Source organism: Grampus griseus (genome assembly GCF_964374135.1).
Source record: "Grampus griseus genome assembly, chromosome: 15".
NCBI lineage: Eukaryota > Metazoa > Chordata > Mammalia > Artiodactyla > Delphinidae > Grampus > Grampus griseus.
Window position 1 is genome coordinate 35323674 of NC_139009.1, and position 144179 is coordinate 35467852.

Sequence of the window (144179 nt, forward strand, 5' to 3'; positions counted from 1 at the left end):
ATCATATGAAACTGAAAAATGTCTCTCTTACAGAACTATTTAACATTGTTAAAACTGTTTCTACAACTCCCTATCTCTTTTAAAAGTCGATGAAATAAAGAAAGAGGGAGGGAGTCAAGATGGCATACTAGGAGGACGCAGAATTCGCATCTCCTCACAACTAAGGCACCTACCAGGCACTGTGGGGGACCACAAACACCTAAGGGGACGGGAAGAACTCCCAGCAACTGGTTGTTTCCATTATAGTTTTACTCTTACTAATATATTCTTTATCTTTCTAATTTTATTTCCTTTTTTATTCTTTGATATTTTACTGTTCCTTTTTTCTTTCTTTCTTTCTTTTTTACTGCGCCACAAAGCTTGTGAGATCTTGGTTCCCAGGGTGGAGGCTGGGCCTGAGCTCCTGTGGTGGGAGCTCTGAGTCCAAAGCGCTGGACTAACAGAGAACTTCAGACCCCAGGGAATATTAATTGGACTGAGGCATCCTGGAGGTCCTCATCTCAGCACCAAGACTCAGCTCTGTCCAACTGCCTGCAAACTCCAGGGCTAGACGTCTTAAGCCAAACAACCAGTAAGACAGGAATACAGTACCACCCATCAAAAAAAAGAAAAAAAAAAAGAAATGACAAAAAAATATGTTACAGATGAAGGAGCAAGGTAAAAACCTACAAGACCAAATAAATGAAGATGCAATAGGCAACCTACCTGAAAAAGAATTCAGAGTAATGATAGTAAAGATGATCCAAAATCTTGAACACAGTATGGAGAAAATACAAGAAACATTTAACAAGGATCTAGAAGAACTAAGGAGTAAACAACCAGTGACGAACAACACAATTACTGAAACTAAAAATACTCTAGAAGGAATGAATAGCAGAATAACTGAGACAGAAGAATGGATAAGTGAGCCGGAAGATAAAATGGTGGAAATAGCTGCCAGGGAGCAGAATAAAGAAAAAAGAATGACAAGAATTGAGGACAGTCTCAGAGACCTCTGGGACAGCATTAAACACACCAACATTCAAATTATAAGGGTCCCAGAAGAAGAAGAGAAAAAGCGTCTGGGAAAATATTTGAAGAGATTATAGTTGAAAACTTCCCTAACATGGGAAAGGAAATAGTCAGTCAAGTCCAGGAAGCACAGAAAGTACCATACTGGAAGAACCCAAAGAGAAACACGCCAAGACACATATTATTCCAACTATCGAAAATTAAATAAAAAGAAAAAATATTAAAAGCAGCAAGGGAAAAGCAACAAATAACATACAAGGGAATCCCCGTAAGGTTAACAGCTGATTTTTCAGCAGAAACTCTGCAAGCCAGAAGGGAGTGGCAGGACATATTTCAAGTGATGAAAGAGAAAAACCTACAACCAAGATTACCCAGCAAGGATCTCATTCAGATTCAATGGAGAAATTAAAACCTTTACAGGTAAGCAAAAGTTAAAGCACCACCAAACCAGCTTTACAACAAATGCTAAAGGAACTCTTCTAGGCAGGAAACACAAGAGAAGGAAAAGACCTACAATAACAAACCCAAAACAATTAAGAAAATGGTCATAGGAACATACATATCGATAATTACCTTAAATGTAAATGGATTAAATGCTCCCACCAAAAGACATAGACTGGTTGAATGGATACAAAAACAAGACCCATACATATGCTGTCTACAAGAGACCCACTTCACACCTATGGACACATACAGACTGAAAGTGAGGGGATGGAAAAAGATACACCATGCAAATGAAAATCAAAAGAAAGCTGGAGTAGCAATCCTCATATCAGACAAAGTAGACTTTAAAATAAAGACTGTTACAAGAGACAAAGAAGGACACTACATAATGATCAAGGGATAAATCCAAGAAGAAGATATAACAATGGTAAATATTTATGCACCCAACATAGGAGCACCTCAATACATAAGGCAAATGCTAACAGCCATAAAAGGGGAAATCGACAATAACACAATCATAGTAGGGGACTTCAACACCCCACTTTCACCAATGGACAGATCATCCAAAATGAAAATAAATAAGGAAACAGAAGCTTTAAATGACACATTAAACAAGATGGACTTAATTGATATTTATAGGGCATTCCATCCAGAAACAACAGAATACACTTTCTTCTTAAGTGCTCATGGAACATTCTCCAGGATTGATCATATCTTGGGTCACAAATCAAGCCTCGGTGAATTTAAGAAAATTAAAATCATATCAAGTATCTTTTCTGACCACAATACTATGAGACTCGGTATCAATTATAGGAAAAAAACTGTAAAAAATACAAACACATGGAGGCTAAACAATATGCTACTAAATAGCCAAGAGATCACTGAACAAATCAAAGAGGAAATCAAAAAATACCTAGAGTCAAATGACAATGAAAACACAACAACCCAAAACCTATGGTATGCAGCAAAAGCAGTTCTAAGAGGGAAGTTCATAGCTATACAAGCCTACCTCAAGAAACAAGAAAAAATCTCAAATAACAATCTAACCTTACAGCTAAAGGAACTAGAGAAAGAAGAACAAACAAAACCCAAAGTTAGCAGAAGGAAAGAAATTATAAAGACCAGAGCAGAAATAAATGAAATAGAAACAAAGAAAACAATAGCAAAGATCAATAAAACTAAAAGCTGTTTCTTTGAGAACAAAATTGATAAACCATTAGCCAGACTCATCAAGAAAAAGAGGGAGGGCTTCCCTGGTGGCGCAGTTGTTGAGAGTCTGCCTGCTGATGCAGGGGACACGGGTTCGTGCCCTGGTCTGGGAAGATCCACATGCCGCGGAGCAGCTGGACCTGTGAGCCATGGCCACTGGGCCTGCACATCCGGAGCCTGTGCTCTGCAACGGAAGAGGCCACAACAGTGAGAGGCCCGCGTACCGCAAAAATAAAAAAAAGAAAAAAAAAAAAAGAAAAAGATGGAGACAACTCAAATCAATAAAATTAGAAATGAAAAAGAAGTTACAACAGACAACACACACAAAAAAACTCATCCTAAGAGACTACTACAAGCAACTGTATGCCAATAAAATGGACAACCTGAAAGAAATGGACAAATTCTTAGAAAGGTATAACCTTCCGAGACTGAACCAGGAAGAAATAGAAAGTATGAACAGACCAATCACAAGTAATGAAATTGAAACTGTGATTAAAAATCTTGCAACGAACAAAAGTCCAGGACCAGATGGCTGCACAGGTGAATTCTGTCAAACATTTAGAGAAGAGCTAACACCCATGCTTCTCAAACTCTTCCAAAAAATTGCAGAGGAAGGGACACTCCCAAACTCATTCTACGAGGCCACAATCACCCTGATACCAAAACCAGGCAAAGATACTACAAAAAAGAAAATTACAGACCAATATCACTGATGAACATAGATGCAAAAGTCCTCAACAAAATACTAACAAACCATCAAACAACACATTAAAAGGATCATACACCATGAACAAGTGGGATTTATCCCAGGGATGCAAGGATTCTTTAATATGCAAATCAATCAATGTGATACACCATATTAACAAATTGAAGAATAAAAACCATATGATCATTTAGATAGATGCAGTAAAAGCTTTTGACAAAATTCAACACCCATTTATGATAAAAAACTCTCCAGAAAGTGGGCAGAGGGAACCTACCTCAACATAATAAAGGCCATATATAACAAACCCACAGCAAACATCATTCTCAATGGTGAAAAACTGAAAGCATTTCCTGTAAGATCAGGAACAAGATAAGTATGTCCACTCCTACCGCTATTATTTAACGTAGTTTTCGAAGTCCTAGCCACGACAATCAGAGAAGAAAAAGAAATAAAAGGAATACAAATTGGAAAAGAAGAAGTAAAACTGTCACTGTTTGCAGATGACATGATACTATATGTAAAGAATCCTAAAGATGCCACTAGAAAACTACTAGAGCTAATCAATGAATCTGGTAAAGTAACAGGATACAAAGTTAATGCACAGAAATCTCTTGCATTCCTATACACTAATGATGAAAAATCTGAAAGAGAAATTAAGGGAACACTCCCATTTACCCTTGCAACAAAAAGAATAAAAAACCTACCTAAGGAGAGAAAAGACCTGTATGCAGAAAACTATAAGACACTGATGAAAGAAATTAAAGATGATACACACAAATGGAGAGATATACCATGTTCTTGGATTGGAAGAATCAATATTGTAAAAATGACTGTACTACCCAAAGCAATCTACAGATTCAATGCAATCCCTATCAAACTACCAATGGCATTTTTCACAGAACTAGAACAAAAAATTGCACAATTTGTATGGAAACAGAAAAGACCCTGAATAGCCAAAGCAATCTTGAGAAAGAAACACGGAGCTGGAGGAATCAGGCTCCTGGACTTCAGACTCTACTACAAAGCTACAGTAATCAAGACAGTATGGTACTGGCACAAAAGCAGAAATATGGATCAATGGAACAGGATAGAAAGCCCAGAGATAAACCCACGCACATATGGTCAACTAATCTATGACAAAGGAGGCAAGGATATACAATGGAGAAAAGACAGCCTCTTCAATAAGTGGTGCTGGGAAAACTGGACAGCTATATGTAAAAGTATGAGATTAGATCACTCCCTAACACCATATACAAAAATAAATTCAGAATGGATTAAACACCTACATGTAAGGCCAGATACTATAAAACTCTTAGAGGACAACATAGGCAGAAGACTGGCAGAAGACCTAAATAGACATTTCTCCAAATAAGATATACAGATTGCCCACAAACACATGAAAGGATGCTCAACATCACTAATCATTAGAGAAATGCAAATCAAACTACAATGAGATATCACCTCACACCAGTCAGAATGGCCATCATCAAAAAATGTACAAACGATAAATGCTGGAGAGGGTGTGGAGAAAAGAGAACCCTCTTGCAGTATTGGTGGGAATGTAAATTGATACAGCCACTATGGAGAACAGTACAGAGGTTCCTCAAAAAACTAAAAATAGAACTACCATACGACCCAGCAATCCCACCATTGGGCATATACCCATATAGCACAATATTCATTGCAGCTCTGTTTACAATAGCAGGGCATGGAAGTAACCTAAGTGTCCATCAACAGATGAATGGATAAAGAAGATGTGGCACATATATACAATGGAATATTACTCAGCCATAAAAAGAAACGAAATTTAGTTTTTTGTAGTCAGGTGGATGGACCTAGAGACTGTCATACACAGTGAAGTAAGTCAGAAAGACAAAGAAAATACTGTGTGCTAACACATATATATGGAATCTAAAAAAAAAGAAAAAAGGTTCTGATGAACCTAGTGGCAGGACAGGAGTAAAGACACAGACGTAGGGAATGGACTTGAGGACATGGGGAGGGGGAAGGGTAAGCTGGCACGAAGTGAGAGAGTAACACTGACGTATATACACTACCAAATGTAAAATAGGTAGTTAGTGGGAAGCAGCTGCATAGCACAGGGAAATCTGCTTGATGCTTTGCGACCACCTAGAGGGGTGGGATAAGGAGTGTAGGAGGGAGACTCAAGAGTGTGGGGATATGGGGATATACGTACGGCGTATAGCTGATTCACTTTGTTATACAGCAGAGACTAACACAACATTGTAAAGCAATTATACTCCAATAAAGATGTTAAAAAAAAAGAAAGAAAGAAAGAGGGAGGACTCTTTTAGATTAAAAGCATATAAAGAGGGCTTCCCTGGTGGCGCAGTGGTTGAGAGTCCACCTGCTGATGCAGGGGATGCGGGTTTGTGCCCCAGTCCGGGAAGACCCCACATGCCACGGAGTGGCTGGGCCCGTGAGCCATGACCGCTGAGCCTGCGCGTCCAGAGCCTGTGCTCCGCAACTGGAGAGGCCACAACAGTGAGAGGCCCATGTACCGCAAAATACATAAATAAATAAATAAAAGCATGTAAAGAGATTGACGGGACCCAGGGCACACTACCCCAAAACATGGAAAACCATTTCCTCCTCTACAAGATATAACAAACAAATGCAATGCATACAACTTTATTGGATCCCGTTTAGGAAAAAAACAAATAGAAGAGATATTCTTGGGACAATGGGGGAAAATTGAATAAGAACTGGATATTGAATGACATAAGTGAATTAATTATTAATTTACATTGGGTAACATCTTACGGAAAAACCCGAATGAATTTTTTGGCCAACCCAATATTTAAGAGGTAAGTGTTATGATACCTGCAATTTATTTTTAAATGATTCAGCGACAGTATAAAATATGTATAGATAGTTCATTGGTGAGTGATGAAATAAATATGGTAAAATCATAAAAATTGTTTGATCTGGGTGGAGAGTATACAGATATTCATTGTAATTTTCTTAAATTTGTCTCCATGTATGAATAAGTTCATAATAAAAAGGTTAGAGAGATAAAAATCAAGTGTGTAAACTTCTGCTTAACCTCGGTTTTTTTTTTAAGGACACCACAAATTATGTAAATTAAATAGGTGAACTTCAGTCAACTGTCCTACAAATTCAAATCAGTTTCATTCAAAAAGTGAGTTTTATTCATTTGTTGAGTATCTACTCAGTTGATAACATTGCATTCATGCAATGCTGATTCAAAAGTGATGGAGAAGACAAGAATACAGCGTTTGGGATTAGGATTAGCACATGTTAAGAAATTAGGATAATAACGAGAGTTGGAGAGTTTAAGAGTAATGGGAGATCTCTGAGGACTGCACTAGTGGGATCTTGAGCCTATCCTTTAAAAATGGGGAGGATTTGAAAAGGAAGAATTAAAAGATTACAGTTGAGTGAATCAAAATGAGCAAAGACATGGAAGTGAGGAGGAGTTTACATGTTTCATAAATCAAAGATATAAAACTGTCATTCTAAACTTCAGATCTCTTGGAGAATACTGGTACTTCTTCATTGAGTTGGCATAATTCCAGACTAAAAGTAAGAAATGTGGTCACAATATTACAAGTAAATGCATGATTTCCTTTAGGTTTTTTGAAATTTGAAAATAGCTATGTTAACCAAAATTTCAGAAATGGAGACTTAATTGAAATGAAAAGGTGCTTATTTGGGGCCTTTATAAGCCCCCCCCCACTTTGTATTTGGGGTTTGTTAGGACTGCAGCCCAGGAGACACAGATTCAAAAAGCACTTGAACTATTATACAAAGCGGAGGAGGCTTTTAAAGGCGAAAACAGCAACGGTACATTAATTACATGAATTGTTTATCAAGAATTATAATTGGAGCTGGCAAGAAGTACAGGTGCTTGTTACATAAAGATTAGTTGGGGTCCAAAATGGTTGCAGAGTTACAAGGGGAAACTCTGAGACCCATAAGGTTGCAGTTGGCAGGTGCTATTCTGAATATGGCAGGTGGTGTCCTTGGGTCTGGTACAATTCAAAGAAAGTTCAAGGCCTCAGAGATGGTGCAGAGATGTGTCTAAGACTAGATCCTGAATGGCTGCCCAATGCTTTTTTGTATGCCTGAACTGTGAGCTCTTAGGTTCCTTTGATTAATTTTGCACACCATTAGAGGTGCTAGCTACTAATGCAGGGGCTGGTAACTTTCATTGCCAGTAGCTATTAGGTTCTTTAGGTGTGAGGAGATGTTGGTCTGGGCTAATACGGTAGCCAGTAACTAGTGGCAGCTGGTAAAATAGGCCTCATGTAAAAGCTAATCTGGGCCCCTCCACGAGGGCCTCCAACATATAAGGGAGATGAACAGATGATCTCTCTGCACATTGTACGGAGTTAGGCAGGCCATGAAGTCGTTCTCAGAAGTATGGTCCCTGGTTCTTTTTTTTTTTTTTTTTTTTTGTGGTACGCGGGCCTCTCACTGCTGTGGCCTTTCCCGTTGCAGAGCACAGGCTCCGGACGCGCAGGCTCAGCGGCCATGGCTCACGGGCCCAGCCGCTCCGCGGCATGTGGGATCCTCCCGGACCGGGGCACAAACCCGCGTCCCCTGCATCGGCAGGTGGGCTCTCAACCACTGCGACACCAGGGAAGCCCGTCCCTGGTTCTTATAAGCATTATCTTAGCCAATTTTAATGACGTTCTTTTTCACATAAAACTAAGGCCTACTTGAAACCTGCTGAGTTATCGAGGGTTATGAGGTTCTGATATTCATAAGCTAAAATTAGTGATTTGTTAGAATTTAGTGAGGACTAATGCAGTGTTTTTCTAGGAAGATAGGGTGCATGCAAAGCTATAGCATATGCACATAAATGGTTGGCGGAAATTCCCACAATTTTCAGGAAGGACACTTTTGTTATCATTGCTTCATCAGTATTCTTTTAGGTTGGTTATGGTTTTCCAAAGTTGCTGTTCTTCCATTCCATGCTCAATTAAGCTTCAATAGGGGTTTTGATTAACTAACAACATGCAGTACTATATGTTTGCATCAATAGTGTTTTAGCATGGAATTTTACAATATTTAGACTTCAGAATATGTACACATTGTTTAAATAATAAATAAGTCATACTAGAATTGCAGAAATAGATGCATACATAATCTCCCCCAACTTTCCCATTGAGTGGTACTTCATTGTTATCTGCAACTCTTTTTCCATTGGGAAATGAGAATGAGTATATAGGAAAGCAAGTATAGGGTGTAGATTTTTCTAGAGTTTTCTCTACTGCCTAAAGCTGTCATTGGCAAAAACTGTTTGAGACCAACAGTTCTGTTCCTATTACCTGCTATTAATAAATGCCAGGGCTTTCTCTTTTTATGAACAAAACAGCAATCTAAATTATACAGGGTAAATTTGACAAATACTATGATCTATTAATATTAAAATATCCATCTGTTTACATTTCTTCTCTAGAGTATAAAATTGCTAATCTGAGAAGCAAGACACTGATGGCATTCAGACAACAGAACTTTTCTAAAAGGATTGTTTTAATGGTCAACCGTTAAAAATCAACCCAATGAAGTGATGTAAGAATTATTTGCTGTAGTAGTAGTTAGAAGTGACAGCATGATCTACTTAGGATATAAATGATGGCTTAATTTGTCTGAGAAACTACTGTTTCAAAGTGTTAAATTGAAATTTTATATCTGTACATATGTTACATGAATATATAAAATGTATATGAATATTAACTATTAAGCTTATAATAGATAGAATGGTAAAATGTCTCTTTTTTTTTCTTTCATCATGCACTTTAGGATACCTAAACTCCAGAAAATTCTTTGCTCTGTTAAAGATTAAGCCACAGAAATTTAGCATGAGTGATTGCTCACTGTTCTGTGTAATCTGAGTTTACGGGTGTCTTTCAGTTATGAGGATGGACCATAAAAGATGCCGTTGATAGGCTGACTGGTCTAAAACTGACAGAGGTGTGTTTGGCCCAGGCAATTTTTAAAAAGGAATTGAATTAATTCTTAATATTGAAAAACTGGGAAATTTACATAAAAGTCCAGATGTGAGGTTTCTCTTGGGAAAAAAATAAAAAAGAGGAATGCTTTTGCCACTGGGCCTTTATTCACTACTTAGCCAGAGTGGTGAATTAGCTGGCCCATTAGCTGGATACTTGTTATTCCCTGACACGGATACTGAGGACCAACTGCCATTTAATATCATGCTAGTGCTGTATGTTTTCTTATACTCACGTGCTTCACTCAGTTACTGCTTGGCCTCTGTAGGCATTTGAGTATAGGATATCTGAGTTAACTTACAGAGACCTTGGGATATTTATGGAATTTCACCTACTGTATTATCATGTAGGCTCAGTCCCATATAAAAGTGGGAGGCGGGTACCAATTTCAGAATGCTGCCCCTGTATTTTTAAGGAAAATCCAACTGCAGTTGATTTCTATTCAAGTATAATTTCATTTGTTAGCTAATGTTACCGTGTTCATTAAAAATACACTGCCTTAAACATTTTTCCAGTTATGTTCTGTGGAACTCCAGAAAATGGTGACTGGAAAACAAATGCCTCTCTAGTCAATTAATTTAGGGAAGCACTGAACAGTAGTGTCTCCTCTTGATTCTTAATGCATAGAAGCGTAGAGAAGGCTCTGAGAAGTCCTGGAGCAACTTTATTTAATGGTTAATCAAATAAACAAACTTATTTGGCAGAGGAAGATTTCTTTCTCTGAAAAATTATTCACTGAAAAATCTTCACTTGGAAAATGCCTCATCCATCCCTCCATTCATTCATTCAACAAATAGATATTGAATACCCACTATGTGCTAGGCTCTGTGAAGAAGACAGAGATGGCCATGACCAATATTTTTACATTATATGAGCCCCTCACTTCTCATGAAGGCATTAACTGCACTATTTTTTGTTTTGCCAGTAAGAGTAACTTTGTTAATGGAGAGTAAGAAAAAGTTGGAAAGAAACATTGACAAGGGCTTCCCTGGTGGCGCAGTGGTTAAGAATCTGCCTGCCAATGCAAGGGACACGGGTTCAAGCCCTGGCCTGGGAAGATCCCACATGCCGCAGAGCAGCTAAGCCTGTGCGCCACAACTACTGAGCCTGTGCTCTAGAGCCCGCAAGCCACAACTACTGAGCCCGCGTGCCACAACTACTGAAGCCTGCGCACCTAGAGCCTGGGCTCTGCAACAAGAGAAGCCACTGCCATGAGAAGCCCCCACACCACAACAAAGAGTAGCCCCCGCTCGCCACAACTAGAGAAAGCCTGTGCACAGCACCAAAGACCCAACACAGCCAAAAATAAATAAATAAATTTATAAAAAACAAAAAAAACACTATAAAAACATTGACAAAACTGGCTTGTTATGGGGAATTATATAGAAGACTGAATGGGGAAATCACAGTGCCTTGAAAGAGGCAATAAACTTGAGCAAGCTTTGGGGAAAAGAAATCTTATTTGGGGCATATGTATCAATTAGGATGTTTTGGGCTATGAATAATAGAAAATTCAACCAAAGAGACACATATAATAAGGAAAATTATTCTCTCCCTTACTGAGAAATTCAGGGATAGAATGATTCCAAGGTTGTTTAATTCAGTAACTTGACATCAGTGATTAAGGTCCTTTCTACATTTCCTCTCATGCGCAGTGAGCTGGTCTTTCTCCTCAAGCTTGCCCCTCCATAGTCACAAATGGCTGCCACAGCTCCAAGCATCACATCCTTATAAAATAATAATAATAGCTAAAATTTACTTCATACTTTTATTTATTTATGTATTTATTTATTTGGCTGCATTGGGTCTTTGTTGCTGCACGCTGGCTTTCTCTAATTGCGGTGAGTGGGGGCTCCTCTTTCGTTGCTGTGTGCGGGCTTCTCATTGTGTTGGCTTCTCTTGTTGTGGAGCATGGGCTCTAGGCACACAGGCTTCAGTAGTTGTGGCTCGCGGGCTCTAGAGCGCAGGCTCAGGAGTTGTGGTGCACAGGCTTAGTTACTCCACGGCATGTGGGATCATCCTGGACCAGGGCTCGAACCCATGTCTCCTGCATTGGCAGGCAGATTCTTTTTTTTTTTTTTTTTTTTTTTTTTTTTTTTTTTGCGGTACACGGGCCTCTCACTGTTGCGGCCTCTCCCATTGCAGAGCACAGGCTCCGGATGCGCAGGCTCAGCGGCCATGGCTCACGGGCCCAGGCGCTCCGCCGCATGTGGGATCTTCCCGGACCAGGGCACGAACCCGTGTCCTCTGCATGGGCAGGCAGACTCTCAAGCACTGCGCCACCAGGGAAGCCCGGCAGGCAGATTCTTAACCACTGTGCCACCAGGGATCAAAAATTTTCATTAGGGAAATTTTCAGACACACACAAAAATAGACAGTGATATTACATAACGAACCCCATGTACCTACCACATAGCTTAAACAGTTCTCAACATTTGGACTATATTGCTTCAACCATCCTTCCCCTGAACGTCTTTAAGTTTCAGTTTTTAGTCCTCTGATTTCTATACCATCTTCCTCAGAAATTTGTCCCATTCTTGTGACTCCCGGTACTGCCTCAGTGAATCTGAGCCTCAATTGTGGAGCACAAGCCCCTTCCTTTGAAGAACCTCACTTAGTTGATGTATAGGGGGAGGTTTAGTTACCCTCCAGCCCCAGAGATTACTCTTGGTTAGTCTAAACTATCTATGATAATTTCATTCCCCTTAGGGTGATTTGGTTTAGGAATGTGCATGTGATGCAAATCAGGCTAGCTAGTGACACTTGAGGGGCAAGAGGCAGGAAATGGGAGGTTCTAAAGAGTTGTCCTTACCCTTATAAGGGAACATGAAAAAGGTATGCTCTTTTGTTGGAGCCAGACTGCCTGCAGTTGTATCTCAGTGATGCCACTCACTAGCTAGGTAACTCTGAACAAGTTACATAACTTCCACACCTCAATTTTCTTATCTGTAAAATAGGATGACAGAAACAATTCATGGCGTTGTTGTTGTAAGGAACAAAGGAATTAATATATGTAAAGTGTTTAGAACAGTATCTGGCCTATCAAGTTGGAGACTCTGGAAACTCTCACTTGGAAGGGACTTCCTGTCCTTGCTTCCCCAACCCCTCTGCGGCCTTGTACCTTCCGTAACCCTTGTCTAAGGTTTGAACCCACTCTGGGACTTTGAGACAAGTTCTGGTCCCAGGCAGGGAAAACATAAGAAACCCTAGTTTGGCCTCTCACTGGTTCGGTTTCCATTCATTTCTGCTGCTGATCTCCCCTGGCTGTTCTCGGATTCTCTGGCTTCCTCTCCTGTCGCCATTTCTACTTGGCCTCAGAGCCTGAATTTCTCAACCCTGATCTTCAATCTTTCTGTGGCCAGGTCCTGATAAGATACCTTTCTCTGGACTAGTTATCTAACTGCTGGGGTCTCTGCTATTTTCCAGAAACATAAGGCCTTTATCTAAAGGACATTAAATGTGGGCCTTATTATGAAACATTTTAAACTAATAGCATTCAAGTCCGGCATGTCCCTTTCATCATGAATTTTTCATTTGAGAGTTTTCTTACAACTATATCCCTCCATACTTGTCGCTAATATAACCAACCTGTGACTTTACTCCTGTGCTCATCACCGTGATGACTGCTTCATCCTGACAGTCTGCTTAGATTCTCAAGATCAGCACTCGTATCCAGCTTTAATAGCAGGAGGTAAAGAGCTTTCAGACAAGGTAAACAGGAAAGGAGTACTTGCAGGTGTGGAAGAAAAATAAGGGAAAAGTAGCCCAATGTTTCCCTTTAGGTTTCTGAAACATGAGCAAACTACCAGATTGCATAAGCAAATGGAAGCGCTACCAAGAAGCAAAAGACGAAAAGTTGACAGAAATGTACAGTTTACTGTAAAAAGAAAACAAAATATAACAAAGCAAATGAATAATGTAAATGAGTTTGGGCATAAATGCTCAACATAAATGCCTGATGGTAGTTTCATACAGCCAAGCATGTTTAAACATTTTGTAGTTTTGCAGAATTTATATCGCTGGGCTCCAAGTAAAAAGTGTTTCTGATAACACCCCCGTGTTGTAACCATAATCTCAATGATCTCTTATGCATGACACTCACTTTAAAACACAGAGGCGCATCTAGCTCTGAGGCAGCCAGCTTTGGCCTCCAAGGCTGTGGGGATTGCATGCAGGATGGCGAGAGCTTGATCAACTTCCTGTCTTCAGAGGAAGCAGGGCAGGGCCTGCCCAGCCTTGGCAGAGTGGTGTTGAGGAAGGGGAAATCATCCAGTGAACCACTCAAGATCCCCCGAATTCAATTCAATAAGTGATTATTGAGCAGCCACTGTGTACGATGTACAACAAAAGAAATAACGTCTTTGCTGAACTGGAGATTACTGTCTCACCAGGATTATTACTCCTCAGAGTTTACCTTTTCTTTTCTTTTTTTCTTTTTTTGCAAAGGGGTCCTTTGGTGAATCCTGTGGATCCCTTCCCAGGATAATGTTTTAAAATACATAAAATAAAGTTCATAAGATTTCAAAGGAAACCAATTATATTGAAATAGTCATCAAACTTATTAAAGAAGCAAATTTGTGATACGGTGGTATATATGTTTCTTCATGAATAAAAAGATCTAATGGTGAGTCTAATAATTCCTGTAATTTCAAAATAGTGTTGATTGTAAATATTTCGAGAGCTCTGTAACAACTCTAATGTGATATAAAGAGATCAGTAATCTATGATGATGATAAAGTCACAGTACAGTTACTGCTACTGTGGTATGTTGTCTACATTCATAAGAAAGAAAGGCTAAATTTCAGTTAGAGGTTAATAAAAATAAATGTGTAACTTTTTTCCCCTCCAAATTCATAAACTTGTGAATTCAATCCCCTTGGACTCTGTGGACCTCAGGTTAAGAACTTCTCATTGGGGGTGTGTGTGTGTGTGTGTGCACATGTGCTCATACACGTGTCCTTCAGACGGGGTAGTATGTTGGAATTATAAATTACCTAAATAATTAAAATATGAGGTAGAATAGGGTAAGTGCGGTAGGATTGCAGCAGCAAAGTGCTACAGGGATTCAATAGGGAGAGGAAATCTGAAAAGGCTTAAAAATAGGTAAAGGGGAAGAAAAGAGAGTGGAGAGAAGGGAGGCAGGTATATTAGCTTCTGGGTCATCCTTTTCTTCCCATCCTCCTACTCCTCAGGTCATTAAACTACCACTGGCTTACTTTTGGAGCTGGCCCTAGGTGGAGTATGATTTAGAGCAGTTCTCAAACAGTCTGATGTCAGTATCCCTTTGCACTCTTATAAATTATTGAGTATCCAAAGAGCTTTTGTCTGTGTGGGTTATATCTATAAATATTTATTATACTATAAATTAAAATTGAGAAATTTAAAAATATTTATCAATTTATAGTATATGTTACATAAATAGCATTTTTTGGTGACACATCACTATTTTCTGTAATAACAAAAATATTAGTGAGGAAAGAGACATTGTCTTATATTTTTGCAAATCTCTTTAAACTCTGGCTTAATAAAAGACAGTTGGAGGGGCTTCCCTGGTGGCACCGTGGATAAGAATCGGCCTGCCAATGCAGGGGACACAGGTTCGATCCCTGGTCCGGGAAGATCCCACATGCTGCGGAGCTACTAAGCCCATGCGCCACAACTACTGAGCCTGCACTCTAGAGCCCGTGAGCCACAACTACTGAAGTCCGCCTGCCTAGAGCCCATGCTCCGCAACAAGAGAAGCCACTGCAATGAGAAGCTCATGCACCACAACAAAGAGTAGCCCCCACTCGCTGCAACTAGAGAAAGCCCACATGCAGCAACAAAGACCCAACACAGCCAAAAAAAAAAAAAAAATCCTAGTTAAAAAACCAAAAAAAGGCAGTTGGAATCTGTATTTGCTTTTGCATTCAGTATGTTGCAAAAGCAACATACTGTTACATAGCCCCTGGAAAGCTCCACTGTATTCTTGTGAAAGAACAGGAGTTAAACAGGCAAATAATGTCTTAATATCATTGTGAAAATAGTTTTGACCTTGTAGACCCTCAGGGGTCCTCAGACTTTGAGATCTTTGATTTAGGGATTTCTTCGAACATTTTTCTTCTTTGTTTTATGACTTGAATTTTCTTCAACTACGGAAAAAGACGAATTCTATAACTAGAAATACATGATATGTGTGTGCTTGTCTTCAAATATATGTGTGTTGGATATCTCTTGGTGTCCCTCTAGACATCCAGGTGTCCCTCCATTTCTCCATCTTGTTCTGTGACCTATATGGATAGCATCAACAGGCTCCAGTTGGGTTTGGCCAATGGGTAGCACCTGTGGGAGATCAAAGGGAGGGAGGAGAGTGAGGCTGGGGTATTTATCCCCTACTTGAAGAGGGCTTACTTTGTTCTTCACCACAGGTCAGAGTTCTTGTCACGGAACCCTCTGCATACAACGCTCTCCAGGTACAGGTTTCTGGAAGCCGTTCCTACTCTCATCCCTTCAGGAACAGAGGTGATACCATGCTTCCCTATTACTAGCCTGAGGGGATTAGACTTTATGATTTATCTCTACCCTGCCTGCATCTTTGAAAATAGTCCCTTTATTACACTCTCCTCAAAATTCCTAATTTGGTTGCACCAACTGTTTCTTGCCCAACTCTGATTCATGCAAGCTTTGAGAGTTACATGACCTTAGGGATAAACTTCAGTTAAAGTATCATCCATGGCGCCAGATCCACTTAATCTTATGGAAGTTAGAAAGCTGTGAAGCCCTGGTGTCTCAGAGCCTAAGGTCTTTAATGGCTTGGGAATGAAAGAGCTAGGTGCGTTGAGGACCTACTGGTATCTGCAAAGATTTCTTGGTTTTGCCTCTGCTTGATTTTACTTTCATCTGTGCGTGCCTACATAAAACAGAAACATGGCTGCAAAACTATGTTTGGATGAAGACCAAATATATATTTCTTATTATACCACAATATCAGTTAATTAATTCCACAGGCAGCAATGCCTATCACCTACCATAGTACCTGATTCACAGTGAACGCTTAATACATATTTGTAGAGTGGAGCTGGTGAAATTTTTTTAAGAAAACAGGTTTATTAGTGGAACATTTCCAGTGGTTAAGAAGGGAGAGGATCATTCTGCTCAAATCAGACTACTTGAAGTTTGATTCTGAAGCTCCTTGTCAGAGAATATAGAGAATATAGTCTGCATATAACAGACTGCATATAACATCTGCATATAACAGGCACGTAAATATGCTGAATGAATAAATGAAATTTCTTCTCTATGACATATATTCTGATTCAACTGTGACAGGCACTGTATTTGGTGCTATTATATACCATATCTCATTTAATCTTTAAAATAGTCACGTGAAGTAGGCAGCACTGGATTACCAAGTGTGGGCTTAGTGCCCCAGCAAAACTGGGGCACCCAAATTTGGAAAAAATTGATATCTGATGTCTTATTTAAAAAAGAACTTGAGAATACTATAGTCAACATTGGAAAAATTAGAACCTTTTCTACATTACGTTTAGTATTATTTCCTTTTTAAATTATGTATTGGGGAGTGCTTTGTATTATTACTGAGAGTGTCTAAAGCTCTTCATCTGACTTTGGAAGATGTTATGATTGCTATTTTACAGAAGGGCAAACCAAGGCTTGTTGACTAGCTGAAGATAGCTTAGTTACTAGCTGAAGCCACATAGCTAGTTTGTAGAAGAGCCCACTATGATGGTATTCAATGTTTCTGACACATTATATATGTTATAATGGTACACATCAATTTTGTGAATCTTCTTGGACCTTCTCTATTGGTTTAGTGTTTTAATTAGATAAAGTATATAACAAAGTTAACCTAAAATCTTTTTGATCCCTGTTATATTCTCAGCACCTAGAACAGTATTCAAAACATCCTTATTTTTAGTGATTGAAAGAATGCATGATGAGCCCACCTAAATGATTGTGCTTTGTATTAATTTTGAGGTCAACCAAGGGAAAGTGAGAAGGACATCAAGCAGACCAAGAAAATTCTCTGATGCCCTTTGCGGTTGCTTGGATTCTCAAGACAAGGGTCCCTAGATGTCTCCATTTTTATGATCTTTAGCATGATTCCTGTTTTGGAAGCTGGGATCCTAGATTCCCTTACCCCTATATAAGGTGTGTCAGGCAAAGGAGTATGATTTAAAGAAACAGATTTTATAAGTCATTGAAGAAATATTTCCTGAGGACTGTATGATCCCATACTGATAATAAAGGGGACAAGGGAGAGGCAAAATCTAAATGGGTCTACTTCTTTTTCTTATTATTTGTCTTCCCAAGGTGCAGAAGTAGGGAAACTGAATTTTAGTTTATGGTGTCTTCATTACCTATGCTAGAAGGTCTTAATTTTTGGTGTTCATAAAAACCACCTTGGGGAATCGTTTAAAAATTCAACTAAGTCTTGTCCCCAGAGTCCCTGATATTATAGATGTGAGTGGACCCAGGAATCTGCACCCCAGGTGATTCTGATGCTGGTGGTCTAGCCACCATGCTGTAAGAAACACTATCCTTACACAAACTTGAGTAGATCAAGACATCTGAATTGCAATCAAGTCTTTATTTCTGCCATCCTCACCATGGCTAGGACAACTGCCCTATTCTTAAATTTGCCCTTCTCCCGCAAACACTGACAGCCCTTAAGCTGAACAGCACTCTGTTGGATCTTACCTTAAATTGTCTACCCAAACCAATTTACACCGAAGTATGAATAAGGTTTAAATTCTTTTTCAGGGAATTTTCATTAAAAAAAAAAAAAGTGTCTTAAGGTACTAGAATGCCTTCATTACACTCTAGTTATCATTCTTTTGTTGGGGGTGGAGGAGGGGCAGATTAACCTGGCAGTACCTTTTAGTCTAATTCAGTTGCTGGAAGAATTAAGTCCACTTCCCTCACCCTCCTATTGAGTCATTCATTCTAGACTAATCCTGTATCTTTGTGAAGCCTTCCTCCGTAAACTTACTCACAGGAGATCCTTTACTTCACCGTCACCACGTTTCAGTTATAGCACCCATCATCTTATACCTAATTTTTGTACTTCAGCTCTCCGAACAGTGCCTGGCAAATAGCAGGCATTCAATAACTGTGGAGCGAACGAATGTCAAAGACTAGGCCAAGAGTTTCTAAAATCAACGTTGACTAAGAAACAAAACACGGAAATGTCAAGGGCTGAATGCCAGGCAGTGCGGGCCGAGAAGGAATAAAAATAACCCCTAACAGCACAGAATCCTCCTGAAGGGATCGCCTGTCTCATTTTCTCACGTCGCTTTTTGTCCTCTCCTGACACCCCAATTTCCCGCTCTCTAACTCATTTTCTTCGCTTCTGGGGACAGGTTAGGCAGGTATCCCAGTTCAGCTGCTCTGATTGGTCGGCGATGATTTCATTGTTAGGGAGCATCCGGGCCTTTCCCCTCCCCGCAACACCCCCTCCAGAGCCCCGCCTCCCGAGGTTCCCTCTCCCGCGTGCGCCCCACCCGCTGGCTAAAGCAAAACAACCGCCTCTCCCTAGATCGCTTCTTGTCCTCGCCTGCGCCTTCCCTTCCCGTCTCGACGTCTAAGAGAGGCGTTTATATCCTCCAATGGGGGCCTAGTAGGACTTTGTTTGCCAATCAGCAGCCAACCCCCTGCAATTCCGGGTGGGACTAGGCCTCCACACCTATAATTGGACAGCCCTCTGGCTCCTTTATGGCGTTTGTTTTACGCGAGGCTTGGAGGTCAAAAATAAAGGGACATGGTCCTCACAGAACGAGAAGCCTCCGCAAAGACTCTGGGTTTGACCGTTTCCGAAGACTAGCCAATCGCTTTTCGAATACTTCCCCGCCTTTTGCGCGTTCATTTAAAAAAAGCCGGTGTGACGGACTTGGAAATTGGTTCCGTGACGGACATGTAGAGAAAGCCAATGATTGAGAGTTCGGGCCACCCTTTATACCAATAAGAAAAGACTATCGCTAGGACTCGGGCTTTGAGAGGCGGAGCGCAGGTGGGCGTTATTTGATTGACGACGGTCTCTACGTATGGCTGTTAGGGTGGGTTGGTCCCTGACGTCCGGAGGTATAGCAGAGGCGGGGCTGAATGAAGTAAAGGGTAATGAAGGGTTGGGTCTCACTCAGTGGGCGGTGTTTGATGGATAGTTGACCTTGCCAATTGAAGGTGGTCACTGATGCCCAATGGGAAATTAGGAACACAGAGGAGGGGCATTGTGGGCGGGGAAAACTAAGGACGGCGGCACAGGGGCTGCGGGACTGGGAGGGAGGGCGGTGATTGACGGGCCGTCCAGCAAACCGGGTACAGAGAGATACCGCGCGGCGTGCCAATGGGTGGGAGCTGGGGGTGGGGCTCTCCGAGGGGCGGGGAAGGACAGGGTGCGGGGAGGGGGGTTGCAGAAGGAGCCGAGCGGCTGCTGCTCAATGGCGGAAAAGCCGCCGGTGTTCTGACCGCTTCGTCCCCCTAGCAGTTGCGGGGGAGTTTCCTGCCGGCGCGGCTGGAGTCTCTGTTTCTCAGGGTTCGGTGGCTGGAAGATGCTCCAGAGAGACGAGGCTGCGGCGGAGGAGGTGGCGGCGGCCGAATCGGCAACGGCGCTAGGGTGGAGAGAAGGCGGCAGCGGCGGCGGCGGCGGCGGCGTGCGGGGCCCAACGGTGTAAACAGCCCCGGAGGCGGCGGAGGCGGTGGCCAAGACCCCGAGGGGGAAGCGGCGGCTGAGCCAGGGTCGCGCCTCCGTTGGAAGCCTGGGCTGAGTGCAGCAGAGGGGTTCTGCGGCGGGCGCGAGCGGACGCCCTAGACCTCGCCTCCCTCCCTCGCCCCAGGTAAGGCCGCTGGGCGCCCCGCCGCAGGGGGAACGGCTCGCGGGCACCGCCGAGGCCCCGGACCGTTTTCGGGGTGCCGCCGAGCTGCGGCCGGGACCTCTCCCCGCTTAATCCTCGCCTCTTTCCCTCGGCCGCGGAGCCCAGAGGAGCGAAACGCCGGGCCTGGCTCCTGGCTAGGCCCCTTCCCCAGCCGCCGCCTCCGCGCTCGGCCGAGGCTGGGAGAGGTTCAGGGCAGGGAATTTTAGTTTGCTCAAAAGCCTGGAAGTAAACTGCTTGTCCCTGTTCTCTGCGAGCATCTCTTTCACCTGAAAGCACTGGGGCTACTCCAGGCCGTAGCTCGTCCCTTCCTGGTGCATGCCTGTTTGAAAACACTACCTTTTCCCATTTGTTTCCTCATTAGCTTCTGCCTTCCTCTGCGCTCCATTTCACTTCCTCGTTAAATCTTCTTTCTCGCTCTTCTGTCTGCGCGTCTCACCACCTCCTTCCTCCTTAGCGACTTTATTTAAATCGTTTCTCTTTTTCTTCTCAGGAGACTCCGGTCTTCTCTTCCCTGTCTTCCCCAGCAATCCTTTTCGGGTGTCATTCTTCTTACTAGTGAAGTTCTTAAATGAAACTGTTATCGTCAGTATCCCAAATCTACCAGAGGCCCATTAAGAATAGACTCACCAGCTTTAAGTGGCAGATCAGTTTCTGATTTCACCGAGCCTAACATCCTTTTTAAAAAATTGTATTATTAAATGTAGAGTGTGGAAATAGCCCTGAAGTTATGTTTAAAATGAAGGGCTCAATGAGTGTTGGAAATAGTTATTTCATTTTTCAAGTTGCATGACCTCTAATGTCAGATTGAGCAGATCTAGAACATTTTTGCCCATCTTGTTTGGCAGAATGCTTCTTAAGCGTTTTGATAGCGGCTCACATTCATCACTATTCAAGTTGGCTTAAAAACAATTTGAAAACTTTAGAAAAAAGACATGAGAACAGCTAGGAAGCTGTTTTGATGAAGTCACTGTTAAATACCTTTTAAAATAGGCTCCACATGTTTAATGTATCAAAATAAAGTTGGTGGGAGTCTTGTAAAAAGGATTATTTAGGAATTTGAGTAGTCTTAAGAGTTATGTAGCTATTTTGGGAAAAACATTCTTTTTCTGTTAACAAACGTTTACAACTCCTGTGATGTGAGAATTACCGAGGTTTACTGTGGGATTAACACAGGAACTCATTTTATTTGAGCTACTGCATGGATGTGGAAGTGGTAAATTGTTCAGATTAGCGTAGATCAGTATGTTCTAGGAGATGCAGAAACATGTTATCAACACTGAATGTTAATAGACATTATTTCATTTACTTTCTCTGTTGTGCAATAGCAAAGTTCCTATTGTTGGCCTGCTTTTAAATAGAGCATTTCTAAATAAATGGTGAGGCAAGTTGTTCTAATTATTATAGTAGTCTTTTCCAAGTGTATAGCCTTTTAAAAAGATACAGTTGCAGTTTTACTATTAAAATGGTAATTTCTTTTTTTAAAAAATTTATTTATTTAATTTATTTATTTTTGGCTGCATTGGGTCTTTGTTGCTGCCCACGGGCTTTCTCTAGTTGTGGCGAGTGGGGGCTACTCTTCGTTGCGGTGCGGGACTTCTCGTTGCGAGCAGGGGCTCTAGGCATGTGGGCTTTAGTAGTTGTGGCTCATGGGCTCAGTAGTTGTGGCTCGCGGGCTCTAGAGCTCAGGCTCAGTAGTTGTGGCACATGGGCTTAGTTGCTCCGCGGCATGTGGGATCCTCCCAGACCAGGGCTCGAACCCATGTCCCCTGCATTGGCAGGTGGATTCTTAACCACTCTGCCACTAGGGAAGCCCTGAAATGGTAATTTCTTAAAGGAATAATATTGTAGGCTTCTTGAATGGACAAGGGGTTGTTTCAATAGAACGTTTATTTAGTATTTAGAACAGATTTTGTTAGTCAACAGATTTTCTTTCAGGGATAATCCTGATTTTTACTGTGCTTCTTACCTTCTCTCAGTGTCTTCTTTATCTTTTTTTTTTAAAATGGTTGTTTGTCTTTTTTCCTCTTCATTTATTTTTGCTCTCATAAAAAGTCTTACTACAGTTTCTGCAGTGTTTATGTTGCACTGTCAGCATGGAATAGTATTTTTATTTGATCTTTCATACCCGTTAGTTAAGATTTCCCCAGTTTCTTGGACATTACCCTTTGGATTTGTTCATGTTGTGATTATTCTCTGTGATGTGACCATCAGAGCTTTCAACACCTGTTTTCTTATACTGGGTGATTTCTATAAAGACTCCAGGAACAGGTGAAAGCCTTTTCAGTTTGTCTGATAGGTCAGTAAATATTAGCTTATGTTAGTAATTCACATGTAATTACCAAATCCCTTAAGATTACAGCATTTGAAGGAATAATATAGTGTCTAAAATATCGGTGCTTCTAAGAACGCCTCATTAACAAGTTGACGAGGTCAGAAAAAGTGGCTGTCGTTGAAAGTTTATTTTCTTATAACGTACATTTTTTTTATGGAGTTTTTTGAATTAAAATGTGACGCTGATACACTATCTCTTGGCATTCGTGGAAGAGTAGAATTTGCCATAGTATTGTTTAGCGATTGTGGAGTTTCATTGAAAACTGGCTGAGCCAGTAGTGGAAAGATTGCAAACATGTCCTTGTAGATGGATTGGTAAACATTTATTGCACGTGATACTGGGAGTGAATGTTCCCCCCCATACTCAGTGGTGGTAGTTACATGTATTATCTACATTATATGAATATTTGTATATTATACGTAATTATTTAAAAGTATTTTTTGACATTATCTAGCATAGAAGGTAAATAAAATAGAACTCTACAGTAGTCCTTCATAAGATATTAATAAGGTGAATAAAATTCACTTATTAAAATATACATGGCATTTTACTTTTTTGTGAAATATGCCTTTCACAGTTCACTGATTTAAGGAAAAATTAGTAGGGAAACAACTGAAGTATCAGAGTTCTAAGAGTTAAAATTTTTTTAAGTTCCAAAATTCTAATAGGAAAATTTATTTAAGTAATACTTAGGTTAAAATTACAATGAGTGGTAAGAGAATTTTGGGGAATATGGATTTTTGATGATTTTTCACACTGTGTGGATTAGGAGGATTGAATAATTGGGGATATGAATAAGATTCCTAGAAATTGAGAAAACTACAAAAGTGTAATCTGGATTACTACCCATCTCACTATCCTGTACTCAAACTGAACGGTGAAGGTAAAATAGTGTCGATTTGGGGAGTATTGATTTTTATAGTTTTTGCTTGACTGTCATAAAATTTATAAAGTAACAGAGCTTGTCATCAGCTTCTAGCAGCTGATCTAACAAGTACAGGTGAAGAAAAAGATACATGGGGGCTTCCCTGGTTGCGCAGTCGTTGAGAGTCCGCCTGCCGATGCAGGGAACACAGGTTCGTGTCCCGGTCCGGGAAGATCCCACATGCCGTGGAGCGGCTGGGCCCGTGAGCCATGGCCGCTGAGCCTGCGCATCCGCAGCCTGTGCTTTGCAACGGGAGAGGCCACGGTAGTGGGAGGCCCGCGTACCGCAAAAAAAAAAAAAAAAAGATACATGGGGTTCATAATCTGTTTTTTATTCTTGTCTTTGTTGGTGATACTTCTTTACATCAAAACATTGATTTAAAATAAAATAACTTTTGATCTTTCCAACTAATTTAAGTATGCTTATATCTCTGATTAGCCATTTTTGAATCTTTTTTTCAAATGAAACATTTCTAAGGTGATTTAACCTCCTTGTTTAGATTTGACTTGAGTTACACTTTTCAGCATTCTGTCTCTCTGGTTTGTCCCCAGACCAGACCACCACCATTTAGACTAGAGTGATTTGATTAGATAGTTGAATCAGTGTTATAAAAATAAGTCTTCACTGAATTCTTGATAAAGATATAAAGCTTTCCACAAGTGTAGTCTATCTACTGTAGTTTCATTTCTCAGGTGTTATGAAGATTTTGAGATTTAGTTTTTAGTATCATCTAGCAACCTAGGAAACAAATACCATGTGGTAGCTCATACCTTTTTTTTTTAAGTTTTCAAGTGTTTTATTTCTCCTCTTAAGTTTAATGTTAATGACAGACATAAACATTTTGCTCTGAATTATGGTAAGCCATGACACAGAATTTCTCAAGTAAATTTTTTTTCTTTTACTACAGCTAACTTCTGACCACATCTGCAATATCTTAACATGATACCCTTCGTAATAACTTACTGAAGAACCCAGTAGTTTAACAATCAATTGTAGTTTTAGCTTGTTCATATATTTAGACATTTAACATGATTTGTAACATTTAAAGCATAGTTTGCCAATTTCATGCTTTTATGACTTAATAAGTAGTTTAATAGTAACTTGCTAAAAATGGATTCATAGTTTTCTTTTGGAGTATGTTAAAATATCAAGATTATATTTATTGGCTTTAAATTGATTTATTCCTTGAAAATTAAAGATCTTAAAGTTAAGAAACATAATGCTAGTTGGAAAACTTGTTTTGCATCCTTTTGAATAAAAGAAGATCTACTAAAACATGGTCTGAAGTTTAGATGAGAGAGAAACATTGCAAGACTTGTATTTAATATTAAGGAACTTGTTTTACTTTTAGAGATGGGACCAATTACTGGTAGTGATATAGGGAGGGTAAGACTTGTGTCTGGTATTGCTGGTGCTTTTTGTCTATGTAGAATGATCTCCATTTCAAAATAGGCTGTGAATGAAAAGTGCATTTGTATGAAAGAAATATGAAAAACCTTTTCTTTCATGGAAAACTGTTGTCAAATGTGGTTATGTTATTAGGTATAATCAAGTTTGTTATATAAGAAAAAAGCCAAGTGTATAGAGTTTGTTTGATAGGTAGTACATACCTGAGAAGTAGGTTTGATAAATTTGTGAAGTTCTGAGGGATTTCAAAGAACTTTTAAAAGCTTGAGGGTAATGTCACTGATTCTTAAGTATAATTGCATTTTCTTGGTGTAGGTATGTATAAGTGCGCTCCTAACCTTGAAAAGGGATGGTTAATAGATGTTCTTATGAATAGGAGAATCTAGGAGTGTCCATATTACTCATGGGTGCTTAAGCTATTTTGGCAAAGAGTTTTTCTTTTTCCCTTTTCTGATTAAAGCAATCAACTCTGAGTTAAGGAACTGGTGCTATCTATTGAACACAGGTGGCCCTTCCTAGTCTCTTACAAAGAGCAAATAATTAAACTCAAAGCAACTCTAAATGATAGAATGTGTGGGAGATCAAGTTTAGATATGAGAGGCTTCTTGTTACTTTTACTTCTCTAGGCTACCAACCCATTGAGAAGTAAAAAAATTCAGTAGAGCTTAATAGTATTTAGTCTGTGGGCTACCCTCCTCTTACGCCCCAATTATTCTTGCATTCAGAGTGCCTTCTAATATGCAAGGTTCCATTCCAGGCAGGAGGCCCAACAAAATAGACACAATCCCTGCCCTCGGAGATCTTCTGTTCCGATAACAAACTCTTCCTTAATTTACATTACAACTCTGCTTCCTTTGTGGATGATTTAATTATGAGTGGGATTTGGCATGTATGGTGTTTTCTACACTTTGCTGAGAAGCTATGATTAGAGCTTTACTATTTTTGACAAGAGAGAGGGAAGAAGAGTTTTTCTGTAACTGGACAAAAACTGGAATATGAAAAGAGGAAGTAGGAAGGGGGAAATATTGTTGTACCTAAGATTAAAATGTGAGCCAAAGATAAAAAAAGAAATCCCTACATTAGGCATGAGGGAAACTGGGGGAAACACCATGTACTGTCCAACTTTGGATAGAGGGGTTCTTGGACAGGAGAATGGGAGAAAAGATGGGAAAATGGGAGGAGGGTAAACAGGTCTTTTAACAAGTCTGGTTTAAATAACTTGGGATGTACCTATAAAATATATGTTATTATTTGTGTTTAGAAAAGACCCTGTTCTCTTCTTTTGCGAATATAGCTGAAAGATTAATGGTTGGCCAGTAGTGTCTGAAATACTGTCACTGATTTGTGACTGCTGTTCTGTCTCTAGTTATAAGACCGTTCTCTTGAAGATAGCTGATGGAGTCAATCTGTCTCTTAGGTTTATTGTGCTCATATTGATCTGTATATAGCCACTGCGTCCCTTAATTCCGTAGTTGTGGTATATTACTTGAAGTTGTGTCTTTGTCTTCCTGCATTGTAAGTTTCTGGATGAGGACGTCCTCTTGCACTTATGATGAAGTAGGTGCTTAGTTTTCTACTTCTGTTCTTTAACTTTACTAGTGATGATCCAGTTTGGTAAAGATGGCTCTTCTTGAGTTTACGCAAACATTGCACACTTATAAGCATGAGAGATCTTTGATGTTTGTTTTTGTTTTAATGCATAATGGTCTTTTGCTTTCATTAGTGAGTCATTGAGTTAGAGTTTCATGTGATCTTGCTTGCTGCAGTGAATTGAGATCGATTTTTTTATTTTAAAGCAAATCAACTTGTGTTTATTTCAGTGCCCCAATGTAAAAATGAACACTAGTTCCATTCATGACCTAAGATACCTCCTTTATAGCACTCAAATAAGCCTTCAAATTTCTAGTTTCACTTTTAATGTGTTTATCACTTTTATCAAAATTGATGTGCAAAAGAACTTGTACTTTTGAATATATTAAATTTAGTACTGTAATTCAGACCAGGTTCATGAAGCTGTTCAACATTTGGACATCTTTGAGTGCCTGTATTTTAGATGGAAAAACAAGACAAAAACAACCTTACTTGATTTCTTAAATTATCTCTTATAATTGGGTTTGTTTATATGATTCAGAATTTAATTAAAGCTTTGGTGGTTCTAGGTCCTAAATGTAAGGAAACTGAGTTTAACTTCTTTATGTTCAGCTCTTCTGGAGTGTTTTGAATCAAAATGTGAAAGTGAAATGGTAACTTTTAGCTCAGTACATAATAGAGTTAAGTTATACTTTCATTTTGTTTTTGTTTTATAAAATCTAACTCTAGTTCATAAGGGAAGTAGAGGCTTATAAGGATTAAGTGATGATTTAGAATGTTATTGCTCTTATCTTACATCTTGAGTCTTTTTCTCAGAGATAGGTTTGTATTTTAGTTCAGGTTATTTGCTGTTGTACTTTTGATTTGTGTTGCTTTTTCTGCCTCTGTCTTTGCTTACTTGATTTTTATTTAAGTACAGGGTGGCTACCAGGTCTGGAAACACAGATGCATACCCAATAAATGGTTTATTGATGTTATAGAATATGTTAAAATAATATTTATGTTTTCAGACTTTATGACCATCCTACAAAGTAGAATTCATGTAGGTGGGTCTTTTGTTTTGGTTCGGATATATATTACATGGCCAAGTTACGGAGTCAGGTATAAGGTATATTTTGAATATAAAGGCGTAGAAATGCATAGTTAATTATAGAGAGCTGTCTGGAATAACACTGACCCTGGGTTTTAAGAGGACTGAAAACGATCTAACAAGGTAAAAATAAGTGTGATGGTTAACTGGTTGTGTGATATTTTGTCTAACAAAGTTTGGGAGATGCTAGATGGCAGTAGCTTCAGGATTATACTTGAACGATGGTCAGAGGTGCTGGCCAAACAGTGATGACATTAAAAGAGTATGTTTTTAGGCCTTAAATCTGTTATCTTCTTAGTCATCTAAGAATGAAAACTGGTCTACATCCACAGACCTAGGTGAGAATTAACTGTTTCACAAATGCGCATGAGGCGTCTTTTCCAAAGATTTAGATACATATTTCTGAATCTTTGCTACTCTATGCTTTTAGGTAATGCTGTAGGATGCTTGGCACCGTTTTGTTGCATATGTTTGTATGTGTATATTAAGTGTAAGAAAGCTTTGTACTAGGAGTGGGCTATGTTTTTGGAAAAAGTTCCAAAAGGAGGAAGGTGATTGGAAGCATAGACTCTAAAGTCAGACCACCTGGATTTGAATCCCTCTTCCACCACTCTGTAGATGGGTAATTTAAAGCAAGTTACTTAATGTTTCTAAGCCTCAGTGTTCTTGTTTGTTAAGTGAGAATATTTCATAAAATTGTTGGGTTGGGGTATTCCAGGTAGTCATTACCATAGAGCCTTGGAACATTTGAGTGCTTTCTCTTATTGCTATACTAAATGATATATGGTAAACCAGGAGGCAGAAGACCCTGTTTGAGGTTCCCACTGAACCTTTTAATGATCCTGTGACTTTGTGAGTTACTTATTCTTTCTCCAATTTAGTGGCTTTAATCTGTAATGTAATATTTTTGCGTTAAGGCAGAGGGTTGGACCATCTGATGTCTTGAGGTTCTTTTGACTCTTAAATTAAGAGTTCTGGGCTTCCCTGGTGGCGCAGTGGTTGAGAGTCCGCCTGCCGATGCAGGGGACACGGGTTCGTGCCCCGGTCCGGGAAGATCCCACATGCCTCGGAGTGGTTGGGCCCGTGAGCCATGGCCGCTGAGCCTGCGCGTCCGGAGCCTGTGCTCCGCAGCGGGAGAGACCACAACAGTGAGAGGCCCGCGTACCGCGAAAAAAAAAAAAAAAAGAGTTCTGTTTTAAGATTGTCATTTTCTACCAAAGTGTAAGCAACACAGGGACAACAACTGTGTTAGTTTTGTGTGCAGATTTATCCATGTATCTATATTATATTCTATAAATAGTTGCTGAATAGATTTTCCCATAAAAACAGTATCTTTCAGGGGGAGGAGAATAGAGAGTAAGAAAAGGGGAGGGAGGTTTGCATTCCTTCTCAAAGATTTGATGCTTAACGTGTTAAAGGTATGAACACAAATTTCCTGCTATTCAATTTTTATTTAGTAAGTAAATATTGTCTGCTAGTGTTAGATACTTTGGGGGACAAAGATTATCTGAGTCTGCCATGTGTGGTATGAGGAAAGGAGTAAACGTGTATATGAATTATTATACAAAGTGAAAAGTAAAAATGCTATAAAGGAATTATCAGTATGTTTTATATATTAAGAATCTTTATAAAATGTATAAAAGTCAAATGGCAGTATAATTAGATTGTCTTACCTTGTAATTGCCTTGTTCTCACTTTTAGAAATCAGATGCTTAAAAGGAAAAACATCAGGGTTGTGAACTTTAGGAAAGTTTAAGACCTTGAGAGCTTTTAGGGAAACTTAAGACTAATATTTGTGGAGGAGATTGATGAAAAAAATTTAATAAGTATATAATCTCATTGCATTCTGGTGTTTTTATTATGAAAATTTTTAATCCTATGGAATATTGTAACAGTACATTGAGTTCATATATGCCACCACCTAAATTCGATGGTATTTTATATTTTTGCCCTATTTGCTTCATCCATAATCTTGCCGAACCATTTAAAAATAAACTATAGACATCATGTACTTCACCCCTAAATACTTAAGTATGAATCTCCAAAAAATGACATTTTCCTCAATACTTAAACTATTTTTATCGTACGTAACACAATTATCTAATCCCCAGAAGTCATGTAATCCCCAATCCAGATGTATATAGTTTTTTCCCCTCCATACCAAGGTCCAGTGAGGATCTTGTATTACATTGCATTTGCTGTTGTGTCTCAATTCACTTTTAAATTTAAACACCAGTTTTAAAAAATGACTTTCTCAAGAGACCAATTATTTTGTAAAATGTCCTGTATTCAGAATTTGTTTTTTTTAAACTTGTTTAAAACTTAACTAAAGACTGCGTTGAATTCAGGTTAAACATTTGGCCGGGATACTTCATAGGTGATGCTGCTTCGTATTACATCACATCAGGAGGTACAAAATGATTGCGTCGCACTATTTGTGGTACTAAGTTTGATTGCTGGGTTAAGGTGGTGATTGCTAGATGTCTCCATGGACAAGAAACATTTTCTCTTTTATGATTACCGGGTAATTCATGGCATACTTTGTTACTATAGAAATCCATTTCTCCTTCAGACTTTGACTTAATGGATTTATTGATTTTTTAAAAAAATTATATTTATTTTATTTTATTTTTTGGCTGTGTTGGGTCTTCTTGCTGCGTGTGGGCTTTCTCTAGTTGTGGCGAGTGGGGGCTACTCTTCATTGCGGTGGCTTCTCTTGTTGTGGAGCACAGGCTCCAGGCACGCAGTCTCACTAGTTGTGGTGCACAGGCTTAGTTGCTCTGCGGCATGTGGGATTTTCCCGGACCAGGGCTTGAACCTGTGTCCCCTGCATTGGCAGGCGGATCCTTAACCACTGCGCCACCAGGGAAGCCCTTGATTTCTTTTTTAAAGATGGATCTTGACAGGGGTTATCAAACCGTAGCTCACTGGCCAAATTTGGTATGCTGCCTGTTTTTGTAAATAAAGTTTTATTGGAACACAGCCATGCTCATTTGTTTGCATACTGTCTGGCTGCTTTCCCACTACTATGGCGGGGTTGAGTAGCTGTGACAGAAACCATATGGCTCTGCAAAGCCCCGAATATTTACTATTTGGTTCTTTAAAGAATAAGTTTGCTGACCCCTGATTTGTATTCTTCTGTTTTTCTCATTATGTTGCTAGTAGTGGTATAAAATTGGTGTTTTATATAATTGGTGTTTAAGTGTTGCCTCTCCTGCATCCTGATGTTATTCAAGGTATAAAGGTTGCTTTTCGCATGATTAAAATTGTGAAGTTTTTGCTTATGTCCCCCAAACCATAAAGTATACCCAGTTATAGTGCTATACATGGTATACAAAATCATATATTAAAACAAATATTTCAGGCATAAAAAGAATAAAGAACATAAAGTACCCACTACCCAGCTTATTTTAGGGTATGGAACACTATCGGTATAGTTGAAGCCCTTCTGTAATCTTCCTGGATACCATCGTTTCTTTCCCACTGTCTTGAATTTTGTGCCTGCCCTCACATATACAATCTCCATGTGTATCTATGTGAAAATAGCGTATAAGACTGTTTTAAGATAGTTTATAGTTGCTGAGCATGATTGTATATGGAATTTTTTAAATAAAATTAGCTTTTTTTACTTAACATTTCTGCAAAGTTTTTCCTTGTTGATCTATTCCTCTTTTTAAATAGTATTGCATAGTATCCCATTGTGTGATCATAACACATTTTGTCTAGAGTTTCTGGATGAACATTTGGATTATTTTTGTATTTATATACAATTGTGCTGAAACATAATTTACATCTTTTTGTATATATGTGTGAGAGTTTCTCTAGAGCACAAAGTTAGGAGTATAACTGCTGAACTTAGGTTATTCTTATCCTACAACCCACCTAAATATTTTGAAATTCTCTCCAAAGTGGCTGTACCAGTTTATACTCTGGCCAGTGGTATATAAAAGTGCCTGTTGCTCTATGTCAATATCAGTGCTGTCCTATATAAATATAATGTTGGTCATACATGTAACTTAAAATTTTCTTGTAGTTACATCATGTATTTTATGTTTAACAGCAAGTCTCAATTTGCATTAGCCACATTTCAGATTCTTACTAGTCCCAAGTGGCTAGTAGCTACTGTATCAGACAGCACAGCTCTATATCCTTGTCTCCATTTGGTACTGAGAATCTTTCTCCCCCTCAATGTAATGAGAGAGAAATTATGTTTCATTGTGACCTTAATTTTGCATTTTCCTATTACTGTGAGGATGAACATTCTCATATGTTTATTGGCCATTTAAATTTCCCCTTTTGTGTATTTGCTATTATCATTTCCCCTATTTTCTATTTTCTTGTTTGTTTTTTTCTTTTTTTAAAATTTTATTTGTTTATTTTTGGCTGTGTCAGGGCACTCGGGTTCTTCGTTGAAGCAGGCGGGATTGTTTGTTGCTGGCGGGTTTTCTCTTCTCTAGTGGTGGTGCGCAGCCTCCAGGGCGTGTGGGCTGTGGAGTTGAGGCACCGCGTGGGCTTAGTTGCCCCGCGGCATGTGGGATCTTAGTTTGCTGACCAGCGATAGAACCGGTGTCCCCTGCATTGTAAGGCGGATTCTTTACCACTGGACCACCAGGGAAGTCCCTGTTTTTTTCTTAATGACAAAATCTTACAGGCATAGATATGGATTTACTTTGCCATTAGAATGCTGGTGTTTTTGTTAATCGTGTTTAAGAGTTTTTACGGATTAATTAGACAGTATCTCTATAAAATGACACATTAAACATTTTAACCTAAAGCCAGTTTTAAAATGACTCGAAAAGTATTTGGATTGAAGTGAATCCTTGGAAGAATAATGCTTGAATGGTTATATGAGGGAGAGAAGGGGGACACAGTGATTGCTTTATACTTAACAATCCTTTGTGTATATTTGTTTTCCTTCCCTTTGCTCGGGGCTTAGTCTTGCTGCTTCTTTCCTTGACTCTAATCTCAAGGACCCATAGGAAGAGGTAGGCGGAGTGGATTCTGGCCTAGAGCCAAAGATGCTTTCAAAAAGGGCTGTAGGGCTCCACTGAGGTAGGGAGTTGGGGATGCCTTATGCTGCATCTGGAAACAAACCAGGTGACAAATTCATAAGTGTGTCCTATGTCTGCAGTTAAGCGGATGTAGTTGTCTGGGTGCTTTAAATGTGAAACGCAAAAAGTAAAATTCCTGGAAATCCAGAACTGCCTGTACTTAATAAATGTTACAGTGGATGATAGGGATTAATCAGTCTTCCAATATAATATTTTTGTGAATGTTGGAATGGCTGACAGGATATCTTTTCTTGAAGAAGTATTTTTTACCTTACTGTGTATTTTACTCAATACTTGCTAGGTGCCAAGGTCACAGATTAGGATGTGAGGGGATAAGGAAGGTGAAAATGTTAAAAGGAATATGAATGATTGTATAGGAATGGTGAGAGGGTGGGGTGAAAGGTTGAAGAAGGCATCAAGGAGGAGATGTTATTTCATGGGCGTGTTGAATGATTTGGTTAGCTTAAAGAGATAGGGCAAATTGTGAGGTGGGAATAAGCATGATATACGTGGCCTGTGTAAGTCCTTGGCTGGGCAGGTTAGAGAAGGTTCCAGACTGGATATTTTGTACTCAATTTTAGTTGGGGAGTGGGAAGCAACTTTATCTTTTGGGAACAGGTAAGGTATGTTTTAGGGAAATCAAGTTGGTGGTAATCTGTAAGGTGGATTGAAGGAAGGGGAGATTGAAGTCAGGGAGACCAATTAGGAGGCTGTTAGATAATCCAGAGAATAGGTCATAAGGCTCAAGATTATGATGGAGGACAAGTGAGATACTTAAATGGAAGATGTGTTGGGACATGGTGTGTAGTGACTGGATTTATATAAAAGATTTATGGTTTCTAGCCCAAGTTAATAAAAGAGAGATTACGAATAGGTAGATTAACAGGTAGTTAATACAAATAGTAGTTAGATTGGGATATGAAGGTGGTTTGGGGGCAGAGATGAAGATTTTGGTTATGTTACGTTTAAAGAGCTGTGTACAGCAACCAAGCTTAATCATTAAAATCCAGACTAAAATTCATCTGAGAAGTCAATCTAGAAGTGATGGTTGAAGCAATGAGATTGGATCAGAGGGCAGATACTATGTTTTGGGTTGAAGGCTAATTACTGTTTTGGGGGGCCCACTTCCCTCTTGAATTTAGGAGGCTGAAGGAAAAAGTATGAACATGAATGATTGTGTTTTGAATTCGAGTGTTTTGAAAGTCAGCAGAAGTGTCAAGAGTTTCAGGAAGGGAGGAATTATCAGTAGTGTGAAGTGCCACAAAGTACCTTGTCTTGAGAAGCCTCCTTTTTAGGACCAGACTGATATATGAGCTAATTTTTTTGAGCAGGAGCCTATTCTACCAAGCAAAGCATCAGTGTTTGAGTTGTTTTGCCAGGAATATTGGGGACTTTTGTACTGATATGGTTATATATCGTATCTTTTTCTTATAAATTTATTTACTTTATTATTTTTGTCTGCGTTGGGTCTTTGTTGCTGCGTGTGGACTTTCTCTAGTTGCGGCGAGCGGAGGCTACTGTTTGTTGCAGTGGCTTCTCTTGTTGCGGAGCATGGGCTCTAAGGCACGCGGGCTCAGTAGTTGTGGCATGTGGGCTTTAGAGCTCAGGCTCAGTAGCTGTGGCACGTGGGCTTAGTTGGTCTGCGGCATGTGGGATCTTCCTGGACCAGAGCTCGAACCCGTGTCCCCTGCATTGGCAGGAGGATTCTTAACCACTGCGTCACCAGGGAAGCCCTGATAATGGTTATATATCTTGAGAAAATATTCTCTGTATGAAACATTCTAGATAAGTTGTTCATACTATGACCATGTTCCAGGGTAAAGTAAATTCACTTTGGTGAATATTAGGATTATGATTGTACTTTAGAGTCATGTTCTGTTCTACTTCACTAATTTCTTATAAACATAGCACTAAAATGATTAGATAATCAAACCTGCAAATAAAATTTTCTCCAAAAGCTTCATGAAACCTTTGCTCTCTTTTTATTTATTTATTTATTTTTACTTTTTGTAATCTGGAGTCATTTATTTAGGATGGAGAAGAGGACAAAGAACAACCAGAAGTAAAATCATGTAGCCCTGAACTTATTTTTTGTCATTGCTAATTGAAAAACTATTGGGATTAGGAAGAGCAGTTATTTTATTCGTGAGCTGCTTTGCTGAAGTTAAGAAAGGTCATTTCTGTCAATATGTATGAAGTCAGTCTTGTAGTAAAATGAACAAGCATAAAATCATGACAAAGTCCAAGCTACCTTTAGCCCTTGTTTCATCATCCAGGTAGTCACATACAGGTAGGACATGAACTCCCTCTGATTTCAGCAGCTTGAGCTGAAAAAGACAGTGTTAGGGTCAAGGGGGAAAATGCTTTAACCTTATAATATCAAGCTTTTAATGGACACATGCAGGTAGCTGGTGATGTGTTCTTTATACCAGCCTAAACTACTTTCTTTGGGCTTTCCTCAGCCTTCTTCCAAATCTGAGGGCCCAAAATTTTCAAGAGCCATGGAAGCAACAAAAAGGAACAAGCTAATGATAAACACAACATGGATGGATCTCTGAAACATTATGCTAAGTGAAAAAAGCCAGACACAAAGGAGTACATACTGTATGATTCTGTGTACATGAAATTTTAGAAAAGGCAAAACTACTCTGACAGCAGATGAGTGTTTGCCTAAGTCTAGAGGTGATGGGGAGATTATCTTCAAAGGGGCACAGAGGAACTTTTTGGAGTGATAGAAATGTTCTGTATATTGTGGTGGTGGTGGTTACACAAGTGTATATGTTTGTCATAGCTCGTCAAATTGTATATGTAAAATGGGTACGTTTTATCATACGTAAAACAACAGCAGCCGGGGTCTTCAGCAACAAGGACAAGTTGGGCAGCAGAATGGAACTTTATGGATTGGACTCTAATCCGAGGTTTTCGTAGTGAAGTGACCTGTTTTTTGACAGTAAAGCTATCTAACACTGGTGTTACCTCTTCATGTGTCCTAATAGGGAGTTATACATATGAGAATGTAATTCAGACAAATGCAGTGGTTTTACTATATTGGGAATATAAGTAAACATGTATATATATAAAATCAACTAAAATGGTCTGATAATATCTAGTTTATTTAAAACTTTTTTTTGGTTTGCTGGTTTCAGAAGTCATTGAAAGGATTTCAGAAATGAAAAAAGCTTTTAAAGAATATTTAAATAGTATAGTTTTGCCTAGTTGGAAAAACTTCAGAGTTCAATACATTATCCATAGGACAGTCATTCTCTTAAACATCAGATATTTTCTAATGTCAGTTTATATATGAATAGTTGATCTGGGACATAAAGTGTACTTTTTTTTGCTATTTGAACATATCTGATTTTTATGTATTATGTTGCTTATGATAGACTAAGGTATGATTTGTGGATTATAATGATAATAATAGGTAATACTTGTAAAGCACTTTATGCTGGACACTGACCTATGCAGTTAGCCTGCACTGTCTTTTTCAGTTACTACAACTGCTCTATGATATAGATGCTTTTATTACTCCTGTCTCTTAGATGAATACATCATGGCTTTGAGGAAATTAAATAATTAGGTCAGGGTGACACAGTAAGTGGTTGAGCTGGCATTTGAATTCAAGTTTACTTCGTTTTAACGCCCATACCTTTTTGTTTTTATTTTTTTTAATGTAAAAAAGAAGTCTTGAGGGGGGAGTGGTAATTTAAAAGAGAGGGCATGACTTGGGGTTTCTGCAGATCCTGTGACTCATAATAAGTGTACCTTTGGTACCAAAGAATCTGACATTCCTAGCTTTTGATACCTCATGATGGCAGGCAGTGCTTCATGGATCTGGTCATGATGGCCGTTGGGAATGAGGTTTCTGTCATTCCTAAGGTCTTTCACGCAACATTCTGGCTCTGTGCCTTCAGGAGACCCTTTCTCCTCTTTCGCTTCCTCATCCTCACGTGCTTATGTCATTGTCTCAAATCAGGTTCCCCTGGAAGGCCTCATGGGAACAATATTTCCTGAGTTCTTTCATGTTCATAAGAGTTTGTTTATGCTCTTGTACTTGAAAATCAGTTTTGCTGTATGTAAAATCTATGAGAAACATTTCTTTCTTTGCATATCTTAAAGTATCATTGTTTTCTGGCATAGAGCATTGCTGTCAGTTTGATGAAAATCTGACAAAGCCTGAATGCATATTCTTCACAGTTCAGATATGCATGTAGTCTAATTTTTAGAGTACACTGTACATATCCAAGCAGTGATATGTTTTTGTTTTCTCATTAAATTGGCAGCTAAAACGAAATGCCACTGTCAACAAAGCTGTTTCCATTTTATGACCTACTTTTTCCTTACTGAAGGACTATGGGAGGGATTAAGAACTGGTACTGTTACCCCAAATTTGAAATTTTTAGCTATGCTTTTGAGTTAGAACAAGAAATCTAAGTTATTCTCGTATGTGGTGAACTTCACTTATAAATTCATTTCACAAAATCTGACTTACTGAGTTGTTTTCATAATCTAATCTAGAGCTATAGTTTCCAAATTTGGGGAGATTCTTAACACTACGCAGCATATTTTCATCAGTAACATCTCTTTATTACTGGAGCTGGGTGTAGTCAATGCCTAGTTACCCAACTATAATGAAAACTGTTAAAACTATCAATTTAACAATTATTCAGACCCTTTTGAACTTTCCATATCTACTATTATTTCAAAAATCTTAAACAAATGCCACTCATATAAGAATTCACCAGAGTTGATTTGGAGGCAGAGAGAACTTTTGATTTAATTCTGAAAGCATTAAGAATTGGAAGGAAGGATGAGAGCCAAATGTTGTGTTTAGTGAGAGGGAAAAGTATTCTTCCTTTGCTTCTTATTCAGAGACTAGTGTTTAGGATTTGATGCAGATATTTGTGAAAGAATATGTTCTTTAAGGCTCTGGATTGGTATTAATACTGTGTGACTCACAAGTCCCAAGCAATAAGCTTTGTGGGGGTTTTTTGTTTTTATTTTTTTAACATCTTTATTGGAGTATAATTGCGTTACAATGGTGTGTTAGTTTCTGCTTTATAACAAAGTGAATCAGCTATACATATCTATCTATCTATCTATCTATCACTATACAGATATATCCCCATATCCCCTCCCTCTTGTGTCTCCCTCCCAGCCTCCCTATTCCACCCCTCTAGGTGGTCACAAAACACCGAGCTGATCTCCCTGTGCTATGCGGCTGCTTCCCACTAGCTATCTATTTTACATTTGGTAGTATATATAAGTCCATGCCACTCTCTCACTTCATCCCAGCTTACCCTTCCCCCTCCCCATCTCCTCAAGTCCATTTTCTACATCTGCATCTTTATTCCTGTCCTGCCCCTAGGTTCTTCATAACCTTTTTTTTTTTTAGATTCGATATTTGTGTGTTAGCATACGGCATTTGTTTTTCTCTTTCTGACATACTTCACTCTGTATGACAGACTCTAAGTCCATCCACCTCACTACAAATAACTCAATTTCATTTCTTTTCATGGCTGAGTAATATTCCATTGTATATATGTGCCACATCTTCTTTATCCATTCATCTGTCGATGGACACTTAGGTTGCTTCCATGTCCTGGCTATTGTAAATAGAGCTGCAGTGAACATTGCGGTACATGACTCTTTTTGAGTTACTGTTTTCTCAGGGTATATGCCCGGTATGGGGTTGCTGGGTCATATGGTAGTTCTATTTTTAGTTTTTTAAGGAACCTCCATACTGTTCTCCATAGTGGCTGTATCAATTTACACTCCCACCAGCAGTACAAGAGAGTTCCCTTTTCTCCACACTCTCTCCAGCATTTATTGTTTGTAGATTTTTTGATGATGTCCATTCTATCCAGTGTGAGGTGATACCTCATTGTAGTTTTGATTTGCATTTCTCTAATAATTATTGATGTTGAGCATCTGCTCCGTTTTTCTTTCTCAAGATTGCTTTGACTATTCGGGGTCTTTTGTGTTTCAATACAAATTGAATATACAATTCAATACAAATTCAATACAAATTGTGCCATTTTTCTAGTTCTGTGAATAACGCCATCGGTAGTTTGATAAGGATTGCATTGAATCTGTAGATTGCTTTGGGTAGTAGAGTCATTTTCACAGTGTTGATTCTTGCAATCCAAGAACATGGTATATCTCTCCATCTGTTTGTATCATCTTTAATTTCTTTCATCAGTGTCTTATAGTTTTCTGCATACAGGTCTTTTCTCTCCTTAGGTAGGTTTATTGTTAGGTATTTTATTCTTTTTGTTGCAGTGGTAAATGGCAGTGTTTTCTTAATTTCACTTTCAGATTTTTCATCATTAGTGTATAAGAATGTCAGAGATTTCTGTGCATTAATTTTGTATCCAGCTACTTTACCAGATTTGTTGATTAGCTCTAGTAGTTTTCTGGTAGCATCTTTAGGATTCTCTATGTATAGTATCATGTCATCTGCAAACAGTGACAGCTTTACTTCTTCTTTTCTGATTTGGATTCCTTTTATTTCTTTTTCTTCTCTGATTGCCATGGCTAAAACTTCCAAAACTATGTTGAATAATAGTGGTGAGAGGAGACAACCTTGTCTTGTTCCTGATCTTAGTGAAATCGTTTCAGTTGTTCACCATTGAGAAGGATGTTGGCTGTGGGTTTGTCATATATGGCCTTTATTATGTTGAGGTAAGTTCCCTCTATGCCTGCCTTCTGGAGGGTTTTTATCATAAATGGGTGTTGAATTTTGTTAAAAGCTTTTTCTCCATCTATTGAGATGATCATATGGTTTTTCTTCTTCAGTTTGTTAATATGGTGTATCACATTGATTGATTTGCGTATATTGAAGAATCCTTGCATCCCTGGGATAAATCCCACTTGTTCATGGTGTATGATCCTTTTAATGTGTTGTTGGATTTTGTTTGCTAGTATTTTGTTGAGGGTTTTTGCATCTGTGTTCATCAGTGATATTAGCCTGTAGTTTTCTTTCTTTGTGACATATTTGTCTGGTTTTGGTATCAGGGTGATGGTGGCATTGTAGAATGAGTTTGGGAGTATTCCTCCTTCTGCTATATTTTGGAAGAGGTTGAGAAGGGTAAGTGTTAGCTCTTCTCTAAATGTTTGATAGAATCTGCCTGTGAACCCATCTGGTCCTGGGCTTTTGTTTGTTGAAAGATTTTTTTTTTTTTTTTTTGCACTACACGGGCCTCTCACTGCTGTGGCCTCTCCCGTTGTGGAGCCCAGTCTCCGGACGCGCAGGCTCAGTGGCCATGGCTCACGGGCCCAGCCGCTCCACGGCATGTGGGATCATCCCGGACCGGGGCACGAACCCGTGTTCCCTGCTTCGGCAGGCGGACTCTCAACCACTGCGCCACCAGGGAAGCCCTGTTGAAAGATTTTTAATCACAGTTTCAATTTCAGTGCTTGTGATTGGTCTGTTTATATTTTCTATTTCTTCCTGGTTCAGTCTCGGAAGGTTGTGCTTTTCTAAGAATTTGTCCATTTCTTCCAGGTTGTCCATTTTATTGGCATAGAGTTGCTTGTAATAATCTCTCATGATCCTTTGTATTTCTGCAGTGTCAGTTGTTACTTCTTCTTTTTCATTTCTAATTACTGATTTGAGTCTTCTCCCTTTTTTCCTTGATGAGTTGGGCTAATGGTTTATCAATTTTGTTTATCTTCTTAAAGAACCAGCTTTTATTTTTATTGATCTTTGCTGTCGTTTCCTTCATTTCTTTTTCATTTATTTCTGATCTGATCTTTATGATTTCTTTCCTTCTGCTAACTTTGGGAGTGTTTTTTCTTTCTCTAATTGCTTTAGGTGTAAGTTTAGGTTGTTTTCTTGAGATGTTTCTTGTTTCTTGAGGTAGGACAGTATTGCTATAAACTTCCCTCTTAGAACTACTTTTGCTGCATCTCGTAGGTTTTGGGTGGTCGTGTTTTCATTGTCATTTGTTTCTAGGTATTTTTTGATTTCCTCTTTGATTTCTTCAGTGATCTCTTGGTTATTAAGTAGTGTATTGTTTAGCTTCCGCGTGTTTGTTTGTTGTTTTTTTTTTTTACAGATGTTTTTCCTTTAATTGATATCTAGTCTTACAGCATTGTGGTCAGAAAGGATACTTGATATGATTTCAGTTTTCTTAAATTTACCAGAGTTTGATTTGTGGCCCAAGATATGGTCTGTCCTGGAGAATGTTTCATGTGCACTTGAGAAGAAGGTGTATTGTGTTGTTTTTGGATGGAATGTCCTATCAATTAAGTCCATCTTAATATCAATTAAGTATCAATTAAGTATCAATTTAAGTACCTTAAATATCAATTAAGTCCATCTTGTTTAATGTGTCATTTAAAGCATGTGTTTCCTTGTTTCATTTTGGATGATCTGTCCATTAGTGAAAGTGCGGTGTTAAAGTCCCCTACTATGATTGTATTACTGTGGATTTCCCCTTTTATGGCTGTTAGCATTTGCCTTATGTATTGAGGTGCTCCTTTGTTGGGTGCATAAATATTTACAATTGTTATATCTTCTTGGATTGATCCCTTTATCATTATGTAGTATCCTTCTTTGTCTCTTGTAATAGTCTTTATTTATTTATTTATTTTTTAATAGTCTTTATTTTAAAGTCTATTTTGTCTGATCTGAGAATTGCTACTCCAGCTTTCTTTTGATTTCCATTTGCGTGGAATATCTTTTTCCATCCCCTCACTTTCAGTGTGTATGTGTCCCTAGATCTGAAGTGGCTGTCTTGTAGACAGCATATATACGGGTCTTGTTTTTGTATCCATTCAGCCAGTCTGTGTCTTTCGGTGGGAGCATTTAATCCATTTATATTTAAGGTAATTATCGATATGTATGTTCCTATTACCATTTTCTGAATTGTTTTGGGTTTGTTATTTTAGGTCTTTTCCTTCTCTTGTGTTTCCTGCCTAGAGAAGTTCCTTTAGCATTTGTTCCAAAGCTAGTTTGGTGGTGCTGAATTCTCTTAGCTTTTGCTTGTCTCTGCAGGTTTTAATTTGTCTGTCGAATCTGAATGAGATCCTTTCTTGGTAGAGTAATCTTGGTTGTAGGTTTTCCCCTTTCATCACTTTAAATATGTCCTGCCACTCCCTTCTGGCTTGCAGAGTTTCTGTTGAAAGATCAGCTGTTAACCTTGTGGGGATTCCCTTGTATGTTATTTGTTGTTTTTCCCTCGCTGCTTTTAATATTTTTTCTTTATTTAATTTTTGATAGTTTGATTAATATGTGTCTTGGTGTGTTTCTTCTTGGATTTATCCTGTATGGCACTCTCAGCGCTTCTTCAACTTGATTAACTATTTCTTTTCCCATATTAGGGAAGTTTACAACTATAATTTCTTCAAATATTTTCTCAGTCCCTCTCTTTTTCTCTTCTTCTTCTGGGACCCCTGTAAGTTGAATGTTGGTGCGTTTAATGCTGTCCCAGAAGTCTCTGAGACTGTCCTTAATTCTTTTCATTCTTTTTTCTGCTCCGCAGTAGTTATTTGCACTATTTTATCTTTCAGGTCACTTTTCCATTCTTTTGCCTGTTATTCTGCTATTGATTCCTACTAGAGAATTTTTAATTTCATTTATTGTGTTCATCATTGTTTGTTTGCTCTTTAGTTCTTCTAGGTCCTTGTTAAATGTTTCTTGTATATTCTCCGTTCTATTTCCAAGACTTTGGATCATCTTTACTATCATTACTCTGAATTCTTTTTCAGGTAGACTGCCTATTTCCTCTTCATTTGTTTGGTTTGGTGGGTTTTTACCTTGCTCCTTCTTCTGTGTGTTTCTCTGTCTTCTCATTTTGCTTAACTTACTGTGTTTTGGGGTCTCCTTTTCGCAGGCTGCAGGTTCGTAGTTCCCATTGTTTTTGGTGTCTGCCTGCAGTGGCTAAGGTTGGTTCAGTGGGTTGTGGAGGCTTCCTGGTGGAGGGGACTAGCGCCTGTGTTCTGGTGGATGAGGCTGGATCTTGTCTTTCTGGTGGGCAGGACCACGTTCAGTGGTGTGTTTTGTGATGTCTGTGACCTTATTATGATTTTAGTCAGCTAAATGGGTGGGGTTGTGTTCCTGTCTTGCTAGTTGTTTGGCATAGGGTGTCCAGCACTGCAGCTTGCTGGTCGTTGAGTGGAGCTGGGTCTTAGCGTTGAGATGGAGATCTCTGGGAGAGCTTTTGCTGTTTGATATTACATGGAGCTGGGAGGTCTCTGATGGACCAGTGTCCTGAACTCTACTCTTCCACCTCAGAGGCACAGGCCTGACACCTGGCCGCAGCACCAAGACCCTGTCAGCCACACGGCTCTCTCTGGGCTTCTATTTTGACAGCAACAACGTGACTCTGGACAGTGTAGACCACTTTTTTCACCAATTGGCTGAGGAGAAGTGTGAGGGCGCCCAACGTCTCTTGAAAATGCAAAACCAGTGCTGCGGCCGTGCCCTTTTCTAGGATGTGCGGAAGTCTTCTCGAGATGAGTCTGGTAAAACCCAGGAGGACACTGTGGAAGCCGCCATTCTTAGGGAGAAGAACCTGAACCAGGCAGTATTGGATCTGCGTGCCCTGGGTTCTGCCTGCGCAGACTCCCACCTCTGTGACTTCTCTAAGCAATAATCTTTGAGTATTTGTGTCTTCCCTCAGCTTTGAGAAATTGTTTTTCTTGTATTCCTTCTTTGTTAATTAGTTCTCTTGTTCTGTTTCTGGAATACTTATTTCATCCGTTGTTGTACTTCCTAGATTGAACCACTATGATGTGCACTTTTTTTTTTTTTGTATTTGTCATACAATCTGGGAGGTTGCTTTGACTTATTTAAACTCCCAAACACTCTCCAGCGAGGGTTTTTTTGTTGTGGGGGTGGGAGTGGTAGAGGTAATCATATATTTAAATCTGAAGATCTATTTCTCATCCTGTGTTCCATTTTCATAGCATCCTGTTCTTGTTTTATGGAAACAAGAACCAATATCTTATTCAGTTTCTAAGGATTCTGACTTCTGATTTTTTAAAAATCCCCTTTTGTTGTTGAAATTCCCTTTACAGTGGTGTCTTTGTCCCCTCCCTTACTGTTTATCATGGTCTTTGCATTTCATGCTGCTAGGTTTCCTTATATGTCTAATTATCCTTGGCTGTCTGTTCATTCTTACTCTTAAATATGAGCAGAAAATTCATCTTAAGTTTCTGATTTTTGTTTGGGGGTAAAAGTCTGACAGAAGCTTTTCTGCATACGGACTAGGTGTGAACAGAGGGTGAGGTTAATGGTTCTCTATAACTTTCACTAGCTCCCCCTATTTTCATTCATGTACAGTCTCCCATTTTACTGTGTCCCCGTGCAGGCTGTGTCTGAGTTCTGTCCAGGAGTCTCTCCCCACTTCTAATTTGTTACTGGCATATTCTAACTGCCAGTCCTTCCATTCTGTTTTGTTAATCACCATGCTTCCATCTGCTTTATACCTTGCAAAGCTTTTTAATATCTCTTCCCATGGATGGTGCACCTCTTACTTCCCTCTCCTGCCTCCTAAGTTGTCATTGTTTTTTCTACTTTAAAAAATTCTTTTACTATCATTTTGAATGGTGTATTGGGAGGGATTGGAGAAAATGGCTGCATTCCATGTCTTGAACTAGAAAATCGTTTATCACTTGGGTTAATATATCAGTATGAATCATTATTTTCGTTACAAAAATATTTCACTAAAGATTAAGCTACCATAGGGCATTTGTTTGTGCACAGATCATTATTTGAAAATAGGAGTATAGAGAAATTTAAAAATACTGGATTTTGAGAAAATACTGAAACTTTTAAGTCTCATGTCTTCTTTCCTATAGCACTTTTGAAGCTTTTCTCCCATTTACTTGTTCCCATTTTTTGAAAGATTTTTTCTTTTCTTTTGAAAATAATTTTAAAGAACTCTCAAAATTTAGTAGGCTGATGAAGTTAAATGAGTTAATCTCTTATTTATAAGTGTTAGACCAGGCGTCTGTTAAAACAGAAGTGACATTTATTTTGGCTAAACAGTTTCTGTTCTACATATGTGTTTACATAGCATTTTCACACTCCATAAATTGAACAGAGCAAGTGGGTTGACTAAATTTTACTGTAACATTTGTCAAGGAAATGGGTATAGATGACCATTCAATAATAAGAGAAATTGTTGCAGAATTATTCTGTTGAAATTTTATAGGGGTGTGCAGCTTTTTGAACAGCATGAAAATTTTCTTGCAGCGTGCAAATTTAAATTGATTCTTGACATAAGGATTTATGTGCCCATCATCAAGATTTAATGGACATTAAATTTTGCTGTTTGCATCAGACTGCTCTCATAAAGAATGAAAATGTTACCAGCTTTATCTGAGTATTATCTCACCCCATCTCCTCTTTCCTAGAAGTTAACTATTATCAAGTGGGTCTTGATAGTAGTTTTAGTTTTTATACTGCTTAAGCATGTTTTTAATACCTTTGCTGTTTATTCGCACATCTAATCTATTTATTGGTTTGTAAGTTTTATAATTTTACATAAATAGCGTCACACTGTATGCATTTTTTTTCCAGCTAGCTTTGTTTTTGAGATTTATTCATGGTGATACATGTGCATGAAACCCATACTTTTAACTTCTGTATATGTTACATTGCATCAGCATCACTGGCTGCTTCTCCTTGCATAGAGATGAGAATTTCTCTAGGGTGAATAGTCTGTAAACCAACAATTCCATGGGAAGTTATGTGCATCTGAACTCTACCAGATATTACTCTGAGATTTCTGATGCTGTCTGGTTCCTGATTCTCTATGTGTGACCTGTTCTTTTCCCTCTGGGAATTTTCAGGGTTTTTATGTCACCAGTGTTTTGAAATTTCGGTTACCTTTTTTGTTGTTCTTGTGGTTGTACTTTCATCAGTTACTAGGCACTTTCAGTCTTGACATTTATACTTTTTAGTGCTGGGAAACTTTTCTGAATCATTTCTTTGATAAAGTTCTTCTCTTTGTTTTTCTTGTTCTTTCTATTAGTTGGACTGATCTGAAAATTTTCTTAGTTTCATTCTCTCCTATTTTAAGTCTCTCTGTTGTTGTTTTTGGCTGGGTGTGGGGGTAAGGTGCAGAGAATCTTTTTGGGGTTGTTTTTCCAACTTGATTTTGTGACCTTTTATTGAAAAACGTCTGTCCTCATTTTAGTTCCTAAGAGTACTTTATTTTTCTCTGAAAAATTTTTTTTATAACATCTCATTCTTGTTTCATGAGTACAATACTCTTATTTCTCCTGATGATTTTTTTTTTCTACTCTCTTTTCTCTCTGATTCCTTTTTGTTTCTTTGATTCTGTTTTTCGTGTTGTATGTTTTCCTTCTATGTCTGGTAATCTTTGGATGCCTATTCATATTTGAATTTGGAAGCCTTATGTGAATGGATGGAGACTGTCATCTGGCAGGCCTCCCTGTAGGGTGACCTGACGATTTTGTAGAGTGTTCCTGTAAGTAATCTGTAAGGGATTTTACTGAATTTTCCTCAGAGAGCAGTAGAGCTGTTGCCTGCCTGAGGTTTATAACATTTCTGGAAGTCGAGTTGAGAAAGAAGGCTGAGGGTTTCACTAAGACTTTTTTACTCTGACTCTCAACTCAATCTGTCTCTGAATCCAGAGCCTTTGTAGTTCAGCCTTTTCAAAGTAAACCTCCAGTCTTTTCCTGTGTGTAGTAGTTTTTTTTTTTTTAATATTTATTTATTTATTTGGCCGTGCCAGCTCTTAGTTGTGGCGTGTGCTATCTTTAGTTGCAGTATGCAGGGTCTAGTTCCCTGACCAGGGATCGAACCTGGTTCCCTGCATTGGGAGCATGGAGTCTTAGCCACTGGACCACCAGGGAAGTCCCCCATGTGTAGTAGTCTTAATACATGTCTGCAAATTGTTTTTTAATCCTCCTATGTAAGAGGTGTGTCCGTGTCCCTCTGCACTGGCCTTAGTAACTTGCTTGTAACCTACAGCATGTAGCTCTGGTGACACTCAGAAGAGGCCATGCAGCTTCTGCTTGGTTCTCTTGGGACATTCCCTCTGGGGAAAGCCAGGTGCCATGTAAGAAGTCTGACTACCCTAACCTAGTCAAACTGGAGAGACCACTTACAAGCACTCCTGGGGACGAGTCCTACCTGAATTCCTAGCCAAGAGCTTCTAGCAGCTGCTAATCATTAAATGAGATTTCAGGTGACTACCGTCATCCCTTGGTATTGGGGGGTGGGTGTCGGAATTGTTTCCAGGACTGCTGACAGTTAACCAAAAAATGGTGAAGTATTGGCATATAACCTATGCACATCCTCCCGTATATTTTAAATCATCTCTAGATTACTTATAATACCCACTACAATGTAAATAGCTGCCAGAGCATGGCAAATTGAAGTTTTGCTTTTTGGAACCTTCTGGAATTTTTTCCCCCAATTATTTTCAATCTGCAGTTGGTTGAATCCACAGATCCAGAACCTGTGGACATGGGGGACTGCCTGTGTCTCCCCAGCCATTATCTGTGTGCAATAATATGAGAAACCCCAAGTGAGAACTGCTCAATTGAGCCCTTACAATTAATGAGCCAGTATTGGTTATAAGAATAACTAAAGCTCATACTTATTCAGGGTCCCATTTAAGATGTACCACATTACATTTAATCGTCATATCTCCTTAGGTCCCTCTTGGCTATGTGAGTTGCTCAGACTTTTCTTGTTTTTTTTGACCTTGACAATTTTGAGGAGTACTGGTCAGGTATTTTGTAGAATGTCTCTACTGAGATTTGTCTAATGCTTTCTCATGATTAGACTGGAGTAATGGGGTTTGGGGAAGAAGACCACAGAGATTAAGTGCTATCTTCATCGCATTGTATCAAGAGAACATACAGTGAACATGATTATGACTGTTGATGTTGACCTTGATCACCTGGCTGAAATAGTGTGTCAGATTTCTCCACTGTAATTACTCTTTTTGCCCCCCTTTTCATTTTGTGCTCTTTGAAAAGGAAGTCCCCAAGCCCAATCTACACTTAAAGGGTGGGACGTTAAATAGTCCATCTATTTGAGTGTGGAGTATCTACATAGATTACCTGGCATTTGTCCACACTGGAGATTTGTGTGTTCTCTTATTTATTCATTTATTCAACCATTTATTTTTATCAGTATGGACTCATTAATATTTATACTTTGGGTTATAATCCAATACTACTTTATTTTGTTGCTCAGATTATTCTAGCTTTGTACAAAAAAAATTTTTTTTTGTTTGATCTACCATAGGCCAGGAGTGGTGAATTAATTCTGTTCTGTTATTTCTGGTTCTTTACCCTTGTGTTACTGGTAGTTTTTACTTATGTATTTTGGTGTAGTGTTATTCCACTTATGGAAAAACAGAAGACTTTTAGGAAAGACAAATAGGTCTTTAGGAAAGTAGATGGGAGTTACGATAGTCTTTGACAGTGTTTGATTTCTCATCTCAGGTGATAGGAGTCAATGTCCTCTATTATTGGAAACCTCCCTTGAAAGTGGCATTTTTGTCTAGTTAAATTCTTTTGGAAGACTCTGCTTTTTAGGTAGATAAGGGGAGTGGGGTTTAGATAAAGCCTCTTTCTGCATCTATTGATTTTCAGATGTCTTGAAATAATTTTTATGCCACTGGGAGATAATTTGCATCCCTTCACATGTTTGAAAGAACAACAGTTGAGTTAGAGATAAAACACTCTGTCATGCTTTGCTTCCTTGAAGTCTGACACTGTGCCACTTCCCTGTGCATAGCACTTTGGAAGACTGAAAACTAGCCTGATTTATCTTTTCCTCTCCTGCTTTAAGTGGCTTTATTTAGAAGGGTGTGGGAGAGTGAGGAATTGAATTCTCATGGCATTCTTTAATTGCCTTTAAAATCAAATAGCTTAAATATAGCGGCTAGTTTTTCCTTAAATTGTAAATATGTTTCCCCCACATCCTTTGTAGACGTGGCTGTATGATATTTCATCCTGTAGATGAGGGTTTATTAGCCTCAGCACTGTTGACATTTGAACTGTTCTTTGCTGCAGGCCTGTCCTTTGCAGGGTAGGATGTTTTACAGCCTTCCTGGACTCTTATTAACTAGATGCTACTGATATTCCCTCCCCACATCAGTTGTGACAATCAAAAATGTCTGTAGACATTGCCAGATGTATTCTGGGGGCCAGAATCTCTCCTGGTTGAGAACCACTGCTATAGATATATTCCATTCCTCTGTTGTTAGAAATGCAAGTTATTTTTATATTCACTATAAATAACACTGTAATGAACATCATTATACACAAAGATTTTTCTCTTTTGATCTGTTATTAATGGTGAATTACATTAATTTCCAAATATACAACTATTTTTCTATTCCTATTATAGAGGATTTTTTCACATGCTGATAGATTCTATTTGCTAGTATTTTTAATATTTTAAAATAATAACAATATTTATGTACAATTGGGGTTGTTTCTTTAGGTAACTTCTGAGAAACGGAACCACTGAGTCAGAGTTTCCAATTTTATAATCTTGGTATTTTTAGGATGCATTTCTAAGCCACCCTAGCATGATGGGCAAAGTCACAGGTAGAAAGATTTTTCCATAGCCAATTTATAATCCTTGTTTTATCCACACTTTAAATTTTGAAATAATTTTAGATTTACAGAAAAGTTACAAAGATAGTAGAGAGAGTTCCTGCATATCCTTTAACCACTTTGGTCAGTGTCAACTTCTTACATTACTGTGGTGTATTTGTCTAAACTAAAAAACCAACATTAGTACTATTCTATTAACTGGACTCCAGACTTTATCTGGATTTCACCAGTTTTTCTGGTAATTCCCTTTTTCTGGGCCAGGATTCAATCTGGGTACCACATTATATTTAGTACCCTTGCCTTTTAGGTCCCCATACATTGGTATAACTATCTTTGATTTTTAAAAAAGAAGGAAAAGTTTGTAATGCATCAAATACTTAAGCCTTGAGTTTAAGAAGATGAATTCTAGGCTAGTCTGCTTTGGTCTGAATCCTGACATGCCACCTAAGTTGTATTGTCTGGATACACTGGGTATCTCACTTTTCTCAATTGTAAAATAATAATATTAATAGTGCTAACTTTACTAAGTTGTTATTCGATTTAAATGATATAGTGCACATCAGTCTCTTAATGTAAAGCCTGGCGTGAAGAGCTAACAAAAAGACTAAGCATTTTTATTATTGCTGTTTATATTAGTTTTTTAGTCAAAAGAACAACATACTAATCTTTAGAAACCCTTGGGGAAAATCTTGTCCACGGGCCTGAGGCATCCCTGACACTACCTCTTCTGTTTGATAGGAAGCAGATGGGATTGACAGATTGTGTTATTCTTGTGCAGGGCTTGCCAATGTCCATGTGCCCCCTCTAAGAAATAGTGTGCCAAATGTAGAAAGGAGAGGGGGAATTTTGCAGTATCTGAATGTCCTTTGTTGAAATTTTATGATTTGCTTTGTTTAAAGATTTTTGGTTAAAGGTTTCTTTGAGAATTCTTTGCTTTTTTGATATTTGTTTTTTTAAAGGGTAGAATTTAAATGAGTTAATGTTTGTGAAGCATTTAAAACAGTGCCTGCCACAGAATGAGTGTTGTGGAAGTATTTACTTATTCTTCAGTGCCTCAAATAAAATAAAAGCATATTATGATTACTTGTTATAATGAGCCTCTGGAGCAAAAATTAACTGAAATAAGAGGTGAGAGGACCATTAACCCTCTCAGAGTAGTCACCTGGTTGTCCTTGAAAGGGTTTGGTTTCTGACCAAAACTCTCTGCAGTCCGCCCCCTCATGCTGTTGAGACAGCAAAAGATTCTTACCTTTGGCCAAGAGCCTGATAAAAGTGTGAGAACTATCTGGCATTTGTAATTATGAGGGAATAAAGGCAGAATGAAGTGCTTCAGGCATTTTTTTTTCTCTACATGACTTGCAATTTAAATATCATTACAATTAAAAGTATCTAAGTGTGGTTGCTCAGGAATAAGTGGTCTTAATTTTGGTAGAACCTAGAGAGACAGCATTAAATTAGTTTTGAAACATTTTGGTTATGGAAAATTTCAGGCGTACCTAAATGTTGAAATAACAATGTAAATTGAGCCCCCATGTACCTATCACCCTACTTCAACAGTTATTAACATAGAGCCAATTAAAGATAGTATTTTTAAATTGCTGTGAACTCTCATAACATCATCAGTCTAACAGCAATCATATTCATTTTTTGTATATTTTCCTTTATATGTACAAATTTTACATTATTACATGAGTACAATTTTTGTATTATGTTTCTTTCTAAGTAGTATTAGCAATAATCATTTTAGTGGGGATCACAATTTTTATTTTATGCCCCCGAACTCCCCCTTCTTTTATTAGCTCCTCTTTCCATATTCTATTTTGACTTTAGCTTAGAAAGGGCACTCATATTTTTATGTTGCAGTAGATGCCAAGATGATGCATATTGGTTTCTATGTATTTATAAACAATAGACATCTTCTAATGTAGAGGTGTCTTTTTCTCTTTAATCTTTGGTGGGAGTAGGTGAGGAGTGCGTGTAAATTTTTAAAAGTTAAATGATTGAAGGACAACTGTACTCCAGTTTTTAACTTAATAGCATCCTTTCAGCATCCCTAATAAATAGCAATCTTTTAAGAAATGTCTTAATGTTAACCAGACACCTGCTAGATCTGCCCTCTGGAATAAATGAATATGCCATTTCTTCTTTTACAAGGACACGGGGACTTATTACCTCCTCTCTAGTCTAAGCAGTCCCAGGTTCTTCAGATGTTTGTTATATGATGTGTTTTTTGAGCTGCCTGCTGTTCTCATTCTTCTGCTTGGGATATATTTTAATTTTGTCAATGTTCCTCTTAAAATGTGGTGCTTCAGAACAGAATGTGTTGTTTTATATCTTTGGTAAGTCAGAGTACTGAACCTTATAGCTTTAATGAGCTTGACTTGGGAACCATGGTTCAGCCTCCCATAATGTGAGCATTGTCAAATGCAGATTATTTCTAATAAGCCAGCTACTTCATTTGGTGCTCACTTGCTCATTCAATCATTCCATAAATATTTATGGAGTGCTTACCGTGTGTCATGCGTAGTTTTAATCATATTGTCAGTGAGCAAGACAGATGTTTCTCTTCTCTTGGAGCTCACATTCTGGTTGGTATCAGAAAAGTAAAGAATTTAATGAGAAACTGTTTCAGGAAGCTATGAGTAAAAGAAAACTGGAAAATGAGCTGTGATGTTATTAGGGGAATACTTTAGATTGGGTAGTCAGGAAAGGTCTCTTCGAGTTGACAGCTGGGCTGAGATCTAAATGTCAAGAAGGAGCCAGCCATGCAGGTATGGGGGTGGAGAGGTAAGGGCGATTCCAAGAAGAGAAAACAGTAAAAACAGGAGTCCAGAGATAAGGGAACAAGCTTGACATGTTGAGTGAATAGAAAAGTCCACAGTGGCTAGAGAGTGTAAGGTTGAAGACCTAAACAGGGGTCAGATCATAGAGGGCTGTAGTAAGTTTGGGTTTTCTTTTAAATTCAATGGGAAGTCAAGAGTGACATGATTTCATTACATTTTGAAGAAAGATCACTCTGGTGAATGAATTACAGAGATGCAGAAGTGGAAGCAGAACCACTAGTTACAGTAGTATTCTAGGCAAGAGACGATGATCACTTTGGGATGGTGCAGCTACAGATGAGAGATGTGGACTGATTCTGATTCTGGATATATTTGCAGATATAACTGATAGGATTTGCTAATGAAATAAATGGTGTGTTTGAGAGAATGCAGAGTCAATGTTCTGACATACAGATATTTTTGTTCATGTGAGGAAACAGATTTGTTTCAACTCTGGAGGAAGAAACCTGGCATATTTTATTTTATTTATTATTATTATTTTTTTTGCGGTACACGGGCCTCTCACTGTTGTGGCCTCTCCTGTTGTGGAGCACAGGCTCCGGACGCGCAGGCTCAGCGGCCATGGCTCACGGGCCCAGCTGCTCCGCGGCATGTGGGATCCTCCCGGACCGGGGCACGAACCCCTGCATTGGCAGGCGGACTCTCAACCACTGCGCCACCAGGGAAGCCCCACTGGCATATTTTAAATATTTACTATGGTGTGTGTTGTTGATGGTTAAGAGAATGGACTCTGGAGCCAGACAGCTTGGTTACAATAGCTCTTCTGCCTACCTTGGACAAGTTACTCAGCCATTCTTTGGCTCAGCGCCCTCATCTATAAAATGAGGACAATAATAATATCTACCTTATAAGGTTGTTGCAAAGATTAAATGAGTTGATTGATATAGGTGTATTAGGCTTCAGTGGCTGCTAATATTAAAGAGCCTATGTAAATGTTAACTTTTATTATTTTAAAGGATTTTGCAAGGGTAATTTTGAGTCGACATAATGTTAGCCATATGCTGACTTTATACACCGATCCCTATGTAAGATACAGTTCTGTTTAATTGGAACTTCGTATTTTTTGTCTTTCCTCAGGGACATCTGTAATTTTTTGTTTACTGCCATTGTGAAAATATGAAAAAATTATTTTTTGTTTTCCTGTAGCTCTGTGTTGCTAGCTAAAATCTGCCTAATACTGCATTTGTACCAAGTCTCTTTCAGAGTGTGCTTATACTACAGTATCTTACACTGAAGAAATGTCTTGCAAGAGGTACCAGAAATATTGGGTTTTTGCTAACATGCCTCGTAATACAGATTTTATATTCCTGTTTAGAGAAGTATCTGTTAATCCTATTTCTGTAAAATTATAAAGTACACCATGAGAATTTTGTTTTCACCTTGTCTCTTGCAGAAGTGCAGTTCATTTAAGTAGAATTTGATACTTTTATTTATATCATAGCAGTACTAAATATTTAGTCTTGTTCTAAATTCTTTTCAGAAAGGGACTTTTCTGTCTGTTAGTGGTATATACATCTCTTTATGAATTTATGATATGCTTTGCCCTAGTTTGATGCTAACTTATAGAGACCATTAATTACATCTCAGTTTTTATCTTGCATTGAGTGTAGAATTCATGCTTTTTAATAGCAGGATTAACCAGTGGGTTTACTACTTCAGGGAAATGACAGTATATTAAAATGAACAGGATGTATCTGCTAGGTGTTAATGGCTCACTCACCATGTCAGTATGAGTGATTGTTTCTTTGATTTGTTTGCAGGGAAAAAATAACCTTTGGGTATCAATATATTGATATTTTTAATGGTTTACATTTTTATAGATTATAGCTTTTGATTGCTAAAGAAGGATTCACTATAAAGGAATTTTCCTAGTTGAAATAACATTCATTAAATATCATTAAATTTGTTATTTAATTTTTATTACATTTACATGGTTTAAAATGGAAAAGGTACAACATAGTGTATAATGGAGAGTACATCTTTCATTACTGTCTTCCAGCCTCTTGATTTTTCTTTCCCAAAGGTATCAGTTCTTTGTATGCTTCCAGAAAATGAATACATACATTGATGCATGAATATATACAGCTATACATGTGCACACACGTGTATATATTCTTTTTTAAAAAACTGTAGGGTGTTATGATTTATCATTTAGTATGTATCATAATTCATCCCTATTAAATAAAATTATCAGTTCCCAAATGAGTGATACTAAGATTTTTTTGTGTGTTTTACTTCTGCCTACATATCATTTTGTACACGTAGGAGTGAACCTGTAAGTAAATTTTTAGAATTTGGCTGAAGATTATGTGCAACTGTAATTTCTGGTAGACTTTATTAAATTGATTTCCACTGAGATTGTACCAGTCTGTTGGTGCCAGCAGTGTATGTTTCTGCATCATCTCGTCAAGAGAATGATTACCAAACCTTTGATAATCTGACACATGAAAAATGTTACCTTAGTGTAGTCTTAATTTTCATTTCTTTTTTGAGTGTTGGGTGCAGTTTAAGATCCATTTGTGGGTTTTTTTGGTCCATTTTTCTATCATGTTGGTCATTTTCTTACTAATTTATGGGACCTTTTTTATATTAGGGAAATGAGCTCATGATATGCAATACGGTTCTTTATTTCTTATTCACGTAGTGTGCTTTTGTTTTACTTTATGCTTCCTTAATTTAGTGTGTTTTCTTTTTTAATTAAAATAAACATTTACACAGTTTAAAGAACCAAATAGTTCTATAAGCTCCTCTTCTTGGAGAAGATTCCCCAGAACCATTTCGGACTCTTGCCGCTGATTCCTTTGGAATTTATCTTCAGATTTCTAAACAACTGTGCTTCTTGATTTTTTTTTAGTTCTAGGAATTATCTATCCCATTATGGAAGGTGAGATTTAATCACTCCATTACCCCAAACACACACACACACACATATACTCCACATACCCTTCTCGCCCTCCCCCGACCCCCCCCCCGTTCTTCCTCATGTTTTCCAGATAGGATTACTTTTTATTTCCTGCACAATTTCTTGTTTTCCTTGGAGTTAATAAGTTTTGTTTGGTGTGCTAATCATTAATTTAACCCCCAGTTTTTCCCCAGTTGAGATCAGTGCCATTCTGATTCTTGAGCTTTTGTATGAAACTTTTTTCTTTCTCTCTGAAAGCATATAGGCTCTGCCTACCTCCAGTGTTCTGAAATTTTTGATAATGTGCCTTTGTAAGTATCTGTTTTCATCCATTGTGCTTGGCACAGAGTGGGCCCTCTCAGTCTTGAAATTGATGCCCTTCAGTTTGGAAATTTTTTTAGATTATTTAAAAAAATTACTTCTCTCTGACAAAGCGAGAGAGAGGCATGGACATATATACACTACCAAACGTAAGGTAGATAGCTAGTGGGAAGCAGCCGCATAGCACAGGGAGATCAGCTGGGTGCTTTGTGACCGCCTGGAGGGGTGGGATAGGGAGGGTGGGAGGGAGGGAGACGCAAGCGGGAAGAGATATGGGAACATATATATATATATATAACTGATTCATTTTGTTGTGAAGCTGAAACTAACATACCATTGTAAAGCAATTATACTCCAATAAAGATGTTAAAATGAAAAAAAAAATTACTTCTTCTCTTCAATTTTCTGTGTCTCTTACTCCTGTTATTTGGCTCTTGAACCTCCTGGACTGATCCTCTACTGTTTTACCATGTCTGCCTTGTGCTCTAATTTCTGGGAGTTTCCTTCAATTTTTATCTTCCCAGCTTTCTCTTCTATGATTATGTTTTTACTTTACAGGAGCTCTTTTGTTCCTCTGAATGTTCTGTTTTTCCTTTTAATAACATCCTGTTATTTCATGAATTCAAAATCTTATCTTTCTGAAAGGAGTTTGCTCACTTGCTTCTTTCCTCCCTTCTTTCCTCAAATTTTCTTTTCCTAACCTCATCCCTTTCTCTTCCAAATTGCCCTTTTCTGCTTGTTTTGGCCCCCCTCTCTTCTTCTAGGGAACTTCTTCTATGTTTGTCCATGGACTGTCTGCTTATATTTTAAAGTGGGCATTGAATAGCTGATTGGAAGCTCTGTGCTTGTCCGTGGGATTTGTTGGCTGTGGGTTTCACTGTAGGGTGATTTGGCTGAAATATTTGAGTAACCTCCAATGTTAGCACCTTTTGATCTCCCTTTTGGGCTAGTGAGATTCTAAAGAGTAGAAAAACAAGGGTATACATTTGATTGCCATCATTTTGAAAAATCGAGTGTCTGAAAAAGGTTAGTATGTCAAATAATAAGTACAAACTTTCACTTATGTTTTTTAAGTGTAGCTTCCAGCCCTCATCTCTGCCTGGTATTCTTCAGTTCCCAAAGTCCTGTTTTACGTTCTTCAGAAATAAGCCTTCTCTTTGGGGAGTGAGCGTTGTATTCATTCATTCTGCTACACTGAACGGGAGAGGAGAATTCTGGGGAGTCCAACTACTTCTTCAGTACACTTTCAGTCAGTGCTCCAGTTTGTAGCCCAAGCTTCACTTCCACTTCCAGAGGAGTTTAAGCTAGTTTGCTTTTTTCTTTCCTCGCAGCTGGCTTAGTTTGTAACTTAGCATTCCACTAAGGGTCTTGGTTCTTCTGCTTCCCAGGCTTCACGTGTACTTGTTGCTGTCTCCACTCCCATTAACTTTATCTTTATGGATATAAAAGGTCCCTTATGAAGTGTAGCAGAATTTTAGAAGAGAAACAAATGTTTATGTTCAGTCCTTCATCTTTAACTGGAAGTCCTTTACGTGAGTCATTAAATATTTTAGCTCATTCAGAGATAAGTTTGGATCAGGTAAAGCTAAATGTCTCAGCCTTTTTGTGGCTGTTGTTTTTCATCTGTTTGTGCTATCAGAAAGTTCTTTGAGAATCTGATGAATGTTTCGAACTTCCTCTGAGAAAAAATAATTAAAATAAATACACAGTATTTTGTATACATTTTATTTTTTAGAATTTACATTCTATCAGTTAGGGGTATTCTCTACTGAAATGTTAGTCCCTTTTATCAAACAGTGCTCAGCAACATGGAGAAAGATTGACTTCCTTTATGTAGAATGTAAAACTAAAATTCCACCAAAGATAGCCGTGCCAAACCAGTGACTCCTTTAAAAAAAAAGAAAAAGAAAATCCAAATTGGTTAAATAAGAAAAATATAATAACAAGCAAGTATAATTCTGTGAAAAGGTAAATTTCAGCAAGAAGACTGCTTTTGGTTTGAATAAAATGTTGACATTGAAACTTGGTTCCACATGACATGAGCACAGTTAGAGTGGTGTAAATGTTAATATTTAATATAAGGCTTATCATAAAACAGTATATAGTTAATTGCCTTGTGTGTGAGAGACGCTACTTCCAAGAGTTCAGAAGGATGATAAATACTTCTGATTGGAGTGTTTTATAAAATTTCATATAAGAGGATGTGCTTGACTTGGAGGTTTTGTTTTATTTTTTTTTAAGTTGGAGTAGAGGATATGGTTGCTATCATTTTGGAAGCTTTGGGGAACAAGCCCACATAACTTTTAACTTTCATTTAGAAATTGAGAAATCTGGTTCAAGTTCCTAAATCCTTTTTTATTCTTTTTTTACATTAATCAGGTATTGCATATGAGATATGAACTTGGCCAGTGGTACTGTTCTATCTATTATGGGTTGTATTTTGGTCTTACAGTGTCATATATAATCTTTTACCTGTTGGTAGCTGGTAATTCACTTACTAATCAGACTCCCAAAACATAGAATTTCAGAACAGTAGATGTTCAGTATTGTTGTGTATAGCTTTTTTTCTAAGAAAACAGATACTTGGTAGAGCAAGGAATCAAACCCAATGTTTAGGCATTCTTTTTCTTGTTTCCTACAGTTCACTGTCTTGAGATTATATGTTTATTGTATGTGTATGTATTTTGGGTACAAGTTGGTACTCTTATTTATTATCAGAAAATATTTAATTTTTTAGGCGCTATGGGTTTCTTGGTTCTTTTGAAGTCTAGATAGATGTGGGTACTCAAATGCATAGTTTTCTAGGATTTCTGTTGCATGAAGGTTTCCCAGATCATTTCAGTAAAATATGGCACTTGGTCCTAATAATCTCTTCTAATAGATACTTTTGTAATTCATATGAGGAAGTTTTCATGGCCAAACCTTATAGGTGATTCTATGAAGGGAAACTGTTAAATGTCATAACTGTTAAAATGACTTTTATGAGTATGTGAGAGTAAACTGTTACTTCTTAAAAAAAAAAAAAAAATCCAGGTCCAAGCAGGTAGAGGTCAGTCCTCTCATTCCCAGCTCTTTTTCTTAAGCCAAAATTTTTCTCTCCTTTGGGAGACTCTGTCCCTTTTTACTATTGCCCCTCAGTATTGACTGAGGCAGAGAGCATTCAATTTACCTTCAGTGCCCTCTCTAGAACATGGACATGAGACTTTTCCTACTTAATTTGACATGAGTTAATTGAGATAAGAACTTTTAAACTTTATTAAAGGTAGAGGAACTCCAAGGGGAAATAAACGTAGAGCACAGTAGCCAAATACATAATCTAGTCTGTGCCTAGCCTGTGTACAGCTTCATTCATATGGTATAATTCTTGGATTGCCTTCATGTAGTGGACACCATTTAAGCATCCATTATTCCAGATTCCACTCCTGGATGCTGTCCTCCCTGGAAGTCTTCCTTTGAAAGAATGAGGGTCTTCTATAACACAGGAGTGATGAGTTCAGGGATTTTTTTTTTTTTTTTTTTTGGCTTGAGTCCTTTCTCTTTTCGGTATGTAAGAAATGTCTATTTTCTTTATGGAATCTACTCCAGTTCTAGGGGGTGTATGGACTAAGGGTAAAGGCCACATAAGAAATTTATCACATTTATTAGGGATGGAAATGTTGCTTTGTTAAACCACTTCTGTCAAACTAATTAAAAAAAATCTTCCAACACTTATTTAGTATTTGTTTTGGCAGGAAGATAAAGAAACAAATTACTATTTTGGGAAATAGGTTTACACAGAAGGACCGTTAATTATGCAGAGTAGCATGTGCTAAGTGCTAAGTGGATGGTAAAGAACTGTTAATGAAGTTTAGTAGAGCACCTTGGGGGAAAGGATTTCTGGGAAAGATAGGACCCAAATCTGACATTTCAGGAAGGATGTAACTGTGCAAGGATGGGAGGAAGTTAAGGAAGGGGAGGGCACAATTTTAAAAATAATTCATTGTCTAAATTATGGTAGACGAAATACTCCTGCTTTTTTTTTTTTTAATATTTATTTATTTATTTGGCTGTGCTGGGTCTTAGCTGCGGCACGCGGGATCTTCATTGCTGTGTGCGGGATCTTTTAGTCGAGGCATGCGGGATCTAGTTCCCTGGCCAGGGATCGAACCCGAGCGCCCTGCATTGGGAGCACAGAGTCTTAGCCACTGGACCACCAGGGAAGTCCCAACAGTCCTGCTTTTGATTTTAGACTATATTAGAATCAGTTAGTACAAATGTTCAGTACGATAAGTGTTTCTTCCTTCACCTTTATATTTCTAAGTTACTTGTTATTTGAAAAAATGAAGCTATATTCTTTGAGGACCTATTGTTTCCTACTGTGCTGTCAATTTTGTTTATAAATATGTAATATAGGTGGGCTAGATTGTAAGCTGAGGACAGCTTTGAAGTAAGTTGGTCCCTCTTACTTGATTGATGAGAACAAATCAGCCAGTCTGCCAGCAAAGGCAAGGGAACTAGAACTTTAAATTCAAAAGAATTTTTAAAACACAATGCTTCAGATAATTTTTCTTGTTCTTTGTCAGAGTTTATCATCAAAATAAATGATTAGCCAAGTGCACTATGTTTAATGTTTTTAGGAATAGTAGAGAGTTTTATCCAGGGAATCGGGTGTTTTGTAAGTCGAGATTAGCTTTTGTTCTTCTCCAGCAACTATGAATCCACTTCTTTAGATGAAGTTCTATTCCCTAGATATGTTTAGGGGGAAAGGGAGAAAAAAGCCTCTGTTATATGGATCATTTGACTTAAGGAGTAGAGATGACTTTGAGTGAGCTAAAGAGGGGTTTAGAAAACGGGAACCTAATACTCAGTTTTGAAAGTGTTTCATCTGGTGATGAGTAGTGTTAGTATCTTAGTATGTGCTTTTGCATGTATTTGACCTTATTTTGAACATTATAGTAATATTTCAATTTGAGTATTTAAACAGCCCTTTAAGTTTCGTTTAACCTAATTTTGGCTTGTTATGTGTAAAGATTGCCCACCCTCTTCCCTCACCCCCTTTCAGAGTTGGTTTGTAAGCAAGCTCAAAGGTATCAGAGTCTTTTAATGTGGAGGCTTATTCCAGAAAAAAATGTCAACTCCAAATCTACCTATCTAAATTTTAGGGCCTCTAGAATTTTTTTCCCAGATTTGTTCTTCTCAATGAAAAGCAGTTATTATCAGTTTGGTTTGCTACTTGCTTAGGCAAGAAGGGCATGACACATCTTTGAGTTCCCAAATCTGTGATTCTAAGATAAGTAGACAGTGGACATCTCAGTAGGAAATAATGTTATTCTTAGAATTTCAGTGCTTCTGCTTTGCTCCTTGAAATGCTCATCTACACACACACACACACACACACACACACACACACACACACACACACACACACACACACACACACACACACACACACCCACCATACCAAATTAATTGTGCTCTTACTCTTCTTCTGGTCTTTGTATATGCTGGCTATTTCCTTCTCCCACTTGCACCTTTTAGGTCTCAGCTTAGGCTTCTTCCTTTGGAAAAATTATAACTACATAAGACTTTTTTGATACCTCTTCTTGGCATACCTGTATTTATCCCATTATAGCCCCTGTATCACAGTGTGCCTTCAAAACCTGTGCACTGGTCTTTGTCTTCCACCAGACTATACATTCCTTTAGGGATGGGGGGCATCTTATTCCTAGTACTTAATACAGTGCCTGGCAGGTAGTAGGCAGTCAGAAAATGCTTGAGTGAGTGTCTAATGTACTGTTGTTAAAGTACGTTTAAGGTATTCCTGTGGCAAATACAAGTAGGTATGATTTATTGCTGTATTTTATGTACTGATTCTGAATGAAAAATTTTAGAATCAGCCCAGAATTGAATGCTATATACTATATACACACATGTGAAACCTTTTAAGTGATTATTAAAAATGTGATTACTTAAGGTGATTATAGCAAACTACTTAAATAAAAAAGACAGCCAGTAGTCCCCAGTCTTCCGTGTATAACTCCTTTTAAAATACCATTTCTCAGGTGCTTACTTTATAGTACAATTACTGTGTTCCATTGATTAAGCAAGTAAATAATAACATTATGCTGCTGTGAGTTCAGTAATGTATTTATCTCAAAGAAGGCAATGGAAAAAGACATGTGCAGAGAATATTGCTCATTCAGTCTTTAGACAGTGCTTGCTATGCATATATTCTCTCTCAGTCTTGTAAAACCTCTTAGGCCCGCAGAGTTGTATAGACCAAGTGGTCTCTACAGGGAGTATGCAGGACCATCCATCAATTGTCTTTCATCTTGAAAAAGGCAAATTACATTTAGTATAGTGATTGACACTGGCTTCCCCACACTGTTAGTATATCAAATGGGCTGGTGAGAGATCCTAAGGAACGGTAGAATTTTTACTTCCTCACTTGTATTCATTGCTGTATCACATTAAAGTTTACATGTGATTACATTGATTTTCCATGTGATCTAGTTTTTTGTTATTGTTGTTCTTGTTTTGGTTTTGTTTTTTTAATTTGTCTTTGGCTGCATTGGGTCTTTGTTGCTGCGCACAGGCTTTCTCTAGTTGCGGCGAGCTACTCTAGTTGCGATGGAGCTACTCTTTGTTGCGGTGTGCGGGCTTCTCATCGTGGTGGCTTCTCTTGTTGTGGAGCACAGGTTCCAGGGGCGCAGGCTTCAGTAGTTGTAGCATCCGGGCTCAGTAGTTGTGGCTCACGTGTTCTAGAGCGCAGGCTCAGTAGTTGTGGCTCGTGGGCTCTAGAGTGCAGGCTCAGTAGTTGTGGCACACGGGCTTAGCTGCTCCGCGGCATGTGGGATCTTCCCGGACCAGGGCTCGAACCTGTGTCCCCTGCGTTGGCAGGTGGACTCCCAACCACTGAGCCACCAGGAAAGTCCCTCCATGTGATCTAGTTTTAACTAAACAGTCTTCAAAAAATGAGCAAGTGACTGTAAAAGATTCCTATCAAAACATTAGATTGATTTTAATTATAATAGAGCACATACAAGCACACAGTGTAAAAAATGTTAGAACTCCTAATCCCAGTATGGGCTCTTATTATGGGGTAAAACCTATAATATAATCAGATCTCAAATATCAACCTCTCAAAATTTGAGATTGTCAAAGATTATTTGAAATGTGGATCTCTATTTACTGTTGTTGAAACCATAGCTTGCCTAAGTGTATAGTGTGCTTGACGTATGGCTAAATCATAGTATAAAATCATAGCAAATTAGCAAGACATTTTAAAAATTGCATTCGGAGGGTAAAAACTAACCTTTATGAGTTTCCCCCCCCCCCAGAGGTGTTTGATAGAGCCATATAATATTCAATACAGTAACTACAAAGTTTCACTAAATTTAATTATAAATGTTTACAAGGCCCTTTGAGGTTTCTTGCTGAGTAGTAAAAGACAAAGCATACCACTGGGGAAACACTAGTTTTTCCTGCCTTGGTCAAAATGACTGAAATAATACGTAGAATATGTGGCCCCAAATTAAAATACATTCCTTTGTCATCACATGCCTTTGAAACATGTAGTAATCATTGCCAAGTTGAAGAAACCAGTGTGAGAACTATTACACATGGGAGATTTAAGATTGACTAAAATATAGGTGTTTGTAACATACGTTCCTCTTAGTATTTGCTAAATTTTGTTTCAGTAATAAAGTCTGTTTTTTTGGGGGGAGTGAAGAGTAAAAGCAAAGAGATGCTAGACAGATGTATATTCTCAACAGTAAATGCTTCTTTAATAAAGATAACCTTTTTTGGAAGAAAAATCATAGTCACTTAAGGTGAAAATTGTTCACTGCAACATTCATAGGAAAATTACTGCAGCAAAGAAATTGAACCAGGAGTTCAGAGCTATTAGGGTGTCATCAGTGTAGTTAATTTTATAAAAACAAGACCTTTAACTTTAAGATTCAGTGAGCTATTTACAGTGGTGATGCCAAAATATGCAGACGCTCAAGCCCCCTATATAAAATGGTGTGGTATTTGTATACAACCTATGCACAACCTCCCCATGTACTTTAAATTATCTCTAGATTACCTAATACAATATAAATCCCATGTACAAGTTGCTGGTGCAAGGCAAAGTCAAGTTTTGCTTTTTGGAACTTTCTGGAATTTTTTTTCCCTGAGTATTTTCAACTTGTGGTTGGTTGAATCTGAGGGTGTGGAACCAGCTGATACTGAGGGCTTACTGTGAATGAAATGAGAAATGACCAAGAAGGTACAGTCTGCCACATAGAGTTTTGATGATTATCTCATAGCAAAGTTTTTTGCTTTTGAAGAGTTAGAGAACTTAAAATAGTAATTGCTAATTCCTATGCAGATATTTTTGGATAAAAGAAAATACACTCTTAATCATGCCATTCAAGATGAAGCTTACTTACTAAGAAAGTAATTGTCTTAAAGAAAGTAGTGTTAGTGAAAGAACGGTTGAGAAACAAATGTTTGGAGATGGTTTGTTTTGTGATTTTTGTTGGGGGAAAAAAGATCTATATAAACTTTAAGCACTTGGGAATTTAGGTATATGTTCTAGGAAAATACATATGTGCACCACGATTGTTCAAAACAGCTCTGTTTTATACTTTAAAAAAATGAGAAATAACTCATATTGATAGTGGAATGGATAAAAATTGTGGTACAAACATACAGTGGCATATAGTGAATGAACTACAGCTCTATACATCAATGTAAATGAAATACAGTGTTGAGCTGGAAAAAAAAAGTACTAGAGTAAAACATACTGTATTTTACATCAGTGTAAGGTGTCAAACATATAAAACTAAACAACCACACATGAATATGGTTAAACTAGAAGAAATACTAATTATAAAATTCAGGATAATAGGAGGCTTCAGTGGTCTTGATAATGTTCTATTTCTTAAACTGTATGGTAGTTTTAGTACTCTTTAGCTGTGTGTATACATTATATAAAATATGTATGATATTTCATGATGTTTAAAGAATTAAATCATTATGGGACAACCGTAACTTTAAAATGAGATCAATATTGAACGTAAAAAAAATTTTACTGATTTGTGAAAGAATGCAGTCGCAGTTACAGCCAACAGGTGTGCTGGTGACCGAAGCTCAGTCAATTAGATACTTAGATACCTGTTTCCCAAACTTTGAATCTTGAGAAAGTGACTTTCAGAAAGAAATTAGACGGAACGTAGAAGATCACTGCAGCAGCAGGCAAGGCTGTTCTTGGTGTAACTTTCACAGTGTTTGGCTGCCCAGCCTCAGGGCTCCTTTGTTTCCTGATGGTTTTCCAAGCTGGCGTTCCAGGCTCCCTTTGATTCTTAGGGTCTCCAATAGCTTTCTATTGAAGACCCCTCCTTCCTTCTCTCTTTATCCCTAAATTAAAAACAAATTTGGAAATAGAAATTTCCAAACTATTTTTAAAACTCTTCTAAATGAGGAACTCTTGTGAATTTTGAGCCCATTTCTTGAAATGTGAAACAGCAGAACCTTAATTTGAAGAACATCAAGATAAGGGAAATGATAACAAATTTTTTTTTTATAATTGGTAGTTGGGATTGAAGAGTGGGTGATAAATACAGTCAACAATTCAGTTTCATTTGCGTTTAGCTATCTTTATAAGGGTGTTTTTTTTTTCAGGTGAAATAAGCATTAAAAACAATCTAAATTAAAATGTGCTTAGAACTAGGCTTTCAAATCATTTTATCAAAATATCAAACCAATGTGCTAACAAATAAGCATATTCTATTACATTGTTCTCAATACAAAATATAATTTTTTTATCATACTTGAATGAAATTAATTTTTAGGTCTGAGTAAAATCTTGTCCTTCCAAAATTCCTTTTTATAAATATCTGTGTTTGTAATTTATTAGTACAGTATTATATATAACTCATGAAAATTTATAAAATTGCTGTAATTTATAAATATTATATATGGTGGTTCATTGGGTTTTTAGGAATAGGAATATTTAGTTTTATTGTAAAGCTAGGTAATGGTTACAGCTGAAAAAGATATCTCACAAAGATACCTAGATCCAAATGAAAGTCAGTTGATCTAGACTAGTGTGTCTCAAAATGTGATTCTTTAGTCACCAGCAGGCTTTTTTGAAGATCCCATCCGAGATCTACTGGAAAAAAAAAAAATTGAGGGTGTGGGGATAGGGCCATGGAATTTGCATTTTGAGCAAATAATAACAGCAAACATTTTATGGTGTTTACTGTGTCTCAGGAACTGTTCTAAGCACTATATGTTAACTCATTCTTCACTGCAACCCTGTCAGGTGTAGGTACTATTGTTATTATTCCCATTTGACAGAGAAGGAATTTGAGGTACCAGTGACTAGGAAACTCAAGATCACACAGCTAGCAAGTGTTAGGGCCAGGATTGTATGTGGAAAACGTACCAGGCATTCTCATCCCCACTGTTCCAGTCCAAGTCATTTGAAATTGGAAAAGCTTTATTCTAAAGTAATAGTAAAGCTGAGAGGGAGGGTGATGCATAGTGGTACTTTACAGTTCTCTCTGTGGGCTTTAAGTCTTTGTCAGCCAGCACTGAGTAAAAGCTGTCCTAATGTTACTTCATGGATTGTGAAACACGCAATATTAAGTAGTATGTTCTTCAGCACATCATTAAAGTTATATTTGTTTTTATGGGTTAATGGGCTTCAGTCAATCCAAGTAAAGTTTTTTATTTGATGTGCAGTAAAACCTAAGTAAAATCACATGTTTGTAAAACTGAGATTTTATGTTTTAATTAATTTGGGGGGTTGTCTTCAGGATTACTGGGGGGAAAATACTTGATTACAACACTTGCTTTTGGAAGTCTTTCTAAAATATATTAGCATGCTTTTCTACCTTAGTAGATTGAACAAGATGTTGCATCGTTCTGAATATTCTCACTCCTGCGGCTTATATATTGAACCCTAGAGTTATAAATTGAATTAAAAAAAAAAAAACTTAACCAGGTTTTGTTTCTTGGTTTCCTTTCTCCTAGAATGGTGGTTCTCAACTTGCTCTATGGACAAATCACCAGGGAGGCATTTTTAAAAAGATATTGATATCTGGGTCCCATCCCCAGAGACTCTAATGTGCTAGGATTGAGAAACTACTATTCTAGAAGAAGGGTATACGGGGACATTTTCTTGGTTTCTTTTTTGTTGTTGTTCCAGTAAATTTTGATAATACTGAAAAATATACTTGATCAGGAGTTACTAGAAAATAGATAAAATATTGTATATAAATGCTCTATCAAATTTAAACATGTAACACCTACAATTTTTTTTTCCTTTCAGATTCATTACTAAACATGGGTGCATTTTTGGATAAACCCAAAACTGAGAAACATAATGCTCATGGTGCTGGGAATGGTTTACGTTATGGCCTGAGTAGCATGCAAGGATGGAGAGTGGAGATGGAAGATGCACACACAGCTGTCGTAGGTATTCCTCACGGCTTGGAAGACTGGTCATTTTTTGCAGTTTATGATGGTCACGCTGGATCCAGAGTAGCAAATTACTGCTCAACACACTTATTAGAACACATCACTAATAATGAAGACTTTAGGGCAGCTGGAAAATCAGGATCTGCTCTTGAGCCTTCAGTGGAAAACGTCAAGAATGGTATCAGAACTGGCTTTTTGAAAATTGATGAATACATGCGTAACTTTTCAGATCTCAGAAATGGCATGGACAGGAGCGGTTCAACTGCAGTGGGAGTTATGATTTCACCTAAGCATATTTACTTCATCAACTGTGGTGATTCACGGGCTGTTCTGTATAGGAATGGACAAGTCTGCTTTTCTACCCAAGATCACAAACCTTGCAACCCAAGGGAGAAAGAGCGAATCCAAAATGCAGGAGGCAGCGTAATGATACAGCGTGTTAATGGTTCATTAGCAGTGTCTCGTGCTCTGGGGGACTATGATTACAAGTGTGTTGATGGCAAGGGCCCAACAGAACAACTTGTTTCTCCAGAGCCTGAGGTTTATGAAATTTTAAGAGCAGAAGAGGATGAATTTATCATCTTGGCTTGTGATGGGATCTGGGATGTTATGAGTAATGAGGAGCTCTGTGAATTTGTTAAATCTAGGCTTGAGGTATCTGATGACCTGGAAAATGTGTGCAATTGGGTAGTGGACACTTGTTTGCATAAGGTATGTAAGTCTTTTTTGTTATAATTAAAATGCCCTATTAATTTTGAAAAGACACGGTAAGTAAAATTAAGCAAACTTAGTTTTAAGGCTTTTAATATTTTCATTAGGGAAGACCTATATATTTAAAAATTATTTTCTTCACCAGAAATGAAACCTTTTTTTTTGGTTGTCGTCCTCATTTGTCTTAATCTTCTAATTTGCAAATTAAGTTTAATAAATTTGTGGCATTTGTTGTCATTTAAATAATTTATGGCTTTTTGTTGTGGCAGAGGCATCTATACACATTTGTGACTTTTGATTAAAATTCTCAACATTGGTAGTAGCCGTCTTGTTTTTTTTTTTTGCAGCGGGGGGCCGCACTGTGCGGCTTGTGGGATCTCAGTTCCCCGACCAGGAATTGAACCCAGGCCCCGGTAGTGAAAGCCCAGAATCCTAACCACTAGGCCACCAGGGAACTCCTGGCAATAGCTGTCTATGCAGCAGTTTCATAAAAAAACATGTAGAGAGGGTATGATTCTATATTAGATATACAAAAGATCAAGAGCCACATAGTATTGGAAGATACACCAGAAGCCTAGACTAAGTAAAGTTTTGTAATTTAGTTCTGAGCTCACTAGCAGCTAAGACAAAAACTGAAGTAAGAGTTGTATATTTCTTATTCTGTAGTAAAAGAAGCTTTTTCCTAGCATAAAATCTAAAAGGAATTTACATGTGACTGTATATAAATAATATATGACATGGTAGATAATATTTTTAGAGGAGATAATCAGAATTCTTTTCATACAGATGTTTTTATCATTACTGATTAAAAAACCAAAGACTAATATAAAGTGCAATCTTGTTAAGAATTCCTTTGGAACACAAAAGTTTAATTTACATTTGCAATATTTTATGAATCTTAACTTGATAAAATAATAGGGAAGAAAATGCAGATAATTAGCAGTTTCCTTGGATGTCTTTAAAATGTTCAGTAGTTTCAACTGGGTTTTTGACAGCGTCTACATAGCAGTCAATTAAAATTTTAGTTATCTGGCCAGTGCCTAAAATATATAAGTATTCTGTGACTCTGAAAGGCTATCAAGACAAAACCAACCTTTGGTTATGTGATACAAAGGTTTTGCCTTACTTATTCTGTCTAGATTAGAGCCACTCTATTTCCTCACCATGTAAAATGCTGGGGAAGATACAGGCATAGCCAAAAAGTTTTTCAAAGGATCTCTGAGTCTATGGAAATGCCCAGGTTTTGTTGAAGTATCTACTTCTTTTCCATAGAATGGGAAGAGACAACTTCAAAAAGAGAAAATGTAAGGGCTGGTGTTTCCAGCTTTTTTCTGAAAGGATTTTAATGATGGTATCTCTAGCTCTTCTGTTTTTTGTTTATTTGTTTTTGTATTGTATCCTTTTTGCTTCTCTAGATGAATTAAACACAGAAATATTGATGGTTGTCAGTGCTGGAATAGTACGTGGTTCTAAAGATGTCTATCTCCTTGGACTCTATATGGAGAGCGTCTGACCTGCAGCTTTTTGAGACAAAAGCAAGCATATGTTTTTGCCTAACTAGGAAGTGAAAACAACATTTTTCCCGATTATTAAAAAAAAAAAAAAAGTTATTGAAAAGCAAGCCAGATAATACAGAATATATATATTTTTAAAATTTATATAATACAGAATATGTAAAGAAACACTCAAAAATTTTGCCACCCACCTAAGTGGGCTATCTTCATAATTGCAGTATTTATTTTTTCAGTTTTTTGCCTGCCTCTGAATGTGTATATTTTTATAAAAATGAGATCATTATATTTGTTATTCTGTAGTCTGCTTTTTCATTCAACAATATATTGTAGAAAGATCTCCATGTCTGTATGTATCTATCAAAATCATATTTCATGGTTGCATAGTGGAGTGTCATGTAGTTTTGAGGGAATAGCCAGAAATCTATTAGATCTGTAATTTGGAGTAAAGAAAGAAGTTTATATTGTGGATAAACTGCACTCTGCCTTCCATTGAAAGGATGTTAGTTTTCAGGAATTTTGACCCAACCCTTCTGAATGGGGTTTGAATGATTCTGGTGGTATATCTTCATTTGATAGGTTTCATCAGTTTAAATTGATTATTTTTTTTTGTTGATGGTGTTAAAAGATTCTAGGCAGAATCCCAGAATCTCAGAAATGATAAATGATAGTCATAGAGGGACAAGGGGTTGGAACACCAGCCTCTTCATTTAACTTAGTTGAATGAAGTTGGCCATCGTAGTTCCCTTTGAATGAAGTTGCATTTAAATTGAAATCAGTTTTGAGAAGCTTAGTTAGCTGTTTTGTGTTGAAACACAGCAGACATATGAATTTTTTGAACTGCCACATGCTACTTATGGAATTAGATAAGCTTCTTATCCATTCCTGTTTTTCTGACTCCATAATTTTGTCATTCCACTTGTTTGTATTGTAAAACCAAGGGTTAGCAATATTATAAAACAATAGGATTAAAATAGAACATATGATTGCTTTGAATTTAGTCTGAAAGATTGAATTTAAATTTTAAAATCCATGGAAAGCAGGTAGGCCAGTGCTAGCCGTTAGCAATTGCTCAGTAGGTGTTAGCTGCCTTTTTTTTTTAATGGTGGAATAAATTTATTTTTAAAAAAAAATTTTTAATTTTTTTATTGGAGTATAGTTGATTTACAGTGTTGTTAGTTTCTGATGTACAGCAAAGTGAATCAGTTATATATATCCACTCTTTTTTAGATTCTTTTCCCATATAGATCATTATAGAGTATTAAGAAGAGTTCCCTGTGCTATACAGTAGGTCCTTATTAGTTATCTATTTTATATATAATAGTGTATATATGTCAGTCCCAATCTCCCAATTTATCCCTCCACTCCACCTTTCTCCCTTGGTAACCGTAAGTTTGTTTTCTACATCTGGGACTCAATTTCTGTTTTGTAAATAGGTTCATTTGTACCATTTATTAAGATACCACATATAAGTGCTATCATATGATATCTGTCTTTCTCTGTCTGACTCACTTCACTTAGTATGACAATCTCTAGGTCCAGGTGTTAGCTGCTTTAAGAGAAAAGATAGAGTAGATCCGGTTTTTAAGTAGGTTTTTTAAAGATATTTTCCTGATAATAGATTTAAATTAAGTGTTGGGAATTCCCTGGCGGTCCAGTGGTTATGACTTGGCACTTTAACTGCCAGGCCCCAGTTCGATCCCTAGTCAGGGAACTAAGATCACGCAAGCTGCATGGCGCAACCAAGAAATAAATAAATAAAGTAAAATAAAAAATAAATAAATGAATTAAGTGTTAAAATTTTTCTAGCACTTCTAACGTTTGTCATTCCCTAATAGTTTACAGGGACTTTTATATGTTAACTCATGAACTCTTGGGAGATTATGATAACCATCAAAATCACAATAGTATAAAAAAATTGCTTTTTATGAGCCAAATGCAGTATACTCTAAGCCCTTTACACATACTTTAATTTATTTTTCACAACAACCATAAAAGGTAGTTAGCATTATTATTGTTAAAGATAGTCATTTTTCAGAGTTGCTATTTAACAATATGAAGCTACAAGTGTTGGATGACTCTGGTCAGGTATTACCCTATTTAGATGATTAACTCTAGGGAAGAATGGTCCCCAAGAAAGCAGCTTCCCCATTTTACTGCCACTGCTGCTAGCATTTGTGGTGTTTATGTTAACTAATATCAGGTCACATAGAATATGTGACAGCTGTTTGCATAGCCTTTCATAACTTATAGATCACACTCATTTATCCTCATAGTAACCTTCTCAGGTGAAAAAAATTAAAATTTTAATTTCCAATTTGCAAGTAAGGAAATGGAGGTTTGTCATTAAAAGACTTTAAGAAAAATAAAGAAAAGGAAGAAAGAAAAGCTGTAAGTCAGATATTTGGTGAGTTTTGAAGCAGAGTCTAGAATCCAAGTTTTCTGACTTAAGTTTTGTATATATGTTGCCAAACTTTCCCAGAGGATTTGATGAAAAATTTTTTCCTAAGGGAAACATTAAGACTTTCCTTTTCTTTTTTCAATAATTACAAGATTAAAGAATTTTTAAACAAATGCAGTGATGTTTGAAGTAAAGTTATTAATCTTTATGTCCCTCCTTGTCAGTCTCATTCCCCTTAGGTAACCACTGTTTACAGTTTGCTATATATCCTTCCAAATAATTCTCTGTGTTTATTCATACAAATTGAAGTATAAAAACAAGGTTTTCTTTCCTTTTTAAAAAAATTTTTTTATATTTTATTTATTTTTTTATTCAGCAGGTCCTTATTAGTCATCAGTTTTATACACATCAGTGTATACATGTCAATCCCAATCGCCCAATTCATCACACCACGACCCCCCACTCTCCCGCCGCTTTCCCCCCTTGGTGTCCATACGTTTGTTCTCTACATCTGTGTCTCAATTTCTGCCCTGCAAACCGGTTCATCTGTACCATTTTTCTAGGTTCCACATATATGCGTTAATATACGATATTTGTTTTTCTCTTTCTTACTTACTTCACTCTGTATGACAGTCTCTACATCCATCCACATCTCAACAAATGACCCAATTTCGTTCCTTTTTATGGCTCAGTAATATTCCATTGTATATATGTACCACATCTGCTTTATCCATTCATCTGTCGATGGGCATTTAGGTTGCTTCCATGACCTGGCTATTGTAAATAGAGCTGCAGTGAACACTGGGGTGCCTGTAGACACTTGAATTATGGTTTTCTCTGGGTATATGCCCAGTAGTGGGATTGCTGGGTCATATGGTAATTCTTTTTTTAGTTTTTTTAAGGAAACTCCATACTGTTCTCCATAGTGGCTGTATCAATTTACATTCCCACCAACAGTGCAAGAGGGTTCCCTTTTCTCCACACCCTCTCCAGCATTTGTTGTTTGTAGATTTTCTGATGATGCCCATTGTACCTAGTGTGAGGTGATACCTCACTGTAGTTTTGATTTGCATTTCTCTAATAATTAGTGACGTTGAGCAGCTTTTCATGTGCTTCTTGGCCACCTGTATGTCTTCTTTGGAAAAATGTCTATTTAGGTCTTCTGCCCACTTTTGGATTGGGTTGTTTGTTTTTTTTAATATTGAGTTGCATGACCTATTTATATATTTTGGAGGTTAATCCTTTGTCCATTGATTCGTTTGCAAATACTTTGTTCCATTCTGAGGGTTGTCTTTTCATCTCGTTTATGGTTTCCTTTGCTGTGAGAAAGCTTTGAAGTTTCATTAGGTCCCATTTGTTTATTTTTGTTTTTATGTCCATTACTCCAGGAGGTGGATCAAAAGAGATCTTGCTGTGATTTATGTCAAAGAGTGTTCTTCCTATGTTTTCCTCTCAGAGTTTTATAGTGTCCGGTCTTACATTTAGGTCTTTAATCCATTTTAAGTTTATTTTTGTGTATGGTGTTAGGGAGTGTTCTAATTTCATTTCTTTACATGTGGCTGTCCAGTTTTCCCAGCACCACTTATTGAAGAGACTGTCTTTTCTCCATTGTATAACCTTGCCTCCTTTGTCATAGATTAGTTGACCATAGGTGTGTGGGTTTATCTCTGGGCTTTCTATCTTGTTCCATTGATCTGTGTTTCTGTTTTTGTGCCAGTACCATATTGTCTGATTACTGTAGCTTTGTAGTATAGTCTGAAGTCAGGGAGTCTGATTCCTCCAGCTCCGTTTTTTTCCCTCAGACTGCTTTGGCTATTCAGAGTCTTTTGTGTCTCCATACAAATTTTAAGATTTTTTGTTCTAGTTCCATAGAAAATGCCATTGGGGCTTCCCTGGTGGCGCAGTGGTTGAGAGGCTGCCTGCCAATGCAGCCGCCTGCCAATGCAGCTTCCGGTCTGGGAAGATCCCATATACCACGGAGTGGCTGGGCCCGTGAGCCGTGGCCGCTGAGCCTGTGTGTCCGGAGCCTGTGCTCCGCAACGGGAGAGGCCACAACAGTGAGAGGCCCGCGTACCGAAAAAAAAAAAAAAGTGCTGTTGGTAATTTGATAGGGGTTGCATTGAATCTGTAGATTGCTTTGGGTAGTATAGTCATTTTCACAATATTGATTCTTCCAATCCAAGAACATGGTATATCTCTCCATCTGTTGGTATCATCTTTAATTTCTTTCATCAGTGTCTTATAGTTTTCTGCATACAGGTCTTTTGTCTCCCTAGGTAGGTTTATTCCTAGGTATTTTATTCTTTTTATTGCAATGGTAAGTGGGAGTGTTTCCTTAATTTCTCTTTCAGATTTTTCATCATTAGTGTATAGGAATGCAAGAGATTTCTGTGCATTAATTTTGTATCCTGCAACGTTACCAAATTCATTGATTAGTAGTTTTTTGGTGGCATCTTTAGGATTCTCTATATATAGTGTCATGTCATCTGCAAACAGTGACCATTTTACTTCTTTTCCAATTTGTATTCCTTTTATTTCTTTTTCTTCTCTGATTGCTGTGGCCAGGACTTCCAAAACTATGTTGAATAATAGTGGTGAGAGTGGACATCCTTGTTTTGTTCCTGATCTTAGAGGAAATGCTTTCAGTTTTTCACCATTGAGAATGATGTTTGCTGTGGGTTTTTCATATATGGCGTCTATTTTGTTGAGGTAGGTTCCTTCTATGCCCACTTTCTGGGGAGTTTTTATCATAAGTGGGTGTTGAATTTTGTCAAAAGCTTTTTCTCCATCTATTGAGATCATCATATGATTTTTCTTCTTCAGTTTATTAATATGGTGTATCACATTGATTGATTTGCTTATTTTGAAGAATCCTTGCATCCCTGGGAAAAATCCCACTTGATCATGGTGTATGATCCTTTTAATGTGTTGTTGGATTCTGTTTGCTTTTTGCATCTATATTCATCAGTGATGTTGGTCTGTAATTTTCTTTTTTTGTAGTATCTTTGTCTGGTTTTGGTATCAGGGTGATGGTGGCCTCATAGAATGAGTTTGGGAGTGTTCCTTCCTCTGCAATTTTTTGGAAGAGTTTGAGAAGGGTGGGTGTTAGCACTTCTCTAAATGTTTGATAGAATTCACCTGTGAAACCATCTGGTCCTGGGCTGTTTGTTGAAAGATTTTTAATCACAGTTTCAATTTCATTACTTGTGATTGGGTCTGTTCATATTTTCTATTTCTTCCTGTTTCAGTCTTGGAAGGTTATACGTTTGTAAGAATTTGTCCATTTTTTCCAGGTTGTCCATTTTACTGGCATAGAGTTGCTTGTAGTAGTCTTTTAGGATACTTTGTATTTCTGTGGTGTCTGTTGTAACTTCTCCTTTTTTATTTCTAATTTTATTGATTTGAGTCCTCTCCCTCTTTTTCTTGATGAGTCTGGCTAATGGTTTATCAATTTTGTTTATCTTTTCCAAGAACCAGCTTTTAGTTCTATTGATCTTTGCTATTGTTTTCTTTGTTTCTATTTCATTTATTTCTGCTCTGATCTTTATGATTTCTTTCCTTCTGCTAACTTTGGGTTTTGTTTGTTCTTTCTCTAGTTCCTTTAGGTGTAAGGTTAGATTGTTTGAGATTTGTCTTGTTTCTTGATGTAAGCTTGTATAGCTATAAACTTCCCTCTTAGAACTGCTTTTGCTGCTTCCCATAGGTTTTGGATCGTCTTGTTTTCATTTTCATTTGTCTCTAGGTATTTTTTGATTTCCTCTTTGATTTCTTCCGTGATCTCTTGGTTACTTAGTAATGTATTGTTTAGCCTCCATGTGTTTGTGTTTTTTACATTTTTTTCCCTGTAATTCATTTCTAATATCATAGCGTTGTGGTCGGAAAAGATGCTTGATATGATTTCAGTTTTCTTAAATTTACTGAGGCTTGATTTGTGACCCAAGATGTGATCTATCCTGGAGGATGTTCTGTGCGCACTTGAGAAGAAAGTGTAATCTGCTGTTTTTGGATGGAATGTCCTATAAATATCAATTAAATCTATCTGGTCTATTGTGTCATTTAAAGCTTCTGTTTCCTTATTTATTTTCATTTTGGATGATCTGTCCATTGGTGTAAGTGAGGTGTTAAAGTCCCCCGCTATTATTGTGTTACTGTCGATTTCCTGTTTTATAGCTGTTAGCAGTTGCCTTATGTATTGACTTGCTCCTGTGCTGGGTGCATATATAATTGTTATATCTTCTTCTTGGATTGATCCCTTGATCATTATGTAGTATCCTTCCTTGTCTCTTGTAACATTCTTTATTTTAAAGTCTATTTTATCTGATATGAGTATTGCTACTCCAGCTTTCTTTTGATTTCCATTTGCATGGAATATCTTTTTCCATCCCCTCAGTCTGAAGTGGGTCTCTTGTAGACAGCATATATATGGGTCTTGTATTTGTATCCATTCAGCAAGCCTGTGTCTTTTGGTTGGAGCATTTAATCCATTCACGTTTAAGGTAATTATCGATACGTATGTTCCTATGACCATTTTCTTAATTGTTTTGGGTTTGTTTTTGTAGGTCCTTTTCTTCTCTTGTGTTTCCCAGTTAGAGAAATTCCTTTAGCATTTGCTGTAGAGCTGGTTTGGTGGTGCTGAATTCTCTTAGCTTTTGTTTGTCTGTAAAGCTTTTGATTTCTCCATCAAATCTGAATGAGATCCTTGCCAAGTAGAGTAATCTTGGTTATAGGTTCTTCCCTTTCATCTAGGTATACCATGCCACTTCCTTCTGGCTTGTAGAGTTTCTGCTGAGAAATCAGCTGTTAACCTTATGGGAGTTCCCTTGTATGTTATTTGTCCTTTTTCCCTTGCTGCTTTCAATAATTTTTCTTTGCCTTTAATTTTTGCCAGTTTGATTACTATGTCGGCATGTTTCTCCTTGGATTTATCCTGTATGGGACTCTCTGCGTTTCGTGGACTTGCGTGGCTATTTCCTTTCCCATGTTAGGGAAGTTTTCGATTATAATCCCTTCAAGTATTTTCTCTGGTCCTTTCTCTCTCTCTCTTCTCCTTCTGGGACCCCTATAATGCAAATGTTGTTGCGTTTAATGTTGTTCCAGTGGTCTCTTAGGCTGTCTTCATTTCTTTTCATTCTTTTTTCTTTTATTCTGTTCTGCAGCAGTGAATTCCACCATTCTGTCTTCCAGGTCACTTATCCGTTCTTCTGCCTCAGTTATTCGGCTATTGATTCCTTCTAGTGTAGTTTTCATTTCAGTTATGGTATTCTTCATCTCTGTTTGTTTGTTCTTTAATTCTTCTAGGTCTTTGTTAAACATTTCTTGCATCTTCTCAATCTTTGCCTGCATTCTTTTTCTGAGGTCCTGGATCATCTTCACTATCATTTTTCTGAATTCTTTTTCTGGAAGGTTGCCTATCTCCACTTCATTTAGTTGTTTTTCTGGGGTTTTATCTTGTTCCTTCATCTGGTACTTAGCCCTCTGTCTTTTCATCTTGTCTATCTTTCTGTGAATGTGGTTTTTGTTCCACACGCTGCAGGATTGTAGTTCTTCTTGCTTCTGCTGTCTGCCCTCTGGTGGATGAGGCTATCTAAGAGGCTTGTACATGTTTCCTGATGGGAGGGACTGGTGGTGGGTAGAGCTGACTGTTGCTCTGGTGGGCAGAGCTCAGTAAAACTTTCATCTGTTTGACTGCTGTTGGGTGGAGCTGGGTTGCCTCCATGTTGGTTGTTTGGCCGGAGGCAACCCAACACTGGAGCCTACCTGGGCTCTTTGGTGGGGCTAATGACTGACTCTGGGAGGGCTCACATCCAGGAGTACTTCCCAGAACTTCTGCTGGCAGTGTCCTTGTCCCCACAGTGAGCCACAGCCACCCCCGCCTCTGCAGGAGACCCACCAACACTAGCAGGTAGGTCTGGTTCAGTCTCCCCTGGGGTCACTGCTCCTTCCACTGGGTCTCGATGCACAAACTACTTTGTGTGTGCCCTCCAAGAGTGGAGTCTCTGTTTCCCCCGGTCCTGTTGATGTCCTGCAATCAAATCCCACTAGCCTTCGAAGTCTGATTCTCTAGGAATTCCTCTTCCTGTTGCCAGACCCCCAGGTTGGAAAGCCTGACGTGGGGCTCAGAACCTTCACTCCAGTGGGTGGACTTCTGTGGTATAAGTGTTCTCCAGTCTGTGAGTCACCCACCCAGCGGTTGTGGGATTTGATTTTACTGTGTTGCGCCCTTCCTACCATCTCACTGTGGCTTTTCCTTTGTCTTTGGATGTGGGGTATCTTTTTTGGTGAGTTCCAGTATCTTCCTGTTGATGATTGTCCAGCAGCTAGTTGTGATTCTGGTGTTCTCGCAAGAAGGAGTGAGAGCACGTCCTTCTACTCCGCCATCTTGGTTCAGGGCCTCTTCTTTCCTTTTTTGTTTTTTGCTTTTTACAGAAATGGATCATGTTATGCATGTTACTTTGCCACCTGCTTTGTTTTTCTTAAATCATAAAAGTCAATATTCCTTTAAGTTATTTTTTAAAAATAACAATTTGATTTCCCTTAATTCAATTTATATATCACCTATTAGAAGCTTATTTATTTTGAAACATGAGATATAATACCTGATAGTTGGATTAAGTTAGGGGAAATTAATAACATTTTCCAAAGGCAATATCAATCCAAATTATTGATAAAACATGGAAAATGTACTTAAATTGTATACCCCCAAAATAATTGTTTAGCCCTGAACTCAGGAGTTTTTCCATTATAGTTTTCAGAAAATATGATCATAAATAATGCTACTTTAAAAGTAGACATAGATAATATTAGAGTGGGGTGTGGCTGGGTTTTTTGAAGTATGGAAGAGAAGGATGTAAAAATACAGTATATGTAGTGTAGAAATCCCCCAACTTTCTTTGTTGATGGTGTCTTGAGTATCTCAGTAAGATTTTTTACAGTGCTACTTAGCCGTATTAATACCTAATAGTTATGAGTATTAAGTAGTTAGAGCCAAACTTAATGAGTATACAAAATAATTAACAAATAATACTCATACATTGAAAAAATGTTTTATTTCATTCTTTTAAAAACTACAGTTACATACTGATGACATGTGTGCACCTGTTGGACAATGCACAACTTCTCAAACCTTGGAATCATTAGGCACTGTCACACTTGTTTCCTGTATCACATTGACTTTTATGAGGACTTGCTTTTTAATCACAGTAACTCCCAGAACCCCAGCTTTGGAAAAATAGGATGTCATTGAGAGGAATATAGTGCTGTCTAATGTTAAAAGTGTGAACTACCTTGAGCTAGTTTGTGAGGTGTCCACAGATGTTGAGTATCACTGTGTCGTCCCCTTCCCCCCCCTGCATTTAAAATATCTCTGAGTGCACTGTGGCATCCTGGGGCTTCTTGGCACACTGTTTAGAACCACGGGTTTGGTATTAGAACCAGACAGCTGGGATTTGAATTATGCTCTGCCACTTAGTGCAAAGCCTGGGTTTGTTCATCTTATAAAATAGAGGTAATAATATCTTCTTCATGGAGTTGCTGAGAGTAAAGCTTTTGGCAAGTGCATGAACAGTATCTGGTTTACAGTCCTCAATAAATTTTAGTTCTATTGATGATGGTTATGAAACGGAGGTAGATTTGCATGAAGGGAAATAGAGGTTCAAGCAATAAAGAAATGGTGGGAGAATTGAGTATTCTTGAAAGGAAGTGATGATAGGATGCATCTTTCATGGATGGCTGAAAATTTGGGCTATTCCTTAAGTTTGGCTGGTTTTTGAGCTCTGTGTAAATGAGATAACTGCAGTGAGCTGCAGGTTAAAAAATTTGATTTAAAAAATGAGGAATATTTATGGTTCACTTATCAGATACTCACTTACTAACTTCGGTAGTGTTAGAGATTCTGTTCACAACCTATTTCATATGCTGTGTAAAGACTTGATCCAGAACACTTCTTTGTGACCATGCAGCATTCATCTTTAAAGCTAACAGCATCAAATTATTTAATGATTAATTTTAGATACCCTTACTTATAGCAGGGGAACTGGCTACTTTGATCTATAACTGTCTATTAAAGCTCTCATTCCTTAGAGTACTACTGCTGTGCTATTGTCAAAATTAAAAAATGGAAAGGGGCTGAAATAATTAGTTTTAAACATCTGGCTAATTGCCTTAGTTGTTCAACTTGATTTTTTTTTTTGAATCACATTTCAATTCTGGAATTTGCAGAAAATTTATACTGAATATGCAAGGATGATTTATCTCTAGAAAACTGAAGAGGCATAAAGGGAAGTATCTTTTTCAATTGCTGTATAAAAATTACTGAAACACACTCATACTTTGTGTTTAGGGGAAAATCCTCTTTATGTAGAAATAGAAACACCATCATTGAAATCACACGTGCCAAGGTTAACACCTAACATCTAAATTATTTCCTTTAAATATCTTTGGGTACTTTAAATATACTTTGGGTACTAAATTATTTCCTTTAAATATCTTTTAAACTTCTTGAAACTATCTTTTAGTTAATTTTCCAAATGATAAGATGTATGTTTTATAACTTATAAAAATCTAATGGAAACTATATAGATAGATTGATTAGGAATGGCTAAACAATCATGCTGTTGTTAACAAAATAGAGAATGGTTAGAAGAAACTGGATTTCTAAAAATGTAAGGTGTGAATTCTGTTTATTCATGAAATTGCTTTAAAAAATAATCATTGGCATTCAAGTGATGCTTGATTCTTGAATATCTGTGGTATAAAGATTTTGCCTGACCTGAATTTATATGGTAAATCCTGATTCCTGTGGAATGTATTGCTGTTTGGAACCATAGGGTTTATATGTGGGATATGTGTGTGTATATCTTCATATATATATATATATATTTTTTTTTTTTTTTCATATAGCCAGTGTAGTATTTCTAATATTAAGTCATTATGCAAGTTTTGGTGGGTTTCATTAAGGAGTAAAATTCTTTTGGGCCAATTTGGAAATCCTAATTCTTTTTCCAGATATTGAGAACTGGGTTATATACTCATCATGATTCTTTCTACTAAAGCATCAGAATTCTGTGCAGAGGGTTATTCTTTTTGAAGCCTTCTTAAGACCCAGCCTTTAGTGCCTTCAAACTTTGCTCCACTGAGTTTTAGGAGATTGTGGCAGAAGTTTTTCAAGACCTGCCTATCTTTGGCTATGTCATGTGGGTCCCAAAAAGGTGGCAAGTCTTAACCAAACAATGCCTGCCTAGATTCTGGCCATGATGACTGAAAAGACTAGACTAGCATGGGTGTGACCTTGGCTCTTTTCACTTGGGTTGGCAAATCCCACCGCCATTGACTTAGTTTCTTAGAGTGGTGAATAAAATTTTAAAAAGGGAGTTAATGGGCTTCCCTGGTGGCACAGTGGTTGAGAGTCCGCCTGCCGATGCAGGGGACACGGGTTCGTGCCCCAGTCCAGGAAGATCCCACATGCCACAGAGCGGCTGGGCCCATGAGTCATGGCCGCTGAGCCTGCGTCCGGAGCCTGTGCTCCACAACGGGAGAGGCCCCAGCAGTGAGGGGCCCACGTACCGCAAAAAAAAAAAAGGAGTTAAAAAAATCACTATTCCAAGAACAGTTTCATTTTGTTCTAAAAAAAAACTCAATAAAAGTAATATACCTATAAGAAAACTAGTGAGAAAATGTTTTAAATTTACTGCTTATAGTCTCACGGTAATAGAGTACTATATATTGTTTCCTTTTCCTTTTGTGATGGTGTGATTAAAAAGGCAGCAGTAAAATTTGTCCTTAAATTAGCAGTTTTAGCTACTCTCTACAAATCCTTACACTGTAATTCTGTGTAACAGTCTGATGTCATTTCTTCAAAAGTTATTACATCTGACTACAGTGTATCTCAGTTTGATTGTTTGATAGTGTACCCTCAGAAGAGTTTCCAGTTTAACTTTTCTTCTCTGCTTGTTCATTTTAGTGTCTTGGGTATCCTAATGATCAACAATTTTCAGCCAAGTCAGTTCAATAGAGTTTCAGTAGCACTGCTCTGATGCAGGTTAATTAGCTAGGAAAATAATGTATATTTCTTTGGGAGGATGCATTTGGGGCTTAAGTCACTTTGGGAATATGCAATCTTGAGTGGGAAACAAAGTTTTTAGAAGATTTAATATATGTGAAGATATCTTCATTTCTCAGGTTGTGGAATGGTGGTGGATAAGAAAAGGTACACGGAATCAAAAGTCATAAAATAATTATGATCTATGCATACCTGGAGTCCTTGTTTCTTCAGGGTGTGCTTCAAATAGTTCTTTGGAATGAAAATGAATGTGTTGAAGGTGTACATTCTAGATGATTAAATAAGTAATTGCTTATTGTAATTAAATGTTTTGAAGTAAATAATAGAAAGTTGGTAGACTATTGAAGTATAATTTTTCTTTTTCTTTTTTTTAATATACAGGGAAGTCGAGATAACATGAGTATTGTACTAGTTTGCTTTTCAAATGCCCCCAAGGTCTCAGATGAAGCAATGAGAAAAGACTCAGAGTTGGATAAGTACTTGGAATCACGGGTGGAAGGTAAGACAGATGCTTTTTTTTTTTTATTATTTAGAAGGAAAGGAAGATTATTATTCCTTGTTTATCAAATAGTTCTTTTAAAATTTCCTGCAGCTTTTGGACTAAAAATAAATTATTATTCAGGAATGAGGGAGAGGAAAACCTAGTCTCTTTATCTTCAACATAATTTGCTAATTCGTTTGGGTTTAAATCTGTTATCTTACTTGTTTACATATGTTCCATCTGTTCTTTTTCCCTTTTTCTCCTTCCGTCCCTTTTGGGTTAATCAGTATTTTCCATTCCATTTCATCCCTGCATTTGCTTATCAGTTATACATCCTTTTAAATATTCATTTAGTGGTTACCCTGATAGAGAATACATGTTAGAGTCTGTGACAGGATCTCCAACTTAATACTTCATTTTGATTTTATATGTGCTGCTTTTTAGATATAAAATTACTTTTTATGAAGTTATATTATGTCAGTTTTATTTATTTATTTTGCCTTGATATCATTCTTAACAAAGTTCTTTCCTCAATTCAGGGTTACATTTTTTTTTTTGGAACAAAATGTAAAATTTTGTTTTATATATTTTTAACTTTTTATTTTATATTGGAGTATAGTTGATTAACAATGTTGTGATAGTTTCAGGTTTACAGCAAAGTGATTCAGTTACACATGTGCATGTATCTATTCTTTTTCAAATTCTTTTCCCATTTAGGTTGTTACATAATATTGAGCAGAGTTCAGTGTTACATATTGACCTATATTTTTTCCTAACACCGTTATGGCTTGATTATTATTATTTTTTAATAGTACACTTGAATGATATAATTAATGATTATGTTGTAGTCAGCTTGTCAGATTTGTCCTATTACGAGTCATGTTTTAGATGAACAGTAGCTATAGTAATTGGTAATAGTTTTGAAATGCAAAAATTTGCAATTTCAAATGTGTAATTACCAAAGGAAAACTACCTTCTCTTGCAGATTTAGAGAGCGGGGACAGATGTATCTTTTCTAGCTTTACAGCTATCTAGCCACACACCATAAACAAAGGTGCATAAAGGTTTTGTTTTTGTTGGTCTGCAATTTCTTCAGCTCTGAATTGTCAGTGAGTTCTGTTTTCAGGGTAATGGAAAGATAAGAAATGTGGGAACACTTTGAAGACAATGTCAGAGGCACTCTTATTCCTGTTGATAATATCATAATTATTAAGAGGAGCTGTTTATAGGAGTTTTTAATAATACACGTTTTCTAAAAGGTCTAGTGTATTTGGGTGGGGGATTGCTGGCTCAACTTTACCAGAAAGCAAGAAGAATTTTCTTTCTTTTTTTTTTTTTAAACATCTTTATTGGAGTATAAGTGCTTTACAATGGTGTGTTAGTTTCTGCTTTATAACAAAGTGAATCAGTTATACATATACATATGTTCACATATTTCTTCCCTCTTGCATCTCCCTCCCTCCCACCCTCCCTATCCCACCCCTCTAGGTGGTCACAAAGCACCTAGCTGATCTCCCTGTGCTATGCAGCTGCTTCCCACTAGCTATCTATTGAATTTTCTTATTGTCCTATTTCTTCATTCACAAAGAAGAAACTAAATAGTTTTCATTTGGGGAAGAACTCTAAAATTTGGTCAATTACTAGTTATATGACTCAACCAACTTGCCTAATCTCTTAAGGCTCCAGTTTCTTTATTGTGAACTAAAGGTAAAAACACCAACCATACAGTTTGTTTTAATAATAAATGAGATAACTTTAAGTACCTGGTACGGTGCCTAAGTCCTCAGCAAACTGTAGGTTTTATAAACTCTTCTATAACAGCTAAATTTTAATTTCTTCTGTTTATTTGTTTGTTTATTCATTCATTCATTTATGGATGCATTGGGTCTTTGTTGCAGCACGCAAGCTTCTCATTGCAGTGGTTTCTCTTGTTGCAGAGCATGGGCTCTAGGTGCGCAGGCTTCAATAGTTGTGGCATGCGGGCTCTAGAGCGCAGCTCAGTAGTTGTGGCGCACGGGCTCACTTGCTCCGCGGCATGTGGGATCTTTCCGGACCAGGGCTCGAACCCATGTCCCCTGCATTGGCAGGTGGATTCTTAACCAATGTGTCACCAGGGAAGCCCCCTAAATTTTAATTTCTTAAATGTGTGGTCAGTTCAGCTCAATGTGGGTTAACATTTAATATTAATTTTCTTCTGTATAGTTTTAAAGTTTCCAAAATATATGTTATATGGCAAAGATGACAGATATGTAATAATATGATATGGTCTTGGGGGCTATGGTAGATACTTGATTATTAATCATTCAATCAAAAAACACTTAAAAATCATTGAAAAAGCAGCCACTACAAATCAATATGCCTTGGTACCTAACTTCTTTTTTATAAGGTAGCGTTGTTCAAGAGCATTATATTTCTATTAGGGTTTTAGATCATGTAATCTGACATTAAAATTTTGAGGTGAAATCATTCTGTGTATTGGCAAGTCTTTGTATGTGTTTTTATTGGGAATGCAGAGGGGAGGTATAATGTTAAACAGGGAATAGCCTTTAACCTAAATTGATTAGATATTTGGTGAATACCTTCTACATGTATTCATTTCTTCAGCTGTCCCTGAGCATGTGTGTTACTGGGAATGCAGCAGAAAACAAAACAAATACATTCTTGATCTCATGGAGTTTATAACGTAGTAGAGACCTTTTTTTTTTTTAATAGAAGAAAAATAACAGTAAGCAGACAGTAACAAGGAATATTGGTTAGGCAGTTCTCTGAGGAAAAACATTTGAGCAGATACCTATATATGGAAGAGAGTGGCTATCTGGGGAGGAACATTCCAGCAAAGGGAGCAACAAGGACTGAGGAGGGAATATGCTTAGAGTGTGTGGCTAGATGAGAATGAGCTGGTGGAAAAGTGAAAGATGAAGAGAGATTGCTAAGAAGCAGATCATGTAGGGCTCTGCAGACTAAAATGAGGTCTTTGGACTTCATTCAAATGGTGCTGGGAAGTCACTGGAAGAGTGTGAGAGTGACGTGACCTGACCTTTTTTTTATATAAATTTATTTTATTTATTTATTTATTTTTGGCTGCATTGGGTCTTCGTTGCTGTGTGCAGGCTTTCTCTAGTGGAATGCGGGGTCTGTTCTTCTTTGCAGTGCATGTGCTTCTCATTGCAGTGGCTTCTCTTGGGGCAGAGCACGGGCTCTAGGTGCGCAGGCTTCAGTAGTTGTGGCATGCGGGCTCAGTAGTTGTGGCTCGCGGGCTCTAGAGCGCAGGCTCAGTAGTTGTGGCGCATGGGCATAGGTGCTTCCCAGCATGTGGGATCTTCCCAGACCAGGGGTCGAACCCGTGTCCCCTGCATTGGCAGGCTGATTCTTAACCACGGTGCCACCAGGGAAGTCCCTTGATCTGACTTTTAGAAGGATCTCTCTCAGTTGCCATGTGAAGAAGAGATTGTAAAGAGTGGACAAGAGAGGAAGCCAAGAGACCAATTAGGAATCATGCATTAAAGCAGGTGGCAGATGATGGTGGAGGACTGGACTGCAGGGGCACCAGTGGGTTGTGAAAATTGGCTGGTGAAGTGCTAGACTGCAGTGGTTCTCAGTGGCCGGTGTGGGGAGGAGGATGGATTTTGTCCCTCATGAGACATGTGGCAATGTCTGGAGACACTTTTGGTCTCAGACTGAGAGGGTACCACTAGCGTCCAGTGAGTGAGGCCAGGATATTGCTTAACATTCTGCAATGCATAGGACAGCCTTCACAAAAAATTGTCAAAAACATCAGTAGTGCTGAGGCTGAGAAACGCTGCACTGTAGAGATACAAGTGTAACATAGAAAAATTACAGTCCTGCCTTCATGAAGCTTGCGGTCCGTGATCTAGTAAATATCATGTACAGTTGGAGTATCTAGCAATACACCTATGCCAGGTGTGGGTCAGAGAAGAATTTGAGAAAGTGACACATAAAGTTGAAACCTGAAGTATAAATACACTTTAACCATACAAAGAGGCTGGTTGGATTGATGTAAAAAGTGTTGCAAACCAAGGGAGGAAGTATATGTGAAAATCTAGAAGGTTTCTTTGAATAGCAACCTTTGGAGATACAGGTAGGAGTCGGAGCAGAGTTGAATGGGAGCAGTGAAAATCAAGGTCACAGTGAAGTCCCTGTGAGGGACACATGGGAAACAGTTTGGAGTTTGCATCTTGAGGGCTGCTTAGGACTCTGCTTTTTTGTTGTCTTAAAAGTAAGTTTGCTGTTGTCTGATTTTTGAGGATTTTATGTCTTAATACTGGCCAAATGATCATGCTTTAAAAATCTGTTTTCCATAAATTGTAAATATAAGTGAAACATGGAAATGTTTTATTTTGTTCTAAGTATTAGCAAGTTCTGAGATTTATTTTCCTTTTCTGTTTTAAATAAATTGTGGAACGCAACTAAGTATCAAAAAACCTATAAAACAGTTTTTAATTTTTCCCTTCTTATAGTCCTTATCTTTCCATTGCTTTTGTTTTCCTGTAATTATAGCATTAATAACTTTTACATTTTTACATAAAATAATAGATCAAAAGTGTTTTTCCATGTGGCTGTGCTGTGCTCATAGGGATCATTTTTACTGATTATAAACCATTTCACTCAGTGACTATACCAAAATTTTCTTAACTGTCCTTTTATTGGACATTTAATTTGTTCCAGTTTCTGCTTTTATGAATAATGCTAAAATGAGTATATATATGCAAATAACTTTTTATCTTACTTTTTTTGTTCCTTGTGTTGTGATAGTAAGGTAATATTTGCATTTTATATTTTAAAATAGGTACTACCAAATAGTACCTCTTGTTTCACTGTGTGAATTCTGAGTTATCACATTAATTTAGGAACTCTTTTTAAAAACCTACAGAAATTATGGAGAAGTCTGGTGAGGAAGGAATGCCTGATCTTGCCCATGTCATGCGCATCTTGTCTGCAGAAAATATCCCGAATTTGCCTCCTGGGGGAGGTCTTGCCGGCAAGTAAGTAGAAGAAAAAGAACAAATTTTGACTTCATTTATAGTTAGTAATTAAATAATTTTTGGTAAGAAGTACATCAATTATCTAAAGATGAAATGGGTTGATAGTTCTTATACTAGAGAAGAACTCTAAAATTTCATCGAGAAGAGATTTTCTTTTCAAGGCATTATTTATTATACTGTTTGAGGATGAAGGTCCTTCTTTCCTTGGTAAATGAGAACAAATGGATTGTGCAGGATCAAGTTCTGAGTGAAATGCAGATATTATGTTCTTGGCAGGTATTTAATGAAGCAATTAATTTTTGAGTGTAGTTAAGATACGAAGTATTATTTAAAATACTCAGAAGCTTAACAACTGTATGTAATTTAATAAAACTAAAGCATATTTCTTTTTAGGCGCAATGTTATTGAAGCTGTTTATAGTAGGCTGAATCCACATAGAGAAAGTGATGGGGTAAGCTTTATTTTATTTCTTAAGTATTTTAAATAATTTTATAATACAAATACTGGAAATTATGACTGCTTTTCGTTTTAAGGAGTCAGTTAAAATTAAAGGAAATATATTGAAGTGGAAGGTAGAGATAAAGTTCTGTTTTGTAGATAGGTTTGTTTTCATTTAATGGGCATCAAATACCTTTTTGTGTGGGCTGTACTTACTTCTTCCCTGTATGTCTGCCTTTCCTTCTCTTTCTCCCTTAAATATTAATTTTGAGGCAAACAAAGAATGTGCTTTTAAATATGTCAATTTCTCCTCCAGCAGGCTGTTAGCATCACTGGAAGTTAGCAATAGTGATGTTATTATTTTAAAGAGTAGACCTTTACCTTTCAGTGCCCCTTTGTGCCCAGTTGAACACCTGAGGATAATTCATTTTTAACATTCTTGTTGTGCTGTGGGTATATCTGTTGAACTGGGATAACCATTTTGTTGTATCCTGCTGTGCTTCATCAGAGCAAAACTCTTTGTCCCTTTACCTTCCTTAGAAATACTGATCAGCTGCTCCTGTGTAAGTTTTTTGTTTTATTTTAATACTAGTACGAGCAGGCAAAACAGTGTCCTTTTTAAAAAAACTGCCCTAAATTTCAAAGTCAGTAATTCAACTAACTGTCTTCTCATAGACAAGTTATGAGTTTTCAATCAGAGACAGATTATGAGTTTTCAAGTTTTTGGGCATCTAAAAATGAACAACTTAATTTTAACATGTATGCTTCAGAGATTTAAGGGAGCCAAACATAGTAATGAAACTTGTTGAGAAGAAATAGACTCACCCTCCAAGTCTCTAGCTCCTCTTGGCAGGTCTTGAGAGAGACATCAGCCACTGGTAGAAATTATGTATCATCTCAATTGCATTGTTTTCCAGAGTTCATTATTGTACAGCAATATCATATAATTTCTTTTTTCTTAACAATAAAAGTTATACTGATAAAAAGGGTAATTTTTATAATTAATGCATTTTAGTTAGTTGAATAAATGATACTATATATTGCTAATAACAGAATTTATACCTTGGCCTGGAGCAGTGATTCTGAGACTCTTTTGTGGCACGTCCCTTAAAGTATTAAGAATTGTATACAAAGATGTGGAAATTAAAAATAAAGATATGTCATGTGATGCATTTGAAGAACCCTAAACCAAACAAGTGAGGATAAGATGTTGATACAACTAAAAAGATGGTAGTAATTGGGAGGTAGAGTAAAGAGAGTCTTACCTCTTCAGCTAGATTATAGGTTCCACACAGCACCCATCGCCAGGTTTGGAGGAAATGAGACCTCAAATAGTTATTGATTCATTATTAGCCATGTAAGTACTCCTGTTCCCTCATGTGTTTGAAAATGCAACCCCAGTGTGTAATCTGAAAAAATTATTTCATAATATACTTGCTGGATTTCTTGGTCTCTCAAGAACGTTGGCAGCTTTTACTCCAAAAAAAAAAGTTTGTAACCCAGAATTTCTGTTTAACATCTACCAAGGATGAATTTTAAACTTTTTTAAAAAATAGAAAATACTTATTGTACATAGTAGCTATATAAACAGTGAATAAATAGGCAACAGAACCATGAAACTCAGAAGAGATGCTCAGGATATAAAACTGGCCTTAAAGACCATTATTATATGACTATAAATTAAGGGGATGTGTAGTTAATCACCTTTATATATAAGCTTTCTAAGACTAAACACTGACAATCCACCGTGTAATGAATTGATATGGGAGGAGACTATGAAACAAGGCATGGTCCCCCATCCCTACTCTCAATGCACCTGGCAGTGTAGATATAAACATACAAATTAATTAATAAAAGGGTTTCACATCATTTACTAAAGGATAAAAAGAAATGACAAAATACAGAATGTGATTAATTGCCATGTGAATTGTACAGTGATTGCTTGGGAAGTCAGATTTTCAGAGAAAAGATTGGTTTTGAAGAATGGTTTGAATGGCAGAAAGTAAAGGAGGATGATGATAGTTCACATGGATGGTCAAGGCAAGAACAAAGTTTAAGCTATCTTTGAAAGAGAGGACATCGTTTTGGCTAGAGCAGAGAATTGCTATGGTGAAAAATAAGAATTCAGGATGCCAGAAGTATTTGTGAAGAGACTGGACACACCTTTTGAACTTTGTATTTTAGAGTGTAGAGCCACCCTGTGTTTGCAGCATAAGAATGACAGACTCAAAGGAGTATCTGGTATTTTAATCTGTTAGAAACATATGCAATATTAGATTAAAGAGTTGCTGGAAGTCAAGTAGTTGTGAAATGATCACAGAGATGATAAGTATAAACTCATCATTAGTAGATAGATGTGTGGATTAGAGAAACTTCCTTGTTTACTGTAAAAACTCACTTTTGCAGCCCAGAATCCTATTTTGGGAAACATTACTTTACCCTTTCAGAATAATCACAATCTTAGAAAAATGTTGAACCATAATCACAAGTAGAAGAAATGTACTAAAAAGTACAAAAGAAACAGAAAACTGAAGAACTTATAGAGGTTTGATTAAATTCTTAGCTCTTAACTTTACCTACGATAGCAGTGAGTTAGACACAGAAGTGCTCCATAAATGCTTCTCAGCTTGGTTAGATCCGTGCCATGCGGAAGATGCTGCCAGGAAGTACACAGTGGCAGGGGCTGATGTAGTTAACTTGCAGAATGGGAAAGACAGAGGTATGGTAGAAATACAGAGGAGGAGAGAGTTGGGAGGTGTTATTTTTTTAAATAACAAAAATAATTTTTTATTCAGATATTTTTTAAAAAATGAATGCTCATCAGAGTAAATCAGAGATTATTTAGATTCCTAAAATGTCTACTTTATGTCCAAGATAGAATTGTTCTGCTGTGAATGCCTATAAGTAGTACCATTAGAAATAGGGATTTATTCATTTTTCTTATATTAAAAAAATCTTTTGATTAATAAAAGTATTTTTAAAAGCTCAGTTGGATATAAGTCAAAGTAAATCATTTAAAATATATTCAGAAAGTTCATTATTTAGGGGACTCTTCTTAAGTTGCTTTACTAAATTTTTGTTTTTTAGTTCAACTTTCTGGAATATGTTCAGTCTTCTTAATATAAGCAATACTGATATTTTCCCAGCTTTAAAATCAAAATCTGTAGAAAAGAGTTAAGCATGAATTCTTAATAAAGGGGTTCGTGAATCCCCCAAAAGTTTTTGCAAATGTATTTATGTGTGTGCATACACATTATTTAATGATTTAGAGTAAGTCTGTGGTTTTCATTAGTTCCTCAGAGGAGTCTGTGACTCCCAAAAGAATAATCACCCAGAGGATCAGAAAAAGTAAAACTGCATTTTGCTTTAAGTTGTTATATAAGGTAGGGCTCTGGAATCCCCCCTCCCCCGACTGCCCTTCTTTTAAAATGCTAGTTAGCTTGTTTTTAATTGAAGAATAGTTGATTTACAGTGTTGGGTTAGTTTTAGGTGTACAGCAAAGTGATACACAGTTTTCTGTTTTGTTTATGTATTTACATATATATATTCTTTTTCAGATTCTTTTCCGTTATAGGGTATTATAAGATATTGAATATAGTTCCCTATGCTATACAGTAAGTCCTTGTTTATCTAAAAAAATGCTAGTCTGGTTTTATTACTAGAATTTAAATTCTTTGGGATCTGGGACTTCATCTGATTTGTTTATGGCTATATCACAGCACCTACAGCAGTGCTGAGCTCTCTCACCTGGCATACACTGAGAGCTCAATAAATACTAGTTAAGTTAGAAATATTTCTGTTTCTTTCTTTCTAGTAGTTTGCAAGACTATCTTTTTTTTTTTTTACATCTTTATTGGAATGTAATTACTTTACAGTATTGTGGTAGCTTCCTCTGTATAACAAAGTGAATCACCTGTATGTACCCATATATCCCTGTATCCCCTCCTTCTTGAGCCTCCCTCCCACTCTCCCTATTCCACCCCTCTAGGTGGTCACAAAGCACCTAGCTGATGTCCCTGTGCTATGCAACTGCTTCCCACTAGCTATCTATTTTACATTTGGTAGTGTATATATGGCTAAGACTATCTTTAAGTCATGTATTTTAAAAAATAATATGAGGTTACTAATTAGAAGGAAAGTTTATTTTTTGAGCTTTATATTTTCCATGCCAAAAGGTTCACTTCTTCCCTCAATGGAGACTTAAGATGCTTTTGAATCAGTATACCACTGATCAGGTAGCTATGTAAGTTGATGATTTTCCAATGATAAAGGGGGAACTTGTATTTACCCAACTCCTACTTGTGCTAAGTCATATCTATATATCTATATCTAAATATTAGTTATAGGTAATCTCCTCAAAACCCTTCTCTTACAGAGAAGACTAAGAATTGGTGCAGAGTAGCTTGCCCAGGTTGCAAAGCTAGATAAATCGAGTAGCCAGAATTTGAATCTAACTCAGAATGACTCCAAAAACTATTCCCTTTACACCTTTCCATGCAGCCTTTTTAAGATATTTAGAGATTACATATGTGTCTGTACCCCCACCTCTGTCTGTTGTGCAAGAAAAATCATTTCCCGTTCTTTAGTGAATCTCATGTTTAATAGTCTTAAAATACTCTGTTTTTTGATGAGGAATATTTTATAAACTTGTTGAGACTAAGTAGTGAAGCCCAGTGTCTTATTAGTTATTTTTCATTTAAATACTCATTTTTATTCTAACTAAAAAAACATTTTAAGGCATTTGGATTTTGAGAAGGGGAGGGAAGACAGGACAAAAGCCCCCCAAAATCTCCCTGTTCTGTTTTCACATTATTAAGTTTTATATACAGTCTTCTTTTAAATTTTATTTCAAATAGATCAATTATATTTTTATATCACAGTTTTAGGATTTTGTGAATACTAGGTTTTTTGTAAATTGTTTCTTGTTTACTTTTTCACTTGTCAAAGCATTTTTATGGAGAAGACCTACCTACACTGTTTGAAAATGCACTAATTTTAGTCACTATTTTTTTTTTATTCTTTTTTTTTTTTTTTTTGCGGTACGCGGGCCTCTCACTGTGGTGGCCTCTCCCGTTGCGGAGCACAGGCTCCGGAGGCGCAGGCTCAGCAGCCATGGCTCACGGGCCCAGCCACTCCGTGGCATGTGGGATCTTCCCGGACCGGGGCACGAACCTGTGTCCCCTGCATCGGCAGGCGGACTCTCAACCACTGCGCCACCAGGGAAGCCCTAGTCACTATTTTTTAAGGTGTCATTTGACATACCACTTCTTGTAGCTATGTGGTCTTGACCATTTAAGTGACTTTTTAAAATTATTTCAGATTGATTGAAGTTTACATGATCCTTGAAGATAACATAATTTATTAGATTCTTTATTAGTCACTGTTAATTGTATCTCATGAAGTCATATTTGAGAATCTTCTAAAAATTATTTTTAACCTGATAAGCAGGGCATGGGACTCCAAAAAACATAGTAAATATACTAGCATTCTTCACTTTCTCTCCACTGTTTTAGCTAATCATTTGAAGAATTTCACTAATGACAACTATTTTTTAAAAATTGCTGCAAATAAATATTAGCTAGTTAAATTCCATTTAAAAAAATTTTTCCCCCCTTCTCTTTGCCCTCTGCTTGATGTATCCATATTCCTGTGTCTTCTTTGGTGTAAGGCAGTGTTTTCATAATGAGAAATTTGATTCTCAAGCTGTGTAAGTCTAGATGACAGTAAAACCTTAAAAACAAAATCTGAGGGAAAAGTCCTAAATTCCCATTTCTGTAATTGCCTTAAATTTATTTTGCAGAATAATTTAAACCATCCCATCTAATATGATTTTTTTGTCCTATAATTTTATTAATTTTTCTGTGACAAGGAAATGCATTATAGACTTCAATATGAAATAATTTGTGGTCCAGTTCTACAATAATTTTAACCAATATTTATTTAGTAAGTGTCTATTTATATGAGGCACTTAGTATGCAACAACTGTTACCATAGTGTATTCAAAAGAACATTCAGAGGGACATTGATGTTAATTACACCTGTACAGAAATCTGAGTTCTGTCACTTACTAGCATTGTTACCCTGACAAATAACTTAAATCTTTCTGAGCCTTAGTTTCTTCACTTATAAAAACTAGAGTTGCAGTATCTATTACGTAGGGTACCTGTAAGGATTAAATGAGATTATGTATATTAAAGTTCTTAGCCACAGGCATTAATTTTCCTTCTCTAGGTGGTAGGGAGGATACAGAAAGGAATCGAAATTATCTTTATCTCAGAGATTTTACAGAGATTTGGAGAGACTTGTGAACAGTTGCAAGGTGGAATTAATTGCTGTGGTAAATCTATAAACGTGATGTGCTTTGTGTGTGAATTCAGGTAAAGAAGGTGCAGCTAAACAATAGATTCCTTTTCTGATATTAATGAGAATCCATGAGAGAGTTGTATAACATTATTTTGAGGAATCAAATGAAATGGCTGGGGAAGAGGTTTCACCCATCCATTGTCTATCTAGCACAATAAGAAACTGTAATTTGCTATAATATAAAATGACTTAAATGTGGTCATTAACTCAAATTCTTTTCAATTGGCCATTGTAAATCCATCCCTACTTAATTTACAGTTTGGGTTTTAATGTGTTTTTTATAAAGCAACTACTTTTCTCTCCCCAACTACCACTATTACAGCAATTCACAGAAACAGATGATTACTGTAATAATAAATGTGTCAGATGGAGAGTGAGATACATCCAAATACAACAACCTTTGATCCAACCGTATCAATAAGCTCAAAGAAGTAAGACAGTTTATCAGTGGTTCTCAACCTTTGCCGTGTATCAGAATCACCTATCAGGCTTTAAGAAAGTCACCCCAACCCACTGAATATGAATATCATGGGATGGAGCTTTGGCATCTGTATAATTTTGAAAATTCTACAGGTGATTCTGATGTAAAACCAAGGTTGAGCTCTCTATGTGTAACTGTCCACTTGAAGCAGATTTTTTTTGTGTCCTAGGGAGTTGTCAAAGGGAGTTGTTGGTTTGAGGGGTTTTTATTTGGAGGGCAGAGAGGAGTCTTATGCCCTTCATTAAAAGTTCTTTGTGATATACTCTCAAATAGAAAATTTCCTTTTGGTAGACCTGATTAAAGACTGATAAGGTTTACGACTAGCAAGCATTTATCTCATTGTTCCATCTTAACCTTTCCTGAGTAGATTCAAATGAGAAACTTTATTTAGGGAAATAACATTTATTTAGTACAGAAGGAAAGGTAAGGGGGGAAAAAAGAGAAAAATCTTAACAGAGAGCACACTTTATTATGTTCTCTCCACACAATAAATTTTGCAAATTAAAAAAAGTTATTTTGATAGTTAATATGCTTGATGTAGAAAATTGGAGAATTCAAAGAAAAATAAAGCTTCTGAAACTTCACTACCCATTATTATCATTTTTATATTGCTGTATTTCCTTTCTTCCCAGACATTTTACATAATAATATCCTAAAAAATATGGACAGAACACACATATACCTACACATAAAACATATGTTATACACAGTATCACCTCTTGCTTTTTGCCACAGGGGCGATTTAAAAAAAAAATTCCAGTGCTCTGATTTTTCTAATAAACATTGCCATTTATTATGTGGTTATAGTAGTATTATCTTTGTTGTAGAATTATAGAGTAACAGCCTCCAAAGATGGTTAAGAGTTTGTAACAGATCATCTGTATCAGTAACCTTTTTGTATTTTATTTTCCCAACACTTTATGATGAAAACTTCCAAACATATAGAAAAATTGAAATAATAAAGTGAACACCTGTACACCTTCTACCTAGACTCATGTTTTAACATTTTACCGTATTTGCTTTCTCTCTCTCTATGTATACGTAGATGACTTTTTTTTTTTGGGACTGAACCTTTGACAGCAAATTGCAGATATAATATTTTAGCTGTAAATATTTTGGCATGCAGCTCTTGAGAATGAGGACATTTTTCTGTATACATAACCATAACATTATTATTATACCTAAGAAAACTGATAATAAATTTAATATTATCTAATATTGAGTCCAAATTTTCCCAGTTGCCCATAGAATGACTGTTATAATTGTTACATGGTCTAGTCCAGTTGTTACCAATCAAGCACATTAAGCAAGCCTTTAATGAAGCTCCCAATTTTTTTTCCCATTAACACTGAACATGAAGAGTCTAAGCCAGCTTTTTATAGGATGTCCTACATTCTGGATCATATGATTGTTTCCTTGTGGTGCCCTTTCACGTGATTCTTTATTCCGTTTTCCTGTAAATTGGGACTTAGCTTTATTAGAGTCATATTAAACATTTTCGGCAAGAACACAGGACATAACTTTGTACTCCCTAACGCATCACATCAGGAGTCACATATTACAAGGTTGACTTGCTTTTAGTCTGTCAGCATATCAGTATGATCAGCTTGGATATTAGAGCTTGTTCTGTAAACAAGATTAAGTAGCTACTATTGTAGAAACCTGTAGGTTTTACAAAATTCAATAAAATATAAAAGAATTGAGTAGTTTACTATTCATATCTTATTATAATGATTAAAATGACTGTCTGTTTTAATCTAGAGATGTTTTTAGTAAAATATTTAAAGACAAAAAGTAAATAGAAATTTTATCCACAGAAGCTTTACAATTCCCGCAAAATCTAGTTTAAATTTATATAATTTTACATTTTGTATCTCCTCTCCTTCCTGTCATTTAGCAGAAATGAAGAATCTAATGGCTTGCTTTTCTGTCCTTTCCTATTGCTTTAAACACTAATTTCCTTTTGTACTAAATAATTATATCCAATTATTGTTTTTTTAATTAAGTAAGTCAGTTTTAGGAGATGCTTGTGTTGGTGTTGAATTTTAATAGCCAAGTAAATTTCAGATTAAGCTTCAAATATCGATGTGAAATAAAACATAAACTAGTTCGTGATCATTTGCTAAAAATTACTTGAGATATTTCAATTGGAAATTTTGTTAATTGACACAAGTAACACTTGATACTTATTTAACGAAATGTTCTCGTTCTTAGACTATATTACTCATGGTAGAGAAATGAGTGTTTTGCTGTGATATGTTATGAAATACATGTGATATCCTAGTTTGTCTACTGACACTGGGGTCTTGAATCTTAAAAAAAGGCCTCCGATGAAGCAGAGGAAAGTGGATCACAGGGGAAATTGGTGGAAGCTCTCAGGCAAATGAGAATTAATCATAGGGGAAACTACCGACAACTTCTGGAGGAGATGCTGACTAGTTACAGGCTAGCTAAAGTAGAGGGAGAAGAAAACCCTGCTGAACAAGCTGCTACAGCTACTTCTTCGAACAGTGATGCTGGAAACCCAGTGACAATGCAGGAAAGCCATACCGAATCAAAAAGTGATCTTGCTGAATTAGACAGCTGTACTGAAGATGCAGGGACAAAGATGAGTGGTGAAAAACTATGACTTTACTTTGTGGTAATATTTTTGTGATCTTTGATTTGATGGTTTTTACTTAGGAAGTATAATGTATGCATTTATATAACCGTTTTGTTATTTGAATCTTGGTAAACTAGTTTTATTATAGTCATATAGCCTTGTTTTTTAAGAAGGCCTTTGCATACATCTTTATCAGATAGTTTAAAATTGGCTATTTAGAGTACTTTGAATTTAATAAAATTATATGTCATTTCATATTGTATGCCAGAAATGAGGCTACCAGTTATTAAAGTCAGTAGTTAAATTCATACTTGATAGGATTAGAGATTACCAATTAGCAAGATTACTTTACGTTGTGGAAGAACTTGTTAATGTAGAATTATACTGCTTCACGTATTAGTACACTCATAGTTAGCTTTGTAATAAATTTATGTTTTCTTTAGTAATTTTAGTTCTTCAAAGAATGGCAGATGCTGGCCTGTAATTTCTTTTTTCAAGGATGATAATTTGTGTGTTCTTTGACTTGTTTATATTTTACATCTCTGTAGTTTTATTTTTTAGTAGTTCTGAGGTACTGGATGTGTGGTTATTTTTCCTTTCTCTGTATTCTTTATGAGACATAATTTTTGAAAAACCTATGTATTATTCATACAGCTTTGGTTTGTATATTCTGTATAGCCTAACTACATACATCAAAATGTATGTCAACCAAGTGTTTAGAATGAAATTATAAGTGTTTAAGTCCAAATAAAGCATGTGATGTGGAATAACCTATGCATGTTGTACTTATTTTTAAATTAATTTTTTGAAAACAACCAGGTTTGGTATATTGGAAAAATACTCATTCGAATTTCATTTGTATGTATATAAAATTTAGAAAACTTTGGCTAGGTGCGGTTTTCATTAATTAAAAGGAAAAAATTTTTGAGAAGTCTTGCTTACTCAAAGTAAATCTATTCTGTTTTTTATCCCCTTTTTGTGATACAAAATATTAATCTTTGGACAGTATGGACACATGTAGACATGTCAGAAAATTGCCGTGATGAGCTTTTTAAAGATTGTAAGACTGTGAGTTTTGCTATAAGTATTCATCAGATATAAATGCAAGAATTATAAGATATTTTAAATAGTGGCACATATGAGTTTCACTTTTGCTAAAATGAATTTTTAAAATACAGATGACTCAGTCACATGGGAAAGTATTTTTAAAAACAATTATTTTGTGTATGTAGAACATTTTAACTTATCTTTTTCATGTTTTATATTTATCATGTGTCTAAAGTTGCTTAAGGTACAGTTGAAACTTTGGAATCTTCGGATGTAGCTGTTGTTTTTTTGATCTATTTTTCCAATGCCAGAATATTTTTAAGTGGTTTGAGAAAGAGGAAGGCATTTGGTGGAAAGGGGAGAAAAAAACCCAACCAGTTATCTATCTATGTTAGGTAGATCCATGTGTGTATACACACAATAAACAGTACACACACCTCTATGTAAAAATTACCTTTTCAAACAAAGAAAGGAAGGTAACTTGTTCATCTAATTTTGTTTTCTTTTGAAGTTCAATCCAACCTGGAAGTGGTGTAGGTAAATAATAATAATATTCTTCCTTTTCTCTTCCTGTAGGGTGCTGGAGATCTAGAAGACCCATGGTAGCCTTATAAGCCTTCTAAAATGCTTTTGATTCTGAAAATTGGGGGAAAAAAACTTTTAATCACAATTTTCTTCAGTACAAGGGAAAAAATATTCTTGTGGATTCCCAGCGTTTTGTGATATGAGCAGAAAATCATTAGCATTTCCCATCATTTGTTCATATTTGTGTTTTCTGGTAATTGCCACTTGTAGCATTGCCTGTACTACAGTATTTTTTGCCAACCTCAGGCATACTGGTTACATCTATATTGAACTTTTGACCCTAGAAACCAATGGAGTTATTTCACCACAAATAACGAATATGCCTGAGGTGCATGGGAATATAGTTAGCTGTACTCTGAAGATACATTATGTGTTTTTTTTTTTTTTTTAAACAAGACACACAACATATAAGCATGTAAGAGTAAAGAATTGTATGAGATGTTCCTTTTTTCAGTTCACCAAGTTGGAAGCCTTTTGCAGCTCTGTGACTTAAAATTTCATTTGAGCAATTTACTATAGGATTTATATTTATTATTAATTGTTATTTAATTTTTTTCCAATTTTACCTGTATTACCAAACTGGGTTCTCCAATAATGTCCAAATTGTAATGTTGCCTGCTTCAAGATAAAGTGTATTTGGCAATAATATTATAAACCTTTACAAATTTTATGCATGTACCTACCACATCCTTCAACTCTCACTAGAAAAACCTCTTGAAACCAAATGGATTAATTTATGGCTATTTATAATTTGCTTTGACATCTCACTGCTGCAAATTTTTTTAAATGAGATTTGCCTTTATAATGTAAATTGTGATTTTTGTTTTACATGTGGGTTTCTATAGTTTTAATTTTTCAGCTTTTAAGATACAACAAGTTTTGTGTAATTTGGTATAATTTTTAATTGTTTACGTTATTTTAAAAGCTCAGAATATCACTGAAATGACTATAAATACATTTAAAATTATCTATTTTAGATCTAAGGAAATATTACAGAGATATTTTCATGGGTTCAGTAACCTTTCATTTTATAACATTGGGCACGGTACGGAGTGGCTGTCACATAAGGTACTTGAAGATTATTAGTTTAATTCTATTTTTACAATAACCTTGAATCCTTGAATTCTTTTGAGTTTTGCATGTAGCCAGTTAATGCTGAACATGAAGAGTGAAATATTTATCTAAAAGAAGCTATTGGGGTAGGAGAAGCAATGAATGTATCCATTTGTACATGGTTTACATGTTGTGGATGCTTTGTAAACATTTTCTATCTGTTTAAATTGTGTTTCAGCAGGATGTAATTGCCCTTGTGTGTAGTTAAAATGAGTCATCATCTGGTCCTGTGTGAAATGGAATTCATGGTATTTTCTGTAACATTTTCCTGAAGCTGTTTCTGGAGAGCCACACATTTGAATACAGCTTTCTTGATCATTTGATTTATTGTGCACCTGATTTTTGGTCTAAAAAGGAATTATTGCCACAACATATTTTATTTATTCTTTAGATTTTAGCCTTGTAAGTTGAAGTGCTTTACATGATAATGTTAAAAGCTGTTTGTCCCTTGACTGGGTTTGGGGGGTTGTTAAAAGCTAGGGAATGAAGAATGCAAAATGGTTTGTTGTTCAAACTGTCCACTCTGATCCAACCCTGTACTGATAGTACCTTTCCAGTATGATATTGTGATGTTTCATACAATGCAGTGAACATAACCAACTTGTTACCTAAATAAAGAATTGATAAAAACAGTGTGACATATTACTATTTCATATGATACTTAAAAATAAAAGTCCAGTTTTGAATGTTATTTTAAACATTTTATATAGTTAGAATATTTATTGTGAAAAATTTCATACAGAACCATGTAGGTGAATTATAATTCTAAGTAAGAATTAACCAAACTCTAAAGGACAATACTAAGTAACCCCTTATCCACTCCAAAAACATTTTTTATACTACTTTAAAAAATCTTTCTTAGGGGGTTTGGTGGCCCTGGAAATATAAATAATGTGTGAGTTAGCAAAAGAAAAGCCCATATTCAATACTTATTAATCTGAATTCCCTAGTCTAGCTGTTCTCAACCATTTTGGTATCAGGACCCATTTATATTTCTAAAAATTCAAGATCCCAAAGAACTTTTGCTTTTGTGGGTTATATCTGTTGATATTTATCGTATTAGAAGTTAAAACCAAGAAATTTTACATTACCTGTTAACATAAATAGCATTGTTTTATGAAAATAATTATTTTGTAAACAGTGTGAAAAGTAGCACTGGTTTTCATTTTTGTAAATCCTTTAATGTTGTACTGGATTCTCCTGTCTGCTTCTGCATTCAATTTGTTGCAGTGTGGCACTGTGTTCGAAGTATATGAAGAAATCTGGCCTCACACAAATATGTATTGAAAGAGAGTATTTTAATAGCTTCAGATAATTGTGGATATTCCTCTTTGATACATTATCAAAACTTCGGAATGGGTAGTTTCTTGAAGGTTAGTTGCAGTGTGAAATCTGAAACTTTATCAATCAGTTTTGTTCTCTGTTACATTAAAATCCATTTGATCTGTCTTGCAGTGTGAATAGTAGATCTTTGACTTTTGCGTGATTTTATAATATCATGCATTGGTCATTTGGAAAATACTGGTTCATTGAATTATGCAGTTCTTTAGAACATTGACATCTTATTATGCTGTGTTTATAATGTTAATATAACTGATCTCATCAGAAAAATCTTTTAAGTATTAGAAAGCTGTCAAGCTCACAGTGATGGATACAGATTTTTCAAAATTCTAACTTTCATTTGAAAGGGGAAATTTTATCATTGGCAACAAATATTGTCAGTTGTTTTCCTTAAGTGACAGGGCTTTCTTCATTCATTTCAGAGAAAATGTCTGCTGAACAACCATAGTCTGTGAGTCATTCTTTTAAGTAAAAACAGTTTTCATGAAAAGTGGCTACTAGTTCAGCACACATCTCAAATAATCACATAAGAGACAGCCATCACACTTCAGCATGCTATATAGCCAGTACTTCTCATTTCATCATATAGGATATTAAAAAGATGTGTACTCAAGGGTAGAGGTGTAATGAAATTTTTACTGCTAAAGAACATTGTTAACTGGAATTGACTAGTTTGATGCTACTTTTTTGGTTCATGCTGGGGTGCCTATAGTTTTTTTTTGCACAGTCAGTGCAAATATCAGTACTTTGAAAAAGAATAAGTGTTAGTATTATTAAAATAGTTTTGATTTCTTGGACCTCCTTGAAAGGTTCTCTGGGACCCCCAGACCTTCAGAGTTGCTGCCTCATCCTTTTGGACAACTTGACAATGTCATTTATTCCAAATATTAGTGTCATAGTAAGTGAATCTTAAGACATACAGATCTGACATAAAATTTACTTGGGGGAGAGAGGTGGTGTTTATATGTTTACTGTTACACTGATACTTAGCAAGATAAACAAGGTGGAGGCTTTAATATTATGTTGTTTTTTTTTTCTCCCAGAAAATTCCTATGATGGGTTTCAACTTGGAAAATTTATGACTTAAGATTGTTTAACAGTAGAGTTTGGTTTTTGTATGGCTTATATTTGAATTATTTAAATCTTTTAAAAGGTCTTCAATTATTGTAGATTTATGTTATTTCTTTGAGAAGGTCTCACTTCAATATTGAATTTTTAAATTCATATTTTAAATAAAATCATTTCACCATGACTGAGATATCATTTCAGGTGGGCCAGATAAAGACAGGACTTTTCTTTTTTAATGGTGATTAAGTGGGTCAGGGTTTTATGCTGAATTTTTTTTGTTGTTAGATTTAAAAATTTTCTGAACATTCAACAAGGTTGGGGAAAGTTAACCATGGAAGTGTTTTTTTTTTAAAAGCACTCTTGGGAATTTCCTGGGGGTCCAGTGGTTAAGACTCTGCACTTCCACTTCAGGGGGCATGGGTTTGATCCCTGGTTAGGGCGGACAAAAAAGAAAAAGCACTCAATTTCTGTTACACATTTCTTGCCCAGTTATGAGGCATGGTAATTATAATATTTACTTAAGATACTTATTACTTGACTTTTTGGTTTTAAGTGTGTTTGGATAGCGAAGAATGACTGCAACTCTCTTTTCTCCCTAAGCCAGGTTTATTCTCAGATGTGTAGGATTCAGTCGGGTCTTGTCTTTTCATGGTCTGTCAAGCAATTTATGTTGCTTGAGTTAAACTGAGTTTTTATTCAACTTCAGTCATTGAAGTTAACCTGAAGATGTCCACTGTATTTCTTTTGCTAGCCAAATCTTATCCTTCTCCAGAATTTAGATTGCATTTTTAAATGACATCTCGTATTTATATTTCTTCTTCCAAATTGCCTTTATTTGTATTTTGAAATTAGTCTGGTTTGATAAGGGAAAGCATTTGATAAAGATTTTAGGACACATTCTGTTTTGGGTAGCTAAATAGTATTATTGAAAAAATACCATGTGATTTTCACATATTAAAACAATGCACAGGGCTTCCCTGGTAGCGCAGTGGTGGAGAGTCCGCCTGCCGATGCAGGGGACACGGGTTCGTGCCCTGGTCCGGGAGGGTCCCATATGTGGGCCCGTGAGCCATGGCCGCTGAGACTGGGCATCGGAGGCTGTGCTCTGCAACGGGAGAGGCCACAGCAGTGAGAGGCCCGCGTACCGCAAAAGAAAACAAACAAAAAAACAATGCACAATGTGCGTAAAATCTGTAAGATAGTCAAAAGCTAGTATAATCATTAAGACTAGAATTTAAGTTATTTCAAAGCAATCCTGAGAGTTACTTGCTTTTGCAAATAAATTATTAGGTTCACATTATAACAATTTGCATTGTCTTTTTGTTTTTGTTTTTTATGGCCACACCATGTGGTTTACAAGATCTCAGTTCCCTGACCAGGGATTGAACCTGGGCCCACAGCAGTGAAAGCACCAAGTCCTAACCACTGGACTGCCAGGGAATTCCTATGCATTGTCATTTTTTTATGCTCAATTGCTGTGTAAGATTTTTTTTTTTCTATTCAACTTTGGGGATTATTCTGTAAACCTTAATGAAAATGATAAGCGTTTATTTTTGCCCAGTGTTCTGGTGACTTATGGATGTTACATTGTAATTGGAAGTAAAACAGTGTAGCTACTAATACAGAGTAAGTTGCTTTTCAGGCCGCATCACTACTGATTCTCGCTTCTTGCTGGCTTTCCTGGCAATGGTATCTTCTCTCCCTTATTTTCTTTTTTAAAATTAATTAATTAATTATTGGCTGTGTCGGGTCTTCGTTGCTACGCACGGGCTTTCTCTAGTTGCAGCAAGCGGGAGCTACTCTTCGTTGTGGTGCGCAGGCTTCTCATTGCAGTGGCTTCTCTTGTTGTGGAGCACGGGCTCTAGGCACGCAGGCTCAGTAGTTGTGGCTTGTAGGCTCTAGAGCGCAGGCTCAGTAGTTGTGGCACACGGGCTTAGTTGCTCCACGGCATGCGGGATCTTCCCAGACCATGGATCGAACCCATGTCCCCTGCATTGGCAGGTGGATTCTTAACCACTGCACCACCAGGGAAGTCCCGCATATTTACATTTTAAACTGTAGACTGGTATCACATGCGTCACTCTGACCTCCTTCCTTCGTCCAATAAGGTTGGACCAGTAAAAGTGCCCTGGCATGCTCTGTTGGAGCTTAAGGCAAAAGGAAAATTAAGTAATAATTGTCACTTTAAATTTTTTGATATTTCGTGCGTCATGGTTTTTGCATTCATTTTGATTCTTGTAACTGTTGGCATTAAAATATTTATCTTGATTACCGAATTTAGGCACCTCTTATATTTTGTCTTCAAGGCAAGTGCCTCACTTGTATCACCTTAGCCCCAACTGATAAACATGTTAATTCTTGGGCCTTTGAAGTGACTGTCTCTAGACAGTTTTCCTGTTTAAAGGCAGACATTACCACAGAGGAATAACTCTCCCTACTAGTCCTCTTTAGCATAGATCAATTTTTTTTTTTTGCGGCACTTAGAGAAATGAGGGAAAGGCTGGTATAAGAATAGAATCCTGTGCTCTAGAAGTGGCTAGTTGCTACTGACTTTGCTTCCTTAGGCGGTGAGCCATCTTCTTATAGTTTGAAAACGTAATGCTGAGGGAAATAGCAAGTTCCAAAAGGATGTCATTTATGGAAAAGCTTAAATCTCCAAAATATATTTCTAAGTGAACTTTTTTTTTTAATATTTTAGTATCTTTGAAATTGAGAAGTGTCTTAAGTCAATGGCATCTTACAATTGCCATTGGCTAGGGAGCTCTCATGGCATAGTTGCACCAACTTGTCATAACTTCATATTTTAATTTCATAATTAGGTTTTGTCAAAGTCTAAGTCTTAAAAACCTGTTACAATAAGTATAAAATAATCCTAAGTGTTATTAAAGCATTGTTTCATGGTTTAATTGGCAACATTTTTTCTTAGTTTTACATAAAGGAATGGTGTGTAAAATAATGAAAATCATAAAGTTGATGAAGTATGGTACATAATTTATAGACACATAATATGTATAAAACATGCATGGGAAAAATACACATTAATTTAGGACAGTAGTTACTTCAGAAGCATTGGGAAGTGTGAGAGTTTTATTTTCTCCTCCCTCAAAAATAAAGTTATAAAAATGTTAACATCTGTTAAATCTGAGTAGTAAGTAAGGGTGTCTTACATTCTTTTATGTAATTTTCTGTATGTTTGAATTTTTAATAAAATTTTGAATTAAAAAGTAAAATACAGAAACTAAATGAATTCAGTTGTTCTGGGTTGCCTTCCAGGAAGCAGGCACCAATTTATAATCCCAACAGTATACAACAGTGATGCTCATGTTTTATGCTTTCTTGCCAGTATTGCACATTGCCAATCTTGTGGGTAAAATATTATTATTTGTGATTTTCTTGATTTAATTCTCAATTATTTGATTACTAGTGAGATTGAATTTTTTTCTCATTTTTTTGGTAATTGTATGTCTTTTATCAAAGCTTGTTCACATAAGTTGCTTATTTTCTATTAACACATTGATCATTTTTTATTGATTTGTGAGAGCTCTTTATGTATTTAGGAAATTAGCCATTATTGTTACATATGTCACAAATTATTTTCCTGAGTTCACCAGTTGCCTTTCAGTACTGTTTGTTTGTTTGTGTGTTTGTTTGTTTAAATAAGGATGTCAAGGCATGGATGGGACCAAACAAAACACATCTAACTGATACTGAAACCTCCTAATTCCTGAAAAGCTACAAGCTCAATGACAGGATTTTCCCCCAGAAAATCTTATATCATGCTACTCTGTGTCTGTGCTTTTTCTTACACAATAACTTTTTGTTCCTATGCCAGCTTTTCCTGTAGGCAGAATAAAGGCTTTCTAATCACTATGATTGGAGAGTCACTAGAGAGAGCTAAGATGCTGTCATCTGAAGAGTACTGGATAGTTCTCCTTGGTCAAAAATAATTATCTTTTATTCTCCATATGCTGTTTTAAGAATAGAGTGGGGTGTATTTTTTGTTTTACTTTTTAAAAAAAATTGAAGGAAAATTTACATGAAGTAAACTGCAAAGATGTTCAATTTGATGAGTTTTGAGAAGTGTCTCTTGATTTTTACATTGAATAGTGTTAGAATTGTATCATTTTCTTTAACAGTTTGAACCTTCAGTTGTATACTTAGACAGCCTTTTCACCTTCTGAGTAAGTATTTACATATATTTTCTTTTACGATTTTGACCTTTTTATTGTAAATATATAATACAAATAGAACTTACTTGGAGTATTACTATAGTGCAAAAACCTAATGTAATATTTTCCATTATTCCCTCAGTAGCTAATACATAAACCAGTCTTTTTTGTTTGTTTGTTTTCCGATTGTCTCTTTTTTTTTTTTTAGTTTTTACAGTTTTTTTATTGAGGTATGATTGACATATAACATTATATTAGTTTCAGGTGTACAACATAATGATTCAATATTTGTATATATTGCAAAATGATCACCAAAATAACTCTAGTTAACATCTGTCTGCATATATAATTACAATTTTTTCTAATGATAAGGACTTTTAAAATTTACTCTTTGCAACTTTCAAATAGACAATACAGTATTATTAACTATAATCACCCTCCTGTACATTACATCCTCATGACTTCTTTTTTTTTTTTTTAACATCTTTATTGGAGTATAATTCCTTTACAATGGTGTGTTAGTTTCTGCTGTATAACAAAGTGAATCAGCTATACATATACATATATCCCCATATCTCCTCCCTCTTGCGTCTCCCTCCCACCCTCCCTGTCCCACCCCTTTAGGTGGACACACAGAACCAAGCTGATCTCCCTGTGCTATGCGGCTGCTTCCCACTAGCTAGCTATTTTACATTTGGTAGTGTATATATGTCCATGCCACTGTCATACAGAGTGAAGTAAGTCAGAAAGAGAGAAACAAATACCGTATGCTGACAGATATATATGGAATCTAAAAAAATGTTTAAAAGGTTCTTAGAATATATTTTTAATTCATACCTTCTTAGACAGCTGACTTAATCACTTACAAAAACCATTTCAATTTCTATCATTTCCACCAGATGGCAGTCTTGGGCACATCCACTTGTAAACCTGTTGAGAACTTTGGTGACAAGAAAGGCAGTGGCTGGCAGACCTTACAAGGCCTTAAAATTACAGGAACAAAAAGGTTTTTTGTAAACATGAAAGACAAACGAACCCAACATTATGTAATTATAGTATTTATACTGCTGTTAACCTTTAATCTTACAGCCCATTCATTAATGGAGGCAGAGAAGAACATCGCTGCACCCTTCAAAATCATATTTTGCTCTGTCCACGTGTTAATTACCTGTGGCTTCTTGGCAGTACTTTTGCTTTTATTCCAGGGACTTTCATGGTTAAGGGCAGGCTTTAATAAAAGTCGTCATTGTTTCCCTTCTAAAAGCACCATTTAAATCAGAAGTTACTGGATTTCTAAATGTTTATGTAAGAGCATCTTGTGACTGATTTTATGGCGCCCAGATCTCATCTGAAATATGAGGTACAGTGTTTATAGTTAATGTAAAGGGAAATAGGTTTGTAAGTGGCTTATTCTACATGAATACAAATCTTAATAACCCCCCTAAATTAGACACTTTTTAGCTTAACTTTGATGACTTCAAAGACCTGCCTTTAGGAATATAGAAGGTAGTGAATTTCTTGATCAGGCAAGGAATTGGCTCAAGTATTTTCTCATAGATGCTTTTTCCAGTGGCCAAAAGAGAGTCCTTTTGGACAACAATACATCATCTAGGTAAGCTCCCCTTTTGTACCTTTTATTACAATTCCATTTGCTAATTTACTTATTTTATATTTCTTATTGTGTTATGAATGAACTGTTTTTCTTCCAATATATTTTTAATTCATACCTTCTTGGTATAATCAGGGAGTAGTAATTGACTGACTGAACAGTAACTATATACATTCCCTTTCTGAGAGATTTTATTTCCACTCTGAGATTGAAAGGTACGAAAAAGTATAAGAACAAAAAGAACAGGTTCGGTCCTTATGCAGAATGGTATGCCAAGGTTAATTCTTGCTTTTCCAAAGAAAATTGATGTAAATATTCTAGGAGGTAATATAGAAAAAATGTTGACAGACAGTAAATAATTTCTTTTAGGGTAAATCATGAAAAAGTTTCCTTTTTAAATCCCTGATGATTCTAGGATATAGTTATGTGGAACAGCAAATTTCTTTCATGTATTACATGGATTTATTCATGTTTTGTGTGATCTCTGAGAATGAATGTTGAAATGGTCTTAAGGGAATCTCAGCTATGCAGTAATTATGCCTAGAGCTTTTGTGTAGTGTACCAAGACATACCTTTAACGAAGACAAGTTGAAATCAGTTAGAATTAGGTTCATGCCACATATTTTCAAATAGTTATGGGTAATCTAAATTATATAGATAAAGCCATAAGTTAAATACAGCTGGAAGATTGGCTATGTAAAATTATCTTTGAAAAGGAAGCAGTTCCCTTCTAAGAACCCATGTTTGTATATATTTATATAATATTTTTTAGGGCTCTTGGCTTTTTCAGGGTGGGACACACATGAATCTGGCAGTTAAAACAGTGTTCCCTATTATAGTATAACAGCGTATACAGTACGCTAGTCAAATGTCTTTCACAATCAAAAGTTTACACGTCAATGCTGGCTGCTTTAACACTTGGGAAAATTTCACTATCAGAAAGCAACACACTCACAAATGTTTGTCAATTTGAGAGAGAAATTGTGGCCCATAAAACAAACTCTGAATGTTTTGTAGTTTTACATCCTCAAAAGTTTTAACATAGTAGTTCTGAAGAATTGTCATTTGTGTATTCTTCAAAGAGTAATTTTATAACTGGACAGATCTTTAAATACATATTTATGAAATCTCAAAGTTGGAAAATCCCTGAATACCAAATGGGCCGCTGATCCAATTCTCCGGGGACCAGAATCTACCTCCATTTTGGGGGCAACTCTGCCTGTCCTGGTTGGTTCTGTTTCTTCCTATCATTTGTCTTATGAACCCCTTGGGGCCAAGCATTTAACCATGGCTGTTATGATGACTCCCAGTATCTTCTCTTTTCTGTCACCAGTTACTTCACTGATACATTGCGGCTTCAATTGCCTTTACCATTCAAACCCCAATTCTGCAAAGGCTCTAGTTTTCTGTATCTTAAAGTATACAACCCAGAACTGAACATTTATAGGTAGTAGAACTGTTATCTTTTGTTCTAGTTAATGCTCTTCTGTTCTTCTATTTAACATTCAAATACTGAACTAGCTTTTCTGACACCCACATGAAACTGTTTCAGTCTCTGAGGTTAATTATTTTTACTGATGTTAATAGTCTTTCCCCATCCTACACTTGTGCAGTTGGTGTTTTGTTTAACCTGCTTTGCAGGACCTTCATTTATTCTAAGTTTTCTTGTGTTAGATTTATTAACCTTTTGAAATATTTTTGAATTCATCTAAGATATATATGCTATCTTATTCTTTTTGGTCACTCCAAAGTTTGATAGGTAAACACTCAATATTGAATGAAACAAATCTGAGGACAGTGGCCTGAGAAACTTCTCTTTGATGTGATACAAATTGCCCAGTCTATTAATCAGCACCCATTAGGTAAGAATTTCAGCAATTTACTGATTCATCTATCAGCCCGTTTCTCTCCAAGTTTGTCTATAAGAATATCATGGGATCTTACATTCCTTGCTGAAGTCCTGCATTTCCCAAATGTTAGTCAAGTAACTGCCCCCAAAAGTTCATGAAGTTAAGTCAAACCTGTTGGTACGTAGTGAACAATGTTCTCTTCCAAAAGGCTTAAAAAACATTATCATTATAAATAAGGATCTATTCTAGGGCCTTTCCTGGGCCTAGAAGTTGTCCCCATTTTTTACCTCTTCCAAAACTTGGAACGGCATTTACCCTTTCTGATATTGTGGCCAACACCCACTCCACACTTCTGTATAACTACAGTGGGCCACCCAGAAATATTCCCAGATTTTCAGTATCGTTTCCTTGTTTTCCATTAGCATAAAATAGGAAGTCGAGTTCTTATTGGCCCTATCACTTGTGTGTAATTCAACTTATTTGGAATTTTCATTTTGACCCTATTCCTGTAGGCCCATGCAAATTTAGGTGTTTATTTTTACTTGCGGTGTTTCTTGTATCATTTATGAGTTTTTGAGATTCTGAACTTGTTACATTTCTTCCTGTGTAAACTTGTGGTTCTTGTTTTTGTTTTGTTGTTTTACTTCTTTTAGGTACATCTCTCTTTTAATTCTTATGTATATGATTCTTCAATTTAAAAGGTATTTAAAAAAATAACCCTGATGCACTTAAAAAAAAAAAATCAAATCTACAAACTTGGCCTACAGCCTGAGGCCAAGTGTAGCATGTGGACTGGACAGAAAAGAACAGTGCCACGTCCAGAAGATGCTATTCACATCACAGACATTGGGTGCTCTTCTATACAACTTCCTAGCAAGTGGCAGGAAGGTGTTCTTACGAATAAAATTAATATAGTTATATTACAACAAATATCTGTCAGGTGGGAAGTAAGGTGACTTGAGAAAGGAGTCCTTTTTAGAGAGTTTTTTTTTTTTTTTTAATTTATCAAGGATGCCACATGGGCCAGCAGCAGCACTGGAGCCTGGTATTTATTCTAGGAAAGGAGATGATGTAGCTTCTCTCTTTACATTCTTCCCTACCTATATTATATCCTCTTTCCATTAAAAAAAATGGGAAAAGGTAGCACTGTAGGAGTGTGGCAGAGGAACTGAGGAGCATATAGGTGATTGTAAAGGACCAACTTTGGCTTTCTAGCCTTGAGTTCAGACTCCTTGGAAGAGCCTCTCTGTGATACACTCTGGCCACCTTTTTTTTCACTTGTTTTTCTTGACTTTTTTGATTACTAGGGCTCCAAATATAGCAAGTAAGAAAGAAGGTATTAGAATGGAAGAAAATGCCCCAGTTGTAGACAGCTTTATAAATTTCTGCAGGTATATGAATTATATATAATGTATATATAGGTAGTATATTTCTTGGCACACAGTTCTGTGTACATGCTATACTTCAATAAAAACTTATTTTAAAAAAAGAAACTTGGCTGGTGCAGTAAACTTCCTATATATTTATTTTTATTTATGTGAAGGTTTTGTTTGTTAATGGAAGACATGAAAATATTGAGTAGATGTGATGGGTATGCTTTAGATAGTATGAACTGAAATATAGATTATGTGTTTTGTGAAAAACTCAGGGAAGTGGGAGGTAGAGGGCAGCCTTCAAAAAACAGGCAGCATTTAAATCAGGGTAAGCTATACTGATATAACAAACAGAACCAAACCTGTAATGGTTCAAAAAATAGGTTATTTCGTGCTCATGTATAGACCAAGTTGAGTGTTCCAGGTAAGTGGCTTCTTTCTTCCATGTAGTGATTCAAGTCTAAGACTTTTTCCATCTTGTGGCTATATCATCACCCAGGGCCTTGCTATCTGTATCCAACCAGCAGAAGAGGAAAGTGAGCAAGGAAAAGGTACACCTGCTTCTTACAAGTCTCATTAAACTTAAGGGGCATTGAAATCATACAAGACATACATTTTCTGACCACAATGGAATTAACCTAGACATCAATAAAAGAAAAATAAGAACAACACACTTAAATAATCAATATGCCTAAGAATAAATTGTAAGGGAAATTAGAAAATATCTTGGCTAGAATGAAAATGAAAATCACAACATATCAAAATTTGTGGGCTACAGCTATGACAGTATTTAGAGGGAAATTTATAGCTTGAAACACGTATTAGAAAGAATGTAGGGTCTCTAGCTAATTAAATTTTACTTTCCAAATTAAGTAACTACAAGTGCAAGAAAAGAAGAAAGAAGAATAAGAACAGAAATCAGTGAAATAGGAAACAAAAAAGAAAAATCAGAAGCTGGCTCTTTGAAAATATCGATGAAATTGATAAACTTCTAACCAGACTGATCCGGAAAAAAAACAAAAACAGAAATTATCAATATCAGAAATGAAAGGGGAAATCAACTATATACTCCAATAAAGATTTTTTAAAAAGGAAACGAAAGGGGAGATACCAGCATGGGTCCTACAGACATTAACAGAAAAAGGGAATATTATGAAATATTTTATGCCCATGAAATTGATACCATAGAGGAAACATTTGAAAGTTAATCAGTGTAATTCCACCCTGGGAGTGAAAAAAGAAAAACCATATCTCATTACATTCAGAAAAAGCATTTGACAAAATTCAAGACCCATTCCTGGTAGAAATTCTCAGCAACCTACAAATAAAAGGGAACTTGCTCAGCCTGATAGAGGGTAACTATGTAATACCTAAACCTAATACCATAGTTAACGGTAAAAGACTAAATACTTTCCCTCTAATACACCAAACAAGGCAAGAACGTCTGATCTCACCACTTGTATTCAATACTGACTGGAGGTTTTAGCCAGTGCAACAAGACTAAAAAAAAAAAAACGACAAAACAAACAAAACATACAAATTGGAAAGAAAGATACATAAAACTATTTGCAGATGACATGATTGTGTAAGTAGAAAATGATAAGCTATAAGTAAGATACTACAACTCAAGCTTAGCAAGGTCACAGGATACAATGTCAATGTTCCAAAATATATTTCTATATATACTAGGAACAAACAATTGAAATGAAAAAATAATGCCATAGCATCAAAAACCATGAAATACTTGGAGATAAATCCATGAAGTATGTGCAAGACCTGAACACAGAAAACTACAAACCATTTTTTTTTTTTTTTTTTTTTTTTTTGCGGTACGCGGGCCTCTCACTGTTGTGGCCTCTCCCGTTGCGGAGCACAGGCTCCGGACGCGCAGGCTCAGCGGCCAAGGCTCACGGGCCCAGCCGCTCCGCAGCACGTGGGATCCTCCCGGACCGGGGCACGAACCCGCGTCCCCTGCATCAGCAGGCGGACTCTCAGCCACTGCGCCACCAGGGAAGCCCTACAAACCATTTTGAGAGAAGACCTAAATAAACGGAGAGATACCACATTATTGGATGAAAGTTTTAATGTGGTTAAGATGTCAAAGCCAAATTGATTTATAGATTAAATGAAACCCTAATCAAAATGCTTAGCCATTTTTTTGGTAGAATTTAACAAGCTGATTCTAAAATTTATATCTAAATGCAATTGGATCTCAAATAGTCAAAACAACTTTAATAAAGGATTAAATTGGAGGATTTATAATGCCTGATTGCAAGAATTACTCTAAAGCTACAGTAATTAAGATAATGTGATTTTGGAATCAGTGTGTGTATATATATATATATATATATATATATATACACACACACATATACATATGTGTGTGTGTATATATATAATCTGTGGAACACAATAGAGAGTCTAAAACTAGACACTGTAACTATGTAACACCTATATGGTCACTTGATTTTTCACAAAGCTGACAGTAATTTGGAGACAGGAAAGTCTCTTCCACAAATAGTTCTGGAATAAACACATACCTATATATTTTTTAAAATCAACTTTTATCCCCTTATGTCACACAAAAATTAACTTGAATCACAGACTTAACTGTGAGAACTAAAACTTCTAGATGAAAACATTGGAGGAACTTGGGTTAGGCAAAGCTCAGATAAGAATAACTTCTGCTCTTCCACAGAGAGACACTGTTAAGAAAATGGAAAGGCAAGCCTAAGGCAAAACATCTCTGATTAAGGAGTGGCGTTTATAATAGATATATTTTTTAAATAGTAAATATTGAAAAATTGAGGATTTTACCAAGGAAAAAATACAAATAGCACATAAGCACCAATGCTCCAAGTTACTAGTCATTAAGGAAGTGCAAATTGTAATACTGCTACAACTCACTAGAATGACTATAGTTACAAAGACTGGCATTGCCAAAAGTCAGCGAGAATGTGGAGTAAGTGGAACGCTCACATATTGCTCATGGGTAGGTAAAAGTCCAACCGTTTCAGAAGACAGTTTGGCAATTTCTTATAAACTTAAATATTATACTAACCTTATGACCCAGCAATTCCACTCCTCAGTATATACCCAAGAGAAATGAAAACATGTCCACACAAAAATCTACATGAATGTTCATAAAAGCTTTATTATGGTCCCAAACTGGAAACACCTCAAAAGTTCGTCATTGGTGAAAGGATTAAACCGCATCCATACAATGAATGCTAATTAGCAATGAAAGGAACAAACTAGTAATTCATGCAACAACATGGGTGAATCTCAGAAGCATTATGTTAAGTGAAAGAAGACAGACACAAAAAAACATCATACTGTATGATTTCATTTATCTACAATTTGAGAAAAGGCAAAATTTAGTGACAGCAGATGAGTTGTTGCCAGGGGCTGGTGGGAGGGACATGAGGGAACTTTTGGGGGCTATGGAACTGTTCTATACCATGATTGTGGTGGTGGTTACATAACTAGACATTTGTCAAAACTCATCCAATCATACACCTAAGAGTGGTTAAGTATGTATTTTATATGTCATGAATCTGACTAAAAGAAAAAAATAATAAAAAGAATTAAGAATGTGTTAATGTAAATTTGGGTTTATGGGTGTTTGCTATAATATTCTTTCAGATTTGTTTTATATTTAATAATCTTCATTTTAACATATTTCCAAAGATATGAACTTGAGATAAAATTCACAAGAGAAGAATAGTCCAAATTTTATACTGAGTTACTTTTCACATGTGCTCGTCTATGTGACCTGCTTAGGGTAAGTAACACCAGGGATTTACTATTTATGTATTTATTTAGTAGTTATCTGTATATATAAATGTATTTTTTATTTGATTAATTACTTAATGGTTTTCTTGAGCAGCTGCTGGGCTGATGGGGTTGGATGATCTATTTAAATGGACTGAATTATATGATGTTGATGGATATAAATTGATCAAGTCCACTTTATTATATAATCCCATCTGCTACCCTCTCCCAACAATCAGGAAGTCTTACTAATAAAACATAAAGTTAAAATTTTGTAAGAGTAATTAAAATTTTTATTGAAATCCAGCTATAGAAGATGCCCATAGTTGATTTCCTCAAGAGCCACAGTTTTGTAACCTTTTAGAACTCTCTCTTTTGCATGGCATCCTCACTAATGCAGCATTCCCCAAACCAAAAATAATTTCATTTACTACATATAAGGAGTAGAATGCCTCCATTTTAATTTTGACTTTCATTTTGGTGTTTCCTCAAGCTTAGGAAAGTAGAATTCTACTCTTTTAAGCAAGACTATTGCCTTTCTGGTACAAAGGTATATAGGCTTAGGGTTGCATCCTTAGAGGCTTTTGGAGTGATAACTCTTTCTTTTTAAATTTATTTTATTTTTGGCTGCGTTGGGTCTTTGCTGCTGCGCGCAGGCTTTCTCTAGTTGTGGCGAGCGGGGGCTACTCCTTGTTGCCGTGCGCAGGCTTCTCATTGCGGTGGCTTCTCTTGTTGTGGAGCACGGGCTCTAGGAGTGCGGGCTTCAGTAGTTGTGGCACACATGCTCAATAGTTGTGGCGCGGTCTCTAGAGCTCAGTAGTTGTGGCGCACGGGCTTAGTTGCTCCGTGGCATGTGGGATCTTCCCAGACCAGGGCTCGAACCTGTGTCCCCTGCATTGGCAGACGGATACTTAACCACTGCGCCACCAGGGAAGCCCAGAGTGATAACTTTTTAAAAATAATAATCCCTTAACATATTTAGTTATTGCTCTTTATTCTGTAGTTCTAGGTTGACAAACTTTGTCTGTAAAGGGCCAGAGAGTAAATATTTTAGGCTTTGAGGACCAAATGGTCTCTGTCTCTCAACTCTTCTATTGACAAGGAGCCACAGATATAAACAAGCGCAAGTGGATGTATTCAAATAAAACTTCATTTACAGAAACATGTATTGGGCTGGATTTGACTTGGGACAAAACTTTGCTGACCCTGGTTGGAAATTATAAACACCCCCCAAAGCAAATCCATTACTTGTTGTGACAAAGGGTTCGTAGACTCATAGGTACTTCTGTGAAGAGAACTAATAATGGTAATGGTACTTCTATGAAGAGAACTAATAATGGTAATGATGGGGTTCAGGACATGTTACCCCAAAATATGGCACCTTGGCATATTGAACATTTTAAGCTGAAGGAATTTGAGAAATGGCACATGCAGTAAGGATGTTCTGACCTTTCCTGAAGCAGGTCATAAAACCCTCTTGTGAGAGATTTATGCCCTCCCCATACCAGGAGGAAAGGAGCATCTTTATCTCTGAAGACAAAGGGACACAGAGGACTCTGAATAAATATTAGCCTTGCTAAGTTTCTCCAGTTTCCTACACTTACCTCATACCTTTTGTCCTATTATATCTTTCCATTCTTCAGCAAACTTAGCATAAAAACCCATTTCTTCAGGTTCTCATTCCCTTATGAAGGCTCTCATGATAATACTTACATTATATGAATTTGTATGCTTTTTTCTTGTTAATATGCCTTTTGTTACAGGGGTCTCAGTCGAGAACTTAAAAGGGTAGAGGAGAAAGATATTATTCCTCCCCTACAATAATAAAGTGTTCATTAGGAAGGCTCCATATTAAAATCAGGGTATGCATATTCTGTGACTCTGTGTGATGAACTGTGTACAAAACATCTCTCATTCCTGGAAAATATGAAGATATTTGTCCAAGATAGCTAACAAAATATTTCATGTATTCGATTATGACTTTGCTTGGTAAAGTTTGCCTTAGTTACAAGTGTAAATTTCAGAGAGTAGGTTTTACTTCTATTTTGTTTCCCCTTCTATAAGACTATACTTTTTTATATTTAGCAAGTAACCAAAGATGACTACTACTCTTGTTAAAATAGTCCAACAAATCAAATTCACTTCTGTTGAAGATTTAGTTCCACAGTTTTTCATTCTGGGTTATAAGGAGTAGATAAGGACATGACTAACATCAGTGACTAGAACCTATACAACTTGTGGTGCTCCCTATATTGAGATCATTTCCCCCGATTTAAAGCTGAGTCACTAATTAAGGACTAACAAATGATCAATTATGATTCAAGTAAAAGTACTATCATTAAGTAGAACTTGGAAGAACTAAGAGTCCTTGTCCTCATGGTCGTATTCAAATTAAACAAATATATTTTTAAAGTGGAAATAGAGGAAATAGAAGCAAGAAGTATATGATGGTAGATATGAGCTGCCGCTTCTTGCCAGTTTTTACTATGAAAGAGAACTAATATTTATTAGTTTTAGTACTAATATTTTAGAACTAATATTTATTAAAACTAGTATTTCTTATTTAGTGAGAGAACTTTCCAGTTGCCTCTTGGGATAACTGAGGATGGAGGAATTACCTTTAAGCAGATCATTCTTGTTTTGTGAAGAATAATTTGAGAGGTTCCCTTTAGTTCTGTAAATGTAGTGAGTAGACCCCATTGTCCTGATAGTTAATACTTGATAGTAATTGTTATTATTATAATGTTAACAGTAGCAACTTTTATCAGTGACATAGGCCTTGCTCTGCAAAGCTCTTTGCTGGGGAGGAACCTAACCAACCTTTACAGGAGGAACCTATTGCCCCTGGTAGGTAATTTGTATATGCTATTTAATTAAATTTAAATCATTTAAATTTAATTAAAATTTAAAATTTATGTGTATTTTATTTAATCTTCATAACAACACTATGAAGTAAGTGTAGCCGATGAAAAAGCTGAGATCCATCTAAAGAGACTGAATGAATTACCCAAGACCACAAAGCTTAGAACTGGCTGATCTGGGATTCAAACACATGTCTATTTGGCCCCAGACTTTCCCATTTCACCGTGCTAGTGAAGATAAGTTACCATGAAATTGTAACTCCACCCACAAGAAGAGAGGAGAGCACTTTACTGAATTTATTGATGAGTTCTAGTAGTTTTTTTGTGGCATCTTTAGGATTTTCTATGTCATGTGCAATGACCGTTTTACTTCTCCCCTTCCAATTTGGATTCCTTTTATTTCTTTTTCTTATCTGATTGCTATGGCTAGGACTGCCAATACTATGTTGAATAAAAAGTGGCAAGATGGGGCTTCCCTGGTGGCGCAGTGGTTGGAAGTCCGCCTGCTGATGCAGGGGACGTGGGTTCATGCCCCGGTCTGGGAGGATCCCACATGCCGCGGAGCGGCTGGGCCCGTGAGCCATGGCTGCTGAGCCTGCGTGTCCGGAGCCTGTGCTCCGCAATTGGAGAGGCCACAACAGTGAGAGGCCCGCGTACTGCAAAAAAAAAAAAAAAAAAAAAGTGGCAAGAGTAGGCATCCTTGTCTTGTTCTTGATCTTAGAGCAAATGCTTTCAGCTTTTCACTGTTGAGTATGATGTTCACTATGGGCTTGTCATATATGGTCTTTATTATGTTGAAGTACATTTCCTCTATACCCACTTTGTTAAGAGTTTTTATCATAAATCGATCTTGAGTTTTTACAAAACCTTTTTCTGTACCTACTGAGATGATCATATGATTTTTATTCTTCATTTTGTTAATGTGATGTATCGTTTGATTTGTGAATACTGAACCATCTTTGCATCCTTGGAATTAATCCCACTTGATCATGGTGTATGATCTTTTTAATACACTATTGAATTCATTTTGATGAGGATTTTTACATCTACGTTCATCAGTGATATTGGCCTGTAATTTGTGTTTGATATCTTTCCCTGGTTTTGGTATCAGGATGATGCTGGCCTCATAGAATGATTTCAGAAGCATTCCTTCCTCTGCTTTGGAATAGTTTGAGAAAAATAGGTGTTAACTCTTCTCTAAATGTTTGTTAGAATATTCCTCTGTTGCCTCATTTTGCTTGATTCACTGCTTTTATTTCTACGTATTTGGTAGGTTGGTTGCATTTTCCAGTCTTGGAGAAGTGGTCTTATGTAGGAAACATCCTGTGGGGCTCAGCAGCACACTCCCTTGCGGTCACCAGAGCTATATGCTCTAGGAGTTCCCTCTATGTGAGCTGCTTGAGTCCTTCTGTTGTGTCAGAGGGTACTGTGGGTGTGCTGGTAGGTGTGGTTGGCCTCTGGTCCGGTTGGTGGTCAGGCCCTGCCTAGTGCAGAGGCTGCCAGGCTCTGGTGGGCAGGATTGGGTCCTGGCATGACTGGCTGCTTGGCCAAGGGAGTCCTGGTCTTGGTGCCAGCCCACTGGTGGAGCAGGGCCATGTCACAAGGCAGCTGGCTACAGAGCTCGTGGGAGGGACAGGGGTGCTTGGGCTAGTAGTGCTGGCTCACTGGTTGGCAAGCTGGATCCCAGGTTAGCTGGCTGTAGGGTCGGGGGTCCTGGAGCTAGTGTCAGCCTGCTGGTGGGTGAGGCTGGTTCCTGACAATGATGGCTGTGGGATCCATGGTGTCCTGGAGCTGGTATTGGCCTGCTGGGTAGGTGGGCCAGGTCTTGACATGACTGGTTATGGGGCCACTGTGGCCCCAGGGTTCATGTAACCCCACTGGTGGGTGAGGCTGGTCCCAGGGCTAGTGCTGGCCCACTGGTGAGTGGGGACAGGTCCTGGGCCCTCTGGTGGGCAAGCCCAAGTCTCAGGGAGACTGCAGGTTCAGGTGGCTCTCAGCAGCCAACCTGCTGGTGGGTATGGCCGTGTCCCACCCAGCTAGATGCCTGGCCTGGGGTGTCCTAGTACTAGAGCCAAATGGCTGGCGGGCGAGACCAGGTCCCAGCGCTCATCAGCTAGAGGGAGGATTCCAAAATGACACTTGCCAGTACGGTGTCCTCATGTTGGGATGAGATCCCAGAAATGGCTGCCGCCAGCATCTATGTCCCCAGGGTGAGTCCCAGTTGTCTCCTGCCAGGAGACAGTTTCTTGGTACTTGGGACCGGGGCACGAACCCGTGTCCCCTGCATCGGCAGGCGGACTCAACCACTGCGCCACCAGGGAAGCCCTTTGTGGTTCTTTCATTTTTAGTTGTAGATCTTTTCTGCTGTTCTTCGTGTGGTTCTCATCCGTAGTTGCTCTGCAAATAGTTGTGATTTTGGTGTGCCAAACTTACGTGGGAGGAGGTGAGCTCAGGGTCTTCCTACTCTACCATCTTGGCCTGAATCCTAGATTATTTGTTAATATCTTTATTGAGCAAAATAAAATGCTGGTACCATATTTTGATTTCCAATTTTTTTTTTTTTTTTTGGAATTTTCCTTGCCTATAAAATCCCAAAGTTTGGGCATCATTGTTCTAATTACACACAAACTAGCTGATGGAATATTTATTGTTTAGGACACAGATTATTTTTTTCAGGACTTCCCTGGTGGCACAGGGCTTAAGAATCCGCCTGCCAAGGCAGGGGACACGGGTTCAATCCCTGGTCTGGGAAGATCCCATATGCTGCGGAGCTACTAAGCCTGTGCGCTTCAACTACTGAGTCTGCTCTCTAGAGCCCACGAGCCACAACTACTGAGCCCGTGTGCCACAACTACTGAAGCCTGTGTGCCTAGAGCCCATGCCCTGCAACAAGAGAAGCCACTGCAATGAGAAGCCCATGCACCACAATGAAGAATAGCCCCTGCTCGCCGCAACTAGAGGAAGCCCGCCCACAGCAATGAAGACGCAATGCAGCCATAAATAAATAAACAAAACAAAACAAAAAAAACACTGTTACAACTCAACAGCAAATAATGATTTATTTGCTGATTTTTAAAATGAGCAAAGGACTTGAATAGACCTTTCTCCAAAGATGATATGCAAATGGCTAACAAGCACATAAAAGATGCTCAATATCACACATCATCAGGGAAATGCAAATCAAAACCACAGTGATGTACAGCTTCACACTCATGAGGATGGCTACTTTCAAAAACAAAACCAGGGCTTCCCTGGTGGCGCAGTGGTTAAGAATCTGCCTGCCAATTCAGGGGACACGGGTTCGAGCCCTCATCCGGGAAGATCCCACATGCTGTGGAGCAACTAAGCCCGTGTGCCACAACTACTGAGCCTGAGCTCTAGAGCCCACAAGCCACAACTACTGAAACCTACGCACCTAGAGCCTGTGGTCCGCAACAAGAGAAGCCACCACAATAAGAAGCCCTTGCACGCAACAAAGAGTAGCCCCCGCTCACCGCAACTAGAGAAAGCCCACGCGCAGCAACAAAGACCCAATGCAGCCAAAAATAAAAAAATAAAAATAAATTTATTTTTTAAAAAAGTATTGTGAAGGTACATGATAGATTAATTGCATTAAAAGCCCAATTAATGGCTTCCCTGTATGTCCTTTGCTCTGTAACTTCTCACATTGGCTCTGGCCTTGGTACATCAAGTACAGTCAAAAAGATGCTATGTGACTTCTGAGGCTAGGTCACAAAAAGGATGCAGTTTCTGCCTTGCTTTCTCTCTTCATCTGGAACACTCACATTTGGGACCATGCCAGAATGCTATGAGGAAGCCCAAAGTAGCCAATGTGGAGAGACAGCATGGAGAGACCCATGGGTAGAGAACTGAGACCCCCCTAGCTGACCCCCTAGCCAGCATCAACTTCACCAGAAAGATAATGGGTGGCAAAAAAGCACTGAAAAGATACTCAACATCATTATTCAAAAGGGATGTGCAGGGCTTCCCTGGTGGCGCAGTGGTTGAGAGTCTGCCTGCCGATGCAGGGGACACGGGTTCGTGCCCCGGTCCGGGAGGATCCCACATGCCGCGGAGCGGCTGGGCCCGTGAGCCATGGCTGCTGAGCCTGCGCGTCCGGAGCCTGTGCTCCGCAACGGGAGAGGCCACAACAGTGAGAGGCCTGTGTACAGCAAAAAAAAAAAAAAAAAAAAAAGGGATGTGCAAATTAAAACAGCAATGAAATACCACTACTTACATACTAGAATCACAAAAATTAAACAGACTGAACATAGCAAGTGCTGGCAAGGATGTGAAAGAACTAGAACCTCAGACGCTGCTGAATGTAACGTAAGATGGTGCAAGCACTTTCTGAAATAGTTCGGCAGTTTCTTACACGGTTAAACATAGACAATGTACACCTTCCATATGATCCAGCCATCTGCTCCTAGGTGTTTACCCAAGAGAAAAGAAAACTATATCATTACAAAAATTTGTACCTGACTGTTCACAGCAGTTTTATTTATAACAGTACAAAACTGGAAAAAAAATACATGTTCAGTTATCAACAGTGGTGTATATTCATAGAGTTGAATACTACTCCATGATAGAAAGGAATTAACTAAACACTGGGATACCACTATAATCATATTGGAATGGCTTATATCCAAAACACCGACAACTCTAAACATTAGCAAGGACGTGGAGCAACAAGGAACTCTCATTCATTGCTGGTGGGAATGCAAAATGGTACAGCCTTCCAAAATAGAAGACAGTCTGGCAGTGTCTTGCAAAGCAAAATAGAGTCTTACCATAAAATCCAACCATCACACTCCTTGGTATTTACCAAAAGGAGTTGAATACTTATGTCCACACAAAAACCTGCACGTGATGGTTTACAGTAGCCTTAAAATTGCCAAAACTTGGAAGCAACTAAGATGTCTTTCAGTAGGTAAATGGATAAACTCTGGTACATCCAGACAATGGAATATTATTTGGCACTGAAAAGATCTATTAAGCCACAAAAAGACATAAGGGAAACTTAAATGCATACTACTAAATGAAAGAAGCCAGTCTGAAAAGGCTTGTACTATATTATTCCAACTATATGACATTCTGGAAAAGGCAAAGCTATAGAGACAGTAAAAAGATCAGTGGTTGCCAGGGGTTCAGGGGGATGGAGGGATGAATATGTGAAGCACAGGGTATTTTCGAGAAAGCGAAACAATTCCATTATGACACTATAAAGGTGGATACATGACTGTGCATTTGTCAAAACGCTCAGAACTGTACAGCGCGAAGAGTGAACCTTGATGCAAACCAGGGACTATAGTTAATAATGTATCAATATTGGTTCATCAATTGTACATCAAATGTACCATGCTAATGCAAGATGCTAATAATAAGAGAAACTGCAGACGTAGAAGAGAAGAGAGGGGTATATGGAAACTCTCTGTAGTTTCTGTTCAATTTTTCTGTAAAACCACAGCTTCCTCTAAAAAAAAAGTGTTAGTTAATAAAAATGAATGAAATATTGATACATACAAGTTGGATAAATGTCCAAATAATTATGCTGAGTAAAAGAAACCAGACAAAAGTTACATACTGTATGGATGATTCCGTTTATATAAAAATCCAGAAAATGCAAACTAATCTATAGTGATAGAAAGCAGATCAGAAAGCAGGGACAGGCATAGGCTGTGGCGGGTGAGGGTGAGGTGCAGGGAGGGGTAGGAGGGAGGGACTACGAAGGGGCAAGAGGACACTTTTGCAGGTGATGGACATGTTCATTATTTTGATTGTGGTGATGCTTTCATGGATATATACACATGTTAAAACATCAAATCGTATACTTCAGAGTGCAGTTTATTGTATGTCAATTATCCCTCAATCAGTCTGTTTTTTAAAGGTCAAAGCCAAAAAGTAACCCAACCATTTACTAATTTTCATGACATTACAGTTGTTCATAGGCCAGTTTGAACACTGGTCCTGGCTGGACTCACTCAAGCATCTGTGGTCAAATGGCTGGCTGCCTGGGGACTGGCTAATCTAGAGGACCCTCGATGGGAAGACTCCAGAGTCCTTCCCATTATCTCCCACATCCTGCAGCAGACCAGCCTGGACCTAATCTACCCGTGATGGCAGTGATCTAGAAGAGGAGCACTTTTTAAAGCCTCTTTTTGTGTCAAGTTTCTTTTTGTGTCATTGGCCAAAGCAAGCCATACGTCTAAGTCCAGACTCCGTGTGTCAAGGGACTAAGGAATGATGGGGCAAAAGACCATTAAGGGATACAGGGATGCCATTAATTAGCTACTAATACAATTAATCTATCATGTACCTTAATGTTTTAATTTGTATTCTTTAATTCCTTCAGAAAGGTACTTTTTTTCAGTTACTTTTATGTGATGTTAATTTCTTATATATAATTTGCAATCCTTTTTAATCTTATTGAATGTAATTTAGCTACTGATTTTAAAGGTTTGCATTCATTCTTTATATGTAGAAATAGTAAGGTTTTGTCCTGACATCTGTCACATTTTCAAGTTGTTAACATTTCTTTTGCTATTTGTTTTGTTATACTTTGTTATAAAAATGTTTTAAAATAGTTTAACTTCCAGCAAAAACATGTTTAGATATTTTCCTTTGATTTCAATGATTATATAAATTGAACTTCCTTCTCTAGCTGGGACAAATCTATTTTAGTGTTTCCTTCTACTTAAAACTGTTTTACAGCTGAGGTAACAGAGGCTCAGAGAAAATTTTGTCCAAGATCAAACAGAGAGCAAGTAGTGGAGGCAAGCTTGAATCTCACTTCTTCTGACTTAAAATTTCACTCATGAAACTGTGTCAAGGTAAGAACATTTGGCTAAGTGATAAAAATCTACATTTTTGTGCAGAATGTACTTTCCACTTTTCTTTTTCCCCCCTCCCCTCTCCACCTCTTCCTTCTAATCCTCCTGCTCCCCCTCCTCCCCTCTTTTTTCATCCCCCCCTTTTTCTTCAGCATAGGGTTAGGTCTATCTATCTTTAAGTAACTACTTTTATTCATTTAATAATCTACCAGGCACTGAACTGGATGCTGGGAACTTAAAGATGACTATGCAGCAGATCCTACCCTTAGATCACAGAGGCTATAAACAGGTAAATGCAATATGGCAAATCTTTCTATTTTAAATGTTTACTAATCTGACAGGTTATATACTGTAAGTTATTTTGGTGGGTTTGCTGCTGAGTGGAAGTCTTTATGAGTGAATGGCTTTAAAATTCATTTAATGAATCCTAGTACATATATATTTTAAAATACATATATATAATATAAAAATACATTTTTTAATTGATTACTGCTTTCTATATGTTTGTTTCTGTTTAATTGCAGGATGTTTCTGGGTCCTGTGATAGCCTCCATTGTTCTGTTATCTGTTTTCTAGATAGTTCATTCTTCTTTGCTTTATTATTGTGATTGTGTAACTCACCTGGGATTTGAATTTCCTGAGAGATTATCTTCATTCTCTCTGATTCTTTGTTTTGATTATCAGAGTTAGCTCTTAAAGCTTCCTTAGTGTTCTTGTTCCTTATTCATGTTTAGAAGTTTTAACAGTCAGTGTGTTTGGCTTTCTACAATCAATATTTCCTTCTAAGTCACCTTGAAAGTAAGTAATACTGATACCTTGTATTTGTTGGGAATTCTTAACTTTGTGGCTATCTTTTCCGAATTGCCGCCAACTTCCTCTTCTCTCCAGTGTTTCCATACTTGTTCATTGAATCCATGTTTTCTTTCTGCTTTTTGAAGTTTGCTTTTTTTTTTCTCTCTTTAGTTTAAATCTTGAGTATGGGATATTTATGAATTTTGGATGGCTGATGTTAGGAGGAGTCACCTTAAACTGAACTCTAGCACCTGACTGGAAGTTCTAGGGAGACTCCAAACTCAGGGTTTCCTAACTTACATTTTTTCTAATGGACGAGTAATACATATTCATTACAGAAAAATCAGAAAAAGTTTAAAGAACAAAATGGGTATCACGCATAATCTTAGAACCCAGAGATAAACACTGTAAACACTTTTTCTAATAGGACTTTACAAATCTACATGAAAAAAATTTTTTTACATAATCAGGACAACTACTTTATAGCCTGCATTTTCCCCACTCAATGCAATAATGTGGGATTTCTTCCATGTCATTAAAAATCCTCGAAAATATGCTCAATGACTAATATTCCATAACATGGATGTACAATAATTTACTTAGCTAGTCTTGAACATGTTGGTTGTTCCCAATATTTGTTGTAATAAATAACACTAATTAATAAGCCTATTATTCATAAACTTTTGTCCCTGTCCTGAATTATTTCCTTAAGATAGAGTTTTGGAAGTGGAGTTGCTGAGTTAAAGGATATGAACATTTTCTCCCCTCTTTTTATTATGAAAGTCATATATGCTAAGGACAGATAACTCAGGGTAAAGTATAAGTCCAAGTATAGGTACAAGAAAAGCGTTAAGTCCAAGGATTCTCATCCTCATTCTCTTATTCTCAGCCTCCAGGCAACCACTAGCTGAAATTCAACATGCATGCACAAATGTGTGTGCTATTTCTTCCCACATGATTCTGATCATATTATACTTCCTCTCCTTATCCAATTGTCCAACATCACTTACTAAAAAATCTCTCTTTTCCTCACTGACTTCCTCACTTGTCATATTCTAAATTCCCTTCTGTATAGGGAGTAGGGGTCCATTTTTGATGACTCCAATCTGTTCAATTGATCTTTTGACTTACCCTTCTTCAGTAACAACTCTTCATTTTTCTGGAGTTTTTATTTTAAAATCCAGTAGAGCTAGCCCCATTTATTTATTTTTAGCCTCTGAAAATGTTAAATGCCAGATTACTTTCCAGAATTATTATGTCAGTTTACACTGGGTCCTTATCAGTACTGTAATCTTTTAGAAATTCTTTGCCAATGTGATTGAAAATGCTTATTTATTTCTCTAACGTTAGTGAGTTGATTTGTGTTAAATATGTTTACATTCTTTTTTCACGTTTCCTACTGACATTGTAAAATTGATATTATGAAATTTCATATATGTAAAAATATGTTGAACAATATATGCATATCTTTAATGTTAAAAACAAGTTCTTTGGCGTATTTATTACCAATGCATTTCCCAATTTGTCATAAGCTCTTCAATTAGTATGCTTTGTGATATAAAAAATTCAAAAATTTTATTCAGCCAATTCAATCTTCTTTTGTAATTGCTTTTATTGTTTAAATGATCCTCCCACCAGAGACCAGATGATTATTCCAGATTGTTTTTTAAAAGATTCTAGTTTGCATATTCTGGAAGTTCGAAGTATTATTGTTGTTACTGTATTTTATTTATAAATTTATTTATTTATTTTTGGTTATGTTGGGCCTTCATTGCTGTGCGTGGGCTTTCTCTGGTTGCGGTGAGCCGGGGTTGCTCTTCGTTGCGGTGCACGGGCTCCTCGTTGCAGTGTCTTCTCTTGTTGCAGAGCACGGGCTCTAGGGGGGTGGGCTTCAGTAGTTGTGGCACATGGGCTTAGTAGCTGTGGCTCGCGGGCTCTAGAGCGCAGGCTCAGTAGTTGTGGCTCACGGGCTTAGTTGCTCCACGGCATGAGGGATCTTCCTGGACCAGGGCTCGAACACATGTCCCCTGCATTGGCGGGTGGATTCTTAACCACTGCACCATCAGGGAAGCCCCTGTTATTGTTATTTTTAATAAAATGTGGAGAGGTCAAAATGGGACATTTCTGTCATGAAATTGTATTGTTATGATGTAGAGTTTTCTTTGCATTTGTATGATTGAATACTTAGAACTTAAGTATTTATAATTAAAAGTTATTTTTATAATTTAAAATTATTGTAAAACTAGGGGTATTTTTGCATTTTGTTTTTTATCCCCAAATAGTAACTGCATTTCAGTTAGCGTCTTTTGTGAAAATTACCATTATGTGTTTGAGTGATGAAGCAATTTGAAGACATAAAAGTTAAGTTCCTTTAATTAAAAAAAATATACAACATGCCTAATTAATAATGATGAGAGATGCCACTTATTGGATGCATTCAACGAGCTAGATATTGGGATTTACTCATTTTTAAAAATAACTTAGTGAAAATCAAATCGCTCATTCCTCTGTACCAATTACTGCTTCTAAGTAACTCTACAAAATAACAATAATATTAAGAATTCATATAACTTTCCTCATTTAAAAGAAAAAAATTCTTATTTGATCAAATGAGTCATAGAGGTGTTTATTATATGTGCCACTGATTAAATGGAAGCCATGAATCATTGCATTCTTTTAAGGTTTGATAATCTTCTAGGAAAGCACACCTAACTTTAATGCAGTTTCCTCAGGGTTGCAAATTTGTATTTTATACTTGTAAATGATTCAACAACTCTTAATGCTCGCATTAAGAACTGTTTACCTATAATAAAGCACTTGAACTTGCTAGACATGGAATTCCTCATTCTGCCTCTCCCACTTTGAAAAGTGCTTCCAAGAATGGACAGCCATCTCCTCTTCTGAAAATAGGAAAAACTGAAAAAACTGAAGGCACCTGGGGTCAAATTGAGCATACAAATAGGTATTTATCAGGTTGGCTTGAATTGAGATAAAATAAAATAGCTTTAGTAACAAAGGTTTTGTTGTTCCCTGCCTCCAAATCCTCTTCCTCTTGCATTTATAGGAGAAGAGACCTTCAAAACAAAAAATAAAAAGCCTGTTTCCCCTTGCAAAATTTGATGTTTGTTTCTTTTTCTCAGAGCTAGCTAAAAAGAAAAAAGAAATGTAAGCTATTTTTTTATTGTGGTAAAATATACATAATATAAAATTTACCACTTTAAGAATCTGTAAGTGTACAATTCAGTGGCATTAAGTACATTTACATTGGTGTGCAGCCACCTCCAGAACTTTTCATCAGCCGAAATGGAAACTTTATATCCATTAAACAAAAACTCCCCATTACCCCCCTCCTTCCAACTCCCGGTAACTACAGTTCTGCTCTCGATCTCTATGAATTTGTCTAAGTACTTCATATAAGTGGACTCAGACCATATCTATCCTTTTGTGTCTGGCTTCCTTCACTTAGCATAATGTCTTCAAGGTTCATCCATGTTGTAGCACATGGTCAGAATTTCATTCCTTTTTAAGGCATATGTCACATTTTGTTTGTCCATTCATCCATTGATAGACACTTGGCTTGTTTCCACCTTTTGACTGTTGTGAATAATGCTGCTTTGAACATCTGTGTACTCCATCAAGTAACACCTTAAATTGCAATGGAACCCTGTGTCCTCTTCCCATTTGCCCTCCTCTATGCCCAGGTCCCAGTCCAGAAATGAATCCCTCAGTGTAGTGACTATAGTTTCATCAGCCTCACAGGTGTAAAGAGAATTTTTTAAAACTCCCTTTACCTTTACCCTTTCTTCCTTGGCTGGGCAAAGTCCAGCCAAGTTTATTCATAAACCACGCAAAGCTCGTTAACACGACCAAGCAATTCAGCGAGTTCCCTTCCCACTTTTGTTACTGCAGGAAGGCACTCCGCAGGGATAAGATTGTGAAACATGGCTGAGGATAAAGGCAAGAGAGATTCCATTGGAATGAGTATGAAGGGAGGCCGGACAAACAACGGGTTTGTACAAAATGAAGACATCTTGGAGACGGACCCGGACCCAGGCAGCCCAGAGGACAGCCCACAGCACAATGCCGTGGACATCTTTGGCCCTGCGGAGCCCGACTTGAAGGATGTGCGGCCCTACGCGGGGATGCCCAAGGAGGTACTGTTCCGGTTCTCGGGCCAGGCCCGCTACCGGGTGCCCCGGGAGATCCTCTTCTGGCTCACCGTGGCTTCTGTGCTCGTGCTCACTGGGGCCACCATAGGCATCATTGCCATCTCTCCGAAGTGCCTGGACTGGTGGCAGGCGGGGCCCATGTACCGGATCTACCCGAGGTCTTTCAAGGACAGCGACAAGGATGGGAACGGAGATCTAAAAGGTGCGTGCCTTGAGAGTTTGGGGCGTGTCCGAGATGAGGTTGTAGAGGACTCTTTCAGTTCTTGAAGGGCATTATGCCTGGGTTGTGCGGTAAGCACATTCCATCCAGTATGACTGGTCACGCCACGTTTCTCCTTGTTGATGATGTTTAAAAGCCCCTCAACAGAGCCCAACAGTTCTTCCCATATGATGAAAGGTTACTTGCTGGAGCCCTTTGAGCCCCCAAAGAGCTGTTTAGTTTATTGCCTGCTAGGAACCTTTGCGTAGTTGGTCATCCATTCTAACTTCCTACGTGGGCAAGTTTCCTCTTGAAATGTGTCCTGCTTCTGTGCACTTTAGAGGTGGTTATCTCAGAGTGACTGTTTAGCATTCCTTTTCCAGTGTGCACAGTGGCTGGATTGGCAATCTGGTGGAGAGTTTCTGATTGGTGAACAAAGCATAAATAATATTTTAGAAAAAGATTAAGTGATGTCTTTAAAATGTGTAGGCTGAGTCTCTAAAGCTTAAATTCTGAGAAATGAAGGAAAGAAGAAAAGGTACAGAGTGGGTTGGTCATTACTTGAATTAAGGATTATTTAAAAACAATATCCATATTAATAAAAAAAGTTAAAAAAATTTAAAGTTATGCTAATAATTTCCTAGTGTGTTATGTGTGGAATGTCCTAATTATTTATTGTGTAAACAAGGACACAAACCATACACAGGAACTGTCCCAGGCAGATTGGATTGGTTGATATGGTCACCCTAGTTAAGGGCAACAATAAGGAACAAATAAACTAATAAGGTAATTTTTGATAATGATATTTGGCTTGAAGAAGACAAAACAGAATGATTTAATAGAGTATGGGAAGTGGAAATGAGCTTAATCAAACTTTAAAATGTTATAAATACACTCTTGAAATCTCCAACTTTCCTGATAACTAATAAAAGGCTTTTCTTTTTCACACTCATATAATTTTTCTCTTTTTAAAGTCATCCTGCATCTTAGCTAAATGAACTATTTTCTGTCCTTCAAGATGCAGTTCAAACCCACTTCCTTCATTAATCTGTATTTAACCTCCCGATCAGTGGGTGCACTCCCCTCCCCAGAGCTCTTGTGGTGCTTTGCAGGAGCAGCACCTCTGATACTGCCTTGTAAGTGTCTGGGTGAGTTTCCTTCCAACCCCCAGCCCCCAGCATGGTCCTAGCACCTGCTTCTTTCAAAGGAAATGCTTTGCAAAGTGATGTTTTGATGGAATAGAGCCCAAAACCCTAAACCCAAAAATATACTCCCCACTTCCTGGCCCTCCCTCTGTAATCTCTATCTAAATTCTCCTGCAAAGGGCAACTTCTAATCACCTCTCACATTTGCCATTTCCAGTAACTTTTCCTTGAAGGACTGGCTGCTTCCTATAATTAATAGGTATTTTTCCTTGAGGTTGAGGGGTTTTTTTGGGTTTTTTCGAGGGGTTTTTGTTGTTATTACTTGAAGAAAATGTTCCAGGTTTCAGTTCAGTTTACTGCCTTCTGTCCCCTGGAATGTGGGCCTAGGAGATCCCTTGTTTACTTTGTGTCTGTTCAGCCTCTGTTTTTATCATCCTGTTCCTTTGTGCTGGTTTTTGATATAAATCAAAATTCTGACTTAAATCTGCCTTAAAATTCTTTTGTTGCCTTTTGACACTCTGTGTGGTCTGACAGCCACCCACATAGGGGAACTGAGGTACAATGAGGACAAAGATAAGCAGCCTGTTACAGGGGAAGAGCCCCAAGGCCAGGAGTCAGGGGACTTTGTGCTTTGGTCTCTGTGACCTCGGACAGGCTGATTGTAGGGAGCCACATAGAGTCCCACAGAAAGTTACTGGAGGCTGAATACTAAACTCAACTCTGGCTCTGCATTTAGGACTCTGAACTAGAAGCACCGCCCCCCCCCCCACCCCCCACCCCATGCCACTATCTGCTAATTATCCTACGAGGTCCCAAGTACAGTTTCATTCCCATATCTCTTCTCAGCCAACTCTAGAATTCTCTTCTGTATAAATTCTTGGCTTCAGCAATATCCAAAGGAAATAGAATGTGGATCACATAGGTAATTGTCAGTTTTCTAGAAGCCACATTAAAAAAGCAAAAAGAAATGAGTGAAATTAATTTTAATAATATACTTTGTATACTCCAACACATCCACTGTATCACTTCAACATATAATCAATATAAAAATATAAATGAGCTATTTTACATTCTTTCTCTTCATACTGAGTCTTCAAAGTCCAGCGTGTGTTTTTTTTTTTTCTTTTTTTTTTCAGCGTGTGTTTTACATTTACAGCATATCTCAATTCAAACTAGTCACACTGCCAGTGCTTGATAGCCACATGGCAAGTGGCTACACACTGGACAGTGCAACACAGACCACTTGACCATGAGGGGCCATGTATTATTCTTCTTCGTACCTTGGCACTTAGCCCAGCATCTGGCTTGGATTAGGTGCTCAAAAACCATGTGTAGAATAAATTAACAATAGTGTAGTCTTGGTTTTAAGTATAAAATATGAACAAGCCACAGACAGATTTTTTTAAATGTTATGCATTGATGTTAAAGGTCAAAGGTTATTGCTAGAAGATTAATTTGCTGTTGTTGGTAGAACTAGACCTTGCTATTTGAATTTCACCCATATTCAACAAATTCTAAATATTTCTGTCTCAATATAAATATTTCCACCTTAGACCTATTCCTTTTATTTTTAATCCTTCAACTAAAAAAACCCAAACTTTATTTTTCATGACTTTGACTTTTTCATTCAGGTATTCAAGATAAGCTAGATTACATCACAACTTTAAATATAAAAACTCTTTGGATTACTTCATTTTATAAATCATCCCTTAAAGATTTCCGACATGGTGTTGAAGATTTCCGAGAAATCGATCCCATTTTCGGAACAATGAAAAATTTTGAGAATCTGGTTGCAGCCATACATGATAAAGGTAAATTGAATGGAAGGTGGGTGGGATGGGTTAAGAAAAGCATTTCTCCAAATGCTTAACTTAAAGCATTTTTTCCTTCACTGTTACATTATTCTAATACAATCTTGTCCTAACATTTGAAATGTTTTCATTCATTAGGTTTAAAATTAATCATCGATTTCATACCAAACCACACCAGTGATAAACATGCTTGGTTTCAATGGAGTCGGAACCGGACAGGGAAATATACTGATTATTATATCTGGCATGACTGTACCCGTGCAAATGGCAAAACCATACCGCCCAACAACTGGGTGAGTACCGATGTGCTTGATTAACAGAGGGAAAATGGGCAGCTCTTTAGTGATTAAACTGGTTATTTACAAAGCCCTGTTAAAAGAAAAAAAAATGATGGGTATAGTTTATGGGAAGGGGAACAAGTTTCCCAAAGAAATAGAAATAAAGTCCCAAGCCTCCTAATCATTTGATTTTGGATCTGGAGTTTTCATTTTATTGTAGAGCTGATGTATTTCAGCAAATTAAAACCTATGCTCTCTATTAATGTCTTCTTCCTTTACTTCCCACTCTGTCCAGCTTAAACTCCATGTCCTATTTGTTCAGTAACTGTCTTGCTACTCTTCAGACCCCTTTGCCTTTCTGGCTTTTTGACTCCACTGTCGAACAAAACACTAGCCATAAATAAACCCAACCATCCATTTTCTCTTTACCTGAACCTCGGTGTCTAAGCCTCTGGACACACTCATTGTCCCCACCTGAACTGATCCAGCCATTCGTTTGGGGGAAGTTTACTAAATCCAGCTGATCAACATACCCTCCCGCCTCTTGCCTTCTCCCCATCTTATCACTCTCGGCAGCAAACTCTACTTTAAAGAAAGAACAGAAGCCATCACACCTGCCCCCATTCCCACCCTCTTCCTAGTCACTTCTTTTGCAGCTGAGACCATGTCTCTCCTGTCTGGGGTTACCAGACTTACAAATGAAAATTCAGGAAGCCCAGTGAAATCTGAGCTTTAGATAAACAGTGCATAATTTTTTAGTGTAACATATTGCATGGGACATACTTACACTAAAACAGTATTTGTTGTTTATCTGAAATTCAGATTTAATTGGGTGTCTTATATTTTATCTGGCAACTCTACTCTTGTCCCAGGACAGTCCCTCTGCCCACTCTAGCTCACCTTCTCTCCTGCTTTCTGCGGAGCCTTTTCCTCTGGATCGTCTGTCCCCCCTCCAGGGCCTCCTTCTTGACCTCCATAAACATTTAAAGAGGCTGACTCCTGGGCATCAACTTTTAGATGACCCAAGGGCACTCAAAGGACACGTGTCAAAGCCGACTGTGTGATCTTCTCCTCCAACCTCCCGTATCCCAGGTTCCATGAATGGCAGTAATGTGCAGCCTGGTGAACAGGCCTTTAGCAAGTCCTGGCACTTTCATCTCCCTAATTTTTCTTTTCCCTGATCCACCACCTTTGAAAGTGATGATGACATTAGCAAACATTTGCTAGATGCTTACTGTGTGCCAGGCTCTGTGCTAAGTGTTTTATATTCATTAATTTATTTAATTCACCCTACAATCTTATGAGTTAGGCTTTAATTCCTATTTTGCAGATGAATAGACCAAGGCAGAGAAATGTTAAGCGCATTGCCCTGGTTCACAACTAATACATGAAAGGGCTGTGGACTGGATCTAGTCTAATTTTTACCGAGTGAACATAAATTGGTCTTAATTTTACATTTCTCTAATTGCTAATGATTATTATCTAATTACACTGAGGTCTTAATTTTACATTTCTCTAATTGCTAATGATTATTTATCTAATTACTAGTTATTAATGTAGTAGTTGCCTAATTACTAATGATGTTGAACACCTTTTCATCCATTTATTCACTTGAGCTTCCACTTCTGTGGAACGTCTGTTTAATGGTTTCTTTCCCCAGTTTTTTGTTGGATTGTTTGTCCCTTTGAAATAGATTTGTGGAGTTTTTTTTTTTTTTTTTTGTATTTTGTATACTGATCTTTCTGTATACTGATATATACCGTATAAATCTTATCCTGGTTTGTATCCAGGTGGGCCATGAGGTGATCTGGCGAGAGTATGTTTCCTCAAAAGGCATCAGCTACTACTTAGCTTGGGCCAGTTGTTGCCATGGAAATGTGGACCCAGTGTGACTAGGTCTTCCAACTAAAAAGAAAATATTATGCAAAATCCCTCAGTTTGTAAATGCTGTCCAGATGTTCTCTTTAGTGTGAAATGAACAAATGGCTCAAGACAGAGCCCTGAGGAACCCTCACACAAGTTCCTCCTTCTGGAAATGCCACGGACATGAGCATTTCTAGAAGGAGGAAAGCTGTACCCATGTCAAACGCAGCTGGGAACCAACACTTGAAGTTGCTAGATTTCTTTTATTCCCGAGGACTAGTAGAGTTTTAATTTGAATGATTCTAATACTTTTCTAAGGATACAGTTTAAACACTTGCTGTCTCTGGATTCAAGCTCCAAGACCAATACAATATGTCTTTCTCCCAAATTGGGCACCATTTGCTTTTCTTCACAAACAGGATTCCAGAGCCTGGATAGAAGATTCAAGGAAATATATTAGAAATGTCTGCTCCTTAAGCTGGCCTTTGTCCTGCCTTTGAGAGCATTGGTTTCATGTTGTGGTTGTTGGGAACAGCTTCTACTGTACAAACACATCACAACCAACCACACTTGGGGGGCATTAGGCCAGTGGATGGCATTTTTGGGAATTAATTTACCTAGTGCTCCCGCTAGAAAAAAAATTCTGGGGATTCGTGCACTCAGTCCTCAAGGGGCCGGGATGGCAATGATCATTCCTTTGTGGGCGATACCATCATAGGAACCGTGCTAAGCAACTGATTTGCTATTTTCTGTTTTCTAGTTAAGTGTATATGGAAACTCCAGTTGGCACTTTGATGAAGTACGAAACCAATGCTATTTTCATCAGTTTACGAAAGAGCAACCTGATTTAAATTTCCGTAATCCTGATGTTCAAGAAGAAATAAAAGTGAGTATAGACACCCACACAAACTTCTCTGTTACATGGGTGCTTAAATGGTTATTCGATATACTTCATGTTAAAAAACAGTAACTATGTGGGCAAAATCAAGCAGTGCAATTCAGTTCTGGGATTAAGGTGTCTGAAGCAAATACAGACTCTTAGATATGTCAGTGGCTCCTTCCTTCCTCTAACCCAAATAATCAAAGTGGGAGGGAGGCAGAAACGCCTGTTGCCTTAGCTCTGAGGTGCTCATCTGCCTGTGACAATGACCTGGTGCGGTGAGGCGGGGCCAGAACAGGGGCTCGGGGGGTCCAGCTCCTGTGTCCGGACCCAGCCCACCACTGGCTGCAGGGGGCTTCTGGGCGAGTTATTTGGCTTTTGCGTGTCTTGGATCCCTCATCCATGAAACAGGATTGATTGCAGTCTTTGTCTCAGAGAACTTTTAGGAACATTAGATGAGATAACCCATGCAAAACACTTCTGTATTCACTCAGTAAATATCAACTTATTGTCTGCTCCATGCCAGGTCCTGTTCTAAGCAATGGGAATGAAGCAGGGCATCAAAGCCCTGCCCTCAAGGAATTCCCAGTATCCTGAGGGGAAGGCAGACAATTAACAACTAAATATATAACATGTCAGGTGGTGATGAAGGCTTAGGGTAAAGAGCCTCGGAGTGCCAGGGAGAAGTTGGCTCAGAGACACCACTATATTGAGGTCCCATTTGCACAAAAACCTGACATTTGAAAGGGAGTCATGTGAACATCTGGGGGAAGAGAATTTCAGGCAGAGAGAAGAGCAAATGCAAAATTCTTTGGGGGAGACTGAGCTCCACATGTTTTAGAAACGGTCTGGGGGCCGGTGTGCAGGGCTGCCAGATACAGCAAGTAAAATTACAGGACACTCAGTTAAATTTTAATTTCAGTTAAACAGAGAAGTACCATATTTGAGACATTCTTCTACTAAAAAATTATTCACTGTTTATCTGAAATGAAGGCTTAACTGGTTGTTCTGTATTTTATCTGGCAACCCCATCAATGCACTGCAGTGAAATGAGGGAGAGAGTAAGGGAACTGGGGTGCAAAAACGAGGGTGGGAGCTGATGCCGCGGGGCAGTGGTTGCTGCTGTAAGGGACGCGTGCTGAGTTAGAGACAGGACGGGAGAGCTCCCTCAGCGCCCAGGTGAGAGCTGATGGGGCTCACACCTGTGTGGTGGCAGTTCCAGCAGCACGTGGCACATAATTCAGAATAAACATTAGCCATATTGTTGTTTCCATTACTGCTGCTGCTTCAGCTCTGATGGGCAAGAATTTAGGTTAGTGGGGTAGTGCTCTGAGGTAGGTCAGGAGGAGACCCAAACAGAACGGGACAGGTAGCCGTGGGTCCCTTTCTACAGTTCACCACATCAGCCAAATAGAGAGGATGCAGGCTGCCAAGTTGGAGTCACTGACAACACCTGCACCCCTTAGTCTGTTCTTGTTTTGTTTTTAAATAACAGCTTTATTGAGGTGTAATTCACATACCATAAAATTCACACCTTTCAAGTGTATAAGTCAGGGGTTTTAGTACATTCACAGAGTAATGCAAGTATCACTACTGATTTCAGAACATTTCCATCACCTCCAGAAGAAACCCCATACCCACTCGAAGTCACTCCCATGGTCCCCTCATTGTCTCCCCCTGGGCCCTGGCAACCACTAAGCTACTTTCTGCCTCAAGGGATATGCTGTTCTGGACATTTCACATAAATCGAATCATACAGTACCTATCTAAATGTCTATGATTTGTATCTATATTTATAATTTGTATTTAACTATTTGAGAAACTGTTTTCCAAAGCAGCTGGACCATTTTACATTTTTACTAGCAGTATATGAAGTTTCCATTTTCTCTGCATCCTCACCAACACTTGTTATTGTCTGTATCTTTGATTACAGTCATCCTGGTAGGTGCGAAGTGGTATTTCACTGTGGTTTGGATTTGCGTTTCCCTGATGATGTTGAGCATCTTTTCATGTGATTATAGTTTGTTTGTATATTTTCTTTGGAGAAATGTCCATTCACATCCTTTGTCCATTTAAAATTGTGTTATTTGTCTTTTTTGCCAAGTTGTAAGAGTTCTTTATGTATTCTGGATATGTGATTTGCAGTTAATTTTCTTCCTTTCTGTAGGTTGTCCTTTTACTTTCTCGATGGTGCCCTTTGAAGCACAAGGGTTTTTAACTGTTATGATGTCCAACTTATGTTTTTTTCTTTTCTTGCTTATGCTTTTAGTGTCACATTTAAGAACCATTGCCTAACCCAAGGTCATGAAGATTTAACTCATGTTTTCCTTAGAAGAGTTTTGTAGTTTTAGCTTTTACACTTAGGTCTCTGGTCCAGTTTTCGTTCATTTTTGTATATGGTGATAGGGAGTCTAACTTCATTCTTTTCCATGTAGCTATCCAGTTATCCCGGCAGCATGTGTTTACAAAAGATTATTCTCTCATCATCGAACTATCTTAGAACCCTTTTGAAAATCAATTGATCATAAATGTCGGGGTTTATTTCTACACTGTCAGTTCTGTTCCATCAATCTATATGTCTGTCCTTATGCCAGTACTGTCTGGATTACTATAGTTGTATAGTAAGTTTTGAAATTGGGAAGTGTGAACTCTACAACTTTGTTCTTCGTTTTAAGACTGTTTGGCTATTCTGGGTTCTTTGCATTTCCCTATGAATTTTATTATTTGTTTGTCAATTTCTGCAAATAAGCCTGCTGGGATTGTGTTGAATCTATGGATCAGTTTGGGGGAGTATTGCCGTCTTAACAATATTAAGTCTTCTGATCCACGGACGCAGGATGTCTTTCCACTTACTTAAGGTCTCCTTTAATTTCTTTCAACAATGTTTTCAGTGTACGAGTCCTGCACTCCCTTTGTTAAATATGTTCCTATAGACGCCTTAGTTCTAAGACTATTTTTACTATATATGTTTTCCAGAATTTAGATGAATTGCTTTGCGACCTCAAGGAGTAGGCACCTTGTCAAGGCAGCCTTGTCTCAGTTGGGATAGGGGAGGTGGACATGGTCAGCCAGCTAACTAGGGGTTAGTTTTTTTTTTTGTTTTTTTTTTGTTTTTTTTTTGCGGTACGTGGGCCTCTCTCACTGTTGTGGCCCCTCCCGCCGCGGAGCGCAGGATCCAGAAGCGCAGGCTCAGCGGCCATGGCTCACGGGCCCAGCCACTCCGCGGCATGTGGGATCCTCCCGGACTGGGGCACGAACCCGTGTCCCCTGCATCGGCAGGCGGACTCTCAACCACTGCGCCACCAGGGAAGCCCCAGGGGGTTAGTTTTAAACTTCTCTGTTGGAATGTGGACTCTCCTCTTCTCCATCACTGAAGATCATCTGCATACTCACACCCCCTCTTTGGGCCCCTACCACTCTTATTAGGCACCTACTTTGTGCTTTACCTGGATCATCTCATTTAATGCTCAGAAGAAGCCTAACTTAAGAGATTTTATGACCATTTTACCGAGAAGAAAACTGAGGCTTAGAGAGGTGACATCACCCACCTTGGGAGTGAGGGGACAGGATTCAAACCCAAGCACTGAGATTCTGGAGTCCACATTCTTAGCCACAACTCCACACCTGATTTGAGGCAAACTACTTCTCTCTGTGTGTTTCACTTTTCCTGCATAGTTTTTTAAAAATTAATTAATTAATTAATTTTTGGCTGTGTTGGGTCTTCACTCCTGCACGCAGGCTTTCTCTAGTTGCGGCGAGCGGGGGCTACTCTTTGTTGCGGTGCGCGGGCTTCTCATTGCGGTGGCTTCTCTTGTTGTGGAGCACGGGCTCTAGGTGCAGGGGCTTCAGTAGTTGTGGCTCGCTGGCTCTAGAGCACAGGCTCAGTAGTTGTGGCTCACGGGCTTTGTTGCTCCGCGGCATGTGGGATCTTCCCCGACCAGGGCTCGAACCCGTGTCCCCTGCATTGGCAGGCGGATTCTTAACCAGTGCGCCGCCAGGGAACTCCTCTGCGTAGTTTTTGCGAGGAGGTTTTCAATTGGAAATTCATAAATGGGAATATAAACCGGTTGTTCTATCTGGCAGCGGATTTCTCCAGGCTCGTGGTAATGATGTTGGTGGCTTGTCTGGAGATGTGTAGACAAGTGTGATAAATTCTGCCAAAATGTGCCAGCAATACATAAATCCTTTCTTGGCTAACCCAGCTGTTCCCTTGCAGGCATCCAGGTAGTGGAGCACGTGAATAGGAGTCTTATTTACTGGGCCTGCAGGATGAAATCCCTCTTGAGATGAATCATTATTGCCTCTGGTTGAGAGGTTAGACATTTTTGTAAGGCTGGTTTGGAAGACTTCTTATTAGAAGTAAATGAGAAAGGCTGAAAGCTGTAAGGGAAAGTTCTTTGCTCATGGAAAGGGACCTTTCACATGAAGGGGCTTCCGACACCCTCCTTCCCCCCAGCAGCACTTATCTCTGCAGCAGAGTTAAGCAGGTTAATAATTTGCAACGCTGAGAGTCTGTGGTGGGGAGGCATTTGGAATGAGCCCTGCTTGCAGACCAGCTTGTACTCAGAGTCTGAGCCTTCTTCTGCTGGGCTCCCATCCGATTTCAGCTTATCTGCACAGTGGGAGGCTGGCAGGGCAGCACGGAGCACACTTCTCTCCTCTTAGTCCTCCCCCCTCCCCCTGCCTTGCACTGGCCGTTTGGGACTTGGCTCTGCTCCGAACCTCTCAGGGCTAGAGCATTTTCAGCTGGAGAAGTCAGGAGGTTTCCTCAGAGGAGGTGGGAGCTTATATTTGTCTAGCTTTTTTTTTTTTTTTTTTGTGGTACGAGGGCCTCTCATTGTTGTGGCCTCTCCCGTTGCGGGACTCCGGACGCACAGGCTCAGCGGCCATGGCTCATGGGCCCAGCCGCTCCGTGGCATGTGGGATCTTCCCGGACCGGGACATGAACCCGTGTCCCCTGCATTGGCAGGTGGACTCTCAACCACTGTGCCACCAGGGAAGCCCCTGTCTAGCATTTTATACTTTTCCGATCACTTTGGTTTTTACTTGCCCTCCAAATCCCTTACTTGACAAATGAGGAAACCGAGGCCCAGAGAGGTGAAGTGACCAGTGGATGAGCTGTAGAGCAGGGAAGAGACTCCAATGGCCTGGCCCCATGTCTGGGGCTCAGTGTGACCCTGAAACCACCACATGGGAAGGCTGAGCCCTGGTGTAGGGGAGTAGTATGTTCATGGCAGCTGGGCACTGGGAACCAAGATGCCCTCCTGGCTTAAGATGGAATCAGAGCATAAATGTTGGCTCTGCTCTGCCCCTATTAAGCATGGTATTGCTGGAGAGAAGCAGCTCAATTCAAAACAAAATTTACTCATTACCTTCTTTATAAACCAGCTCTGTGCTTGATGCTAATCACTGCATGTTCTGTATGCCATGCACTTCATTCTAAATCATTCCCTCATTTAACAGTATGTGTTGTGTATTGGCCATTCGCCAGGGTATGATGCTTGATAATATGGGCCCATGTTGTGGCCATCACAGGCTATAATATTATATTATATTCTGGAGGGGGAGGTAGACAAACAGGAAATTACAATAAAGTGTGCTAAGTGGTCATGACAGTGGGAAGTAGGAGAATGCAGGGCAGGCACCTAACCTGGACACAGAGTGGGAGAGACTAGGGTACGCTTTACAGAGGAAGCAGTGTTACCTAGAGGATGAGTAAGAATGAGCCAAGAGAAGAGACACAGGTGGGAGCGTTCCCCGCAGAGAGGAAGCAGGGTCACGGCACAGTGAAGGTGCTGGGAGTTGTCCAATATGGAGACATGTTGTCCGGAGGTGGGGGTGGGGTGACAGGACGAGATGAGAGAGGAGGGTAGGAACCAGGTCATAAGCGGCATTGGAGGCCACGGTAGCATTTAGGTTTAAAAGGTCTTGGGCAGGGAAATAATTTTTGATTTGCATTTGGAAAAAATCAATCTGGTTGTGGAGAAGGGGCTTGAGTAAGGCAGGTTCGAAGGTGGAGGGACCAGGGAGGTGGATGGTACAGTGACCAGGAAAGAATGGTGGGGGCTTTGGGCCAGTGAGGGTGGTGGGGTTGCAGAGGCATCATCAGGCCTTAGAGAGGAGTCCAGTATGACTCCCAGGTTTCAGATTTGAATGCTGGCTGGGTGGTGGGACTGCTTCCTGGGATGGGAGACATGGGAAGAGCAGGGGTGGCGGGGGGTGGTCTCAGTCATGCAGAGTTTGAGCTCTCTGAGAGACATCCAAGTGCTCAGTGGATAGCTGGATATAATGACATGGAACTCAGGGGAAGGTGTGGTCTGGAGATAAGACTTTGGGATTTGTTGACACGTGGACAATGCCCACAGAGGTCAGGTAGGTAATATCAGTGAGAGAACTGGGCCAGCTGAGGTGAACAAGGGGGCCAGTTGTCACTTAGCTCGTAGGGGTTGTTGTCATGTGGAAATGAGGGCCAGCTGTAGCAGGTCCTGCAACTAAAAAAAGTAAAAGTAAAGGAAGGCCACATAACAAATGGATAAGGTGCCACACAGGGTTCCAATTCTGACACACCACTTATTGCCGTGTGACCTTGATCAAGGTACATCATCTCCTTGTGCCTCAATTCCCCCGATGGTAAAATAGGAATAATAATGGTACATACTTTGTGGGGTTGTTTGGGGATTAAATGGTTTAACCTTTGTAAAGCACTTAGGACAGTGTGTTGCTTTTGTATAAGCATTAACACTTGTTAAATAATCAATAAATGATAGATAAGTGAGTCAATACTGTTGTGAAGCGAAATGAACAGAGGGTATAAGATGGAGCCCCAAGGAGTATTAATATTTAAAGGAGTGTTGAGCAGACAGAGGAGTAGCAAACCAGAAGCGGGGTGTCCTAGAGCCAAGGCGTATGAGTATTTCTAGACAACAAGGTTAGTCTGTGTTGTCAGACATGGCAGAGAGATCAGGTAATATAAAGACCAAAGCGTCAGCTGACTCTGGCAGCAGTACCCCTAATCCTCACAGAATTCCTGCAAGGCAGGTATTATTTTATTGATGAGGAAACCAAGGTTTTTGGAGGTTATGCAGATAAGCTAACTCATGCAGCTGGACAGTGGGGGAGATGGGATGGTACCCAGATGGGTCAGATTCTGGAGCCCACGATCTAGGTCCTGCTTCTGGAAGAGTTAACAAAGAATTTTACCCAGGTTTCTGGAGAGCAGTAGGGCTGGTTTACTTTCCTTGCTTATAAGCAGAGGATATGGTTTTCTCTCTGTCCTTCTGAAATAGCCTGTGCTTTCTCATTCCTTCTTGAGATGGATGACCTGGGATTTATGTCATTATCAAGAGGATGTCTTATATATCATCACATGTAAGAGCAGAGCTTTTCTCTGTTCCAAACCTGGCTTTTTGGGTAAATGGGCCCAGTAACTTCAGTCATCTCAAAAGGAAAGATTTGCCTCGAGGTTTCGAGAATTTGGATATCAATACAGTAAGTCCCCTACATACGAACGAGTTCCGTTCCGAGAGCGCGTTCATAAGTCCAATTTGTTTGTTAAGTCCAACAAAATTAGCTTAGGTACCCAACTAATACAATCAGCTATATAATACTGTACTGGAATAGATTTATAATACTTTTTACACAAATAATACATAAAAAACAAACAAAAAATAAAGAAAACATTTTAAATCTTACAGTGCAGTACCTTGAAAAGTACAGCAGTACAGTACAACAGCTGGCATACAGAGGCTGGCGTGGAGTGAACAGGCAAGAAGAGTTACTGACTGGAAGAGGGAGAGGGGGTGGCAGATGGTAGAGCTGAAGCTGCAATTTCACTCACGCCTGATGTTGATGGCATTGGTTCTGGTTCCTTGCTGGATTCAGTTCTATCTACCCTCTTGAAAAAACGATCCAGTGATGTCTGGGTAGCAGCTCTCATCCTCTTCCCGTATCTCCAGTAAGGATACTGTACTACTGTACTCTATACAGTACTGTACAGTAAAGTACACAAAAGCACAACCACGTGTAGAGGAGGCATGCACGTGACAATGTATGCCAGACGCATGAACTAACTTACGTGATTGTACATGCGAACGCACATTCGCATCTTTGAAAGTTCGCAACTTGAAGGTTCATATGTAGGGGACTTGGTGTAATGCTGAACTGATTCCTTTTTCACTCAGAGCAGCAAGTTGTTTAAGGAGAAAAGAATGAAAATGTGCCTGGTGGAACAGGACTGTGTGATGTCATGGGAGTTAGTCAGAAATCGGGAACACAGTGTACTGTCCCCAGAGTCCTGTTGTCCCTACATGGGTCACCCAGACCTGGCGGAACCAGACTCCTTGCCCATTTCCGCATCTGGCCCCTGGGGGAGCTTAATTGGCATAAAGAGAGGGTTAACCATTAAAATCTGGAGCTGTCTTTTTTCACCTGGTTGAGAATAAACAGCACGAAGCAAATCTTTTTCAAGAGCAAATTTTGGATTATCTGGGTGAAAACCTCAGCGTTTAAAATGACTCCCCAAAACAAGCATCCAACTTTTGCTGTTTTGTTTCACCAAACAATGATAACATCTCTTCTTGGACTACAGTGAACATCCCTGCCGGGGCCGTGTGCCTACGCTGGCGTACACGTTCCTCATTCTTTAATGTTGGGTTAATAG

The 144179-nt window shown here is 37.7% G+C and overlaps 2 protein-coding genes across 3 annotated transcripts in view; both read left to right on the forward strand.

Moving 5' to 3' along the window:
* The first annotated feature begins 19779 nt into the window (after positions 1-19779).
* PPM1B (protein phosphatase, Mg2+/Mn2+ dependent 1B) lies at positions 19780-100140 on the forward strand. 2 transcript variants are annotated; one of them, XM_082671886.1, is made up of 6 exons: positions 19780-20204; positions 66567-67426; positions 81777-81894; positions 86768-86879; positions 87273-87330; positions 98387-100140. In XM_082671886.1, exons 2-6 carry the CDS (start codon positions 66581-66583, stop codon positions 98414-98416), a joined length of 1164 nt encoding a protein of 387 aa, XP_082528012.1. In that variant the 5' UTR covers positions 19780-20204; positions 66567-66580; the 3' UTR covers positions 98417-100140. The 2 variants fall into 2 exon arrangements, with proteins under 2 accessions (XP_082528012.1, XP_082528011.1); XM_082671885.1 differs by lacking the exon at positions 98387-100140 and adding an exon at positions 96485-97527.
* A 24180-nt stretch (positions 100141-124320) lies between these two features.
* SLC3A1 (solute carrier family 3 member 1) overlaps positions 124321-144179 on the forward strand; it is a 36288-nt gene continuing 16429 nt past the window's right edge. The window contains exons 1-6 of the mRNA XM_082672084.1: positions 124321-124383; positions 124596-124672; positions 129085-129546; positions 132320-132499; positions 132638-132792; positions 135401-135526. Of these exons, the coding sequence (XP_082528210.1) occupies positions 129117-129546; positions 132320-132499; positions 132638-132792; positions 135401-135526 (891 nt within the window). The 5' untranslated portion in view covers positions 124321-124383; positions 124596-124672; positions 129085-129116. The remainder of the gene's footprint in view (positions 124384-124595; positions 124673-129084; positions 129547-132319; positions 132500-132637; positions 132793-135400; positions 135527-144179) is intronic.

Excerpts from the sequence above, each read along its gene's own strand:
- PPM1B (XM_082671885.1), top strand. The coding sequence starts at position 66,581 with ATGGGTGCATTTTTGGATAAACCCAAAACTGAGAAACATAATGCTCAT. Across the intron at positions 81,895-86,767 it reads CTTGGAATCACGGGTGGAAG|AAATTATGGAGAAGTCTGGT; the intron begins GTAAGACAGATG and ends AAAAACCTACAG. Across the intron at positions 87,331-96,484 it reads CACATAGAGAAAGTGATGGG|GCCTCCGATGAAGCAGAGGA; the intron begins GTAAGCTTTATT and ends TCTTAAAAAAAG.